Consider the following 138,833-nt stretch of genomic DNA (forward strand, 5'->3'; position numbering starts at 1 on the left):
TGGACGCTCTGTACAGTAACCTCACAGCAGCCATATTGTTGGTCACATGATGTCATTAAAAAGGCTCCAACAGCACAAACGCCGTCCCGTTGTCCCGATATCACAGCAAAGTGTGTAAAAGACACGCCGTCCACAGTGTCCATTTCACGCTGTGACCCTCCAAATGTGCAGTAAGCTGCAGAGCCAGCAGAGGGAGACATTTCAAGCCAACATGGAAATAATGACGTGAAACGTTTAAACAGACCTTATTAAGACTTTTACATGTAAACACAGGTTAGCGTGTACACACCACGCTTGGCAGAGCAGCAGCGGGGCTATTACACGCTTTCTTGTAATACTGGGTTGGTCCAGAAGTCCAAACTGCAGATACCATCTACCTGTCAGTCAAAGAGGCCACACCCCTAATAATGCAAACAGGTGAGTTATATAAACATTTCCCCGCCTACTGGTGTTATGAAGGGGGGCAAATGTTGACTGGGGGTGGTGTCCAAATTCATGGGCTGCATCTTCCTGAGGCTGCATTTGTAGACCGATTACATCACAGCAACGTGCCAAAGGGCTGTCCAAATTCGTAGACTACTCCGAATGCAGCCGACGCTACTAAGTTTTAATGTTACTGTTACTCCCCTCGAGTCTTAATAAAGCTCAACTTGTTCTTTGCGTTTAAACTGACATTTATTTCGGACAGGAGGATTCTTCGAGATGTCTTAACATGTAATGATGTCCAACCACAGCCGATACAATGCCGTCAGAACTAAAAAGAAATACAAACTTAATAAAGTCCTTAAGCATTATATAACGAAACATTCCAACAAAAGGATCAATAAAATACACATTACACTTCACACTGCGGGAATTGCACTGGAAAATCACGCAACACTCGCGTATTTACATACAACGATAATAAACAAAATAAACATTTACCTCATTGGCCTCACTCAAAGGGAATAAAACTTTCATCTTTACGTCGTGGGGAGGTCCAAAAAAGGCACTCTTTTATTTATCTTTCTGTAGACGTGCAAACCTCGTGGCTCGTCTCTTAATTAGCTTGCTGAGTGTGTCAGCCAACAAAAATGCCCTCTTAGCAGCAACAGACGGAACCATAGGAAAGGTTCCTATCTAATTGCACAATTAGCACAAATAACACATTTAAACATATAAATCTAATCAACAAAACATGAATTACTATTTATTTCTTATTTCTTAATATTTCAACTACTAATTGTTTCAACCTTAAATATCTAATAAAATGAACTTAAATGCGAGAGTTGCCTATGACTGCAGCTACAATCACTCTTATTATTCTTTCTGGGTCACAAACTTTTAAGATATTTTCAGGCGAGAATGTAGCTGTTGTAAACTTCAAATATCTGCAAGGTTTATCAAGACATCACATATTTGCAAAAGTGCTCCGACATTTTCAGAGACGTCTGTTATCCACCAGCTCGATAGCTAGCCGGGAGGTCAAGGGTCACTAGAGGCGGCGAGAACAGCGAACTCCCGGCTTCATCGTTTTCAGATCCCCGCGGTCTTTGGCTACTCAGGTTAAACATGATATATAAGTTACTTAGATAACTTAAAAATGTTATTGTTTGGCTTTTTTCAGTGTTGTATTTGTTCCTGAGTAAATCGGTTTGGCTGAGATTAAAGTTATACAGGGAGTGCAGAATTATTAGGCAAGTTGTATTTTTGAGGAATAATTTTATTATTGAACAACAACCATGTTCTCAATGAACCCAAAAAACTCATTAATATCAAAGCTGAATGTTTTTGGAAGTAGTTTTTAGTTTGTTTTTACTTTTAGCTATTTTAGGGGGATATCTGTGTGTGCAGGTGACTATTACTGTGCATAATTATTAGGCAACTTAACAAAAAACAAATATATACCCATTTCAATTATTTATTTTTACCAGTGAAACCAATATAACATCTCCACATTCACAAATATACATTTCTGACATTCAAAAACAAAACAAAAACAAATCAGCGACCAATATAGCCACCTTTCTTTGCAAGGACACTCAAAAGCCTGCCATCCATGGATCCTGTCAGTGTTTTGATCTGTTCACCATCAACATTGCGTGCAGCAGCAACCACAGCCTCCCAGACACTGTTCAGAGAGGTGTACTGTTTTCCCTCCTTGTAAATCTCACATTTGATGATGGACCACAGGTTCTCAATGGGGTTCAGATCAGGTGAACAAGGAGGCCATGTCATTAGTTTTTCTTCTTTTATACCCTTTCTTGCCAGCCACGCTGTGGAGTACTTGGACGCGTGTGATGGAGCATTGTCCTGCATGAAAATCATGTTTTTCTTGAAGGATGCAGACTTCTTCCTGTACCACTGCTTGAAGAAGGTGTCTTCCAGAAACTGGCAGTAGGACTGGGAGTTGAGCTTGACTCCATCCTCAACCCGAAAAGGCTCCACAAGCTCCTCTTTGATGATACCAGCCCAAACCAGTACTCCACCTCCACCTTGCTGGCGTCTGAGTGGGACTGGAGCTCTCTGCCCTTTACCGATCCAGCCACGGGCCCATCCATCTGGCCCATCAAGACTCACTCTCATTTCATCAGTCCATAAAACCTTAGAAAAATCAGTCTTGAGATATTTCTTGGCCCAGTCTTGACGTTTCAGCTTGTGTGTCTTGTTCAGTGGTGGTCGTCTTTCAGCCTTTCTTACCTTGGCCATGTCTCTGAGTATTGCACACCTTGTGCTTTTGGGCACTCCAGTGATGTTGCAGCTCTGAAATATGGCCAAACTGGTGGCAAGTGGCATCTTGGCAGCTGCACGCTTGACTTTTCTCAGTTCATGGGCAGTTATTTTGCGCCTTGGTTTTTCCACACGCTTCTTGCGACCCTGTTGACTATTTTGAATGAAACGCTTGATTGTTCGATGATCACGCTTCAGAAGCTTTGCAATTTTAAGACTGCTGCATCCCTCTGCAAGATATCTCACTATTTTTGTCTTTTCTGAGCCTGTCAAGTCCTTCTTTTGACCCATTTTGCCAAAGGAAAGGAAGTTGCCTAATAATTATGCACACCTGATATAGGGTGTTGATGTCATTAGACCACACCCCTTCTCATTACAGAGATGCACATCACCTAATATGCTTAATTGGTAGTGGGCTTTCGAGCCTATACAGCTTGGAGTAAGACAACATGCATGAAGAGGATGATGTGGACAAAATACTCATTTGCCTAATAATTCTGCACTCCCTGTAGTTTTCACACAGCTGAATAAACGTCAAACAGAAAACTGATTAAACAGACGTGTGAGACGGTCAAGAGTTTACTCCAGAGTTTATTAAACTCCACCGAGACAGCGGTGACGGAGATCTGAAGGCTAGACCATCCCATTTCACAGCCACTCACTTCCGGTCTACCCGACCTTCTGAGGACCCGGCCCACGTAGACCACGAAGGCTGGGTCCTCAGGAGGACGCCGCCTATGAATTTGGACACCTCTAGAGATTGATTGTGTTTCAGGCTGTAAACATGTTTGTTTCTGCTGTGAAGCTTTAACATGGAAGTCTATGGAGACTGACTCACTGCTGCCCCTGCTGGACGTCAGAGGAACTGCAGGTTCAGTCTAACAGCAGCTCATACTGAGGCTATGACACTAAAGACAACATAAACATGAAGCTGCTCTGCTTCCCGACACACACACACACACACACACACACAGAGTTTCTGCAGAGGTGATAATATTCAGTCATGAAACTGGAGCTTCAGTTAAACTGAGGAACCTGATTTCTCGTCTCTCTGCTGATGGTTGAGGCGTCCAGTTTGACCTGCAGGACGGTTTTTGGTCGCTCCCGGTCACCATGGCAACCAGCAGCTTGTAAAAACAGACGGCGAATTGTTTCTTTTCATCGGCCAGAAAAAAATACAAGAAAAGAACAAGACGGAGGGTCTGTTTGTGAGGTGTGGGAATCTGCTGACGAGTGTGTGTGTGTGTGTGTGTGTGTGTGTGTGTGGATGGACAGATGAATGGACAGAAGTGTAATTAAATCGTCATCCTTCAGCTCCGGCTGAAAGTCCGTCTCCTCCTCCGTCTCTCTGAGTGATGTGCCGTCAGGATCCCATCGTTCCGGGCCTCCGAGCCAGCTGGACTTGGGCCCCGAGGCCCCGGGCCCCAGGCAGTGGTCCAGAAACACTGAAACATGATGGGATACCCAGCAGGTGCTACCTGAGAGGCGGTAAGCTGTGCGGGTGTTAGTGTTTCCTCAGGTTTGTTTAAAAAGGATGAAGACAACAGTTCAGTTTCTGCTCTGTGCGGTGGAGGTCTCCATCTGTAGTCAATACTCAAAGTAATGTAATAAAACCTGTTTAGTGTGAGGCAATGAGCCCTCAGGTGCACCTGAACAGGAAGCCCACCTGTTGGCACCTGGCTCATTTTCTGTACTCATTTAGCATTTGGTTGAACTTCCTTCAGGAAGCCTGCAGTCGCTCCAGCAGAGCTGCAGGAGCAGAATTCTTCATTTAGCATCGATGCATCTGAAGTCACGCTAAATAAAACCCAGTAAAAATAATTAAAAGTGATTTTAAAGGAGGACTAACATGGATAACACTTACACCGTCCTCCAGCATTGCAGGTGCTCCTTCAGCTCAGAGCGTAAGGCGGCGAAGGTGGTGCAAGGAAAGGAAGCAGAAGTGAGTTTGCAGAGCTGGAGTTACAGAGACAGCCTCATAAACCAGCGCTTCCCGGTCTTTTCATCAGTAATGCCAGATCCCTCTTCAACAAAATGGACGAAATAAGGCTCCAGGTTGTGACAGATCGCACCATTAGGATAGCTGTGTACTTATGATCACAGAATCCTGACTTCATCCATGCATCCCGAACTCAGCCATCATGCCAACAGACTACACAACATGGCGCTAAGACAGGACCATGGTTAGAGAAGAGTAGGTGGGGTGTGTGTAGATCAACAATAAATGGTAAATGGCCTGTATTTATGTCTGTGAAGGTTCTCAGTCATCCAGGTCATCGTAGTCAAAGGAGTTTGCAAAGAAAGGCGTCTGGACTTCTTTAAGTTTGTATTTATAAGGCCTCTTTAAGGCCTGTATTTATATAGCGCTTTTCTAGTCCCTAAGGACCCCAAAGCGCTTTACATATCCAGTCATCCACCCATTCACACACACATTCACACACTGTGAATGTGTGTGTGTCTGTGTCTGTACACAACAATAAGTGATGTACAGACACAGTGACTGTGGACAGCCATTGCTTCCCTGACATGGAGTAAATGAAATGGAGACCCTTCTACCTACCAAGGGAGTTCACTGTTGTTTACCTTCCACTGACTGCTAATGCTAACTCAGCTAACTATACACGAGCATTAGCTGACAGCAGAGGCGCTATCCTGACGCAGTTTCATTATTGCGGGGACTTCAATCATGTGGATCTGAGGATAGCGCTCCACAAATTCCATCAACGTGTAAAGTGCAGAAGTACCAGAAGATTCAACACGTTGGACAAGCTGTACTCTAACATCAACCTGGGCTACAGAGCTAAGCAGCTCCCACGTCTGACCCAGTACGCTCCTGTTACAGGACGTCAGGGCTCGTCTTGGTCATATGAAACCGACTTTAAGCCCCCTTGACGTCCTTCCTGCTTAGTGTGTTTGACTTTATTGGCCAACATCCAAATTTTGTCAAAGATCGTGGAAACAGTAGCAACACAACGTAACTATTTGTTGGGAAAAAAATAATGTTATGGACATTTTCCGTCTGCTTTTTGCAAATTGCTCTCCACTGAAACGACTGTCACGACATCTTGATGGCAGCAGAGTCCAGAGCTGTGGTTCAGTTGGACCTCAGCTCTGCCTTAAATACTGTAGATCACAGCATCATGATAAACAGGCTCAAGCACCTGTTTGGGATTACTGCTGTTCATTTTTTTCTATATATTTTTATTGAAATTTTCTGTTGTAAAATACAAACAAAATTTCAACACCCTCACATTCACGCACCCATCCATACATCAAACCGGCCTACATCATATTCAAATGTAGAAATAAGCATAGTTCTCACAGTAATACAAAAATACAAGGAATTAGGATAAACAAGATTCTCCCCTCCTTCCCTTCTTCTTTTTCTTCTTTCTCATAAACATCCTTCACCTCCATTCCCTAAAATATCCATATATGGCTTCCACATATTCACAAAGTTCCAGTTTTTGCAATATATGTTTATCTTTCCAGGCCTAGAGAGTCTGCAATTTCCTTCTTCCAGAGTCCCATGGAGGGAGCATCCATACTCCTCTACCATAGTGCAATGGCTCTTCTGGCTTGAAGTAGTCCATAGTCCAGTAATTTAGTTTTTTTCCCTGGTTGCTTAAATTCCCTTGGGTATATTCCAAGTACACAAAGTTTACCTTTTAAGACATTTGATGACATCTTTCCAAAATTCCTGGATTTTAGGACATTCCCATAAACAATGGAGAAGAGTTGCTCTGCTGTCATATTTGTCTTTTACTGTTCTGCTTTGTGGGGTCCCTCAGGGATCTGTCTTTGATTCAGTTCTCTTTTTGCTCTATATTTTCGCCCTAGGCCAAATCATTAGGCGTAACAATCATATTTTCTATCATCCGTATGCTGATGACATTCAGTTATACTCTTCTTTCAAAGAGTTTTATAAATTGCCTGACAGAAATCAAGGTTAAACAACAACATCCTCCAGCTAAACTCTGATTCTTGCTCCCGACTACATGATTTCAGAAATCAGGCAGCATTTCAGCTTCTTAGACTCTTCTGTTGAATCGAGCCTCAGAAAGCTCGGTGTCATATTTGACACTCTGTTGTTTGAGCAACAGACGGCTGGTCCAGAACTGTTTTTATTATCTCAGGAACATTTCAGACTGCTGATGACAAAGGCTGAACCTGAGATGATTCTTGGTAAATGGTAAATGGCCTGTATTTATATAGCGCCTTTCTGGTCCCTAAGGACCCCAAAGCGCTTTACATATCCAGTCATTCACCCATTCACACACACATTCACACACCGGTGATGGCAGCTACGTTGTAGCCACAGCCACCCTGGGGCGCACTGACAGAGGCGAGGCTGCCGGACACTGGCGCCACCGGGCCCTCTGACCATCACCAGTAGGCAACGGGTGAAGTGTCTTGCCCAAGGACACAACGACCGAGACCGTCCGAGCTGGGGCTCGAACCGGTAACCTTCCGATTACAAGGCGAACTCCCAACTCTTGAGCCACGATCTTCATGCTCTTATTTCTTCCTGTTTGCATTACTGTAACAGTCTCTTTACTTCTTTTAATAAATCAGCTTTGAATCGTCTTCAGACTGTGCAGAACGCTGCAGCGAGACTTTTAACAGGCACAAACAAAAGATCTCATATCACTCCAGTTCTTGCTTCTCTTCATTGGTTGGCAGTAAATTTAGGTTCTGACCATGTAGAGCTTGAGCATGGCCCTACATGGTCAAGCTCCCCAGTAGATCTCTGACCTCTTCCCGAGCTCTGAGGTCATCATGTCAGAGGCTGCTGGTGGTGATCGGGCCTTTCAGGCTCCACGGCTGCAGATTCCACTGAGTCTTTTAAAAAGCAGCTGGAGACATTTTTATTGAGACAAGCTTTTAATTAATTTGTTGTTTTTCTGTGGCAAGATCTGAAGACTGCTGTTCACAAACGCTGTCCATCTAATCTGACTGAGCTGGAGCTGTTTTGCAAAGAAGAATGGGCAAGGATTTCAGTCTGTAGATGTGCAAAGCTGGTAGAGACATACCCTAAAAGACTGGCAGCTGTAACTGCAGCAAAAGGTGGTTCTACAAAGTATTGACTCAGGGGGCTGAATAATTACGCACACCCCACTTTGCAGTTATTTATTTGTAAAAAATGTTTGGAGTCATGTATGATTTTCGTTCCACTTCTCACGTGTACACCACTTTGTATTGGTCTTTCACCTGGAATTCCAGTAACAGTGATTCATGTTTGTGGCTGTAATGTGACAAAATGTGGAAAAGTTCAAGGGGGCGAATACTTTTGTAAGCCACTGTATGTATATATATAATATTCTGCTCACGTTCTGTAACTTCTGTCGGTGCTGTGCTTTTGGAAACCGAATTTCCCAGAGGAACCCACCCAAGGGATTAATAAAGTTTTATCTTATCTTATCTTATCTTATCTTATCTTATCTTATCTTATCTCTTATTCATTTCTTATTTTATTGTGAAGCACGTTGTGATTCTTTATCTGTGAAAAGCACTATATAAATACATTTTACTTAGTATGACCACATGTCACTGGTTATGATTCCTGCATACACCCTCTCAGGACATTTGCATTAACAACTACGAGAACCATCTCAACCTGGCCTGATGATCCTCTCTGTGGACTGTTTTGAAAGGACTAACTGGGACATTTTTGAACATACAGACCTGGAATTATTCACTGACGGTGTGAAGAAACACATCTGGGCTTTTCCCAACCAGAAGCCTTGGATGACCAGGAAGGTCCAGCGGCTGCTTAAAGAGAGCTTTCAGGCCTGGTAACAAGGCCTTCTACAGCATGTCATGGTCCAGAAAGGCTTAGAGGGACTAGAGGGTTGAGGAGCACCTGCACATATTCCTCGAGACCAGCTTGTTGCCCTGCTGGGGCCCCTAGCTAACTCTCTCTCTGATTCTATACATGACCTGGGTGTCTATTTGGATAGCTCCTTTAAGCTCGATAAGCAAGTGTCATCTGTAGTTAAATCTGTTTTTTTTTTCAGTTGCGCCTGATTTCTAAAGCTAAGCATTATATACCACACAGGGACCTGGAAAAACTTATCCACACTTTTGTGACCTCCAGGTTAGACTATTGCAATTCTCTCTACTGTGGTCTCCGAGCCTTCTCTCTTTGAAGACTGCAGCTCGTTGAGAATGCTGCGGCTCGCCTTCTTACTGGAGCTAGAAAATTTGACCCTATTACTCCGGCTCTTGTTGATCTACACTGGTTACCTATTAAATATCGCATTGAGTTTAAAATCTTGCTACTCACTTTTAAAATCCTGAATAACATTGCGCCCAGCTACCTCACTGACCTCCTCAATCTGTACACTCCTTGTCGTGCATTAAGATCATCAGGTCAGTTACTCCTGGCCCAACCTAAGTTTAGACTGAAGACCAGAGGTGATCGTGCCTTTGCTTCAGCTGCACCCAACCTTTGGAACAGCCTCCCCGCTTCTATTCGAGCCTTGAACTCTATCCATTCCTTTAAATCAAGATTGAAAGCATATCTATTTGACTTGGCTTTCCTGACCAGTTAATACCGTTTTAAACTTATTTAAAATTATTAAATGTATTATTTTGTTATTAATTTTACTGCGGTTTTTGTCTTCGTAGTGGATTTTTTATTTGAGATCTGACCTTCCCTCTTTATTGAGGTTGATGCCTATTTTATTTAACTCTGGTCTATTAATGCCTCTATTCTGTCTGTGCACTAGCACTAGCCTGATCTGTACCCTGTCATTGACTTATGTTGATTCTCCATATTACTGTGAAGCACTTTGGTGTGCCTTCGGGTTTTTAAATGTGCTATATAAATAAAACTGTACTGTAACTGTATTGTACAGTAACAAGAGCAGGCAGGTCCAGCACATCACCAACTACAGGACCAGTCATGGAGCAGCTAAAGGTGGAGTCTCACTAGTGGAGAAGTTGAATTGTTTCTTTGCTCATGTTGAGGCAGAGCCTCCAGTGGCAGCTGCATGCAGCAGCGTACAACAACATCACCTCCATCCTCAAGGTGGAGGAGTGTGAGGTGAGGCTGTCCCAGGAAGGCAGCTGGACCTGATGTTGCTCCTGGATGTGTGCAGAGCAGCTGGCCGTGGTCTTTACCATAGATCTTTGATCTGTCACCGTCTGACGCCACAATCCCACCCCGCCTGACACCCTCCCCCTCCCCAAAAAATCACCTGTCGCCTGCCTGAATGACTCCTGGCAGGTGGCTCTCACCCCAGCATGATGAAATGTTTCAAGAGACTGATTCATAGCGCGTCGTTCATCCCTCCCTCCTTTGCTGCACACCAGTCTGCTTACAGGGCTCACAGGTTGACGATTGGCCTCCATGCTGTCTTGGAGCTGCGCACACTTCCTCTTTATTGACTTCAGCTTGGCTTTTAAAACCATCCTTCCTTACAGACTGGCGTGCAGACCTTGGACTGCCTTCTTCCACCTGTTGCTGGATTAAGGACTTTCTGACAGGTGGGCCCTCACACCTCGGTCATCAGCACCGCCTCTCTCCAGGACTGTGTGCTGAGCCCCGCCCACTACGGGGCTCCTCTCTGGTGGGGATGTCTCTGCCTACGGGGACGAAATGGAACTGCTGACAGGGTGGTGCACAAGGAACTACCTGATCCAGAAACAGCTAAGACCAAGGATCATTGTGGACCACTGGACGTCTGTTTCCTGGGAGTCCTCAGGAAAAACAACATCTCCCAAAAACTGTTGGTGTCCTTCTACTGACGCTGTATTGAAAGCATCCTGTGCTACTGTCTGTGTGTGTGGCTCTCCAGCTGCACAACAGCGTAGACGAAAACACTCCACAGAATCATTCAGACTGTCCAGGAGACCATCGGCTCTCCTCTGCCCTCTCTGAAGAGCTCCAAAGCTCCTGCTGCCTTAGAAGAGCCAAGAACATTTTAATAGACTCCTCACACCCCAGTCACAATTTGTTCCATCTGGAACAACAGCCTGCCATCTGGCATGACACAGGAGGCCTGAAAAACAGTTTCTATCTGGTGGCCATCAGGGCATCAAACAAGTCAAGTGGTTTTATTGTCATTCCAACCATGTGCAGTGGTACAGTACACAGTGAAGTGAGACAACGAGACCATGATACTACATATGACAGACAACAACACAGGACTACATAAAGTGCAAAGTGTGCAAAAACAAAAAACAGTCTAACACCCGACAGAACAGAACAACACAGACACACACAAGTAGAGACGCTGCTGGACCTTCTTAGTTATGGAGCTGGTGCTGAGGGACCAGGAGAGGTTCTCCACCAGGTGGACACCAAGGAATCTGGTGCTCTTGACGACCTCCACAGAGGATCCATCGATGTTCAGGGGACAGTGATCTCTCCGTGCTCTCCTGAGGTCAACAATCATGGCTTTTGCTTTGTCCACTGTAATAAACACACAGCGTAGGCGACCACATTTCAATGCTTTTCAGGATTCTGTTATTACTCTCGTCACGACACACACACACACACACACACACACGCACACACACACACACACACACACACACACACACACACACACACAGAGTTCTAAAGCTCACAGCTCCCCAACAACAACAACTAAGACAGGATCTATTTCACCCTTTTAACGCAGGTGCAGCGTGATCGTTTGTGCCGCTCAGGTGCGTCCGCCTCGCTGCAGCCGCACCACGTCCACGTTCTGCCACCGTCCCATTAGATGGTGTCACATTAGATGGTGTCACATTAGAGTTACAGGTGCAATGGTGTGAATGACTGTCATAGTAAGGAAGGCACTTGATCTCATTATATTGCATGTATTTATTTCATGTATTTATAATGACAATAAAGACAAAGACAGGATGGATGGCGCTGAGTGTGATGTCAGCAGTCTCACAGCAGGTGCAGTATCAGCAGTACCTGCTGCAGATGTCATTTCTCTCTGAGAAATGTGGAAAATGCGAGTCCTGCAGACTAATGTCAGGCTCATCGTGAAGAAAGAGTGATGATGAGACATTCAGGGACCAAAGCGTAATCACGGCTCTTCTCTCAGTTTGACCTTCACTTTCCTCAGGAGAACACTGACTTTCTAACAAACTGGCTCTCGGATGAGTTTTGGTTTCAGGTTTCTGTCAATGTATCGATCGATTCTCACCCTGCCAGCACAGAGCGAGTTGCTGTGAGGTCACAGCAGTGTTGTAGTGCATGATGGGAATCTGCCAGGCCACTCAGCTGCCAACATTTAAACCTCATTCAGCTCACAATGCAGCGTTAATGAGCTGCTTAACATGCGCCATATGATGAGCTCCTCTAAAGATGCCTTGCAGGCACTTTGTCAGAGTGAAGGTGACCGTGAACTGGACAGAGACGCCGAGTGTGGGCGGAGAGATAAACAAGACAACAATGCAAACGGGGGGGGGTGTTATTGAGGGGCCTGCGAGGAGTGATTAATTCATCCCTCCCAGATTACTTTAGGCAATAAGACGTCCAGAATTAATCCATCAGCAGGGCTTTGCCTTTCTGTTGTTTCAGCCACATTAATCAATACTTTAATATTAATGACTGTGGGTGTGCAAAAGGTCACGACCACATTCAGAGCACAAGTCTCAACAGAAAACGTGGCTGGATGTTTCCATCGCTGCTGTGTGAATAAGAAGCTAACTGTGGATGCTCCTCACCTCTAAACTGAAAGTCTAAACATGTAAGAGCCGTCAAACAACGGCATGAAGCAAATCAATAAAGCCAGATCATCAGCATCAGAGGACCGATGACGGAGCCTTGGGGAACTCCACACGTTGTTGAGTTTATCACAGGTTTCTCTTCTGAATCCTCCCACATCAAGTTTTTTCTCTTCATTATTTCTGTAAAGTCATAAACGGATAGAAACCTGCACCGAGTTCAATCTGTTCAATCACAGGACCTTTGTGTGTGTGTGTAGTACTAGTAGTGTAGTATTTGTAGTATGTAAGGACTTTTTGATGTGTGTATTTTTAGGTCTACAGGTCTGTTTTGTTAGTATTTCTCAGTTTGTAAAGGATTTTTGGTTTTTGCTGTTTTCGTGCCTCTCTCACAGGAAGCTGTTGAGTGTTTGGACAGATGTTCTTAGCAGAGACGAAACAACTGCTGCACATCTGGACCGCTGCTGCTGGGAAAACACCTCAGGGTGGCCCAACCTGCAGTCTGGAGCCCCGAGGGGCCCCTGAGGCCCCAGAGGGGAACACCAGTCGCGGGTCTGGCTTTGTTTATCCGCTGAGTGAGCTCAGTGCTTAAACAGAACCGTGGTTCCGGTGGGAAAGAGTTAAACTGCTCTCCTCACCTGACCCCGCCCCTCCGGACCAGCCCCGCTGCAGCAGCGAGCGGAGACTCCGGGAACTTCACTCAGTTTGTTCCCGAGCGGAGCGCGTTCCTCCCTCGGGTCCCGGACCACGCTGAGCACGCGCACGGAGCGGATCGGGTCGTGGCGGGTCTACAGGGTTCGGATCTTTCCCGCTTTTTGTTTTTCTGCCTGAAGTGGAGCTCGCGCGACTCTCAGCTCCGCGGAGCGTCCGTGCGTAAATCTGCGCGCCTGGAAACTCCGTGGGATGACGCACGCGCTCACCGATCGATTGTTTGACTGATTGATTGACGGACACGCTGTCCGAGACTCGCCATGGACCTCGTTCAACTGATGATGATGATGGTGATGGTGATGTTGAAGGTCAGTGTCGGGACCGACTTCAGACAAACTGGGAGAGAACAAAGAGCGCGCAGTCAGCCTGAGGTCAGACACAGATCATAACCCTCCTCCTCCTCCTCTTCATCCTGGCGCTGGAGCAGGCTCTTGTTCGCTCAAACTTAGTTCAGATCCTTAAAACAGGAAATGATGAAGTTTCTGACCTGAGATCAGATGTTTTCGCGCTTTTCTTTCTCTCTGACGATAAACTGAAGATGAATCTGAACGTTTTTCACTCTTTCACACATCAAACTCAAATAAACACGCGATTGGAGTCACGTGATTGGCTCTCAGCTGAGGGACCCTGAAGGTCAGACAGCAACTGATCAGTGGCCCGCTCAGACTCCAACATCAGTTTGGAGCTTTTGTGAGAGTGGGTGGGGGGCTGATTTCTGGGTCTGAAAAGTCCTTGAAGCATAAATCTGTGAAATGGTTTACAACATTTTCTTCGATTTAAAGTTAGGAAACAAAAGTGAAACGTGATGAGAGTGTGTCTGCGCTGTAATCTTTTTTTTCGCTGCGTCTCTTTGTGATGTAGTCTGAGTCTGTTTTCCACGAAGCTCTCTGAAGAGTTTGCAGACGTTTTGTGGTCCCTGTGGTTCTGCCGTCTCTTTGTGCTCATTGAAACTTTTGGAATGATTCTTTAAACATCTTAAGTTGACTTTGCTGAAATAGCTGACTGGTTTGGTTTTGAATATTTGGAATGAGCCTTTAAAAGCCTGCAGAGCATAGAGGTGACCTCACACAGTCCTGCACTGCTGATTAAAATGTTTACTGCTTTGTGCCTCAGACTGAATGTAAAAACGTTCACACTGTCTGAAATCTGATCAAACTCTGTAAGTTTGACACTACCTGTGAAACAGACTCCAGCCAGGTCTCAGGTTCGTTTCCTCAGTTACACTCAGGTCCCCGGTGTGTTAGCATCACCTGCAGTCTGCTGTCAGTCTGAACTCACCCATCGTTATCACAGTTTTGGTTCCTTCAGTCGATCCAGATCTGAAACAGATCAAATATTCATTTTTTGCTGCTCGTTGTCACAAATGTGAAGCCGCTGATGTTGTCTGTGAGCTGATCTGTCAGTGTCAGCACTGATAACAGGAGAAACACCCCTCAGCCAGATTTGGAGTGTTGATGTTGCACAGTCTGTCCACCAGAGGGCGCTCTGCAAGTTTCCTGCAGTAACAGCAAACAGCTGCTGGGAGCAGAGCATAAACGGGTGAATGAACAGCGCCACAGCAGAATCTGTAGTTGGTGGTGTCCACACAGCAGGGGGCGCTGGGTGCAGCCTGTGGGGTCGTTTCAGTCTGAGCGCTCAGATGTGCGAGTGGACTTTCTAACAAGTGAAACGTGGAGGCAGAGGAGGGTCAGCCGAGTTCACATGTGGCTGACACAAATGTGGGGAGGGGGGGGATCAAAGCAGCCACACATGAAAGAGACAAAGAAGGAAGTGTTTCACATCTGTATGGAATCAGCCTACTGCCACATCTGTCCACATCTGCGCACAGAGCCTGCCAGAGTCTCCTTTTTCATTAGAGAGCTGCAGTATTTCTGATTCTGTTTGAACAGCGTCACATTCACGGCTGCTGGGATTCGAGCTTTTATTTTGAAATAGTCACAGGAAATCACAGAGGTCAGGACTTCCTGTTATTACTGGGGCGAAATGCTGCAGCTGCATCAGCTCCTGACTTTGGTAAAACCAGTCATTTATGTGACCTATGACCTGAAACTACAGGTGGTGCCAAATCATCAATGACAGAAAACCTCCAGAGGGAGCTCGCCGTGCTCGATAAAACAGCCCCAGTCAGCAAAACCAACGTGGCTGAGTCATGAGCTGGTCTGCATCCACAGACACGGGTACCGGCTAATTAGGGCTCAGTACCATCCAATCAAAATCCTCCAGTTTGCCGCATTAATCTGGAGCTCAGCCTTTGTGGACGCTCTGTCACTACAGTGACCTCACAGCAGACATATTATTGGTCAGATGATGTCATTAAAAAAGCCCCAACAGCACAAACACAGTCCAGACGTCCCGTATCCACAGAGACCAAACAGTTTGTGTATCAGGCTGTAAACATGTTTAATTCTTCTGTAAAGTTTGAAAACGGGAGTCTATGGGGACTGACTCACTGCTGCCTCTGCTGGACGCTAGAGGCACTGCAACTGATTTTAAGAAAGCTGATTGGTCATTAACTCTGCGTGTTTGCTGTGTTTCAGATGTCTGACAGCAGCAGATCGATGGAAGTGTTCGGGGACCGAGCAGCAAGAAGCAAACGCTATGCCATCAACCCTCTGGGACACAAGTGGACTCACCACAACGTCACGTACAGGTAGAGAAACACCTGTACAGACTTAATAACATCCTGTGATTCATTCAGTGAAGCTCTGAGGTCATCACATGTACTCTTACAAGGTCAGGAACTTCAAAATGCTCCGTTTCTCTAATTGTTCTCCAAGATTGTGTGTAAGTTTAATGTCTTCATTGTCTAATTGTGGCTCTTTCTCTTATTTTGCTGCATTTCAGCGTTTATTGGTTGGACCTCTGCATCTCTGCCACAGCTTGTATTAAAGCACATTCCACGTGTAGAATATTTAATTATGAAGGTAAACATTTGGAGCCTGAAATTCAATTTAATACTGAGGGCCTGCTGGCTGTCGTATCTACTATGATTCAGGATGTCACCCAGCAGGAGCCTGAACAATGAAAGTGACCCTCAGAGCCTCGTGGTCGGCCTCCAATTTATACAAGTCAAAAATAATGAGACGAATATAAACCACAAGACAGAGAATAATCTCTGGTGTCCGAGAGTCTAACCAATAAACAGCACAGAAACCAACCCTTCCTCCTCCTCCTCATCATCAGCAGCAGCCTCAGGTCAAAGTCTAGAAACAATCTTGACACTCAGGAACCATCGCTGTAACTCCTGCAGGCAGTTATTTGGGTGGTTATTTTCATTCTGGCCCCTCCCATGCAGGTATAGGTAAAGGGCTTTAAGTCCCAGGTGGAGCCCGGGTGACTTTATTTGACACCCGGATGTTTTTTTTGTTAATGACTGAAAAACGTTCACAGATGATGATGAAGAAAGCAAATGGTGCAGCATCATGATTGGCTCATATGTTTCCTGATTCGATGCTGATGAGTCCCTACCTCACTGATTGCCCTCCCATTGTATTTCTACACCAATCACACAACTGAGATCAGAGGAGGCGGAGCATCGTTCTCTGAGGACCAATCAGAGTCCAGATACCTGTCTGTCTCTTCCATCTCAGGATCATCCAGTTCCCCAACACCCTGAATGTGGAGGACACCAGGAAGGCCATCGGCATCGCCTTCACAAAGTGGAGTGACGTGTCTCCGCTGACCTTCACCGAGGTTACTGACGGCAACGCTACTGCTGACATCACCATCGGTAGGACTGAACGTTTACTTCGGTAGCACTGTCCACTTCCTGCTGTGACAAAACAAATTTCCCACGTGTGGGACTAATAAAGCTTATCTTATCTTATCTTATCTTAACTTTGACACCTGCTGTTGACCCGCAGGGTCAGGTTAACACGCACCTCTCTCTGTGTGGGAGACTTCATTTGTAAAGGGCTAACTTCTGCTTAACGTGATGCTAAGCCATGGATTAGAGCCCTAACCCGGGCACTAAACAGGTCACAGGTCACCTCGCAATTGTAACTGCCTGTGTTCAAAGTGATTCAAACCTTAGAAAAAACAACCAAAGTATCAACAGAAGGTGGAGAGACAACCTCGATGTTGTGTTGAACAGAAATCAGTTGATATTAAAATAGAGCAGGCTGTTGTTTCATGTTATACCAGTTTGTACCACTGTGATGGACCGAGTTGAAAAAGCAGGAGGAGTCACAGGAATGATTAGAAAAATAGGGCTGCCATTTATTTAACCCCAAAATTATATTTACAAAAGTAATAAATGTTGAGCTCATAAAAGGTCAAAGAAACAAAACTGAACTCAGGCAAAGAACCCAAAACTTAACAAACCAAACAAACATAACTGACCTAAACATGAAATGACACACAAGGGTTTATATGATGGCTGATCAGACCACCATGACACACTAACAAAACAAAACATAATCATAAACAACAAACAATGCAGTCTGGTTTGTTAATAAACTAAACACCAAAGAAGAAAATCAAACACATTAAACCCTAAACTCAAATATTTAATTAAATACAAATACTTTGTTTTTAATTAAAGAAAACACACATTCTCCCCCTTCAGCAGGAAGTGGTGGTGCGGTCCAATTATCCCTCTTTGTATTTAATGGTTTCAAACCCTGGCTACCACCTTTTGTCTGGCAACTCCCCGGATCATGGCAGGTAAGAAGTAAAAGAAACAAAGGTTAGTCAAAAATCAAAGTAATGAACTGGTGTGAATACATAAGTAAACTAAATGTGCGCGCTTACAAATAGAACAAATGTATCCAAACCATTCATCAAACTTATCGGAAACTGAAGTGTGTTATTGTGTTCAAACAAAGAAATGAAAATACACAAGACTTACCGACTTTAGAGTGTGGCCATGGGATTGGCCCTCACACACAGAAGATGGCGTAGTGAGTCAGCCAAACCTTTGCTGGTGGGCTGGACAAGCTGAAGGTTCTGAACGAAGCGGCGGTAAGAGTAAAACTCTGCCCCCTGCTGGTGAAGGGTGAAGGCTGCATGTTGCTGATGGTAATTAAACAAGTGCGTGAAACGGGTTTTATCTTGGTGGATCAGGTGGTTCAGTAGGTCGTCCTCATGAAAGGACACGTCTGCAGGATGAGGAGCTCTTCCTGCACTTGGCTAAGTTCTGCTTTGGTCCTCTGAGATGTTCCACTTCAGTTTCCTGTTTCCAGGTTTCTACACCTTCAACCACACGGACTGCTGGTGGTCTCCTCTCCACCCGTGTTTCGATGGGCTGAACGGCGAGCTGGCGCACGCCTTCCTGCCACCACGGGGAGAAATTCACTTTGACAACCACGAGTTCTGGATCCTCGGGAAGTCCCGCTTTAGCTGGAAACAAGGTTGGAGCACGTAGGATGGTTCTGTGTGTGTTTAGTGTGTTCCTAGAAGGCCACTGTACTCTGAGAGATTAAAGAAACAGTACAAATGTTGTTTCAGGTGTTCTTCTTTGAATTTCAGACTTTTTGAAAGTCTGAAGTTTAAGGTTCTGAAGGGAAGCTTCAGCTTAAGAGTTTATACGTTTTTCTTTTTTTGTCTGAATTTGTGTCTCTAATGGGAGAAAAACACTGGCGTTTACAACGTGTGTGTGTGTGTGTGTGTTATAAACAGCAGTGTTGATATCGTGACAGGATTTATCCCTCGATGCTTCTTAAATGAGACAAAATCTAAACAAACACCTGAAACATGACTGACAGGAAGAGCGCAGCAGAAACCTCACAGAGATCATTCTGATCAGCTTCTGGAAGCCTGCTGAGGGGCAGCAGTCACAGGCTGCGAGCGTGGTGGGCGTGGTCTGTTTGTAGGAGACTGCAGCAGGAGTGACGCTCCTCTGAGAACACATCATTACCATCCTGAAGCCGGTGCTCTGAGGATGATGATGATTGGATGTAAAAATCTGAAATCATGTTTGCAGAGCTGCAGTTTCCAGGCCGGAGGGTTCTCGACCGTTCGCTGACGCTGTGAGCCTCTGACTGATTGCGGTCATGTGATCCCTCCTGCAGGAGTCTGGCTGAACGACCTGGTCCAGGTGGCGGCACACGAGATCGGCCACGCTCTGGGTTTGTGGCACTCCAGAGACCCTCAGGCTCTGATGCATCCCAATGCCACCTACACCGGACAGAGGAACATCGCCCAGGACGACGTGTGGGGCATCCAGAGACTCTACGGTAACGACCAGAGCAGCCGGCAACGAGCTCTTCCTGCTTCAGTCAGGTTTACAGCTGTTCACTGCAAAGCTGGGAAACAGCACAAATATGTATTTGAGATATTTAAGGTGGACTGAGGGGAAACTGCTCTGGGGTCTGACCGATCAGAAATAAACATCCACTGATGCAGACAGGCGGAAACACGCCGCTGCATCATGTGACGTGTGTTTGTTGTGTTTAAGTGACTGGACGCGTCTGTCGCTCTGCAGGTTGTCTGGATAAGAAGCGAGTCTGCGACCCGTGGGCTCGGCTCGGCTTCTGCGAGCGAAGGAAGACGTTCATGAAGAAGAACTGTCCTCAGCGCTGTGATTTCTGCTACGGTGAGGCCCCTCTGACCTCCGACACCCTCACAGAAGCCCGCATGACGCTCATTGCCCGTCTCCATCCTCTTCCCACTGCAGAGCCTCTGGAGGTGGTCACCACAGCAACGCCGCCGGCAGCCAACACGAAGATCAAGATGGTTCCTCGGGGGAAGGTGGTGGGTTTCCGGTGTGGGACAAAAAACACCCGCTCCCCCCCCAAAGTCAGGTCAGCTCATCAATGCTGACGTAATCATTATTGTGGGTGATTTTTAACATCCATGTAGATGCTAAAAATGATAACCTTAACATTTAATCTGTTATTAGACTCAATTGGCTTCTCTCAAAATGTAAAAGAACCCACCCACCACTTTAATCACACTCTAGATCTTGTTTTAACATATGGCATAGAAACTGAACATTTAACAGTGTTTCCTGAAAACCCTCTGCTGTCTCATCATTTCCTGATAACATTTACATTTACAATAATTGATTGCACAGCAGTGGAGAGTAGACTTTATCACAGTAGATGTCTTTCTGAAAGCGCTGTAACTAAGTTTAAGAATATAATCCACCCACTGTTATCATCTTCAATGCCCTGTACCAACATAGAGCAGAGCAGCTATCTGAACGCTACTCCAACAGAGGTCGATTATCTTGTTAATAATTTTACCTCCTCACTACGTACGACTCTGGATACTGTAGCTCCTGTGAAAACTAAGGCCTCAAATCAGAAGTACCTGACTCCGTGGTATAATTCTCAAACACGTAGCCTAAAGCAGATAACTCGTAAGCTGGAGAGGAAATGGCGTGTCACAAATTTAGAGGCTCATCATTTAGCCTGGAGAAATAGTTTGCTGCTTTATAAGAAAGCCCTCCGCAAAGCCAGAACATCTTACTATTCGTCACTGATTGAAGAAAATAAGAACAACCCCAGGTTTCTCTTCAGCACTGTAGCCAGGCTGACAAACAGTCAGAGCTCTACTGAGCCAACCATCCCTTTAACGTTAACTAGTAATGACTTCATGAACTTCTTCACAAATAAAATTTTTATCATTAGAGAAAAAATTACCAATAATTATCTCACAGTCCTCTTCAGTTCTCACGTTGAGCTTAATTATGGAGTTCCACAGGGTTCAGTGCTAGGACCAATTCTGTTTACATTATACATGCTTCCCTTAGGAAGCATCATTAGAAGACATAGCATACATTTTCACTGCTATGCAGATGACACGCAGCTCTATCTGTCCATGAAGCCAGGTAACACACACCAATTAGTTAAACTGCAGGAATGTCTTAAAGACATAAAGACCTGGATGGCCGCTAACTTTCTGCTTCTTAATTCAGATCAAACTGAGGTTATTGTACTCGGCCCTGAAAATCTTAGAAATATGGTATCGAAGCAGATTCTTACTCTGGATGGCATTACCTTGGCCTCCAGTAATGCTGTGAGGAACCTTGGAGTCATTTTTGACCAGGACATGTCCTTCAACGCACATATTAAACAAATATGTAAGACTGCTTTCTTCCATTTGTGCAACATCTCTAAAGTTAGAAATATCCTGTCTCAGAGTGACGCTGAAAAACTAGTTCATGCATTTATTACTTCCAGGCTGGACTACTGTAATTCATTATTATCAGGATGTCCTAAAAACTCGCTGAAAAGCCTTCAGCTGATCCAAAATGCTGCAGCAAGAGTCCTGACAGGGACTAGAAAGAGAGAGCAGATTTCTCCTGTTTTGGCTTCCCTTCATTGGCTTCCTGTTAAATCCAGAATTCAAAATCCTGCTCCTCACATACAAGGTCTTAAATAATCAGGCCCCATCTTATCTTAATGACCTTGTAGTACCATATCACCCTATTAGAGCACTTCGCTCTCACACTGCAGGCCTACTTGTTGTTCCTAGAGTATTTAAAAGTAGAATGGGAGGCAGAGCCTTCAGTTTTCAGGCCCCTCTTCTGTGGAACCAGCTTCCAGTTTGGATTCGGGAGACAGACACTATCTCTACTTTCAAGATTAGGCTTCAAACTTTCCTTTTTCATGTTTTGAAGTCAATGCTGAGGTGTCACTGGTCATGGTCACAGCTCATCAAGGTTAAAATCTTTCTCGGAGAGTTTCAAATAAAGGAGCCAGGAGGAGTTACAGTTAACGAGCGGGGCTTGTGGTCGTTTTTTGTACAGCTGTTTGAATGATTGTGGGTGGAGCTGAAAGCTTAAAGGTCTGTTGTGTCTGTGGTTTTCCTGCAGTTGGTACAAAGATGGCGAGCAGATCCTCTCATCCATTCCAGGGTACATCGTCATGAAGGACCGAGACCTGCGCATTGTCGCCAACGAGTTCAACGAAGGCGTTTATACCTGCCGCGTCCATCGCCGTGGCGACATCGTCTCTGCAAACTCCTGGGCCATCCGACTGAAGCCGGAGCAGCCATCCAACAGCTGAAGACGACAGACAGGTGACCCGACAGGAAGCGTGGTGTCTGTGGACTTTTTTCCTGACCTCAATGGACTTTAAAGATTAAAGAACAACGAACCATTGGCAGCTCTGTGATGTCACGGCGCCCCCTTCTCATGACTGCGAATGACATCACAATGTGTAAAGTGGTGACTGAGCTGAGTGGATGGCGTTTTGGTGATGAGCAGCCTGCTGCTCATCGTACGTGAGAATATTTCTATAGCCCGTAGGAACCGCAGCTTTTGACCCCGCCCACTTTAGTTGCAGTGTTTGAGTTAGTTACTTAGCAACGACAGTCATGTAATCCCTCTTTGGCCTTTGACCTTTGCTTAGACTTGTATCCTGTCAGACGCTGTTCCTCTGTCCTCCATCATGGGAAAGCTGTTTCACGTCTTTGTGCACTTCCTGTTTCCCCCGCCCCGCCTGTCCTGACCGCCACGGTTTGACTGCTGGACTGAAGCAGAGCAGCTTTGCATGATTCACAGTTCAGACTAATCCCGCCTCACAAACAGTAGACCAGGCAGTTCAGCAGAGTGGGTCTGATGTCATCGTCCGTCCACTGGAGGACAGAAGAACCCGTAGGACAGGAGGCAGCACTCTGGATGCGAGTGATGGATGCTACGACAGGTGTGAGTCCTTCACTCAGTAAACTGGCGGTGTCCTCTTTCTGTCCTTAATGTGTGACATATGTTTGTTATTTTGTTAAAAATTACAGAAATAAACAGAAACATTTTAGTAAATGTTTTCCTGCTGGACGCAGCTCATATGTGGTCGAGGGTCGAGCCCGCTGGTGGCAGATGAAATATGATGAATATTCAGATGAAAACAGGTCAGAAATGGGTTAGACAATGAATGTGTGTGTGTGTGTGTGTGTGTGTGTGTGTGTGTGAGAGAGAGACGCTGATGTTCGTGGAAACAAAGGCCTGAGAACAAAGAGTGTCTGCAGGGTTAGCGTGGGTCGCTAACCCTGCAGACACAAACAAACCGACAAAATCGTTTTAAAAATCAAAAACAGGCAAACAAAGTTTAACTTTCTCAAATTAAAATATTATAAACTAAATAACTACAACAAATAAATAGAATAAATAGATAAAAATAAACGTGAAATATGAATATTCTGAAAGTAAATCAAAGATTTGTTTTGTGATATTTTTGATTTTTACACAATTACTATTAATAAATAAACAAATCAGCGAACAGGAAACAGGAAGTAAACTAAAAACAATAAATGACAGAATTAAAACACATTTAGTGTAAAAAGATACAAAATAATATTTATAATAAAATCTATAAAAAATAATTGTTTACAGTGAAGAGCAGCTCAGGACAAAAAATGTACATAACCATTTTGACACACACACACACACACACACACACAGACAGTCTTATGTGTGTATTCATGTTGTTGTTTCTATATTGTATTTAATAAATGGAAACTAATTATTTTCACATAATTATGTGAAAATAAGTTCGAAATGTTCAAAAGTTCAGACTGCAGAGTATTGATTGATCAGCTGTTTGTTTATGCTGATCAATGAGGCCTGAAAACATGGTTCACCCTCACACAGCACCACCTGGTGGGCCAACAGAGACACTGCAGCAGCTTCCTGCTGCTGTGTCCAAATTCAGAGGCTGCATCCTCCTGAGGCCGATTACGTCACAGCAACGCGACGAAGGGTGTCCAAATTCGTAGACGCCTCCAAATGCGTCCTTCTTTTTTCCAGATTTGAAGGGTGGGTCGGGTGTATCCTTCGTGGCCCACCATATCCCAGCATTCATAGCGTTTCCAACAATGGCGGCAGCTACTTAGATTTAATATTACTCTTATTAATCTTTCTGGGTCACAAAGTAAACTTTTAACATATTTTCAGGCGAGAATGTAGCTGTGTAAACCTCAAATATCTGCAGATTTATCAAGACACCACATATTTGTAAAAGGTTAAACATGATATATAAGTCACTTAGATAACTTCAAAATGTTGTTTGGCTTTTTTCAGTGTTTCATTTGTTCCTGAGTAAATCGGTTTGGCTGAGATTAAAGTTATAGTTTTCACACAGCTGATTAAACAGAAGTGTGAGACGGTCTACGGTTTACTCCAGTGTCCTGTTATATTTTAGATAGCAAGGAGCAGACGGCTGAGTTTATTAAACTCCACCGAGACGGCGGTGACGCAGATCAGAAAGTTAGACCGTCCAATTTCACAGTCGCTCACTTCAGCCTTCAGAGGACCCGGCCCACATAGACGACGAAGGCCGGGTCCTCAGGAGCACGCAGCCTATGAACTGAGACGCAGCTAATGTGTAATAAATAAACTGAGGGGTGAGGAATAGACCCTGTGCACGAGAAAATGCTAACTTCCTGGTTTGAGACTGGATGTGGGGTTGTACATTTCCGGTAGCTTTACTTTGCGGTCAGTCGCTACTGCGAAGATATACTCCAAAATCATGTCCAAAACTCGAAAACGGAAAGATCGTGTTAAGTTACAAAGAGGAGAAGGTGGGAACACTCATCACTGTTGTGTCATAAAAAATCTAATGATCAATTTTGACGTTTAAAGAGTTTAGATCGATCAGTTGTTTACATCACTCAACACAAGCAGAACTGCATTACTGCATGCAGAAGACATTTAAACAGGCAAATGTTCAGCATTCAAACTACAGGTGAACAATAGTCAAACCAGATGTTTCCCCATTATGTCGATATCAGCTAGTCAAGTACACACCTACACAGCATGTTAACAAACCATGAAAAAAAGCCACACAAAAAAATGATCGATTGCTGGTGAGGGTTTCTCTACATTAGTATTTATGAAGGGTGTGTTGTGACTTACCTTCAGAATTACAGTGGTCCCTCGCTATAACGCAGTTCACCTTTCACCTCGCTGTTTCGCAGATTTTTAGTGCAAGTTTGCATGCTTTTTTTTTTTTTTTTTTTTTTTTTACATCACATTGTGTCCTGCGTCCTGATCGCTGCAGACGATCTCCTCCGTGACGTCTCTCCTGTACAGTACAGAATCGCTGCATCGATCGCTAGCAGTGTGACTCTGAAGTGCAGTACTGTATGTCCACGATGTCCATGCGTCAAAAAATAAAACTGGCTACTTGACTTCACCCATCGCTGGTTATTTTTAGAACATAACACCCGCCATAAACGAGGGACAGCTGAGAAATATAACATTTGAATCCCTTTTCTCTTTTGCTCTGAGGTGCGGGGGAAAAATATCGACAAGTCGATGAACATCATTTACAGGTATATTGGGTAAATGCCCAAAACATCTATAGAAATGTAAATCGCCGCTTGATTCATTCATTTGCTTAACTTGTTTTGGACCGTAAACAAGGCGCGAATAGGACACCGGAAACAAAGCTCCCCACAGGCGTTTCCACACCGGAAGTAGCATATGCTAACGTGCACATAGTCAATTGTTACTTTGATGAAACAATATTATTTTAACTGCATGGAAGTATCTGCAGCGCCCCCTGGAGGATGAACCAACTACACCAAAGCTGCTCAGACCTGATTGGTCAGAGTAACAGCACAGTAAGAGGTCAGAGGTCAGCACAGGCCTTGATCCAGGAAGAAGCTTCAACACTGATCAGCTGATCAGTCAGTTCATGACATCATCACAGACCTCAGAGGAACAGCTGACGGTCCTCGTCAGAGCGTGAGTCCTAACGTTACCTTTGATTTGAAACCTGTGACATCACTCAGCGACCGACCCTCCTGTGAGGGTAAATGTAATCTGATTACACTGTAAACACGCTCATTTCAGTTTGAGTCTGAAAATAATTTCATCATCTTTGCAACTGTGACACCGTCACACCCACCAGTGACCACCGACTGATCGCTGTGATGTAATCAGGAACTCTACAGTACACTCACAGATACAGAGGTCTGACTCTGACGAAGTCGCCATCTCAGGCCTGATGACTGATTAGAGACGATCGCGCCGACAGCTTTGACTTGGTGAGCGAGGAAAGGCGGGGCTTAGACATGACACACACACGGCGCTCCGTATTCAAAGTGAACTTTATTGAGTGAACGGGAATGTTCAGGTGCAGCTGCACACGGTGCAGGCTCACCTGTGAGCTCCTCACTACCTTCTGATTCAAAAGACCTTCATGTCCAGACGCCACCATCACTTTGGTCTGCAGCTGGCCCCGCAGGGGGGCGTGGCCAAAGCTCAGGTATACACAGAAAGGCACAGAGTGAAACATGAACACTGTGAGAAGGACAGTGGGTGGCGACAGGTTAAATCAACAGATAACAGGCTGGTATCAGGGGGCGGGGTTTGTTTGAGGAGGGGGGGCAGGGGGTTGGTCTGCTCAGGTGACCGCGGTCAGAGTTCAGGAATGTTTTGGTCGGGTTGGGGTGGCAACACGGCGCTCCGATGGTGTTGGCGTTCGCCGCTCCTTCCGTTGCCCCGCCCCCGTCAATGACGTCACTCTACATGCCCATCCTGATGCTCTGGATGATCTGGAAGATGGCTGCAGGACAGGCGAGACATCAGCGTTACTGCGTTTCACATCTTTATTCAGAATAAAATAATAATCACTGATCATTTTATCACTCGAGTTATTTGAAAAATGATTTCACTTGGAAAATGTAATTCTTTATCCTTTTGATATTATTTAAAGAATTTGTTTACATTTTTATCTTATTTTTACTTAAAAAACAAACTTATTTTTAGTATTAATGCTATGGCAGCCTCGCCTCTGTCAGTCTGCCCCAGGGCAGCTGTGGCTACAACTGTAGCTGCCTCCACCAGTGTGTGAATAGTGGCATTGTAAAGCGCTTTGGGTGCCTTGAAAAGTGCTATATGAAATCCAATCCATTATTATTATTATTATTTTTTAGCTCTAAAGTTAAAATATTCAGTTTATTTGAATATTTATGACATTTTTAGCACTTTTTTAAACCATTTTTTCCCTTTGATTTTATATTATTTTAAATAAATTTTAAATATATTTTTTAAAATTAGTTTCCATTAAAGATAACCTGATCACGTCTGAGCGTGCTCAGATCAGCCTGGTTAAACACACATGAAGCACCAGGTGCTCTTCATCGATTAAAGGTCACATCAGCACGGCGTGCCATGACATCACAGGGACAGGCCCCGCCCATTTCCAGCACTTTAGTCATCAGTTATTTAAAACTTTCATAAACCAGAAAATCATTTATGACAGAAGAAGAAGAGGAGGACTCACCGGATCCACAGACGACGAAGATGAAGAGGGCGAGCAGCCACGGCCCCACACCTTTGTCATCGGTGAGGCTCCTCTGAAACACAAACACACACACACTTTATTGATCAGCCCTTCACACTCATCCCGATCTGTGTTTATTGTCGATTGGGTGGAGCAGCGGTTATCACGGTCGCCTCGCTGCAGGAAGGTTGTGGGTTTGAATCTGATGGTGACTAAAACTAGACCTGAGACCTGTCCAGGTGTACCCCACCTTTCTCCCAGGCCTGCTGGGACCATCTCCAAGTGTGCTGCCTTCACGGACAGCCCGTTTCTCTGGAATTCTCAGACTTCTGAGTTACATTAGCTCTAAACTCGATCAGCTGTGATCAATGCCTGCGCTTTACTCTCCTGTGGAGACACTTTTAAAGCGTCTCACCTTTAAAACGGTCATCTTTGACCTTCGACCTTTGGCTTTTCCCGTTTTTAAAACCATCTGTTGCAGCCTGTCTGTACAGGAGCTCAGGTGCTCCTGAAGTTGGCCTGACTGAACCTGCCGACGGATCCTCACGCGATCGATCGGTTTCTGATCAGCTATCGATCAGTTTCGGCTCGCGCTCTTCGCCCTGACGATGATGATGCCGGTTTTACTCACCGTCGTCTTGGCCACGTTTCCTCTCTGCGTGATGTTCTTGCTGTGTTTCTCGTTCGCCATGCGGATCCTCTGTTTGGCCACCATCTTGTCGTCGCTGTTGTTTGTTTGTTTGTTTGTCGTCGTTTCTTCCTCGCGCTCGTCGCTCTGCTGCTTCACGCACTGGGACCGACTCTCGTTTGTCTACGTACTCAAAAACCTGACGCCCCGCCCCTTTTGGTGCTGGTCACGCCCCTGGTCGCGTGGACTCCACGGAAAGTGCCTTACTGCGCAAACATGATTTCCTGCAGGCCCTTTCAAAATTAAAGCCAGCTGTAGTCTGCCGTTCAAGAGGACGTGGATCCATTTTTATCGTGTTTAAATAAAGTTTTATATCCTTTCTGTGCCGTAATAACTGGTGATGTAATATCTGTTAGCTTTTATTTTGAACCCTTTATAGTTACTTAATTTGTAGGCTGTAATTTATAAAGTATAAAATAGGTTCAACTGTTCATTATCAGTTTTTAATGATTTGCAACCAGTCAGAAGGAAAGGTTCACATTTTTTCATCTATATCTTTTTAATACCCATACAATTTATTTATTTACAACCATATAAAACAATTCCAGATTCAGTGAAAATTCTGATAAAATGTGTGTTTTAAAAAAATTCCTCTCTCCACTGTGGGTTTCTCTCATGCCATTTCAGTGTTACTGTTTAAACTGTTGTTTTTGTAAAGTTTTTCTTTTGTTTATCAAGAGATTATACAAATTTATATATATTGTATGCATCTTACATGACATATTTTCTCAAACATTTGACCTTTTCTTGTTAAACAAAAGACAAATTAAAATACAAAAAACATCATACCAACACAAGAACAGAAAATTGAAAAAACAGAAGAAAAAAGTAAGTAAATTAGAAAAATATTAAATAAATAATATATTAATAAATAAATATTAAATAAATAAATAAAATAAAGTAAAAACTAAAGTAAAAAATAAAACAAATAAAAAACAAACATTAAAATTAAACAATAACCCCCGCCTCTAATTTTTTTATTTATTTAAATCCTATGTCTACATTTAAAAAACAGTAAATTTCAAATTCTTTTAATCTAGTTGCAGGGTGGGTAAATTGCATTGTTCTAAATACTAAGGAAAAGATTTGAGATATTCCACAAAGGGTGTCCACTTGTGGATAAATTTTGCAGAACTACCTTTCACTGTGAGTGAGATCTTCTCCACCCTCAAAAATGTCTGGACAGTATTAAGCCATTGCGATGCAGAAGAGATCTTTGGAGATTGCCAAAGAAGTAAAATACAGCGTCTAGCAAGAAGGGAACAAAAAGCCAAGATCTCAGTTTGCTTGGGGAGTTATATTAAGAGGGGTCATTGGAACTCCAAATATGGCAATTAAAGGGTCTTCTCAGATCTGAATTCCAAAAACCCCTGAAAGTACGGAGAAGGAGGTAGGTTAAACTGTTTTTACAAAGTTGAATTAAATAAAACTTTTCAACTGAGGTCCTAAATTTTTCCTACCCTTCCTTCGCGTTCAGTTGCCTTTTATTTTGAAAGCGGAAGTGGAATCCCTTTTAGTCAGTGTCCGACACTTTTGATGTAGCTTTGACCGCAAATTTACAACATCAAAAAAAAAAAGATATTTAATGATAATTGTTGAACTTGGCTGATCTTATAAGCTCGCGTTTATCAGAGAATCGTTAATTAAATGTTAATTAATGTTAAAGTAAACGTCTTCTTTTCAGTTTTTAACGACGTGTCACTGACTGTCTGCTGACGTGGCGCTGATAGACCTACCTCTCGGTGATCTGACGCATTTCCGGGATGCTGTTTTCTTCTTCCGGCACATGTAAACATGGCGCCCCCCGTCCCGTTGCTGGCAGGTGGGTACATTTTTGTTTATTTTGATTTATAAAAAAAATGTCTGTCTTTTCAAAAACTCACGGACAGCGACACAAAGTCGACACATCTGCCACGACCAGCGTAAACCTCCGTGCTGTTAGGTAGAGCCAGCAGCCCGCCAAACCCTGTAAGGAATCGGATAAAATATTAATTTGTGCGAATATAACAAAGTCACGTGCGCTCGGACTGAAAATGTTGCAAGTTTTTAAATCGGTGGAGTCTTTGGGTTGATTCGGCTCTAATATAACGCCCGTGTGTGTTTCCGTTAATAAAACTGAGCTGGTTGAATTTTCCCACGCTGTTTTCTGTTTGACGTCAGTGAGGTTTCGGGTATTAAGAGCTTTAAAACACCAGAGCAGCAGCTGCGTTAGGGTCTGTGTTAGAGCCGATGTGTGGACACCCCTGTTGTAAAGCATCTGTTTTCAACAGCATCTCACCGCTGAAGGAGCGAGCCGCTTTAATCTGATCTGTTTACAATAACAGGGTGCAAGAATAATTGTGTGGATGCCCTAAAAGGGCTTCCACACTATTGAGTTGCTGTTTCTCTTTATTCTTTCTCTTTATTATTGTGTGGATGCCCTAAAAGGGCTTCCACACTATTGCTTTCCTGTTTCTCTTTCTTCTTTATTATTATTCTTCTAGTTGCGTCCGTACTACTCCCACAGTTTTTGTGCTATTTTCACCGTTCAAATCTTAAAAAATTCTGCTCTTTCTGCTCTTTCCGGCTATGACTTTTGGTGCTCATAACTTCTATACTTTTTGAGATATTGAATTTTTTTTGCAATATTTTTTGCCCATTTCTGCCATATTATAGGTGGCCTCACTGATTTTCCTTGCCGGGTTGACCTGTGTTTTAGCTCAGTGAGATGAGCATCCGTTCTCAGACTGGGAGGCCGGGGTTCAAATCCCGCTTATGGCAACATTTCTTTCAGTTTACAGTTAAACTTTTTTAACTCTTTTTAACACAAATTTCAGCTTTTTCACCCCTTTTCAGCGGAATTTTTAGTTTTTTCACCCCTTTTAAGCATGAATACCAGCTTTTTCAGCTGTTTTCAGCAAAAACCTCTTTTCAGCAGAATTCTGCTCATTCACCTCTTTTCAGCAGAATTCTGCTCATTCACCTCTTTTCAGCAGAAGTTCTGCTGATTGAACTCTTTTTAGCAGAATTTTCAGAATTTTCACTTCTTTTCAGCCCAAATTCTGCTTATTCACCTCTTCTGCAAAATTTTCAGCCTTTTCACCTCTTATTAGCACAAATCTCAGCTGTTTTCAGAAAAAACTTTTGAGGAGAAATTCTGCTGATTCATCTCTTTTCTGCAAAATTTTCAGCCTTTTCAGCTCTTATCAGCACAATTCTCAGCAGCTTCTGCTCATTTCAGCAGAATTGTCCGTCTCTCCACCTATTCTTTGTGAGAATGACTTTGGCTCAGTGAGATGAGTAGCTGCCTTGAGCCCAGAACGGCCAGGTTCGAATCCTGCTCAGGGCGACTTTTTTTTTTTTTCCACCACCATACAACTTTTTGCAACTTTTCATCTTTTTCAGCTTTTCAGCAGACAGCTTCAGCGTTAAGGCATCCACACAGCATTTTCGCAGGAAATGTAAATTTTTCTAGTTCAGAATTTAATTTCAGTCTCACAGATTCTCCAAATCTCTGTCAACACGAAGAGATGTTGACTCATAACAGTCTGACTGCAATACAGCGAACATAAAGAAATAACTGAAAATGTTTAAGTTAAAATTACAGTTAACTAAAATAAAAGCTCCGATGAAAATCAGTTTTACATTTGAGATCCTAACAATAAACAATGTAGGAATGAACAATTAAAAAAAGTTCAAAAGTATTAGAGAGCATCGATGACGGTGAGACCTTCCCTCACAGCGCTGAGCTAACGTCAGTGCACAGGAGTCACAGACGCGTCAGTGAGCCGTCCACATACTTTTGGTGTGTTTGTGTTTCAGTGCGAGGATCCGATGGCACGTCTCTGCTCCGAGGCCCCCCCCACTGTGAGCCACATGCAGCTTTTCAGAGGTAACCCCACCCCCTACGCACCCTGTCACCAACACACATGGACACAGTTTGTTTGATTACAGAGTGTGTGTGTGTGTGTGTGTGTGTGGCAGGGACTGCCGGCCCAGCAGATGTGTGACCTTCAGCAGAGACGGGACACTCTTTGGTTGGTGTAACGGACAAAAGTAGGACCGCCTCTCCATCCCTGCGAGTAACAACTGTCTTGCACCCTGTCTGACCTCTAACCCTCTGTTTGCCTGTACTTCAGTGTCTCAGTCGTAAACCCCTCAGATGGCGCTGTGGTGTCGACCTTTGACCTCCCGAAGACGGCCCTGCTGGAGTTTTCCCCACTGAACAACATCCTGGTTACCTGGCAACTGTACACAAGTAAGAGACGAGGAGGGAGTTTCACGTCCATAGAGAGATTAATAATTAATAAAAATAAGTTCACATGAGGTCATGAGTCCTTCTATACCCGGACAGGTAGACTGATGTCATGTGACAAAAACATTCCTCAGGTGTTTGCAGACTCTGCTCGGTGGCAGAGACAGTGACACTGGACCGGTTGCGCAGATACTCCTTTTTGTTCCTCTGTGCAGGCAGGTGTGCAGGCAGGTGTGCAGGCAGGTGTGCAGGCAGGTGTGCCTGTGTCTGCATGGAGCCTCTCTCCTGCAGCATGGCATGTTTAATTTTATCCAAACAAAGAAAATGAGTTCTGTAGGCGTTTACAGGTGAGGGCTGTCTGCACACCTGGTGGTGCTGTTTTTACCTTTTTATATGTAAAAATAATTCACAGGTAAAGACGTCAGTATGTGTTCTGGCTGAACGGTCACACAGCTCGTGTTCTGAGGTTAGATGACTGTTTTTGTGAATGGAGTCTGGTGGAAAGGGACATTTCCTGTGTGGGTTAAACCCACGCCGACTCTTTCAGGTGTCAGCAGCACATGGCTTTAGTTTGTGTGGGGGTGTGGCCTGCTGCAGGTAACAGTTTTTAAGAAAGAAAGTTGCTGTGCTTGAATCTAAATTGTCAGTTTTTTTGCTGATCGGCGTGTTTGAGTGTCGGGTGTGTCGGTGCTGTTTAAATAAAGTTGACTCTGTGACACTGCAGAGACTCAGGACAGTCCTCAGGGGGAAGCCAACCTCCAGCTGTGGGAGCTGCGCAGCGGACGACTCATCAAAGCCCTCTATCAGAAGAAGGTCGAGTCGTGGTCAGTCCCGACGCACTCTGACTGATTGATTGACCGACTGATTGGTTGTTGCCTGTCAGTGTTGATGTCTGTGGTGGTCTGCAGGTGTCCCAGCTGGTCTGAAGACGAGAAGATCTGCGTGAGGATCGTCAACAACGAGCTGCACTTCTATGAGAACAACGACTTCGGTAAGGACGCGTGCAGCGTTTAGCCGGCGGCTCGCTCTGTCGCTATGCAACCAGCAGCTGATGTCTGCGCCATCTTTTTCCCCAGACTCCATCGCCAACAAGCTCCACATGCAGAAGGTGTCCGACTTTGCGCTGTCGCCTGGAGCTCAGCCTAGCAAGGTGAGCGGAGTGTCCAGAAGCATAGTTCATTCTACATGAATACGGTCCCACCCACCCGTCTGTCCCCATCAGGTTGCCGTCTACGTTCCAGGCAGCAAAGGAGCGCCTTCGTTCGTCCGCCTGTATCAGTACCCGGCGTTTGGAGGCCCGACAGCTGCGCTCGCCAACAAGAGCTTCTTCAAGGCCGACCGAGTGACGATGCATTGGAACAAGAAAGGTAGGCGTCCCGAGTCCAGACAGCTAGAACCATGACCCCTGTGAGCGCTGACGTTAACCCGCCTGTCTGTCCCGCAGCCTCAGCCGTGCTGGTGACGGCGAGTACTGAAGTGGATAAAACCGGCGCGTCGTACTATGGAGAGCAGACGCTGCATTACCTCGGCGTTAACGGAGAGACGGCGCTGGTCCAGCTATGTAAATCCTCCTTTTACTTCCCAGTTTAGCTTCTCGCTGCGGCGCCAGCGTTGGTCACCTGAGGGGTAAAATATGGCGATAGCGACAGGAAAGGTTTGTGTAACAACTTTTTCTTTATCGCTTTGAAACAGCGAAGAACGGCCCAATCTACGACGTGGCGTGGAGTCCAAGCTCCACCGAGTTCTGCGTGGTGTATGGCTTCATGCCGGCCAAAGCCACCGTCTTCAACCTCAAATGTGACCCCGTCTACGACTTTGGGACCGGACCGCGAAACGCAGCCTACTACAGGTGAGAATCCGCCTGTGCTTGACGGCGTGTTAGCGCCTCTTTGGTCAGATCTGTTAATGACGCCACCGTGACGGTGGAGTCATATCACTGCAGCAGAAGACGTGGTTGGCTGCTCGGTGCGCAGCCGGGTAACGCCTACCAAAACCTCCTGACCCAGTGTAGCCAGTAGGATGGGATGCTTCCTGTGAGAGGCTGCGCCTGATTGGTAGCTTTTTACTGTGAGGAGAAATCAGGCTGGATGTCAAACCTTAAACTGCTGGATGTTGGTCTGTCTCCCTGTCTGTAGCCCTCAGGGCCACATCCTGATCCTGGCCGGCTTCGGCAACCTGCGAGGTCAGATGGAGGTCTGGGATGCGAAAAACTACAAACAGGTGAGGGAAAAACACCTGCGGAGGGAGGGTGGGGGTGGGTCGAAAAGCAGCAGGTAAATGGACCTTCAGCGGATCAGTGTTTCACTTCCTGTGAGCGTCACAGCGCCATGTGGTTAGTGCTGAAGCACACGCCCATTGTGAGTTTCATTCTTTAGCTCTTTTTAGGAATAAATCACCAACACGCTGTCAGCTCACACATGAGAGTCATAGGGGGTGCTGACTGGAGCCCTGAGGGACACCAGGCCAGGTCACAAAGTTCTGACCCGGCCACGATGGTGGAGCCTCAAACCAAGCACACAAAACATGTAAAACCATCATCCACAACCATCTGTGGTTGTGGATGATGTTCAGTCTGATTTGACTGTTGCTGAAGCTGAAGCTTTTTTTATTTAAGTGTGTCATTACACAGTTTTATTGTTTCGTACGTATTTTCCGTCATGTTTGTGTGTTTCTGTTATCACATGTCAAAGCGATGCTCTCATTTACAGCTCGTATCATCACTGATTCAATTCAGCTCAGTTTTGACTCAGACTGTCAGAAATAATATAATTCTGATCATTTAGATGTGTGCTGTCCAAAGAACCCTCTAAACCTTGGAAATTTAAAAGTAACTGAGGATAAAACAGAAAAACATGAAGCAGAGTTTCCTGTCCTGGCTTTTTATAGCAGATAACCTTAAAAATGTTCTGCAGTCGATCAAAAACTGAAGCAAACCATGAATCAACATGTGAACGTGACCTGATGCTGCTGAGTGAAGCAGAGCAACGTTACAGAGGTTTGATTACAGACACAGCTGAGCAATCATTTGTAAAAGTTTCCATTTGTTCAGTTTGAACAGCAGAATTGAGGCTTTGCTGTCAGAGGCCGACAGCACTGAGCACAGCAGCAGAGAATAATGCAGAAAACAGAGGTTTGATGGTAAACTGGTCTCTGAGTGCACTGAGAGAGAGAGCTGTGCAGGAAGTAAAGCAGCCAAAGTCAGAGGGAGTTAATGAGCATGTTTATCAAACGTGAAGCGTAGTTTGATCTTCTTTTGCTGCTGGTTCAGTCAGTTTTGGTCAGAGTGACGAAACCTGCAGCTTCAGAATCTGTGAGCGGTCGACTTTCAGCCCCGACGGCGTGTCTGTGGACGATCCACGCTCTGTGGTTACTGTTTTTACCTGCTCTTTAATCGTTTGAGCTGTTTGCCGAAATAGTTTTGTGAGCTTGAACCTGAGATTCTGATGTTTCTGATAAAATATTTATATGTAAAACTCATTCAGGATTTAATGAATTGAGCTCAAATCGATTTTTTAAACCCAGCCCTCATTGAGCCGTCCTGTTACAGGCAGTTTTATAGGAAGAATCGGTGATTTATTCAAACAAGTTGGCGTCTTGTCCATCGGTTTGTCTTTAAACGCCATCGTCATCGTGTTTGGCTTCACCAGTCTCACCTGTCTCGTCCAAGGTGTCCAAACCTCAGGCGCCAGACGCCACTCATTTTTCCTGGTGTCCCGATGGTGAGCATATCGTCACGGCGACCTGCTCTCCTCGGCTGCGGGTCAGTAACGGTTATAAGATCTGGCACTACACCGGCTCCGTGCTTCAAAAATGGGACGTGGCGGCCGGCTCGGAGCTGTGGGAGGTGCGCTGGCAGTTGCTCCCCGATGGCAGCTTCCCCGAGCGACCGATCAAGTACCAGGCAGCGCCCAGCCAGCTGGGGTCCACGCAGGCCCCGCCCACACAGGCATACCGGCCACCTGCACTGAGACACCTGCCCGCCACGCCCAGCTCCAAACTGGTAAGATGACGATGGCTTTCTGGTTTATTTAGGCAGAAGTCGTCGTTATGGTAACCTTACCTCACCTGTCTTTCCCTGTCTGTCAGCACGAGGACGAGCCTCCTCAGGACCTTCGTCCCGGAGCTTCGGGAGAGAAGAGTCTCTCTAAATCTGCTCTGAAGAATCAGAGGAAACGAGAAGCAAAGAAAGCAGCGAAGCAGGTGAGACTCGAAAGTGTGACATACATGCGAGCACAGGTGCTGAAATCCAGGCGAGCTGAACGCCGTCACTCCATTGCTCACTCGACGTCTGCCTCACGTCTGCTGCTGGAGAAGCAGTCGATCACCTGCCCCTGCTCTCTTTAAGTTCCTGCATCAGCTGTTTATACGAACACTACACATGCTGTGCCATTTTCAAATTAAAAGCACTTTAAAGTTTGGCTTTTACTGTGAAACACTTGTTTACATAAAATATCTGATATTCAGCGTCTGATAACACCCGATTAAATTCATGTGTCACTGAACCATTGCAGAGGATGAGGATAGGCAGAGAGGATGATGACGAAGAAGCTGACAGGCTTCTTCATCATCAGCTGATGTGTGATCATGTGATCTGCTGATATTAATCTGCGAGCTAAAAACAGGAAAAGCCTGACTGATCATTTCAGCCTCGTTTGCCAGCTGGGCTTCAGTTTAAAGTTTCAGGTGTGGAGGATCTTTGTCTGCTCTCACCTGGATCTGACTCACACCGCCTGCCAGCATTCCCGTTATTCCGGGTTCTGCCATGTTTTAAGGTGCTCGAGGCAGTCAGTAGATGAGCAGGGAGTTGATTCCAGCGTCACACGTGGTGATCGGCGTCTGGGCCAACCTGAGCGCGCCTCACCTTTTTATGTGAACACTGTCACTGTTCATGTGGTCACTCAGAACTCTGCTGATCTGATTATTTCAACAGGAGACGAAACCAGAACCAGAACCTCCCACTGACCCCGCCCCTGTCACTAACAGCCAACCAGAGGCAAGCAGCGGTGACCCAGAGGTGGAAAAGAAGATCAAGAACTTAAAGAAGGTGAAGGGTGGTTTATTTCTGTGAACGTCAGTCAGGTGGATCTCAGCCTGGGGGTGGGGTCAGCGGTGTGTGGTGCTCTGATTGGCCAGTCTCTCAGTGATGTTTGTATGTTTCAGAAACTGAAGGCCATCGAGGAGCTGAAGGAGCAGCAGGCATCGGGGAAGGTCCTGCAGAAGAACCAGGTGATGTTTTTTGTTTCTGCCTGTTTGACGCAGACGACCTGACACTTATGTCCCCCAAACTAATGTGGGCTCATGAGGGGCAAACGCCGGGCACCGCAGTCATCAGCGTGCCCTGGGTGGTGCATGGAGGAACTGTGATCACGCTGTAGATGATGACTGGTCACTGATTGCTGACATCTTGGTGCTGTGAGCAGAGCGACGCTAACTCTGAGCGTAACCTTTACTCTGCAGGTGGAGAAGATCCAGAAGGAGGAGCAGCTGCTGAAGGAGCTGCAGGAGCTGCAGATCGGACAGTAAGAGGTCCCTGGGAGCTACAGGCCATGCCTCCCATCCTGCAGAACTCAAAGGGACAGTGGCGTCTGTGATTGAGTTTTTAGTTGAGGGGCGGGGCTTATCTGACAGGTGTGGCATGCCTCCAGAGGGTTAAACTGAGTGGATGTTTGTTCCTTATGTTCATGCCCTGCCTGTGGCTGCGAGCGGCGAGTGCTCCTCTCTCTCAGCTGGAGGTTGTCCAGTAATAAACTTTGTAACAGATCACGAGACCAGTTCTTCTTCTTGTCACAGTGAAACCTTTGTTTTTATTTGTCACCAGAGTCGGCTGCTTTTGTTTTTTGGCCTTGGCCGTGGGAGTGCTGATAGACAACAAAGTAAGTCGGACTCGAACCCAGGCCTGCTGTTCTGCGACTACGGTCACCTGCTCTCCCACTGAGCTAACCCGGTGCCCCACAGTCGGCTCCTTTTAATTGGATTCATTTACACAAACTCGGCTACACCTGCCGAGCTTTGTCACTGCCCTACTTCCAATAGACTTTTTTCTCTCTGCCTCACAGTTGTTCCATTTTTTTTATTGGTAATAAAAAGAAAATAAAGCAGTTATTTCTAATAAATTCAACAAAAAATTTGGTCACTTGTGTAACCCCCGTTCTCTGCAAATGAGTCCATTATCTATGGGAAGTGCCCTCTGGTGTGACCAATCATGGAAGCTCCACCACCTCCGCTTCCTGTGATTGGTCTGTGTGAGGCCGTCCAGTCACTTCAAAGGACACGGAGATCCCCAGCCCTCTGCCCATGCAGGTAGGGCAGTTTGGTGAGATATCTCACTCAGTTTTCAGAGAACCGGTGTTATACAAGTAACCAACCTTCTCTTTCAAACAGCACTCAGTATCTTGCTGTGGGAAACAGCGCCACTCCCGGATTACGTGCACCAAAGCCTGTAACTCCTCGACCCAGGCAGGTTAATGCTTCCCAAGGTCTGCGTGTCTTTAGGAGCCCACACTAAGGACTGAGTGTGCGAGTGAGGGTGCAGTCACATGGAGCATCATCATTGTAACTCCACAACACAGGCATGGCTTCTTCAAGACGGGCGCTTTGCTGCATTTATTGAACGCCGTGAAAACTACAAACATAAATGCTTTAGGCCCTTCAGTCAGTTCAAAGTAAGACACGTGCTTCACACAGTCATTACCTCGTGGCCACGTCGCAGGTCCTAGATGAATAACCTTAAAGTCCTGTGTGTTCTAAATTAAGATATAAAATAATTAAACACCATTCATTACAAATTTGCACAATATTACAAGTATAACAAATACCTTGTACAAGGTAGATAAACCAGGCTTCTGCAGATTGCTCACTGAAAGCCTTTGCGTGATTATCAAACGCAGGCCTCACAGCCTGATCACGCCCAAACCTCGCCATAATAGCGTGCAACAAAATCTTGTTCTTTGTGCCAAGATAAACGCGTCTCATACACAAGAAAAAACACACCTTCACAACATGGTCCACGTTAATGTACAAGCAAGACATTTTAACTGCTGGAGTCCTATCTGCGTGTTTCTTCAGCAAAATAAACATGAAGTCAAGATGTCTGTACCTGTAAATAATAACTGTTATACCTATGTGTACAAATATATTTATTTAAACAAATAATTCCTTATGATAACACATATATAAAAGCTGTGACACAATCATAGTCGGCGTGTGCAGATGTGTCCCACAGAAACACTCCCAAAGGCCCCACGAAACTGCAGTCCTGGGACTTGCACACCATCACAGTAGCCTCTTCCACCCAGTGTGATAACCACCGCTGTTACAGGCTTCCCTCTATGAGAGTGAGCCCAGGACACATACCCCTCAGTCCTGTCTACATGTGAGGAACAACAGGCTCACCAGTAGGCCTCAATCTGTGCGTCCTGTTCTTAAACCTTTTCAGAGATGTCGGCCAACTGGTGCAATACCAAAGCCAATATGACAGGCTGAAATAGCAGCTAAATACATTTTAATAGTGGAAGATGCTCTCCGCTAATCTAGCAAATCCTGAAGGAAGCATAACAGATTTGAAAGAGAGCACTGATAAGCAATTATATTCCTAGCTGCTCACCATCTTCCAAATACACACTGTTGGTGATCAGAGTGGCCGTGTGGAAAAAAGCTCTTGCACTCTGGATGGTCTCAGTCACCCTCAGAAGGAGAGCAGACTTGGTTTTGTGCCCGGCTGCGACGGTGGCGTTTTTATGGAAAAACCACGTGAAGTGCTGCCTGCTGAGCCTCTGTCATTCAACACAGTTCCTAAGTTGACCGCTGCTTCTCTCCTCACTCCTCCTCACATAACAGTGCAGTGAACAGTTAAGTAAATTTTCCTGATGCAGGACTACAGAATCCCTGGTGTGGGGCCAGGGGCTGTTATAAGGGGGTCCGGGGACCCCGTATCCCTTTAAGTGTGTGTTGTGGACAGATGTGGTGTCAGAGGGTATACTGAGGATACCTGCTACACAGGATATAACAAGTGAGGTTTGAAAGAGAGCGTTTGTATTACTGTAATTGAAATGCAAAGTTAAATGACCAAAAATCATAAAAGGCACATAAAGATCTTATTTACCTCTGATTGGCTCAGTTGTGTCACCTTCATTATGACAGGACAAAGTTTAATTACCAGGTAAAAGCTGAAGTTAAATGTCTGACATGTGATTTCAGTAAGTTGTCTTTACAGGCCTCAGATATGTGTGTGGGTCCAGGCTGGTGTGCAGGAGCTGCAGCTCCCCCTGGTGGACAGCAGCTTTACAACACAACACAGAAATCAGTTTAAAAACAGTTCAATTCAATTTTATTTATACAGCGCCAAATCACAACAGAAGTCGCCTCAAGGCGCTTTATATGGCGCGATATGGCAGCCTCGCTTCTGTCAGTCTGCCCCAGGGCAGCTGTGGCTACAACCGTAGCTTGCCTCCACCAGTGTGTGAATGTGAGCGTGAATGAATAATGTCATTGTAAAGCGCTTTGGGTGCCTTGAAAAGCGCTATATAAATCCAATGCATTATTATTATTATTATTATTATATTGTACTGGAGATCGCACAATAATACAAAACAGTGATGTGATTTTCTTACATCAGTGATTTTGGTGTTCAGCGGAAAAACATCCTGATGGTGGAAATGTTTTTGTTTACATAAAGAGAAACAAATCATCAAACATGTTGAATCAGAGCCGAGGAAAACTGTGAGAACATGAAAGAGCGAGTGTCCACGCTGCATCAGTGCACCCCGGCTGTGGTGGGACCAAGTAGTGAACCGTCGGTGATTCTACCTGGATGGTGATTGTAACCAAAGGACCCGACACGACTCAGATTTTTGCTTTTTATTTTATATACACAATGTTATTGTCACTGTGCGCTTCAGCACTTTGCAGTGCTCGCTGCTCTGCTCTGTCAGCTCTCTCCTCCTCTCCGGCCAGGCCACTGCTGAAACAGAGAGGCCTGGATGATGCTTGTGAAAAGCAGCCTTCCCTGACACCACACCCTGAACCTCCCCTGCAGCCGAGCCACCAACCACACACCAACCCATTGTTAGCTGTATAAACTCACCTACATCATTTCCAAGCACCTTGCCAGTATCCTTCCCTTGTGGGGAACACACCCCATCACCCCAAGCGGTCGCAGCAGATGGCCCCGCCCCTCCCTGAGCCTGGTTCTGCCGGAGGTTTCTTCCTGTTAAAAGGGAGTTTTGCTCACAGGGGGTCATATGATTGTTGATTTTTCTCTGTGTGTATTATTGTAGGGTCTACGTTATAAAGCACCTTACACTGTATAAATAAAACTGAACTTCACCAACAAGGTCCAGAAACTCGGTCCAGATGAAACCACAGAGTCCTCTGATGTGGTCTCTCTGTTCACTTGCATACCGACAGTGGAGACTGTCAGTAAACGAGACCCCTGCTTGGAAAACAGAACCAGCCTGCCCCCTATTTTGATTAACACAGTTTGCAGACACGGTTAGCTGTAATCAATACCTTTATAACCACGCGCATGTGAGCGCAAACAGACAATTAACACAGTCATGTGTGTGGTGTAAGAGGTAAGTGACGGACAAGGTAAGCGACTCATGTTGTAACTGACGTCAGACACCGGAGAATTTGGCGGAAATTTAAAGTGAATGGTAGCTTAGATTTGAACAAATTCCTTTAAGCTTCAGTATTACCAAATACACTTATCAATTGTCTTATAACTAACAACATTTGTCTAAATAATCTCCAACACCCTGGAGAACAACGGGGAGAGTTTAGAGGCTCTCCAAGATTACATTGATCAGTGCTTCCAGGATCTCGTAATGAAGGCGGCTCAGAGTGCATCTTCCCCAGCCAAACTTGAGATGCCATCATCGAAAAGATGTCACCCGGCAGATTCCCCCGGCACAACATCGCCACCTGGCAAAGATATTGCAGACATCCTAGAGTCAATCAACAAACAATTGTCCAGTTTCGATGCAAGGCTGTGCTTGGTGGAGATTCTTCACCGGGAATTTAAATCCTTGCGAGAGTCCCTGGAGTTCAGCCAGCAGCAGGTGGAAACGCTGGCTGCTGAAAATGCCGCTAAGGGAGTCGGTCAAATGTCTCACTGAAAATGTTACCCAGCTAAATAGAGAAAATAAAAAAATAAAAGAGACAGTTATTGATCTACAAGCTCGTGGCATGCAAGATAATCTTGTATTTTCTGGAGAGGACGCGGAGACCACGGTGAAAAACTTCATCAAAACCCTCCTGAAGCTGCCGGAGGACACCGTAAAGAACATCGCCTTTGATAGAGTCGTTCGCATCGGCCCCATGCGGGCTGCGGCCGGGAGACCACGTCCTATCGTGGCCACTTCAAACAAAAGGAACAGGTGAAAAGTCGCGGCAGGGAATTAAAGGGAACGGACTTCAGCGTAAATGACCAGTTCCCAAAAGAGATCCTGGAACGACGCAGGGTCCTCTTCCCAATCCGACGCGGCTTCATCCAGAAGGGCTCCCGCGCTGTCATCGCTGTGGACCGGCTGTACGTGGACCGACAGCTCCACCGCGACACCGACATCACTGCGTGGCTGTATCAACTTCACACCAGATAAGAATCCACTACACTCTTCTCCCATCCACTCACACTAACTTGCATTAACATCTGTTTAACTTACCAGTATCAAATCGCAACTTAAGTGTGACATCATAGCAGAATTTACACCGTCACTCTCCGTCAGTGGTTTGATTGGAACGTTTCAGTTTTTGTTTTCTTCTCGTTTGTTTTCTTCCACACTCATCCACAAACAACATCCTTTATTTCGACACATACGCACAGGACGATCACGCACAGTCATGCGCTCAACGGCAGCACATTTACATCAGTCAGACAGCGCACACAGACCTACGGGATACACACACTTAAGTCAAGTGTACTCATATTAGTAAATATGCACACACATAGTCAGACTCAGGGAGCATCTCGCCACACATTTTTTTTTCTCTCCTTCTCTCTATTTATGAACAAGTGATGTACTCTCTCCACCTGTCTAAGCGACACACACAGCGTACACCCCTAGTTATACACAGACATCTATGGGTGCACTGAGGTTTGTTACATGGAATGTAAATGGAGCTGGCTCCAGAGAAAAGAGGTTAAAAATATTTAACCAACTCCATAAAAGCTATGTATTGTAAGTGTATATGGTCCAAATGTTGATGATCCCTCATTCTTTCATGGTTTTTTTTTCAGTGCACTCTCTGAACACTTAGATGGCACACTTGTTCTTGGGGGAGACCTCAACCTTGGACTAAATGAAGTGGATAGGCTCAACACAGCAGGAACTCAGCGTAATTGGCAGTCCACAAATATAATCAAACAGTATATGAGCGACTTTGGTCTTTGCGATGCATGGCGCTCCCTTCACCCCAGTAGTAAGGAATATGCTTTTTTCTCACGTCCATCACTCCTACTCTCACCTGGATTATTTTTTGGTCAGCAGCTCACTGCTGAGGGACATTTCAGACACTGAGATTCACCCTATAGCTGTCAGCGATCATGCTCCTGTATCTTTAACACTAATGCACAAGAATAATACTACGCCAAGTAAAAACTGGAGATTTAATACATCACTGCTTAAAGATGAAGACTTTATTAAATATTTTAAAAAAAAGAGTGGACTCTATATTTAGACTTTAATCTGTCATGTTACGGCTGTGTGCAGACAGGAATAGGACCCAAGGTGCAGACTCCGGAGACAAAACGGTGAACTCAAAACAGATTTATTGCTGAACAAAGAAAATCTACAAAACCTAAACTGAAAAGAATCTCACACTCTCACACACACACTCACACACACGGGACGACGCGACACTGACTCAAAGAAACACAGGGTTTAAGTACACAGAGGGAGCAATCAGGGAATGGGCAACAGGAGGGAAACACAGCTGGGGCAAATCAGGACTAACGAGACAAGGAGCGCAAAACCAGATACACTAACATGAGACATGGACTTTCAAAGTAAAACAGGAAACATAACACAGACTCACAGGCAGGCATTATAACAAAGGGAACAAAGACGTGGGACCAGGGCAGACACAGACAGTGACTGGACGTGGGGATACAGCAAACAGGGGAGACAGCAACTCAGAATCACAGACAGAAAACCAGAACACTAAAACTCTAACAGAACCCACCCAGAGAACCTAAACTAAGAATAATCCAAAAACCCAAAAAGCAAAAACTAGAATATAATGAAATAACAAACTCAAAGAACCAAAACACAAACCACTGGGTCGATGACCCAGGGATCCTAACAGTACCCCCCCTTAAGGGCTGGCTTCCAGACAGCCCAAACCAGAACACCAAAAACGAAAAACAACCCAACCAGGGCGGGCGGTGGGGGAAACAGGACGGAGGGCTCGAAACAAACCAAACAAGGAGCCAAAAACAAAAAAAGGCCCAAACACCGGAGCCCGGAAAGCAACATAACAAAACACACAGGCGGCCAGGAAAAACAATTCACACAAAGTTCAGGGGGCCGGCCCGGAGGACGACGGCCCAAGAGTCCAAACCCGGGCAGTTCAGGGGGCCGGCCCGGAGGACGACGGCACAAGAGTCCAGAAAAAAGTTCAGGAGGCCGGCCGGGCGGGAGGCACCGGCGGCGACGGAGCAGGTCAGGAGGCCGGCCGGGCGGGAGGCACCGGCGGCGACGGAGCAGGTCAGGAGGCCGGCCGGGCGGGAGGCACCGGCGGCGACGGAGCAGGTCAGGAGGCCGGCCGGCGGGAGGCACCGGCGGCGACGGAGCAGGTCAGGAGGCCGGCCACGACGGCGAGGACATCCAGTCATTGGCCTGGAAAGCGGCCGGACAGGACGTGCAGGACGAGCAGGCTGGACAGGACGTGCAGGCCGGACAGGACGTGCAGGAGAAGCCAGAGCTGGACGAGCAGGTGACGGCGAAGCCGAAGCCAGAGCCGGACCAGGCGACGGAGAAGCAGAAGCCAGAGCCGGACCAGGCGACGGAGAAGCAGAAGCCAGAGCCGGACCAGGCGAGGATGAAGCCGTAGCTGTAGCCAAAGCCGGACCAGGCGAGGATGAAGCTGCAGGCGACAGCGTGGCAGCCGCAGGTGGTGGCGACGAATGCTGGATGGGCACCTCGAACCCTCCAGCGGAGACGAACAAAGACTGGTGCGGTTCTCCAGAACCCCCAGCAGGAACAGAAGGCTGGACGGGCCCCTCGGACCCTCCAACGGAGACGAACAAAGGCTGGTGCGGTTCTCCAGAACCCCCAGCGGGAACAGAAGGCTGGACGGGCCCCTCGGACCCTCCAGCGGAGGCAGACGAAGGCTGGACGGGCCCCTCGGACCCTCCAGGCGAGGCAGGTGGTAACTGAGCAGGCGACTGAGCTGAGAGGTGAGCTAATGTTCGAGCTATGGATAGAAGTTTAAGTTCTATTGACTGTTGTAATGATGGTAGTAATGGTGGGTTAGGTGGTGGATTAGCAGTAAACTGAGCAAGGTCCCCTGAGCCTCCAGAACCTGAAGAAAACCGCTGAACGGGCTCACCTGAGCCTCCAGCGAGGTCAGAAACAGGTGCAGGTACCTGCCGGATACCGGCCTCTCCCACCCGAGGAGAAGGTACGGGTGCCACGACAGGCACCGGAGCAGGGACCAGCTGGACCTCAGCCTCCCTCACCTGAAGCACTGAAACAGGTGCAGGGGAATGCTGGGCCCGAGCCACCCTGGGAGCAGGAACACAACTGGGCGAAGGAACAGGGTCAGAAAACACAGAATCCTCTAAAATGTTTTTTAGCTTCCTACCACCACCATGTCTAATAGTATTAACAGTCTCAGTTTTAGCAGTGTTCATATGATTGTCTTTTTCCAGCTCAGAGGAACGAAAGCAGTCATTATAACTCACCACTGGGAGTTGTTCCGCAGAGAAAGAGTGGTGACGGTGTGAGCGCCGCCTCCTCTGGGAAGTGGGAGGTGGCAAACTGGGCTGCAAATCCTCCAACGAACCGGGCTGCAATGAGGAATCAGAGAGTTTATGAAGCTCAGAACGCTGCAGACCCAAAAACAGAGCGAAGGACTGCAGCGGAGTGAGTCTAACGTCCGGCGTCACATAATCCTTCTTCCTTTGCCGTTTAACCCTCTTGTCGGACTGGAAATCTGGGGGTGGAGGCGGAGGTGTAGTGACCAGAGGGAATGAGCACGTGCTCAATCTGATCTTCCGAGGCATAGGTGCTGGCTCGGCCATAGCCATGGCGGTTTGGAGGCTGCGGGGCCCTCCGAAAGCCAAACGAGACCCATAGAAGGGTGACTGGAGCTCCTGGGCATGCTTAGCCTCCTGCCTCACGCTCTCCCTGAGGAAAGCAGAAACTGCGGGTCGCCGATACCATATGGAGTCTGCTGGGTCCATGTTCTGGTCGCGTCGTTCTGTCATGTTACGGCTGTGTGCAGACAGGAATAGGACCCAAGGTGCAGACTCCGGAGACAAAACGGTGAACTCAAAACAGATTTATTGCTGAACAAAGAAAATCTACAAAACCTAAACTGAAAAGAATCTAACAAAACACACACAGGGAGCCACAGGGAGATACACACAGCATGAGGGACGACGCGACACTGACTCAAAGAAACACAGGGTTTAAGTACACAGAGGGAGCAATCAGGGAATGGGCAACAGGAGGGAAACACAGCTGGGGCAAATCAGGACTAACGAGACAAGGAGCGCAAAACCAGATACACTAACATGAGACATGGACTTTCAAAGTAAAACAGGAAACATAACACAGACTCACAGGCAGGCATTATAACAAAGGGAACAAAGACGTGGGACCAGGGCAGACACAGACAGTGACTGGATGTGGGGATACAGCAAACAGGGGAGACAGCAACTCAGAATCACAGACAGAAAACCAGAACACTAAAACTCTAACAGAACCCACCCAGAGAACCTAAACTAAGAATAATCCAAAAACCCAAAAAGCAAAACTAGAATATAATGAAATAACAAACTCAAAGAACCAAAACACAAACCACTGGGTCGATGACCCAGGGATCCTAACATAATGAGGTTCCCAGAAAATCAGCATCTGTTCTATGGGAAGCAGGGAAAGCTGTGATGAGAGGTAAAATAATTTCGTTCACGTCACATAAAAAGAAAGAAAGCAACAATATTCAGGAATTAGAAAAAACCATCAAATCACTAGAAGAAGCCTACGTGTCCCACCAAGATCAGGAAACATTGAACAAAATACGCAAAACAAAACTAGAATTAAATGAGATAATAAAAAAACAAAATTCTTAGTACAAAGACTACGCTTACAAAATTATGAACATAGTAACAAATCCGGTCAATTTCTAGCAAACCAGTTAAAAATAAATAAAGAAAAAACAACTATATGTGCTGTTCAAGATTCATCTGGGAACACAATATATGACCTGATAAAAATAAACAACATTTTCAAGGATTTCTATAAAACGTTGTATTCACCACAAATAAACCCATCTAAAAATGAAATTGATCAGTTTTTAGTTACAACGTAACTCTTCCAAAATTATTAGACAGTCAAGCAATGGCACTGGATTCACCACTGACGCCAGGTGAACTCCAGGAAGCCCTGATAAGTATGCCCAATAATAAGGCTCCAGGTCCAGACGGCTTTCCTGCAGAATTCTACAAAGAATTCTGGACGATTCCAGCACCAGTTTTTTACAGAACGTTGTTGGAAATCAAAGAAAATGGCAGACTACCACCAAATATAAACTCTGCAAATATTAGTCTCTTACTAAAACCAGGCAGAGACCCTATATTTCCTTGAAGCTATCGTCCAATATCCCTTATAAATGTAGACCTTAAAATAATCTGCAAAGCTCTCTCAAAGAGATTAGAGAAAATAACCCCCCTCTTAATTCATCCTGACCAAACTGGTTTCATAAAAGGTAGGCACTCATCAACAAATACACATAGATGACTTAATTTAATAGATTACTCATGCAGCAAAAACATTGAAACCATAATATTGTCTCTAGATGCAGAAAAAGCGTTTGACAGAGTTAACTGGAAATTTCTATTTGCAACTTTACACAAATTTGGTTTTGGAAACTCTTTCATAAACTGGCTAAGAATATTATACAATTCCCCAACAGCTTGTGTCAGAACAAATGACCAAACATCCTCCAGCTTCTGTCTCCTGAGGGGCACCAGGCAGGGATGCCCACTCTCCCCTTCACTGTTTGCAATTTTTATCGAACCACTAGCAGCAGCAATTAGACAGAATTCAGTAATTAAGGGCATAAAATGCAAGAACGTGGAACATAAAATCAGTCTCTATGCGGATGATGTGTTACTCTTTCTCCAAAATTCACAAACCAATCTCTCTGGGGTCATTGAATTGATAAACTCTTTTGCAAGAATATCAGATTACTCAGACCAAGGATAAAGGAGGATTAGATCTGCCTAACTTTAATCACTACTTTTTAGCCAACAGGCTTCAGTTTATCTCTAGATGGTTAAAACACACCTTCTTAGATGAGCCCTGGCTAGATGTTGAACAGGCACTTTGCAATAATCTAGAGATTTCAGACCTACCATTTATCAGCTCAAACATCCAACGACATGAATGCTTTAAAAGCATCAACATCAGCTCTTCTCTGACAGCATGGTGGGAGTTTCATTAATCCCATGCAAACGTACACCTATCTGGAACAACCCTGACATATTACAAAACAATAATATGATAAACTTTCCAGATTGGAGTTGTAAAGGAATCAAATACTTAGAACATATATTAGAAGGAACAGACTTTATTCCTTTTGACAGACTAGTTACACAATATGGGATCAACAAGAAAAGATTTTTAGAATATCAACAAATTAAATCCATAGTAAAAAAGAAATTTAAACCGGGTCAAGTTGAACTACAAACACCATCAAGTGTGGTTCAATTTCTTACTCTTAAAACCCCAAAATTACTTTCCAAAATATACAGAACAGTTTCTAAAACAGATGAATCAATATCACTTCCTATTGCAAAATGGGAAATGGATTTATCGATCAGCTTAGACCAAAACTTCTGGTCTCAGATTTGCTTAAAAACCTTTCATCTAATTAGAAATCCCAGTCTGCAATTAATTCAATACAAAATACTACATAGAGTGCACTATACAGGTCATCGGATGTTCAAGATGGGCTTTACGTCTTCAAACAACTGCTCACACTGCCAAACCAATTCACCGGACAATTATATCCACACTCTTTGGTTCTGTCCACCAGTTCAGAAGTTTTGGCGCGAGATATGTGAAGACTTATCAAAGTGTCTGAAATGTAACATTCCAACTTCCCCTTTAGTGTGTTTGTTGGGCAGCTTAGATAATGTCACTACGGAAAAGAATATAGCCCATATGGTCTTGATGCATTCTCAATCATCCAGGAAAGTAAATCTCCAAAAGTTGAATCTGTTCATCTGGACGTAGCGTTTTGTGGGAGAAACGTTTCGTCACTCATCCAAGTGACTTCTTCAGTCTCAGCTGACTGCAGGTTTCCCCAAACCTTATAAACAGTACATTTGCATAATGACTGAAACCAGCCCACTGAGGGAACAATGGGCTGTGAGGTCAGTTCCTTAATCATAATTATGCAAATTCCCATGACCATTGATCAACAATCACTGACCAAAACCCACTGATCAAAGAACACTGATCAATGGCCATGAATACCATTCACAGAGAGTTGGGGAATGGCTGCAATCACAGCATTGTAAGATGGCGAAAGATGTACCCTTAGGCCCCCTCCTCGATTCAGAGATGGTCTTTCCCTTTTCACGTAAATGGCCTCCTTGACTCCGCGCTCAAACCAGCGTTCCTCCCTGTCCAGGATGTGTACATCCTCATCATTGAAAGAGTGTCCACTGGCCTGTAGGTGTAAATACACTGCAGAGTCCTGGCCTGACGAGGTAGCTCTTCTGTGTTGTGCCATCCGCTACGCTAGAGGTTGTTTGGTAGCCCATATGGTTTTCACTGCCCTATGCATAGCCAAGAAAACAGCCCTCATGAACTGGAAAAATAAAAATAATCTTAATTCTAACCAATATAAAAATGATCTATTAGATTACATTAGTCTTGATAGTGTAGTGAAGTAGATTTTGGGTTGGGATGTTACATGATGTCCCTAAACGCACCACTGACATCCACACCTTTCAGCCGACAATTACCTGGCTATAAGAAACAGCTGCGCTTCACTACTGAGAGAAGGCATTTGGCAGTCTTGGCAATCTAAGGTGGCTGCAGCACTAGGCAGTTGAGCTCCACATATCTCTTAAGGAAAGCTACTCAGTTGCCCTTAGAGAGTGGTAAGTGCGACTTTTGTTTATCATACTGTGGCATAGTAGGGTGGACTCTGACTACTGTTTCCCTCTCTTGTTGCAGGTGTGCATTAGACTGCTGCTGTCTTGTCAGATGCTGTTTTGTTTGTTACGCACTACTTTTATAACGAACAGTGATTCGGGATGTGTTTTTATTGATTGTTTAACGTTTTTATCTTTTCTTTTATTGCTTTAGTGGAGGTGCGGCCGCTTGTTCAGAGGCTAGGCACGTGAGGTGGAATCCCCTCCCCGATGCATGCGAGTGTACACACCGGGCATAGGCAGATTGCACCATTTAGAGTTTAGTGTGAGTGAGGTTTGCTGTGAAATCACACGGGTGAGTAATTGGTGGCACCCTTGGGCACTCCTCCCTGTAGGTTGCCTCCTCAAGTGGCCGGTCTCCACCATTTTGTCTAGTTGCCTCTTTTAACATATTGTGCTTGTTTTAGTGTAGCATTGTGGTAGGGAGTATGTCGTTTTAATCATTGTTCGGTAATAAAGTGTTTTAATTATTTTACTCTCTTACCCCTGCTACCCTAGGTGCCTTTTTAATCTTTTAGTTATGTTTTAGTAGTTCCTCTAAATAAACTTTTGAATTATAAACTTTCTTTGTCTCACCTCTGCCTTTAAATAACGAGTCTGTGGGCTTTGGTAGCCAGTGCAATCTTCTCATTGGCTAGAGAAATCTTTCCTGGGGTTGTAGCGCCCTCCCCCAGGTGGCGTTGTCACTACTTTAGTAACCGTCCCCGGTTATCTCTCATTTCCGCGACACCACAATCTGGCGTTGTCGACAGGATATTTTCAGGCAGAGATCTGTTGCATGTTGTTTTGTTTTGTTTTTGCGGGGTTAAATCTGTTCGGTTTGTTTGGTTATTGTAGTGCAGCGGCAAGACAGCAGCAGTGGCAGCGTCGGGACGGACTTCTGGTTTTTATAAAGTGATATTTAAATACTCTGGTTTATTATGGAGGAAGAGCTCACACAGCTACGAGACTTGGTAGCTCAGCTGCAAGCAGAAAATCGGCGGATGCGGCAAGAGCGAGGATCGGAGCAACCTGGCACCAGTGCTGCTGCTACAGGTTCATCCACCAATGGGCATTCTGCTGTTTCAGCTCCCGCGACTGAGAGACTGATTTATATTCCTCGGGAGAGGAAGTGCCCATGGTTCAACGGTAAGACTGGTATAGGTATTGCCGAATGGGTGGAAGAGGTGCAGGCCTGTTTGAGGGTACGACATCTTTCACCAGCCGACCAAGCCCTTTTCATCTATGATCATCTAGAAGGCGAGCCCAGAGAAGAGATTAAATATCGGCTTCCAGAGGAGAAAGACGATCCCGAAAAGATTTTGACTATTTTACAGGAACTGTATGGATGTACTAAGTCATATGTTTCTCTGCAGGAAGAGTTCTTTTCAAGACGACAGCAGGAGGGAGAAACATTGCAAGAGTTTTCGCATGCTCTTATGTGCCTCATGGACAGAGTTGCGAAACAGTCCCCTCATGTTCTGCTGAACAAAGATGTGTTGCTTAGAGACCAATTTGTTGAAAATGTGCTTGATTGTTTCTTACGCAGAGAATTAAAACAGTATGTCCGCAGCCACCCTACTGCCACCTTGATGGATGTTCGTCATGAGGCTATATTATGGGAGCGTGGAGGTATGCCAGGGGGCGGGAGGGATAGAAGTTACTCGGTTCCCCCAGCGCTAGGCTTTCAACACACTGTCCAGGAGGTCCCTTTTAGAGGTAGTCCGGCAGGTATTGCACCCTATGCATCTGAAATACGGGAGTTAAAAGAGATTCTTAAAAGTCAGCAAGAGCAGTTGAATCAGCTCGCAAAGAGTCTTGCTGCTTTGAATAGTGCTTCGACACCATATCCTGCCTCACGTAATAAGGCTGTCATTTGCAGACGGTGCCAGAAGGTTGGGCATTTTGCCAGAGAGTGCCCTGGTGAGCCCACAGTCATGCCTGTGCAGTCAGCTGGTACAGCAACGCAAGTCAGTTTAAGTGATGTTGGCTGTTCTTCCATGCAGGAAAACTTCCACCCCCTGAACCATTGAGCCGAGATTCAGGTGGGGGCATCCTAGGCTCAGAGTCTGTACTACCTGACCCGTTGCTGCAGGTTACTGGTAGGAAACCAGTAACTGGTAGGAAACCAGTAACCCCTGCTGTCAAAACCATTACTTCGGTCTTTCCTGGGTACGCATTGTCTGACCTTCGTATGTTGCAGGAGACGGACCCCGTGATCCGGGAGTTTCTGCAATTTTGGAGGCTGAGGCGGGGCCCTGACGCTAAGGAGCGTGGTCGCACTTCAAGGCTGGCCCTCGGATTGGTCAGGCAATGGCGTCGGTTAGTGGAGCAGGGTGGTGTGTTATATCGGAAGGTCTGTCATCCAAGGAGAGGAGAGACACTGCAGGTATTGCTGCCCAAGTCCCTTCAGGGTCAAGTTTTGCAACATGTGTGCCAGGAGCATGGTCATCAGGGTGTTCGGAGCACGGTAGATGTGGTTTCTCAATGGTGCTACTGGGTAGGGATGTATAGAGACGTCCAACGGTGGTGCCAGGAGTGTGAGCGATGCCAGTCGGCTCAAGATGCACCAACCCAACCGAAGCAAATCCCTGTAGCTGAGTGGCGTAAGACGCGCCACGACCAGCAAGCTAAGGATGCTCCCCTGCGAGAAGGTCAGCTGGTTTATCTGAAGAAAGTTGGGCTCAGAGGTCGTGATAAAATTAAGGGTGCTTCGAGTTCAGTGGTGTATAAAGTGCTTAAGGCCCCTGACCAAAATGGGTCCGTGTATACTACTACCCCTGTAGAAGAACCGATGCAAGATGGCGAGTGGTTTTTATTGGTCTCGGAACCTACTCCAGCCCCAAGCAGTTGCCAACAAAGACCAGAGACTCCTAGCCCTCGTAGGTCAGATGAGCTAGAACCCTCAACGTCCTCCGCGGGGTCGGCCTGCCCTGACCAGCTGCCAGTTATGGCTGGTGTTCATAACGATATAGCCCCTTTACGCAGGACTAATCGTGGTAATGCTGGGACGCACCCAAATCCGCACCATTTGCCCCAGGCAGCAGGAAGTAGAGCAATAGAGGCCGTGAACTCACAGGCACCTGTGCCTACTACAGTTACCCTGTTTAGACCTTGGTAGTGAGTGTCAATCGTCGGGACGACGATTCAAATCTCGGGGGTAGATTGTAGTGAAGTAGATTTTGGGTTGGGATGTTACATGATGTCCCTAAACGCACCACTGACATCCACACCTTTCAGCCGACAATTACCTGGCTATAAGAAACAGCTGCGCTTCACTACTGAGAGAAGGCATTTGGCAGTCTTGGCAATCTAAGGTGGCTGCAGCACTAGGCAGTTGAGCTCCACATATCTCTTAAGGAAAGCTACTCAGTTGCCCTTAGAGAGTGGTAAGTGCGACTTTTGTTTATCATACTGTGGCATAGTAGGGTGGACTCTGACTACTGTTTCCCTCTCTTGTTGCAGGTGTGCATTAGACTGCTGCTGTCTTGTCAGATGCTGTTTTGTTTGTTACGCACTACTTTTATAACGAACAGTGATTCGGGATGTGTTTTTATTGATTGTTTAACGTTTTTATCTTTTCTTTTATTGCTTTAGTGGAGGTGCGGCCGCTTGTTCAGAGGCTAGGCACGTGAGGTGGAATCCCCTCCCCGATGCATGCGAGTGTACACACCGGGCATAGGCAGATTGCACCATTTAGAGTTTAGTGTGAGTGAGGTTTGCTGTGAAATCACACGGGTGAGTAATTGGTGGCACCCTTGGGCACTCCTCCCTGTAGGTTGCCTCCTCAAGTGGCCGGTCTCCACCATTTTGTCTAGTTGCCTCTTTTAACATATTGTGCTTGTTTTAGTGTGGCATTGTGGTAGGGAGTATGTCGTTTTAATCATTGTTCGGTAATAAAGTGTTTTAATTATTTTACTCTCTTACCCCTGCTACCCTAGGTGCCTTTTTAATCTTTTAGTTATGTTTTAGTAGTTCCTCTAAATAAACTTTTGAATTATAAACTTTCTTTGTCTCACCTCTGCCTTTAAATAACGAGTCTGTGGGCTTTGGTAGCCAGTGCAATCTTCTCATTGGCTAGAGAAATCTTTCCTGGGGTTGTAGCGCCCTCCCCCAGGTGGCGTTGTCACTACTTTAGTAACCGTCCCCGGTTATCTCTCATTTCCGCGACACCACAATCGAAACTCTGCCACCACATCAGATCAATTGCTCTGGGCTCCTTTGATCAGCTCCATCACCTAGTGGGGGTGGGGGGTCATAGTTTGGTCCCACCTTCGCTGTTGTGATTGGTGTGGGGGTAGGGACAGGCTTAGGGCGTCGGGGGGTTCCCCAGGAGCATCTTCCTTGGGGGGCTCAACCCGGGGTTGTGGTCATGGCCTATTAAGGGCTCTGTTGGCTTTTAGGTGATGGTTTCCTCGTGGCTGCGTGCAGCGGGGCTAGGGGAGGGTCTGTACTGATGGACGTGGGTTACTGACCTGGTAGCCTGGCTGCCCCTGGGTGGGTCCGGGGCGGGCGTGAGGTTCTGGGGACGCTCCGTCTCTGGGCTGGGGCCCTGGCTGGGCCTTGGGGCTTGGGTCCTGCTTGGTGTGTCACCGGGGTTGTGGGCGGGTGGGTGTATGGGGGCTCAGCCCTGGTGCAGGGTGCCGCCAGTGCATCGAGCCACCTGGGGGGCTCTTCAACTGGTGGGGGAGGCTGTTACATCATTGCAGGAGGTCTCCTCTTTCCAGGAACTCACTCTGCAGGTGGGGGAGATATAGAAGAGGTGGAGGAAGAACTCAGCCTGGGCGTCTATTGTCTTGTGTAGTCTGGAAGATGAGTGGATGACGGGGTGGGTGCAGTTTTCTCTGTGGTGGGGTTGGGTGGGCTGTCCCGGGCTCAGTGGGGCTGGGCGGCGCTGCTGCACTGGGCCCTGGTCCGGATGGGCCTGGGCCCCCTTTCCCTGGTGGGTTGCAGAGTATCGGGGTGCCTACTGGGGTCAGCGGGGGAGCTGGCTCCTACCTCAAAGCACACTGTGCGCTGTCGATGTCACGTGCTGCACAATAACATTCAATATTTAGTATTTACTGTTATATTCACATAGATTATCGGGATGATGTTGTTTATTATATTGCTCTCTTTTTTTGCTTGTTTTCTCTTTTTTCTTTCTCAGCAGGTGATCCAGGTGATCGATATATGTATTTTTTGTCTGTTTGTTTTGTTGGTTTTTGTTTTTTGCCCTTTATCACAGTTCCTCTTCCCCGCTGTTTTTCTTTCACTACCTCTCTTTCTTTCTCTCTTTTCTTTCCCCCAGTCATGTCTGTCCCGAGCAAGTGAAAATAAAAATAAATTAAACAATAAAAACAAAGGTGTATCAAATAGACCAATATGGCAAGGCTGGGATGGTCCATTTGGCAAAGTAAATCCATTGGGCATCTTTCTTTGCCTTTAGACAATAATTCTGATGGCAAAAGAACCAAACGGGACAGGGAAAAACCCAAAACACAGTCATGTGAGCTCTGAGGGCTCACAGCGCTTATTTATCTCTGCACAGCTACTTCCTCTTTCAGGCTCCGCGGTCTCCCCCAGCATGTCTGAAAACAGACAGCTAGTACCTCATTCTATAGGTCAAGTGTGATTTCCTCACCTTTTGGCACACAGACCAATGGCACAACCTTTTCTCCACCGGTCTCACACCTCCCACACTTCCTCATTTCAGCTGCGTCTGAAAACTTTATATAGCAAAGCAGAAGCATATCAGAGTGGTTATTTTCTTCAACTGTCGATGTCGAAATACATTTACACAGTTCTGCGAAATTTTCCCCTACGATGTTGGTATGGTAAATGGCCTGTATTTGTATAGCGCTTTACTAGTCCCTAAGGACCCCAAAGCGCTTTACACATTTAGTCATCCACCCATTCACACACTGGTGATGGCAGCTACATTCTTCTTAACAAGGTTCCAAGTAGAGCTTCAAACTGCAACAAGAAGAAATGGGAGTAAGACAAAGCATTTTTTTGAGCATGTTATTTATTGGAAACAACGCTTAAACTGAAACAGGCTGTTTTACAGCTGATCCAAAGTTTAGGTCCACATGCCTTTAAAAGTTCAAAAGTGCAAAAATGTGGATTCACTTTTATTTTCTGTCAGGTTGTCAAACTATCATGACTTTCTGATGGCAAAGGCAAAAAAACGTGTTTTGGAACGTGGTCGTTGTTGAACTGCATAAGCAGGGTCTCTCTCAGCGCGCCATCGCTGCTGAGGTGGGACGCAGTAAGACGGTCATTTCCCAAACATAGGACACTGAAAGGTGGAAGGAAGTTTTATTCTCTAATGAGAACAAATGTAACCTTGATGGTCCTGATGGTTTCCAACGTTACTGGCATGATAAGCAGATCCCACCTGAGGTGTTTTCTATAATGGTGGAGCTACTCATTACTGAGTTCATGTTTGGAACTTTGATTTCTGTTTTGGGTTTTTTTTGGAGGTGTGGTCCTAAACTTTTGATTAGCTGTTTCAGTTTAAGCATTGTTTTCAATAAATCGCTCAAAAACTGTTTTGTCTCACTCACATTTCTTCTTGTTGCATGTTGAAGATCTACTTGGAACCTTGTTAAGATCCAACCATGCAAAATGGGAGTTTTGCCATTTTTCAAATGGTTTTAAACTTTTGATCGGGACTGTATTTACTGGTTTATATTTAGTGTTCACATGTTTTATTATTTACATATTTACATGTCTGAATGTTTGCATGTGCACCTTTCAAAGCAGTTTCAAAACCACTTGTGGTTTCAACACATGTACCTCAGGCTAAAACCTTCTAGAGTCTGATTGGTTGATTCAATCACACGAGTCAGAAAAAGGAAGTTGTTGATGATGATGATGATGATGAAGTGTGAGAAGTGTAAAGATGCTCAGGCAGTGAAGACAAAGATGAAAAAATTAAGAGAGAGCAGAAATGTGATATGCAGATAAACCACAAGTTTTTGCAGCCATGTAGGATGTTTCCTTACCGCTTCCAGCACTGCCAATGCACAGAGTAAACATAACCAGTGAAGCAGCTTTTTCTGTATATTGAAAATTACAGAGGATACTTTAAACACAGGTGAGTCCTGCAGGTTTTCATCCACACGTCTTTTATACTGTTTAATGATGACTTCTGAGGGATTTTTTTAACTAACTTTCCAAAGACAAACTTGAGATGCTGCTTTTAACAGCTTCTAACATGGTGATTAAAAAGTGAGTCCTTTTAACGCAGCTGCTTCAGTCACTCCAGCTTCACGGGCTGGAGCTTCTACCAGGTTCAAAGAAAACACTGTCACCGACTAAGGCCGGAGGAGTGTACTGTGTTAGCAGACGTGTATGTGGGGAGGTATCATAGCCAAAACAAATACACCAACAAACAACACCATGTATTTAAAGTTGACTGTCAATTTAAAAAACAAAAACATGTTCCTGTTTGTTTCAGATCTGCCTGTTACCAGAAAAAAATAGTGGTTGGTAAGAGTAAGAATCTGGTTAGATACCATATTTCTAAGATTTTCAGGGCCGAGTACAATAACCTCAGTTTCGTCTGAATTAAGAAGCAGAAAGTTAGCGGCCATCCAGGTCTTTATGTCTTTAAGACATTCCTGCAGTTTAACTAATTGGTGTGTGTTACCTGGCTTCATGGATAGATAGAGCTGCGTGTCATCTGCATAGCAGTGAAAATTTATGCTATGTTTTCTAATGATGCTGCCTAAGGGAAGCATGTATAATGTAAACAGAATTGGTCCTAGCACTGAACCCTGTGGAACTCCATAATTGACCTTAGTGTGTGAAGAGGACTCTCCATTTACATGTACAAATTGGAGTCTATTAGATAGATATGATACAAACCACTGCAGTGCAGTACCTGTAATGGCTTATTTGAAGAGTTTCAGTCAGGTTTCAGAGCTCATCACAGCACAGAAACAGCTTTAGTGAAGGTTACAAATGATCTTCTTATGGCCTCTGACAGTGGACTCATCTCTGTGCTTGTCCTGCTAGACCTCAGTGCAGCGTTCGATACTGTTGACCATAATATCCTATTAGAGCGATTAGAACATGCTGTAGGTATTACAGGTACTGCACTGCAGTGGTATGAATTTTTTTGAATATATTTGTTACATTGTTACATGTGTTGTGTTAGTTTAAAAGGTTTATATTATGAATTGAATTGATTACAATTAACAGTAATTGTCACCGAACTCATTTTATTTACAGGTATTTGTCACATTTATGAACATAATGCTAACTTACATTTACATGGATATTTATTTAATGACAATAAAGTAACTAACAATAACAATTAAACAAGAATATTTCAAATACACCAACAGTATTTACAGTTGTTCACACAGGATTAACCTGAGTGACCTGTTCCGGGACCGTTTCTTTAACAACTGTAATAGATTACAGGAAGTCTCTGGCAGTGTTGCTGAATCTGCCCGAGCAAGATCAGATGTGGATGAGCTGCTGCAACTGAGACCTGCGCTTTGTCTTTTCTGGTGGGCAAGTGGAGAATCACACAGGGTGGTCTGCAAAGAGAGCTTTAGGATGCTTCCTCCTACTGTCCACGGCATCGTCCATCCACAGGGTTTGCAGGGCTCACTCGTGGCTGCCACACCACTAAGATGTTTACAGAAATATGCAAGCAGGAGATGGTGGATGCTATATTATTAGTATAATACTTGTAACTCTGTAGCAGACAACAGTTCGATAAAGTTCTGTTAACATAGAATCTAATCTTGTGGTTACAAGATTAGATTCTATAAGTTTCAAAGAGATTTAGTTTATATATTTTATATGATACAGTAAATGTGTACGAATGACCGGCAATAATTCAGTCACTGAAATTATCCATGAAACTAGCTAGTAACTCCTAAATGCGTGTAGATTAAAGGGGATTATTTTACCTGGATATGATTGTCTCTGATGAGCCTAAGGTACCAAACATGCCAGCAATGTTGATACCGGTTTTGTAGCTCCTCGGAATTCAAACAGTACACAACACACAGAGCAACACTTCTCTGTCCATTTTTCAGTTTTTGCGCTGTGGCGTTAGCGAGCGGGGGAAAAAAACGGAAGTAGGGGCGGACTTGAACGAAGGCTAGAAGGCTGTCCAGTTTCACAGCCGCTCACTTGTGTCCTAACCGGCCGTCAATGGATCATACGCAGCATCCTTCCCCTGAATTTGGACACAGCCTCTCTGTGGGTTTGTTCCTGTTTACCGTGACAGTCTCCTCCTGTGTATCATGTTCAGGTTTGTTAGCCTAGATTAGTATCAGCTGTGTTCAATTCAATTCAATTCAATTTTATTTATATAGCGCCAAATCACAACAAAAGTCGCCTCAAGGCGCTTTATATTGTACAGTAGATAGCACAATAATAAATACAGAGAAAAACCCAACAATCATATGACCCCCTATGAGCAAGCACTTTGGCGACAGTGGGAAGGAAAAACTCCCTTTTAACAGGAAGAAACCTCCGGCAGAACCAGGCTCAGGGAGGGGCGGGGCCATCTGCTGCGACCGGTTGGGGTGAGAGAAGGAAAACAGGATAAAGACATGCTGTGGAAGAGAGACAGAGATTAATAACAGATATGATTCGATGCAGAGAGGTCTGTTAACACATAGTGAGTGAGAAAGGTGACTGGAAGGGAAAAACTCAATGCATCATGGGAATCCCCGGCAGCCTACGTCTATTGCAGCATAACTAAGGGAGGATTCAGGGTCACCTGGTCCAGCCCTAACTATATGCTTTAGCAAAAAGGAAAGTTTTAAGCCTAATCTTGAAAGTAGAGATAGTGTCTTTCTCCCGAATCCAAACTGGAAGCTGGTTCCACAGAAGAGGGGCCTGAAAACTGAAGGCTCTGCCTCCCATTCTACTTTTAAATACTCTAGGAACAACAAGTAGGCCTGCAGAGCGAGAGCGAAGTGCTCTAATGGGGTGATATGGTACTACAAGGTCATTAAGATAAGATGGGGCCTGATTTAAGATCGAAGAATTAATGGCAGGACTTCTTTGAGCAGTTTTGTAGGAATGGGGTCTAAAAGACACGTTGATGGTTTGGAGGAAGTAATTATTGAAGTTAACTCAGAAAGATCAATTGGAGAAAAAGAGTTTAACTTAACATTGATGGTACTAAAAGTAGCTGTAGATAATATTACATCTGTGGGATGATTATTGGTAATTTTTTCTCTAATGATAAAAATTTTATTTGTGAAGAAGTTCATGAAGTCATTACTAGTTAATGTTAAAGGGATGGTTGGCTCAGTAGAGCTCTGACTGTTTGTCAGCCTGGCTACAGTGCTGAAGAGAAACCTGGGGTTGTTCTTATTTTCTTTAATCAGTGACGAATAGTAAGATGTTCTGGCTTTGCGGAGGGCTTTCTTATAAAGCAGCAAACTATTTCTCCAGGCTAAATGATGATCCTCTAAATTTGTGACACGCCATTTCCTCTCCAGCTTACGAGTTATCTGCTTTAGGCTACGTGTTTGAGAATTATACCACGGAGTCAGGTACTTCGGATTTGAGGCTTTAGTTTTCACAGGAGCTACAGTATCCAGAGTCGTACGTAGTGAGGAGGTAAAATTATTAACAAGATGATCGACCTCTGTTGGAGTAGCGTTCAGATAGCTGCTCTGCTCTATGTTGGTACAGGGCATTGAAGATGATAACAGTGGGTGGATTATATTCTTAAACTTAGTTACAGCACTTTCAGAAAGACATCTACTGTGATAAAGTCTACTCTCCGCTGCTGTGTAATCAATTATTGTAAATGTAAATGTTATCAGGAAATGATCAGACAGCAGAGGGTTTTCAGGAAACACTGTTAAATGTTCAGTTTCTATGCCATATGTTAAAACAAGATCTAGAGTGTGATTAAAGTGGTGGGTGGGTTCTTTTACAGTTTGAGAGAAGCCAATTGAGTCTAATAACAGATTAAATGCCATGTTGAGGCTGTCATTTTTAGCATCTACATGGATGTTAAAATCACCCACAATAATTATTTTATCTGAGCTGAGCACTAAATCAGATAAAAAGTCTGAGAAATCAGAGAGAAACTGTGTGTAAGGCCCAGGTGGACGATAGATGATAACAAGTAAGACTGGTTTCTGAGTTTTACAGCTGGGGTGGACGAGGCTAAGCATCAGGCCTGCCTGTTCCCTCATTATCACATGTGTGCATATGTTATCCCTCTGTATTCTTTGTCACATTCACCCTCCTTGTAGGTGATATTTCTGTCAGTCAGTCAGTATTATGTCCATTTATTGTTTATTGGGTATTTTGACTTTGTTGCTCTCCACCCTTTTTAAAGCTGTGATTGTGAGTTCAGTTCTGTGTTGCCGAGTCCTTATTTTGGGTCCACAGCTCTGCCTGCCACACACCTGCAGCTATGACATAAATAAACAAAGAAATACATAAGAAAGTAGTCGTCTGCTGAGCAAAAGTGAAGACAGCACCTCCAACAGCAAAGCTGCTGCCTCCCTGCCAGACTCCTTTCTTTGGGCTGCTGGATTTTCGATAATCCATCGTTCCTAGCAGCTGTTTTGTTTTAAGGATGTCTCCAGTCCCAACAGCAACAGACAGGTCCACTCCCCTTTTGCTATAAATGTAGAATGGGTGGAATCTGTCTCCACCTTTGGGTTTCTAAATGCCCACATGTCCACCGATCTCACCTGGAACCACAACACCGTCTCCCTGGTAGAGAAGGCCCAGCAGCGTGCTCTCCTACTGCCTGGGTGTTTGGTACGCAGGGGCCACAAGTGAGAACAGGAAGGATGTGCAGAGGGTAATTACAGCACCCAAAAAATCATTGGCTTCCCTCTACCACCCCTGGAGGCCATCACTAGGTCCTGATGTCTCAAGAAAACCAGGTTACCCCTCACACGCCGCCCACCACCTGTTTGGCCTGCTGCCTTCCTGTCAGCACCTCAGGTCAATCACGTCCACACCTCCAGACTCACTAACAGCTCCTAAAAGGGCCATTTGGACATTTGGACACTATCACCCCACCCCTGCCCACCCACCTATCAGAGCCATGGTCCATTATACAAGCACTTTGCAACCTGTTCTCTAATGTGTGCCTTCCTCCTGGTGTGGAGCACCCGTAATTTCATTATAGATATAATTTCAATGAAGGGCTATTCTATTTTATTGTATTCTATTTTATTGTATGCATTGCTGGAGACTTGTTGGTAGCGCCAAACTCTCCGTTACCGTTTTCCTCTGTGCTAGGCAGAGATTGTAATTTTGCTGTCTGTCTCATTCAGAAAGTGGGGGATGCAGGTTCCTTCTTTTATATCCCTCTTTTGCAAAATGCAATACTGAACCCTCCTGGCACTAATGTGCAGCTGAAGCTTTTCTGACACCAGGGGTGCCTGCAGCAAATGCAGCAGCATATATTCCTTTCACCAGGTTTCTTCGTGCACAGTTTCTCTTTTATGCAAAATGCAGCTGCAAACCTTTCTGACACTGGGTTGCAATGGACATTACAGGCAGAGGGTGTCCAGTTAATCACTCCGCCGCCCTTCCTTTGCAATATTTAGCAGCAAACTTCTCTGGTACCAGGATTCTCCATCATCTATCCTTCCTCACAAAATGCAGCAGTGCACATTGTGGGCACTGTGTTGGAACACAAAAGGAGGAGAAGTTTTGGCTGTAGCTGTCTCAGCTTTCACAGTAGCTCAACATTGAACTTTTAATATTTAATAGAGTAACCTGATTATAAATTCGAGTAGCAGAAACAAAGTCAGAACACAAAAGAATAAAAATAAAAATGATAAGCTACTTTGTTGGCTCCAGCAAACATTCATTATGGTGTTTATTTTTCAGAAACATGGCTGACCAGACATCGGCTAACAGATTGACCGTGGATGGCTGTCATCCGGTCAACACATCAGTCCACGCTTTCTTTATCCTGATCTACAGCCTCGTGTTTCTGGCAAGTTTTAAATCTTATAATTTGAGTCTTTGTTTAGTGGTTATATTTATTAATGCCACATCATTTTTCTGTCCTCTCTCCATCTTCTTCATGTCTTCAGGTGGGTTTACTCCTCAACAGCTACACCATGAAGTTTTACTTCTGTCGAGCTCATCATCGGGTATCCAGCAGCCTGACAGTCTACCTGAAGAACCTGACGGCTGCTGACTTCCTGCTCTGCCTCAGCCTGCCTATCCGCATCACCAACTACGCCAGCAGCTCCACCACCATCCACCAACTCCACTGCAGCATTGGAATCCCTGTGCTATACTTTAACATGTACGCCAGCATCCTGTTCATGGGGTACATTGCTGCTAACAGGTAGAAAACCTTTGTTGATTTCAGACTGTAGTTCATAAGAATATTAAAAGCTTAATAAACATGAATCTTGTTCTCTTCTTAACGCCTTCTGCAGATGAGAACAGGAACTGCTGTGACTGATTAGTAAAGTTATCTACTGCCTCCTTCCTCTGGTCTCTCCAGGTATCTGAAGATCATCCATCCATCAGGAACTCACATGTTGCAGACAGTACGAGCTGCAAAAATCCTCTCCGGGATCACCTGGGCTTGTCTCCTGGCCCCAACAATCAGCTTCATCACCACATTTTTCATCACCCAAAAACCTCAGATCTCTGACCTCAGACACTGTGACTCCGTCTTCAGTGCATCTGCCAGCCTGCTCGGAAAGGGCATCCACACCTGTTTGGGGATCATCTTCCTGGTGGTCCTAATATCCCTGGTCTTCTTCTATTACAACACCTCCCGCAGGGTGTTGCTGGCACAGCAGAGGCAATTCTCCAGCTCCAACTCCAAGAAGCTTGTGAAGTCTCGCAAGAACATGTTGCTGCTGGTGTGCGTCTTCTGTGTTTGCTTCATCCCCTACCACCTGGTTCGCCTTCCCTACATTTTTCTGTTGAATAGCCACTCCCTGGTCTCTGTGGTTCTATTCTATCTGAATGAAGTGACCATCATGATATCGGTTTTCAATGTGTGTCTGGATCCTCTTATCTACTGTTTTCTCTGTAAGGCTTTTCGGGCCCAGGTGAACTTGAGGATGCCATCCAGGTTTGCACAGATCAACATCCAACCAGTAAATAAGGAGAGGAAGAGCAGCGAGGAGCAGCTGGACACGCTTACACCAGTGACAATGATTCAAACCAGTGAGCTGTAGAGAACAGGTGATCTTTGTCTGAGAGTCAGATAAGACGAGTGAACCAAGAATCGGGTAGCTCAAGACATCATGAACAACAGGAGCTTCTGCTGTTAGGAATAAAATGATTAAATAAAGCTCTTTTTATTATCTTTATATACACATTGCTGTGTGCTCATTAAAGAGGCGGCACTCCATGTAATAAGGGTCAAACTTTGATTCGGCGCTATGACTGAATTGAATTATTGTCAATGACATGTAGAGGAGAAGAAGGGATTTTTGCAAACATGCTTACACATCATAACTGGTTAAAGTCAGGGTGATATTTTTTCTGGGTCAAGTTCTGGTTCATGTCTGACCGAGACGAGGTCAGAGAGAAGATATGCAAGAGAGGAGCACCATGTTGCTTCCTAGAAGAAGACAGTCATAATAATAGATGTTTTTGTTTTAGTATTGAAGTGTATTGCCCACCCTGAGGGTCATCTTTGTGTGAAGCAGACTGCTGGTTTCACATCGAGGTCTGTAACTTGTAATTTCAACTGCTGAAGCAAATTAAATCTTTTAAAAAACAGTCGCTCTCCTGTACTTCATAAGAAAAAGAAACGAGCATGTCACTGCTGAGTTTAGAAATCAATATGAGTCTGACTTCACTTCAAACACTCCTATCAGTTAGTCAAAACGGGCAAAGAACTGGTTTAGGGTGTCAGGTAAAGCTGGGCATACAGTGTGCGAATTTTGGCCCATTTTGAGACAATTTTTCAGTCGTGCAACTGTTTTGGGGATCGGCCCGAGTTTCGCCCTCATCGTGTGTCGCGCATTGTCTACATGTGGTAACAAGAAGCGATTAGCACCTCACGACCAGCTCCCGATCATCAATCGTTTGGTCGCATGAAAATCAAACCTGTTTGAAATCCTGTCGCCCATCGTGAGGGCGTCACCGCAGCCGCTCACACTGCGCACGCACAAACACAGAAATGGAAGTGAAAAGACGGAGCAGCACGGCAGTGCGGCGTGTGATCTGGACACAAGCGATGGAGGCACAACTTGCAGAACTTTGGCTCATCCGAGCCTTTTTGATGTGGCATCACAAAATTATCACGACCACAACAACCGTGAAAATAGTTGGATTTACACCACTGCTCAATCACAGCTGCCTGATCAATGTTTTTCATTAGCAATTTAGCAAAGTTGATGGTGGTGGTGTGTGTGAGTGAGAGACAGATTTTGTGTTATAAGCTGGACACACAGTGTGAGCACTCAGGTCGCATCAGAGCATCGGGCCGTATAGTGTGAGACCCTGCATCGTGACCTACGAACTTCTAACCCCTGAGATTCAATCATACAGTTTGAGCAGGAGCTGAATAACGCGACTGAAAAAATCGCACAGTGTCTGCCCAGCTTTAGGTGATGTCCAGGAGTGTGTGTCTTGATCCTCTGCCACATGTTTCTGGAGTTGTTTGTGTTAAAGTGTTCCTCGATGCGCTGTTTGTATTTGCACTTGGCTTCTTTTGCGCCTCTAAACAGAGACGGAACTTGTTGGTCTCCTGATTTGAAGGCGCTGTCACGTGCTCGCACCTCGCTGTTGAGCCATGGCTTCTGGTTCGGGAACACTTTAACAGTCTTTGTTGTTGTTACGCTCTCAGTACAGAAGCTGATGTATGAGAGTACGGCAGATGTGTGGCCCTCCAAGTCTGATCCTTCTGCAAATACACTCCAATTCGTGTTATCAAACAGTCCTGTAAGGCCGTGGTGGCTTCCGCGGTCCACACTCTTACTGATTTTTTTCAGATGGTTTTTGTCTTTGAATTAGAGGTTTATAAGCAGGGGTCAGGGACAGAGAGAGATGGTCAGAGAGTCCGAGATGAGGCAGGGGGGTGGCCTTGTAAGCATCTGGGATGTTGGTGTAGACCTGGTCCAGTGTGTTGTTTTCCCTCGTCGGAAAGCTCACGTTTTTAAAGAATCCAGGCAGGACAGATTTCAGGTTTGCGTGGTTAAAATCTCCTGCCACGATCACAGTGCAGTCCGGGTGTGTTGTTAGCTGGTTATTAATGGAGCGCTGGAGTAGCTTCATGGCTGACTTAGTATTAGCTTGCGGCAGCACATAAACTGCTATTATTGTGATCGCTGTGAGCTCTCTTGGCAGGTAGAAGGGTCTGCACTGAACCATCATGTATTCTATGTCTGGGCAGCAGTGGACGACTTTAACTGTGGTGTTGGTGCACCAGTTATTGTTCACATACACCAGCAGACCTCCTCCGGACTCTTCATTCCTGTCCGCTCTGATTGTAGCATGTCCCATTAGCTCAATCGCAGTGTCTGGGGTCAGTCCAGGATGTGTACATCCTCATCATTGAAAGAGTGTCCACTGGTCTGTAGGTGTGAAGGACAGACTGCCCGCAGGGTTGAGAGGGGATTTTTTTTTTAATGAATATATAAATTTGAAAAAAGTTTCCTCCCTGCGGGCGGTCTGTCCTTCAAGCTTGAGTCTTTTACCAGAGGCCTGGGGGCCTGAGGGTCCTGCGCAGTATCTTAGCTGTTCCTAGGACCGCGCTCTTCTGGACAGAGATGTTGGAATCTGCTGGAGCCACTCGCCTCCCTTATCCGTTTCCATGTTTCCCTCTCTCTGTCTCTCTCTAACATGTCAAACTTGTGCATACTGGGTTACGTCTTTCCTGTTTTATTTTGAAGGTCTTGTGCTCCATGTTCAGTGTGTTACTTTTGTTTCCCCCCTGGCGTCATGTTCATTTGAGTCAGTTGTGTTTCCCAAGTGTTTCCACTTCCCTCGTTACCCTTCTGTGCATTTAAGTCCTCTGTCGCTTTCTGTTCAGTGTCGGGTCGTCTGCTTATCTCCTGTCACTGTAAGTCTCAGGATTATATTCATGCTCCTGTTCAAGTCCATGTTCATCTTCATGTTTCTGGTCACAGTTTTTGCATGCACCTATTCAGATTACGTCCCATGTCATAGTTTCCATGTTTATGTTTAGTTTACCACAGTTTAGGCTTTAGTTTAGTTTTTCCCCGACTCGCCTTGTCTTGTTTTTGTTTTGGATATCAGCCTCAATAAGCATCTGGCTTTCTGACAAACTAATCACATCCGGTGTCGATGGCCCTTAACACAAAGCACGCAGCTTTTATTACAAGAAGAAATTTTACAGTATAAAACATTATTTATAGACTTTTCTTTTTAATTATTTCTTCTGTCATGTCATCCCTCTTCTGGGACGTCCACACCCCGACCACAATACTAGTAAAATACTACTACTACTAAAAATAGAGGAAGGTGAAATGTAAACAAAGATGAGCACAAAGGTAGAGACGTCAAACACATAAAAATGAAAGAAATACAAAACTTGTGGTGTTTCTGTCGTGTTCACAGCACAAAGAGCCGAGAGCTGAACGACTCACAGGCTGCTGAACTGTCTGAAGTCACATTCAAGGCTTCCACAAACGCTGTGCCGAGGGTTTTCCTCACACTAACGTCTGAGTCAGCAGGGGGCGCTGTCTCATCATTCAGCCAGGAGGTGCAGCAGTCTACAGCCACATGTTGGCCTTTCCAACAGTGATTGTGAAGCCTCCGGACAAACACCGGACATCAGCAGGTTTCTCCCCACCTGCTCCTTAAACATCACACTCAGTCTCTTCCACAGTTTCATGTCTTGCCTATAAGTGTCCCCTCCACCCCAGCTCACGGTAATGTGACCACATGTGCACAGCAGAGCTGCTGCAGACATACTTGGACCTGTTTTCTCCACGAACTGATACCACTGACCTTAGTCTTCGGGGACACAATGTCTGCACCTCGTCCTGATGCCCAGGTCCAGATGTGGGAGGAGATCCCTCAGGACAGCTGCTGAGTTGCTGCAGGGAAATTTCAGCTCAATGGACTCACTTTGATTTTGATCTTTGGGGTGTCATTGAATTCGGCCTCTGCAGGTTGATCATTTTCATGTCTATCAAACGATGTGGCATCGTTTCCTCCCCATCACGTTACCCTGCTTCGTTTCTCCCAGTGAGATCTGATGTTTGATGGGTTTATTTTATACAGGACTACTTTTTAATGGCTTTATTTCACCTATACTGTTTCCTTTCTGTGACAAATGATGTCATTAAATATGATAATTAATAATCATAGAAATAATATTATTAATCTGGTGCAGTATGGCTGAGGTTTAGCCTCATGGCTTTTGCAGATGGTTCACTACATTCCAGAACCTTCCGTCATCCTGCCACAACAATGGGTCAAATTCTTTAAAGCACAGAAGAATTTATAGAAGTAAATTAATAAAACATTTTTATGATCAAACATATCCCAGAATCCAACAGTGACAGTTTGACCACCCGGACCACGCCCAGCATGTGTGCGTGTATACCGAGGGGTTCGTCGTGCTGCTCCAACAGGAGTCCAGGAGGCGCAGCGTAGCAACAACGAGCGTGGAGACAAAGCTGGCACTCAAAAAAAGATTTTTATTAACAACAAACCAAAACCGCCGTCTTCTCCACTCACAAGTAAAACACACAGTTCCACAGTGGGCCGGGAACCACAGCCGGCACCTGTGAGGTCATTACACTTCAACCCAATGACAAACGGGCCAGCGGGGGGCGCCGTTTCACAGCTGCTCTATCAGCAGATCTTTTGTGGTTTCATACCATCAGTCATGTTCTTTTTGCTGCGAGGTCACAACTTTAACAATCGATACCTGCAGGGCGGAGGTCATGTGACTCATGTTTATCAAAATGAAGAGTGGGTTCCACATGATGACTCATCGCGGTCAAACAGGAAGGTTACCGGGCGAGACACTTTTCTCCCAGCATGCTTTGATGATGACGGCATGAACCGAACATGTGGCGATCACATGATTAAAGACAGTGTCTGTCAGCATTTCAGAGCGCCACCTGGTGTGACTGCGGGTAAACCCCACATGCAGTGGAACACGCTTCAGGCCACAAAGCTCTTCCCGCAGGAAGTGACCTCTACGGCTCCGGCATCCCAGCAGCTGCTGCACGCTGCTGCATCTTCTGCCTGACGTGAGGCAGCACAGCGTCCCTGTAAAACACCTCCAGTTTGGACACCGTCTCCTCCCACAGCTCGGGGTCAAAGGTCACCGGGACCACAGCCGTCTCCTTCAGGGTGAAGACCACGAGGTCGGCGTCCCGCAGCCCCGTCACCGCCAGCTGACACTGGATCTGAGTGTAGTAGCTGTGCGAGGTCTTCAGGCGGTACACTGGAGCCTGGAGGAGGAGGAGGAGGAATCAGAGAGGAAGAAGAGGAGGACACGAAATCAGAGAGGAGGAGGAGGAGGAGAAATGAAGGAGGAGGAAGAAGAGAAATCAGAGAGGACGAGACTGATGTGTGTTTGTTACCCCTCCGCGCTCCCGTGTGGCCTCCTCATGCAGCTGCAGACAGAAGGCGGGGTCCTCCCTGCAGGCGTCCTCCACCCGTCTGTGTCTGTGCTTGTAGGGACACTTCACCTCCAGACAGAGCAGCCAATGGCCGCTTCGTCTGTCCGTCACAATGCCGTCAGGACTGGCAGCCAACCAGGGCCTCCGGGGGTCGACGAACAAGCCGCAGTCCTGAACGCAGACCTGCCGGCCCAACGCCGAGGACTTCAGCCTCTGTGGGGTGATGTAATCAGTGACATCATCAGCAAATGTTCAATAAAGTTTAAAAAAAAGTTTGAGAACTTATTGGTTTTAAACGTGATTGTGTAGAAAACAGTAGTGAAGGACCTCCTCCTCCTCATTCCCAGTTTGTAACGTTCTTGTGATCGTTGCAGTTTTCTCACATATTTTGTGTGTTTTCTGATATTTTTCACTGATTCTGGTTTTCTTATTATTTTATACACATCTATCTTTCACGTCACTGATTTAAAACTTATTTTCTTTGTTCACCGTTGACCATTACCATTAAATTAGTAATAGTCATTTATTTGTATTTTATCTCTCGGTTGTCGCACTTTTTAGTCTTTTCCTCGTGATACTGAGCTTTTTTGACTTGTTAAATTAAACTTTAACTCAGAGCTCTCATAATGTCCACATATCCTGCTGGCCGTGTTTGTGAGGATGGCTGAGTGTTACAAAGATGCTGAAACACACCTGGTACCTGCGGACGACCTCAGCCTCCATGTGGACCCCCCAGCTCATGGCTCTGGTCTGGACTCTGGGCCCCTCACCTGTCGAGACAGTCAGGTAACCAGTTACTGGCTGACCTCTCGGGATCCTGCACTTCTTACAATAAAAAGTCACACCAGCAGACGTCCTGGTGAAGCTGCTAAAAGACACATTTATATGGAGTCAGGGTACCAGGTGGTAGAAGGTGTGGCCTACCTGTGACAGCAGCCAGGTAGGAGGTGGGCGGAGTTTTACTCTTGCCGTTAACAAAGCCGGAGCGAGCGATGCGGTGTGCCACCGAGGCCGTGATCCGGTTCTTCCTCCAGGCGAACCAGTCTGGGTTGTTTCTCTGTCCGCGGGTCAAGACCTCCACCTCCTCCACCACACACCTGTCCAGATGGACGCCCACATCCAGGGGCACCTGCTCGGGTCTGGGAGGGGCTGCTGGGGAAGGTTTCTGGGGAGGATCTGGATCAGCAGCAACCGCCTCCTTCACAGGTTTCTGTGCCTGTTTCTGTCGTCCTTTAGGAGGAGGTCTCACAGCCGAGGCAGCTTTTTGGGCGCCGCTGGTTCCTGGATCTGCCCGGGAGTCAGTCCCAGTCTGAAGGGGGCGCACAGCACCAGGTCTGGTTTTACTGGAGGTTCTGGTTCCAGTGATGCCTTCTGGAGTCTGGATGGAGGGGTGGTATCTGACCTGAGGCAGGACCGGTTTCTGAGCCGTGCCGGTACCTGTGGAAGTCTGCTTGGTGTTGTGGTTCCGCATTGTTGTTGGGTCTTGATTTGAAAGGGGACCAGAAGAGAAACTGCAGGAAAGGAATGAAAAGCCGAAGAGTCTGAATCCAGGAAGCAGAAATAATGCCAAATAAACATGATCAGATGAAATAAAAATCACGAAACGAAATGAATCACCATCATCGAAATGAATATTAAAACAAACGGGTAATAACAGATTTTTAACATGACAGACTCGATCGAGGCTTTTATTTTGAAGAGTCAAATGTTTCGCCACACATCCAGTTCAAGCGGAAACAAACCACGTGATCACCCGACCACGTCTCCAAGCACATACACTCCTGCCACCAGACTCCGTTCAGATTTGTGTAGAAACACGGAGCTCGGTGTTCCGGTGGATGCAGGCTCACCGGGAGGCGTTTAAGACTCACGGGGAGGAGCCGCTCTGGTTTTCGGCGCTGGCCTCACGAAGGCAGCGTTCATCGTTTTTCAGGGAGATTCTTCCAAATAATCAGGCCAACTTTAACGTTTCCTCGTCTCTCTTTTAAGAAACAACTAAAAGCTCATATTTTCTGACGAGTTTTTATGCGCTGTTATTTTGTTGTGAAGCAATCTGTGATCCTCTTATATTAATATATATAAATACAATTTTACTTACTTTTATAATGTGTTCTTAGGGCCGAGTCCTCTAAGAGGTCCTCGTCTTATGGAAAATAGTTTTTCTCTTGAAACAGAAAAACAGAGAAACACAGAAACGGAAGGAGGCCCTAAAGTGCATGAATTTTGAATAGAGTCTGGTTGAAGCCGCTCCGGCTCCTCTGAGAGCACACGGTGATGTTAGTTCGTGTCTCCAGACCTCGGCCTGTCTGTTCTACGCTCATTAAGCTGTAAACCGGAGGGCTGGCTCCTTATCTACCTGCCAGGTGAGTGAGAGTGTCAGGGTGCACCTTACCTGTCTCTGCTGTCGGTCTGTCGGACTGAGAGCAGAAACGAAACCGAGTCTATTTAAAGCTTCGCTGACTCAGTATCCCGTGACACTCAGACACGTCCCGGCATGTTTCAGCTCAGCCTGCTCCCAATAATCCGGGCGATCATCGATGAATCCTATCAATAACAACCGGAAGACTCGGGTCTGGAGTTTGTTAATACATCCGTAGACGCTGAACACTCGTCATCATCATCATCATCACATCACTGTGTATGAAGGACGAGCTGCTCTCAGCCCACCTGTGTGCAGGTCGCAGTCTCACCTGGAGGCGTGGCTTCGAATCCACTTCTGACAAAACGCTTTGCTCTTGTTTGTTTACAATAGTGAAACAAAGTGATGCATAAAAATCACAACAACAGTCGCCTCAAGGCGCTTTATATTGTAAGGTAGACCCTACAATGATACATACAGAGAAAAACCCAACAATCATATGACCCCCTATGTCACACTATGTCTGCGAAGGTTCTCTGTGAATCCGAACTGGAAGCTGGTTCCACAGAAGAGGGGCCTGAAAACTGAAGGCTCTGCCTCCCATTCTACTTTTAAATACTCTAGGAACAACAAGTAGGCCTGCAGTGTGAGAGCGAAGTGCTCTAATAGGGTGATATGGTACTACAAGGTCATTAAGATAAGATGGGGCCTGATTATTTAAGACCTTGTATGTGAGGAGCAGGATTTTGAATTCTGGATTTAACAGGAAGCCAATGAAGGGAAGCCAAAACAGGAGAAATCTGCTCTCTCTTTCTAGTCCCTGTCAGGACTCTTGCTGCAGCATTTTGGATCAGCTGAAGGCTTTTCAGAGAGTTTTTAGGACATCTTGATAATAAAGAATTACAGTAGTCCAGCCTGGAAGTAATAATACTGATACTGTCTCCACTCTGGTCAGAGCCCGCTAGCTGTCTGTGGTTCTGTGTGGTTGGCTGAACCGCTGCTCGCCTCATTGAGAATTTGACAGGAAGTGGTGAGCTCCAGCTCTTTTTTTGAGTCTTTGTTCTGTTAGATCTGAGTTTATGTTGAACCGCTGTGATGACTCTGTCCTCCTGCAGCGGATCATGCGGGTCTCTCGGGTCTCTGCTGGCCTCTTCCTCACTGATCTGGACTCGGCTCTGAACGCCAGCGTGTTGACCAGCAGAAACGTCACTCTCATCGTCAACGCCAGTGGGCTCGAGAACATTTCCTACCCGCAACTGGATGGTCTGCAGGTGCTCCACGTCCCCGTCCAGGACCAGCCTCATGCCCCCCTCAGAGAGTACTTCAACCTGGTAACTGAATGGATCAACCAGAACCAAACGGGGGCGACTCTGGTCCACTGCACTGCCGGCAGAAGCCGGTCCCCTGCGCTGATCATGGCCTACCTCATGAGGTAGCCACAGTGCCTTAATCTCAGTTTGACAGTCAGGTTCTGGTCTCTGATGTGGTTCTGGTCTCTGTGCTTCAGGTCTCAGGGTCTCAGCCTCCGTCGAGCTCACGAACTTGTTCTGGAACAGCGACCATTTATTCAACCCAACGCTGGTTTCTGGAGGCAGCTGATGGACTTTGAGAGGACCCTTTTTGGTAGGACCACGGTGAGGATGGCAAGGACACCAGGCGGCGTCCTTCCTGAAGCTTTGGAGGACTCGGACGCTGCAGTGGTGTACTGCCTGAACGTCTGATGCTGGCTGGCTCTGCAGCGTTTTCGGTGTGAAGCGCTCTGAGGAACTGCTTCTACGTGCTCTTCCTGTTGTTGGGAGGAGCTTATAAACCTGTGCATATTTCTCATAATCGCTGGACCTCAGAGTGCTGCTCTGTGATTGGTTGTAGTTTAAATGCTGCTGAAATCATCTGTTTTCTGCATTGTGTGTGTGTTATGGTGCCAGACTGTTGTTTACTTGTAATTTTATGGTACAAATGAAAATGTCACATGACTGAGCAGCTGGTTCAGTCAAACCTTTATTTAAAAAAAACAAAACAAAACAAAAAAAACATCATCAGCAACAGTTCAGGTCAGACGCTGCACACAACCCTGCAATAAAGCTGAACTGAGCATGAAAACAATGAGTAAAGTGTTTTTAAAGTTTTATCAGGACAGCAGATCGACCACATCAGTCCGGGGGCGGGGCTGTAGGGGGGGCTGAGGTCTCAGTACTGGAAGCTTCTCTTGGTCTGGATGTCATCGAGGATCTGCTGCAGCTCCTCGTCCTCGAAGCGACCCTCCAAGCTGAAAAAACAGAAAACTTTATTGACACAGTATGTCTGAAGGTTCTCAGTCATCCAGGTTATCGTAGTCTAAGGAGCTTCAATTCAATTCAATTTTATTTATATAGCGCCAAATCACAACAAAAGTCGCCTCAAGGCGCTTTATATTGTACAGTAGATAGCACAATAATAAATACAGAGAAAAACCCAACAATCATATGACCCCCTATGAATAAGCACTTTGGCGACAGTGGGAAGGAAAAACTCCCTTTTAACAGGAAGAAACCTCCGGCAGAACCAGGCTCAGGGAGGGGCGGGGCCATCTGCTGCGATCGGTTGGGGTGAGAGAAGGAAGACAGGATAAAGACATGCTGTGGAAGAGAGACAGAGATTAATAACAGATATGATTAAATGCAGAGAGGTCTGTTAACACATAGTGAGTGAGAAAGGTGACTGGAAAGGAAAAACTCAATGCATCATGGGAATCCCCAGCAGCCTACGTCTATTGCAGCATAACTAAGGGAGGATTCAGGGTCACCTGGTCCAGCCCTAACTATATGCTTTAGCAAAAAGGAAAGTTTGAAGCCTAATCTTGAAAGTAGAGATAGTGTCTGTCTCCCGAATCCGAACTGGAAGCTGGTTCCACAGAAGAGGGGCCTGAAAACTGAAGGCTCTGCCTCCCATTCTACTTTTAAATACTCTAGGAACAACAAGTAGGCCTGCAGTGTGAGAGCGAAGTGCTCTAATAGGGTGATATGGTACTACAAGGTCATTAAGATAAGATGGGGCCTGATTATTTAAGACCTTGTATGTGAGGAGCAGGATTTTAAATTCAATTCTGGATTTAACAGGAAGCCAATGAAGGGAAGCCAAAACAGGAGAAATATGCTCTCTCTTTCTAGTCCCTGTCAGGACTCTTGCTGCAGCATTTTGGATCAGCTGAAGGCTTTTCAGCGAGTTTTTAGGACATCCTGATAATAAAGAATTACAGTCGTCCAGCCTGGAAGTAATAAATGCATGAACTAGTTTTTCAGCGTCACTCTGAGACAGGATATTTCTAACTTTAGAGATGTTGCGCAAATGGAAGAAAGCAGTCTTACATATTTGTTTAATATGTGCGTTGAAGGACATGTCCTGGTCAAAAATGACTCCAAGGTTCCTCACAGCATTACTGGAGGCCAAGGTAATGCCATCCAGAGTAAGAATCTGCTTAGATACCATATTTCTAAGATTTTCAGGGCCGAGTACAATAACCTCAGTTTGATCTGAATTAAGAAGCAGAAAGTTAGCGGCCATCCAGGTCTTTATGTCTTTAAGACATTCCTGCAGTTTAACTAATTGGTGTGTGTTACCTGGCTTCATGGACAGATAGAGCTGCGTGTCATCTGCATAGCAGTGAAAATTTATGCTATGTCTTCTAATGATGCTGCCTAAGGGAAGCATGTATAATGTAAATAGAATTGGTCCTAGCACTGAACCCTGTGGAACACCATAATTGACCTTAGTGTGTGAAGAGGACTCTCCATTTACATGCACAAACTGGAGTCTATTAGATAGATATGATACAAACCACTGCAGTGCAGTACCTGTAATACCTACAGCATGTTCTAATCACTCTAATAGGATATTATGATCAACAGTATCGAACGCTGCACTGAGGTCTAGCAGGACAAGCACAGAGATGAGTCCACTGTCAGAGGCCATAAGAAGATCATTTGTAACCTTCACTAAAGCTGTTTCTGTGCTGTGATGAGCTCTGAAACCTGACTGAAACTCTTCAAATAAGCCATTCCTCTGCAGATGATCAGTTAGCTGTTTGACAACTACTCTTCCAAGGATGTTTGATATGAAAGGAAGGTTGGAGATTGGCCTATAATTAGCTAAGACAGCTGGGTCTAGAGATGCTTTTTAAGTAAAGGTTTAACTACAGCCAGCTTGAAGGCCTGTGGTACATAGCCGATTATTAGAGATAGGTTGATCATATTTAAGATCGAAGAATTAATTAATGGCAGGACTTCTTTGAGCAGTTTTGTAGGAATGGGGTCTAAAAGACACGTTGATGGTTTGGAGGAATTAATTATTGAAGTTAACTCAGAAAGATCAATTGGAGAAAAAGAGTCTAACTTAACATCGATGGTACTAAAAGTAGCTGTAGATAATATTACATCTGTGGGATGATTATTGTTAAGTTTTTCTCTAATGATAAAAATTTTATTTGTGAAGAAGTTCATGAAGTCATTACTAGTTAACGTTAAAGGGATGGTTGGCTCAGTAGAGCTCTGACTGTTTGTCAGCCTGGCTACAGTGCTGAAGAGAAACCTGGGGTTGTTCTTATTTTCTTCAATCAGTGATGAATAGTAAGATGTTCTGGCTTTGCGGAGGGCTTTCTTATAAAGCAGCAAACTATTTCTCCAGGCTAAATGATGATCCTCTAAATTTGTGACACGCCATTTCCTCTCCAGCTTACGAGTTATCTGCTTTAGGCTACGTGTTTGAGAATTATACCACGGAGTCAGGGACTTCTGATTTGAGGCCTTAGTTTTCACAGGAGCTACAGTATCCAGAGTCGTACGTAGTGAGGAGGTCAAATTATTAACAAGATAATCGACCTCTGTTGGAGTAGCGTTCAGATAGCTGCTCTGCTCTATGTTGGTACAGGGCATTGAAGATGATAACAGTGGGTGGATTATATTCTTAAACTTAGTTACAGCACTTTCAGAAAGACATCTACTTTGATAAAGTCTACTCTCCGCTGCTGTGTAATCAATTATTGTAAATGTAAATGTTATCAGGAAATGATCAGACAGCAGAGGGTTTTCAGGAAACACTGTTACATGTTCAGTTTCTATGCCATATGTTAAAACAAGATCTAGAGTGTGATTAAAGTGGTGGGTGGGTTCTTTTACAGTTTGAGAGAAGCCAATTGAGTCTAATAACAGATTAAATGCCATGTTGAGGCTGTCATTTTTAGCATCTACATGGATGTTAAAATCACCCACAATAATGATTTTATCTGAGCTGAGCACTAAATCAGATAAAAAGTCTGAGAAATCAGAGAGAAACTCTGTGTAAGGCCCAGGTGGACGATAGATGATAACAAGTAAGACTGGTTTCTGAGTTTTACAGCTGGGGTGGACAAGGCTAAGCATCAGGCTTTCAAATGAATTATAAGTCTGTCTTGGTCTTTGGTTGATAAATAGGCTGGTGTGAAAAATTGCTGCCACACTGCCCCCTCGGCCTGTGCTTCGGGATTTCTGGTAGTTAGAATGACTCGGGGGTGTTGATTCATTTAAACTAACATACTCATCCTGCTGCAACCAGGTTTCTGTAAGGCAGAGTAAATCGATTTGTTGATCAATTATTAAGTCATGTACTAACAGAGACTTGGAGGAGAGAGACCTAATATTTAATAATCCACATTTCACTGTTTTACTCTTTGGTTCAGATGTGGATACTGTATTGTTCTTTCTTTGTGATTTTTTATGTTTAAGTTGTTTATTGCTGGTTTTTAGTTTGTTTTTTGTCTGTTTGGGAGCTGACACAGTCTCTATGGAGATGGGTTTTGGGGGGTAGCAGGAGGAGAGAAGCTGCAGAGAGGCGTGTAAGACTGCAACTCTGCTTCCTGGTCCCAACTCTGGATAGTCATATTTTGGGGGGTTTAATAAATTTGTCCATATTTCTAGAAATGAGAGCTGCTCCATCCAAAGTGGGATGGATGCCGTCTCTCCTACCAAGACCTGGTTTCCTCCAGAAGGTTTGCCAATTATCTATGAAGCCCACATCGTTTCTGGGACACCACTCAGACAGCCAGCAATTTAAGGAGAACATGCGGCTAAACATGTCACTCCTGGTCTGATTGGGGAGGGGACCAGAGAAAACTACAGAGTCCCACATTCTCCAAAAGTTGAATCTGTTCATCTGGATGTAGCGTTTTGTGGGAGAAACGTTTCGTCACTCATCCAAGTGACTTCTTCAGTCTCAGCTGACTGCAGGTTTCCCCAAACCTTATAAACAGGACATTTGCATAATGACTGAAACCAGCCCACTGAAGGAACAATGGGCTGTGAGGTCAGTTCCTTAATCATAATTATGCAAATTCCCATGACCATTGATCAACAATCACTGACCAAAACCCACTGATCAAAGAACACTGATCAATGGCCATGAGTCCCATTCACAGAGAGTTGGGGAATGGCTGCAATCACAGCGTTGTAAGATGGCGACAGATGGACCCTTAGGCCCCCTCCTCGATTCAGAGATGGTCTTTCCCATCCATCCATTCGCTTCCACTTATCCTTTTCAGGGTCGCGGGGGGCGATGGAGCCTATCCCAGCTGTCATAGGGCGAGAGGCGGGGTACACCCTGGACAGGTCGCCAGTCTGTCGCAGGGCCAACACACAGGGACAGACAACCATTCACGCTCACATTCACACCTAGTGACAATTTCGATTATCCAATTAACCTATCCCCACAAACTGCATGTCTTTGGACGGTGGGAGGAAGCCGGAGTACCCGGAGGGAACCCACGCAAACACGGGGAGAACATGCAAACTCCACACAGAAAGACCCCGGACTGATGGTGGAATTGAACTCAGGACCTTCTTGCTGTGCGGCAACAGTGCTAACCACAGTGCTGCCCACGGTCTGTCTTTCCCTTTTCACGTAAATGGCCTCCTTGACTCCGCGCTCAAACCAGCGTTCTTCCCTGTCCAGGATGTGTACATCCTCATCATTGAAAGAGTGTCCACTGGCCTGTAGGTGTAAATAGACTGCAGAGTCCTGGCCTGACGAGGAAGCTCTTCTGTTCTTTGATCAGTGGGTTTTGGTCAGTGATTGTTGATCAATGGTCATGGGAATTTGCATAATTATGATTAAGGAACTGACCTCACAGCCCATTGTTCCTTCAGTGGGCTGGTTTCAGTCATTATGCAAATGTACTGTTTATAAGGTTTGGGGAAACCTGCAGTCAGCTGAGACTGAAGAAGTCACTTGGATGAGTGACGAAACGTTTCTCCCACAAAACGCTACGTCCAGATGAACAGATTCAACTTTTGGAGATTTACTTTCCTGGATGATTGAGAATGCATCAAGAGTCCGACATTGTTTTGTCAAAGTTACACACCGATTCAATATTGATTTTAGTGACCTCCGATTGGCCTAAACGGGTGTCATTACTGCCGACGTGAATTATGATCTTACTTTATTTACGTTTACCTTTAGCCAGCAGTTTTAAATTTCCTTCAATGTCGCCTGCTCTGGCCCCTGGAAGACAATTGGTGTCGTAAGCCCCGCCTCTGTTCAAAGATGGTCGCTCACAGTGGACATAAATGGCTTCTTTCACTCCTCTTTCAAACCATCTGTTCTCTCTGTCCAAAATGTGAACATTGGCATTGAAATGGCGTGTCACAAATTTAGAGGATCATCATTTAGCCTGGAGAAATAGTTTGCTGCTTTATAAGAAAGCCCTCCGCAAAGCCAGAACATCTTACTATTCATCACTGATTGAAGAAAATAAGAACAACCCCAGGTTTCTCTTCAGCACTGTAGCCAGGCTGACAAACAGTCAGAGCTCTACTGAGCCAACAATCCCTTTAACATTAACTAGTAATGACTTCATGAACTTCTTCACAAATAAAATTTTTATCATTAGAGAAAAAATTACCAATAATCATCCCACAGATGTAATATTATCTACAGCTACTTTCAGTACCACTGATATTCATTTAGACTCTTTTTCTCCAATTGATCTTTCTGAGTTAACTTCAATAATTACTTCCTCCAAACCATCAACGTGTCTTTTAGACCCCATTCCTACAAAACTGCTCAAAGAAGTCCTGCCATTAATTAATGCTTCAATCTTAAATATGATCAACCTATCTCTAATAATCGGCTATGTACCACAGGCCTTCAAGGTGGCTGTAGTTAAACCTTTACTTAAAAAGCATCTCTAGACCCAGCAGTCTTAGCTAATTATAGGCCAATACTGACAGGGACTAGAAAGAGAGAGCAGATTTCTCCTGTTTTGGCTTCCCTTCATTGGCTTCCTGTTAAATCCAGAATTCAAAATCCTGCTCCTCACATACAAGGTCTTAAATAATCAGGCCCCATCTTATCTTAATGACCTTGTAGTACCATATCACCCTATTAGAGCACTTCGCTCTCGCTCTGCAGGCCTACTTGTTGTTCCTAGAGTATTTAAAAGTAGAATGGGAGGCAGAGCCTTCAGTTTTCAGGCCCCTCTTCTGTGGAACCAGCTTCCAGTTTGGATTCGGGAGACAGACACTATCTCTACTTTCAAGATTAGGCTTCAAACTTTCCTTTTTGCTAAAGCATATAGTTAGGGCTGGACCAGGTGACCCTGAATCCTCCCTTAGTTATGCTGCAATAGACGTAGGCTGCCGGGGATTCCCATGATGCATTGAGTTTTTCCTTTCCAGTCACCTTTCTCACTCACTATGTGTTAACAGACCTCTCTGCATCGAATCATATCTGTTATTAATCTCTGTCTCTCTTCCACAGCATGTCTTTATCCTGTCTTCCTTCTCTCACCCCAACCAATCACAGCAGATGGCCCCGCCCCTCCCTGAGCCTGGTTCTGCCGGAGGTTTCTTCCTGTTAAAAGGGAGTTTTTCCTTCCCACTGTCGCCAAAGTGCTTGCTCATAGGGGGTCATATGATTGTTGGGTTTTCTCTGTATGTATTATTGTAGGGTCTACCTTGTAGTATAAAGCGGATTTAGGCGACTGTTGTTGTGATTTGGAGCTGTATAAATAAAACTGAATTGAATTGAACCTGCCTGTGTGTTTAACTCAGCTAGTTATGAACTGTGGAGCAGCTCCTGTACCTCAACACTGCAGCTGTAACAAAGGCTTTTATTGTTCCTGCTGTGACGTGGATCGGACTTACCTGGGGATCAGGGCTTTGGCCTCCTCGGCGGCTTCTGGACACAGGTTGGCCAAACTGGCGAGCTCGAACTTGTGGAGCTTCTTCTGCAGCAGGAGGCTGAAGACAGAGAGATGACAGGGGTCAGAACTGGATTGCCTCGGACCTGGGCAGGGGCCGGGGGGGCGTACCTGCGCACGGCCGTGATGGTCTCGCGGTTCTTGAAGCGGCTGAAGCGGGCCGTGTAGTTGAGGGTCTTCATGAAGACCTCGGACAGCTCCTGCTCGTCCTCGGCGCTCTCGTTCTGCTGCTTCCTGTGCTCCAGCAACATGTGGACCTCGGAGTTCAGTAGCGTCTCCGCGTTCTCGAACTCTGAGGAGGAGGAGGGGGTTAACATCTGTCAATCACTCAGCACACAGGCTCAGAGAACCCACAGACAGCAGCTCGGTCTGTGTACCCACGTGCACCCACGGACCGCCTGCGCGTGTCGGTAGTTGTTCGAGAGTGCGTGCGCGCGCTGCAGGTACTCACCTTTAGGAAAGAGCAGCTGAGAAGCGTCCTCTTCAACATCACCAACATGCGGAGGAGCCGCGCCGCCTCCAGCCGCCATGTCGAGGAGCAGTCCCGGCTACAGGCCGGGGAGTGTGAAGCCGCCCGGAGGGTGAGACACAGGCGCCCGGTCAAGCCCGGCAGCCCGGTAACAAAGCGCAGGTCGGGGAGGAGGTCGGGGGGTAGAAAGCAGCTCCGCCGATCCGCACCGCAAGAAAACAGCGAGAGCTACTTCCGGGGCGCCCGCGGTCACTTCCGCTCTTTGTGGCGACATTAAAGAACATTATGAAAAACAGAAGGAGGGTGCAGTTTGTGCCAAAGATACGACAATATAAAAAAATAAATTACATAAAACTAGAGAATCAGATCGACAGTTCATTTTCCTGTCTGGCAGGAATCCTTTCAAAGTAACAGTCTCTGCTTGCAGCGCCCTCCTGCGGACGGGAGCGGCAGCGTCTCACTGAGTGTCAGAGAATCGTTTTAAGCAGTTTAAGGAAGATTCTTTTCTTTCATGAGCGCCGGGAGCCGCTGAAACCCGACAAGAAGAAACAGAACAACCGAAATCTGTCTCAGCGGTCGTAAAAGGGAGACTGCGTTGGCCGGGAATCGAACCCGGGTCAACTGCTTGGAAGGCAGCTATGCTAACCACTATACCACCAACGCCTGAAAGCAATGGTGCTGTACCACAATAAAACACACGCAGCATCAGCGACACTCAATATGGCGTAACGTGACGGCTGTGACCTCACGGCAGGGAGGTCCTGGGTATCAGAGAAACTCAGCAGAGGCTTCTCCAAGCACACCGGCCACAAAGTCAACAACCTAGTGTAGCTGTGCAGTACAGCGACGACAGCTCAGACCTGGAAAAACCAAACAGCCACTTCATAACATCAGTTATCAATTTTATTTCTATAGCACATTTAAAAGCAACAAAGTTGCCCAAAGTGCTTCACAAGTAGTTCATGAACAAGAGAAAATGGAAAAATAACACATGATATGAGGCAAAGGCAACATATTTAACATAAAAACAAAACAAACACAAAACAAACCTGATGGTGCTCAAACTGAACTTTGAGTTTCATCAAGCCAGCGTAAAAAAGTGAGTTTCAAGACGAGATTTGAAACACTGTATAGACCAGGGGTCTGCAACCTTTTACACCCAAAGAGCCACTTGGACCCGGTTTCCACGCAAAAGAAAACACTGGGAGCCGCAAATACTTTTTGACATCTAAAATGAAGATAACACTGTATATATTGTTTTTTACCTTTGTGCTTTGTGTGAACAACTAAGGTGTGTTGCTTATGAAATCCATGAAGTGCTACAGAGAAAATTACATTTTATTTACGTAATTAACACATTTTGAACTCTTAAAGAAATATAACAAAAGGAAAGACACCCAGCTGAACTAAAATGATCCATGTAGCAAACAAAAACTGTTGTCAGCCGCCACCCTTATATCTCCTTTGGGCTGTTGGAGCCTTGACCTGACTCTTAAAAAATAATTGGAAAAAAGCACTATGCTGCTGAAAAATGAAAAATAGATATTTGCAAAATTCTGCCTAAATATGTATTTTACCTGGTTAACGCGTGCGGCGGGGCGTGGTTTGCAGCGCCGCTGCAGGGGAGGCGGACGCACCTGAGCGACACCCGCAATCACGCCTCGCCGCCTTTACGTCTGCGCTATCTGTGCTGTTGTGTTGTTGGTGGTGTATGTTGGGCTGTGAGCTGAAAGGCTACAGCCGGCTGTATGCGTACAGCAACCGTGTGTGAAAAGTGCTCAATAAAGAGATGCTCAAAAGCGTGTTCATGGAAACATCGTCGGGTCTGCCGTGATATGTTTACAATGGGACTTTGCTCCTGAACCTCTGTGCACAGAGTCCGCAAATCGGGGATATACGAAGTCAGTTTACTCACGGTGTTTGTCTTTATCATAGTTCACGGTGGAGAACAGCTGCTGACATAATGTGTATCCGAAGATCCGTAGGGTTGAAAGTCTCGATAAATGCACGGCGTTTCGGCGGGTATACCGGCTTCCGCGAGTGTGACTCTTATTTTGAGCGATGAAAAAAATAATAGAATATAATTTTATTTTTATATTTCAAAATCACAACAATCTTCCAATTTAGAACTACGAGTTAAAAAGAACTAACATAAATAAAATACACTTCAGCTAAATACTTCTAATTTATTTTCCCAAACCACGCGGAGCCGCAGTATAAGGACTAAAGAGCCGCATGCGGCTCCGGAGCCGCGGGTTGCCGACCCCTGGTATAGACTCTGAAGTACGAATATCAAGTGGCAAGTGATTCCCAGTGTTGGGAAGGGTACATTTAAATGTATTTCACTACAGATTGCAGAATACATGCCCCAAAATGTATTTTGTAACATATTTGTAACTGAATACTTTGGATTACTTAATCTATTGTCATAATTTTTACAACTACATGAATGTCCTATTGCTGTGTGACTTATTACTATTACTGAAGGTTACTCGCCATACCAATACCAACTAGATTTTTAAATCTTAATATAAAATGAGTAAAAGTAGGGTGGACATTAGGTAAGGCTGCACTTTTTGCAGCGATCTCGTACAGAAAACTATTTCTGTATCAGTAATATGTTTTCTTTCTGTCTGTTAATAATCATGTGGAACTGCACATGATTATTTGCAACTAGCAGGTTGTTAATGCTATCCATCAAGTCTAAAAACAGCATGTTAATACGTGGAGATCCTGAAAGCTGCTCCAAAAAGGATCAGATTATATTTGAAATATTTGTTCAATTCTCCTCCAAACCCCAGCAGCTGTCTGCTGTAAGTTTTGACTGTTTACTAAAATAATAATAAAAGTGTTCCAACATCTCACTGGTTTTGTTCAGGCATACATGTGTACCGTGTTTATTAAAAGAGATGAAGCTTGCGTTTCTGTCATGTAGTGATTATGCTTAGCTGTATGACGCTTATTAGACATGAAACAGATGATACATAAAAGTGAATTTTGCCAAAGTGCTTAAGATTCTTTTTTAAATTATCTTTTTTTCTTAACGAAATCTACGACATCATGTGTAATTTTTTAATGTCATGTGTAATTTCCATTGCAAATATTAATCACAGTTAAATTAAGAGGGGATGGAGCTGTGATGTCATCACGTACACTGCCGTTACAATTGTAGAACGATTGCGCTACATTCTCGGGAAGTCCGAACTCCCGTGTGAACTTAGGTCTGGACTAGTGAAAGTATTTAGAAACAGTCTAACAGTCTGCAGTCTATGAACTAACCTCAGCTAACACCAGCTAACAATGTTAGCTGTGTTGAGTATCCTTCATTAATAGTAATAAAAATCACACAGCAATAGCACATTGAAGATAATGAAGTTTCCCATTCTACTTTCTACTATTCCCATTCGGAATTTCCAAGTAAGAAATGCATTGTGAAGGCCCGATCTCCTCTATGCTTCAGTCGAGACCTCGGCTGTACTAAGAGCATCTGGCTGGACCATCTCGGTGCTCTTTTGGGGTTTTATATGTTGAGGAGTTTCCTTAAAGCATTTAACACTTTGAGAGTAAGTAAAAGACTCATGAAATCAATTTAGATGCAGCTGTTCATCTGCATCCAAAGTTCAAAGGTCACTCTCTGAGAATGCCAGTGTTCACATTGTGGACAGAGAAAACAGTTTGAAAGAGGAGTGAACGAAGCATCTATGTCCACTGTGAGCGACCATCTTTGAACAGAGGGTGGGGCTTACCACACCAACTGTCTGCCATCTATAATCCGGTCGTTTTAACGCCCACTCACACCTTGGGTCAGTTGATTTCAGTAGGTCACATGATGGGGGTCAGGGTCTTTGAGTGGTTTCACCTGCTGATGATGACACACACCCTTTTCACACCTTGGGTCATGTGATGAGCAGTGTTGGTCAAGTTACTTGAAAATACTAATTAGTTACTAATTACTGATCACTTCTCTAAGAAAGTAATCCCATTACTTATGTGTAATAAAGCAACAGACCTTTCAGCCCAATTCTATTTTTTCTCCATAAACCATCATATAAAACTGAATCAAATGAAAAAGTCTCTTTTTAAAACTTGTTTCATTAGTTTTAATCTTTTAACTTTTTGCATCAAGCAAAAATTAAATTATATGCAACAGTCTTTGACTTGAAGAAATATGTTTAACATTTAAACATATTGTCTGCATATTCCAGCATATAAACTAAAATCATGTTTTGTGTTTACACTCACTCTTTCAAATAGATGCAAGTAAAACACAGCAGAAAATAAATAAAATCAAAGATTCAGCAGCACTTAAATCTATTGTCACCTGTTTAGCAGCAATGGGGCGGGTGGAGGTTTGCCCACAGCGGTCATTCAAGATTCAAGATTCAAAGATTCAAAGTGCTTATTGTCATGTGTATAGAAGAAAAAGCATTTCTCCCTGCAATGAAAACCCTCCTTTGCTGTCCATACACAAATGTATGGAAGGTAAGAGTTGGAGGAACAAGATAAATAAGGATAAAAAATAGTGAAAGATAAATAAATAAGTACAAAAATAAGTCAATGAAGATAAGTGAGGTATGCAGTTGTCAATGTAAATGGATGTACAAAGGAGCTTAATGTACAAAATGAACTTAGTGTGAAAATTATCCTGATGTGTAAATTGCATTTGAGGTAGGTCAGCTGTTCAGGAGTCTGATAGCAGTGGGGAAGAAGGAGTGATCATGTCAGTGGGAGGATCCGGGGGTTTCTTTGTGAATGTCATATTCCCATCGCAGCGTGCTCAGTGCTTGTTACTTGAAAAAAGTTCAATTCAATTCAGTTTTATTTATATAGCGCCAAATCACAACAGCAGTCGCCTCAAGGCGCTTTATATTGTACAGTAGATACAGAGAAAAACTCAACAATCATATGACCTCCTATGAGCAAGCATTTTGGCGACAGTGGGAAGGAAAAACTCCCTTTTAACAGGAAAAAACCTCCGGCAGAACCAGGCTCAGGGAGGGGCGGGGCCATCTGCTGCGACCGGTTGGGGTGAAAGAAGGAAAACAGGATAAAGACATGCTGTGGAAGAGAGACAGACATTAATAACAGATATGATTCGATGCAGAGAGGTCTGTTAACACATAGTGAGTGAGAAAGGTGACTGGAAAGGAAAAACTCAATGCATCATGGGAATCCCCGGCAGCCTACGTCTATTGCAGCATAACTAAGGGAGGATTCAGGGTCACCTGGTCCAGCCCTAACTATATGCTTTAGCAAAAAGGAAAGTTTGAAGCCTAATCTTGAAAGTAGAGATAGTGTCTGTCTCCTGAATCCAAACTGGAAGCTGGTTCCACAGAAGAGGGGCCTGAAAACTGAAGGCTCTGCCTCCCATTCTACTTTTAAATACTCTAGGAACAACAAGTAGGCCTGCAGTGTGAGAGCGAAGTGCTCTAATAGGGTGATATGGTACTACAAGGTCATTAAGATAAGATGGGGCCTGATTATTTAAGACCTTGTATGTGAGGAGCAGGATTTTGAATTCTGGATTTAACAGGAAGCCAATGAAGGGAAGCCAAAACAGGAGAAATATGCTCTCTCTTTCTAGTCCCTGTCAGGACTCTTGCTGCAGCATTTTGGATCAGCTGAAGGTTTTTCAGCGAGTTTTTAGGACATCCTGATAATAATGAATTACAGTAGTCCAGCCTGGAAGTAATAAATGCATGAACTAGTTTTTCAGCATCACTCTGAGACAGGATATTTCTAACTTTAGAGATGTTGCACAAATGGAAGAAAGCAGTCTTACATATTTGTTTAATATGTGCGTTGAAGGACATGTCCTGGTCAAAAATGACTCCAAGGTTCCTCACAGTGTTACTGGAGGCCAAGGTAATGCCATCCAGAGTAAGAATCTGGTTAGATACCATATTTCTAAGATTTTCTGGACCGAGTACAATAACCTCAGTTTGATCTGAATTAAGAAGCAGAAAGTCAGCGGCCATCCAGGTCTTTATGTCTTTAAGACATTCCTGCAGTTTAACTAATTGGTGTGTGTTACCTGGCTTCATGGATAGATAGAGCTGCGTGTCATCTGCATAGCAGTGAAAATGTATGCTATGTCTTCTAATGATGCTGCCTAAGGGAAGCATGTATAATGTAAATAGAATTGGTCCTAGCACTGAACCCTGTGGAACACCATAATTGACCTTAGTGTGTGAAGAGGACTCTCCATTTACATGCACAAATTGGAGTCTATTAGATAGATATGATACAAACCACTGCAGTGCAGTACCTGTAATACCTACAGCATGTTCTAATCGCTCTAATAGGATATTATGATCAACAGTATCGAACGCTGCACTGAGGTCTAGCAGGACAAGCACAGAGATGAGTCCACTGTCAGAGGCCATAAGAAGATCATTTGTAACCTTCACTAAAGCTGTTTCTGTGCTGTGATGAGCTCTGAAACCTGACTGAAACTCTTCAAATAAGCCATTCCTCTGCAGATGATCTGTTAGCTGTTTGACAACTACTCTTTCAAGGATGTTTGATATGAAAGGAAGGTTGGAGATTGGCCTATAATTAGCTAAGACTGCTGGGTCTAGAGATGCTTTTTAAGTAAAGGTTTAACTACAGCCAGCTTGAAGGCCTGTGGTACATAGCCGATTATTAGAGATAGGTTGCTCATATTTAAGATTGAAGAATTAATTAATGGCAGGACTTCTTTGAGCAGTTTTGTAGGAATGGGGTCTAAAAGACACGTTGATGGTTTGGAGGAATTAATTATTGAAGTTAACTCAGAAAGATCAATTGGAGAAAAAGAGTCTAACTTAACATCTATGGTACTAAAAGTAGCTGTAGATAATATTACATCTGTGGGATGATTATTGGTAATTTTTTCTCTAATGATAAAAATTTTATTTGTGAAGAAGTTCATGAAGTCATTACTAGTTAACGTTAAAGGGATTGTTGGCTCAGTAGAGCTCTGACTGTTTGTCAGCCTGGCTACAGTGCTGAAGAGAAACCTGGGGTTGTTCTTATTTTCTTCAATCAGTGACGAACAGTAAGATGTTCTGGCTTTGCGGAGGGCTTTCTTATAAATGTAGCCGGATGGGCTACTCGCCTTTCTTTTCTCTCTCTCTCGCTCGCTCGCTCTCCTGCGCTCGCTCTTACTGCAAAACTAGGTCAATTGGGAACCCACCTGCATATTGATTGCAGGCTGGCACCAGGTATAAAGCTAAGCCGGTGCTTCTTTGGATTATTCCTCCCATGCATTCAGCGCAAAGCAGCAATAAATGCTGACACTCTGCGACGGACTGATCGGCAAGAGTAGATCATATGACAGCCACAGGTATGCTCTCGCTTAACCTCAGATTCCCTCTCAGTATTGGAATGTATAGTAATAGTTTTTGCGGCCTGTTGTAGCGCGGCAGGTTGTTTTATTCCGGCGTTGCGGAGAGAGGTGCTTGTGTGATTTCCCCCACCAGTGAGAGTATAGCGCCTCCGGTCCTGGGGTAAGCTGTTCAAACTATTTTTATTAGCGTTCACCACTACAAGAGGCTAAGGTTACATTTATCTGTTTTAGGGTTTGAGCGCTGCCTTCACCTCCGTGGCAACTCACACAGCCTTAAGTGAAGAATCAAGACACCTGCCTAGCCGTTGTTGTGAGGGCTCCTCCTCAGTGGAGCCTGCTGTCTTCTCTTGTCTTGTTTGGTTTTGAATTGTTTTACCTTGTCTTATTTGGTTTTATTAAGTAGGCCTACCATTTCCTGGTTCGCCTGGTTTTATTTTATCTCTGGATTGTTGCGTGTGCCCATGCTTCTGTGATCGGGCTGAAGCAATTCTTTGCCCGAGTGTCGTGCCGGGGATTTTAAATTGCCCCCGTTGCTGGTCTTAGCCTGTGGGGAGCCAGACCAGCTCGCGATTGAGGCTGGGACCATTACTACCAGTACGGGTGGACCCGCGGGGCACAAGCCTTCCTCTGTGTGTGTGTGTGTGTGTGTGTGTGTGTGTGTGGTTTCTTTTATTAAAGCTATTAAAGTGTGTTTTAGTTCTTTGTATCATCTGTAGCGAGCCTGACGCTCAGTGTCCTGTTATTCTTTTAACATATTTTTCTGTGTTTTCTTTTAGTGAACGGAGGACGTACCAGTGGCCCTGGGACCTTAGGTGGTGGGTCGTTTTCACACTTTCTTTTGTACAGCACCGGGTGGGCTGCAGTGATTTTCGTTTTGTGTGATTTTCTTTTGGGTCCACGGCTGCTGGTAAGTCCAAGTTCCATGATTGTTTTATTTTCACATTAAGACACTGTCAACAATGACGCTACATTTTGGTTTCTAATATTTTATTTATTTTTATTATAAATAAACTTTTAATATTGGAGCCAACCTGCCTCGGAGTGCATCCTTGAATCTGTGCGGCCTCTTTTTATTCCTTTTATCTATTTTTCTTAAATATATTTCCTAGGGGTGAAAATCCCCCTAGGTGGCGTTGTCATTTTATTTCCTTTTATCTAACCCCGCCGACCACTTGGTCACATACTTGGCGTTGGTCGACAGGATGCACATTTGAGGTAGATGTTTGGTTTTGTAAATTGTTTTATTTTTGTAGAGAGCATAGTTTACCTGTTTGAAGGCTCTATTTCTTTTTAAGTGTGATTATAGACAAGACAGCAGTATCCAGGTTTAGGAGGAAGAGTAATAGGATTTTAGCACCTTGCTGATTTAATTTTCCCTGTTTTGGTCTAAAATTTATTATGGAGGAAGAATTGCAGCAACTTAGAGACTTGGTAGCACAGTTAAAAGCAGATAATGAGCAATTGCGCCGGGATAGAGGCGCTGTGCTGGAGTCTGGTGGTGGTGCCGCGTCGGCCTCCTTCGCACCAGCTGGTTGCATACCAAATGTTGGTAGCCAAGCCGCTGTTACAGAGCGTTTGGTGGTGGTGCCTAGGGACCGTAAATGTCCCATGTTTAATGGCAGAACGGGCATCAATATATCTGAATGGGTTGAAGAGGTTCAAGCGTGCATGCGTGCCCGGCACCTGTCTGTTGCTGATCAAGCATTTTTTATTTTTGATCATTTAGAGGGAGAAGCAAGGGAGGAGATCAAATTTCGCCCTAATTCAGAGCGAGGGGATCCTGCTCGGGTGTTGACCATTTTAAAGGAACTGTATGGTAATGCGCAGTCCTATGTCACTCTGCAGCAGGCTTTCTTTTCGAGGAGACAGCGGGAGGGAGAGACTTTGCAGGAGTTTTCCTTAGCGCTAATGGCTTTGATGGAGCAAGTGAAACACAGTGCACCTGATGGCATGCGTAATGCAGAGGTGTTGCTCCGAGACCAGTTTGTAGAACATGTTGCTGACAGTGCTCTCCGCAGAGAGCTTAAACAATATGTTCGCCGTGTGCCTACTGCCACCTTGTTAGAGGTGCGTGGGGAAGCAATTAGATGGGAAAGAGAAGGGTTTCCAGGCGGTGTTCGCGACCGTGGCTATTCCCACCCATCAGCGTATGGTTTCCAGTGTGGGGTGCGCACTAGCCCTAGGTCTGCTCCTGTTGGTATGCCTGAGTCTGAGTGGCATGAGCTAAAGGAACTCCTAAAGCGCCAGCAAGAGCAGTTAAATCAGCTCACTGAGACAGTGGTTTCTTTACAGAACCCCCGAAGAGGTGTTCGGCCTTCACGGGCTGGCTCGGTGATTTGTCGCCGGTGTCAGCAGCCAGGACACTTTGCTAGGGAGTGCACTGGGGAGCGGGTTTCACGCCGCACCAGAGCAGGTTCTGATTCAGGCCCTCCTCGTACGGCAGTTGGCAATCACCTTTCCGCTACCCAGTCGGGAAACTAAAACCCTCTGAGCTGCAGATCCACAGTTCAGGTGGGGAGTTCACTGGCTCACAGAAAGATAGGATTGGCAGGTTAATTTCATCGTGTCCAAAGATGGATGTGCTGATTAGTGGGGTGACTGTCCCTTGTTTGGTGGATACTGGTTCCATGGTTTCCACCATTACAGAGAGCTTCTTTTTGACGCATTTTGCCCCTTGGGGACAAGAACGCCTTCAGTCATGCCATTGGTTACAGCTTCGGGCTGCCAATGGGCTTGCCATTCCTTACATTGGCTATTTGGAGCTCAGTGTACTCCTGTGTGGCAAGGAAATGCCCTCTTGTGGGATCCTCATAGTGAAGGACCCTCCTGGTGCCACGCCCTCTGTTCCTGGTATTTTAGGAATGAATGTCATCCGTCGCTGTTATCAAGAGCTGTTTGGGGCTTTCGGTGGCTCCTTGTTTAATTCTCCTTCTGTGTCACAGGCACCGAGACCAGTTTTGGAGGCCTTACATCAGTGTCACCAGTCTGCAGCCCAAGCCCCAGAGGACCGTGTTGGTACCGTCAAGGTACAGGGCCCGCGGGCCGTGCGGATACCTGGTGGTGTCATGCAGCTGGTGGCCACCACTTGTTCACAGCAGTTGTCAGGCCAGTCTGTGCTTTTCGAGCCTCCTGAGTCCGGGCTGCCAGTTGGGTTGCTGGCCTCTCCATGTTTGGTCCAGGTGGATAAGGGTGTTGCCTATATCCCAGTCACTAATGTGGGAACAGCTGAAGCTGTCCTCCACCCACGGACCCATTTAGGAGTGATCAGCCAAGCTACTGTTGTTAGCCTCCCTGCTGGTGTTGGTGAGGAACACTCTTTTCCCGCCACAGTTTCCTCCCATACAACCAGCAGCCCTGCTCGAGACATGGTGGATGCAATTGACCTGTCTGCTCTCGCTGAGTCAGAGCAACATGAGGTACGGTTACTTTTGCAAAAGTACCGCTCTGTTTTCTCCACTCATGAGGGAGACTTGGGCTGCACGAACCTTATCTCGCACGATATACCTCTGCTTGATGATGTACCCGTCCGGCAGAGGTATAGGCGGATTCCTCCTTCTGATTATGAGGCCGTCAGGGCCCATATCAATCAGCTATTGGAGGCCCAGGTAATTCGGGAGAGTAGCAGTCCTTATGCTTCTCCCATCGTGTTGGTCCGCAAGAAGGATGGAAGCCTCCGTCTGTGCGTTGACTACCGTTTGCTGAATAGCAAAACGAGGAAGGACGCCTTCCCTTTACCTCGCATCGAGGAAAGTCTGGATGCCCTTGCTGGCGCACGCTGGTTTTCTACCATCGATCTGGCCAGCGGGTACCACCAGGTGCCAGTCTCTGAGCAGGATAAGCCTAAGACCGCTTTTTGCACGCCGTTTGGCCTGTTCGAATGGAATCGAATGCCATTCGGGCTGTGCAATGCTCCTGGTACTTTTCAGCGCCTAATGCAGCGGATGTTCGGGGATCAGCAGTGTCAGTCGCTACTGCTGTACCTGGACGACATCATTGTGTTTTCCTCATCCGTTTCTCAGCATCTGCAACGGCTAGAGATGGTGATGAAAAGGCTGCAGCAAGAGGGGCTCAAGGCTAAGCTAGAAAAGTGTGCCTTTTTCCAGCAGAAGGTTAACTACTTGGGCCATGTAATCTCTTGTGAGGGTGTCTCCACAGATCCAGCCAAGGTTGACGCAGTAGCCAAGTGGCAGTGTCCTCGTTCCGTGTCAGAGTTGCGATCCTTTTTGGGTTTCGCCAGCTATTATCGGCGCTTTGTGGAGGGGTTTGCCACATTGGCGGCTCCCCTGCATCAAGTGGTGGCTAAATTGGCTGGCACCAAGACAAAGAAGGGCTCGGGACAGAGTTTGAGTGCTATCTGGACACCTCAGTGTGAGGAGAGTTTTGAGGCCCTGAAAGCCAAACTTGTGTCTGCCCCTGTGCTGGCGTATGCTGATTTCACACGTCCATTCATATTGGAGATTGACGCCAGTCACAGTGGCTTGGGTGCAGTCCTCTCCCAAGAAGTAGAGGGTGTTGTCCGGCCAGTGGCTTATGCCAGTCGAGGTCTCCGGCCCCATGAGCGCAATATGGACAATTACAGCTCTATGAAGCTGGAGTTTCTTGCGCTCAAGTGGGCCATGGCCGAGAAGTTTCGGGAGTACTTGCTGGGGCACAAGTGCGTGGTTTACACTGATAACAATCCACTCAGTTACCTCTCTTCAGCTAAGCTGGGTGCCACCGAGCAGAGGTGGGCCTCCCAGCTGGCGGCATTCGACTTTGAGATTAAGTATCGCTCAGGCCGCAGTAATAGGAATGCTGATGCTCTCTCCCGACAGTATGAGACGAGCTCCAGCCTGGCCGAGGGCGTGTTGCTTGGGACTCCCATCCCCACTTCGCTTCAGCAGGCTCCGTGTCCAGCAGTGCTGCCCGCTGTTACTCAGTCGGAGATTGGGGCCTTTCCGTCTCATTCTCCAGGGGATATTCGTGCTTTGCAGGAGGCTGATCCCCTCCTCAAGGATTTCTTGGTATACTGGAGGAGGCAGTCCCCGCCCTCTTCGGAGGAAAGGAGTCAGCTCCCCAAACCAGTCATGGTTCTGCTGCGTCAGTGGGACCGTCTGGTGGAGAAGGATGGCATCCTTTATCGCTGCATTTTGCGTCCGGGTGGAGGTGAGGAAGCCCTCCAACTTGTCCTTCCAGAGGCTCTGAAGCCTGAGACCTTGAGGCAACTGCACCAGGACCATGGGCACCAAGGTATTGAGCGTACCACTGAACTGGTCAGGCAGCGTTGCTATTGGCCCGGCATGTCCTCTGACATCAAGCAATGGGTTCAGTGTTGTGAACGCTGTCAGGTTGCAAAGGACTCGGAGTTGGGGTCTCATAGTTATATGGGTCACCTATTGGCGTCTAGGCCAAATGAAATCCTGGCCATAGACTTCACAGTGTTGGAACCTTCCCGTAGTGGAGTTGAAAACGTCTTGGTTATGACTGACGTTTTTAGCAAATACACTGTTGCAGTCCCTACCCGGGACCAGCGGGCCTCTACTGTGGCCCAGGCCCTGTTAACAGAGTGGTTTTTTAAGTTTGGCGTTCCTAGCCGCCTCCACTCTGACCAGGGTAGAAATTTTGAGAGTTTGGTGATGCAACAGCTATGCGAGTTGTATCGGGTAGCCAAGTCCCGTACAACCCCTTACCACCCAGCAGGTAATGGACAGTGCGAACGGTTTAACCGGACCCTCCACAACCTCCTACGGACCCTGCCATCATCTCGGAAACGTGACTGGGCTGCGTGCTTACCACACATGCTCTTTTGCTATAATAGCACACCCCATCAGGGCACTGGAGAGTCGCCGTTTTTCCTGATGTTTGGCAGGGATCCTAGGCTGCCTATTGATTTCCTTCTAGGCCGGGTTCAGGACCCAGTGCCTGGAGAGGTTCAGGACTGGGTGGCCGAGCATCAAGCCAGGTTAATGGTGGCTTTTGAGGGAGCTCGGGCACGGTTGTCGCTGGCTGCTGACCGTCGCAAGGAGCGCCATGACCAGAGAGTCCACCCTGTTCCTTTAAAGGTCGGTCAGCTGGTGTATCTTCGAGATCACAGCGCCCGGGGTCGGCACAAGATCCAGGACCTATGGAGCTCTGTGGTCTATCAGGTGTTGAGGGCACCCCAAGAGAATGGGGCTGTTTATACCATTGCCCCCGTGGTAGACTTGGAGAAGGTTCGGCATGTCCATCGCGACATGTTGAAGGCACAGGTCAGCCCGGGACCTCCTGCACCTGGTCCACAGGCTCCACCCCCGCCTGTGCCTGCTGACTCGGAGCGGACCTCTCTGAGTGATGATGAGTTGTGGCTCCTTGTCCCTGAGGTACCTTCACAACCTGTGGCACCTGTGGCGTCATCTTCTGATGCCTCTAGAGTTCCATCGGTGGAGCTCAGGTCTACTCCCAGTGTGATTGTAGCACCCTCGACCTCTGCTCCCCCAGGTTCTTCCTCAGGCTCTGTTGAACAGTCTGAGGTGAGTGGGTCACACTTGCGGAGAACAGCACGTTCAACAGCTGGTCAGCACTCGAATGTACATCACTTGCCACGTCCTGTTGAATCTGCACCAGTCGCTAATGCGCAGCTCGCCGTATTCAGGCCATGGTGTTAGGTTTCTTGAGTTATTGTCGGGGCGCCAATACAAAAAGGGGGGGTAGATGTAGCCGGATGGGCTACTCGCCTTTCTTTTCTCTCTCTCTCGCTCGCTCGCTCTACTGCTCTCGCTCTCTCCTGCGCTCGCTCTTACTGCAAAACTAGGTCAATTGGGAACCCACCTGCATATTGATTGCAGGCTGGCACCAGGTATAAAGCTAAGCCGGTGCTTCTTTGGATTATTCCTCCCATGCATTCAGCGCAAAGCAGCAGTAAATGCTGACACTCTGCGACGGACTGATCGGCAAGAGTAGATCATATGACAGCCACAGGTATGCTCTCGCTTAACCTCAGATTCCCTCTCAGTATTGGAATGTATAGTAATAGTTTTTGCGGCCTGTTGTAGCGCGGCAGGTTGTTTTATTCCGGCGTTGCGGAGAGAGGTGCTTGTGTGATTTCCCCCACCAGTGAGAGTATAGCGCCTCCGGTCCTGGGGTAAGCTGTTCAAACTATTTTTATTAGCGTTCACCACTACAAGAGGCTAAGGTTACATTTATCTGTTTTAGGGTTTGAGCGCTGCCTTCACCTCCGTGGCAACTCACACAGCCTTAAGTGAAGAATCAAGACACCTGCCTAGCCGTTGTTGTGAGGGCTCCTCCTCAGTGGAGCCTGCTGTCTTGTCTTGTCTTGTTTGGTTTTGAATTGTTTTACCTTGTCTTATTTGGTTTTATTAAGTAGGCCTACCATTTCCTGGTTCGCCTGGTTTTATTTTATCTCTGGATTGTTGCGTGTGCCCATGCTTCTGTGATCGGGCTGAAGCAATTCTTTGCCCGAGTGTCGTGCCGGGGATTTTAAATTGCCCCCGTTGCTGGTCTTAGCCTGTGGGGAGCCAGACCAGCTCGCGATTGAGGCTGGGACCATTACTACCAGTACGGGTGGACCCGCGGGGCACAAGCCTTCCTGTGTGTGTGTGTGTGTGTGTGTGTGTGGTTTCTTTTATTAAAGCTATTAAAGTGTGTTTTAGTTCTTTGTATCATCTGTAGCGAGCCTGACGCTCAGTGTCCTGTTATTCTTTTAACATATTTTTCTGTGTTTTCTTTTAGTGAACGGAGGACGTACCAGTGGCCCTGGGACCTTAGGTGGTGGGTCGTTTTCACACTTTCTTTTGTACAGCACCGGGTGGGCTGCAGTGATTTTCGTTTTGTGTGATTTTCTTTTCAAGTTCCATGATTGTTTTATTTTCACATTAAGACACTGTCAACAATGACGCTACATTTTGGTTTCTAATATTTTATTTATTTTTATTATAAATAAACTTTTAATATTGGAGCCAACCTGCCTCGGAGTGCATCCTTGAATCTGTGCGGCCTCTTTTTATTCCTTTTATCTATTTTTCTTAAATATATTTCCTAGGGGTGAAAATCCCCCTAGGTGGCGTTGTCATTTTATTTCCTTTTATCTAACCCCGCCGACCACTTGGTCACATAAAGCAGCAAACTATTTCTCCAGGCTAAATGATGATCCTCTAAATTTGTGACACGCCATTTCCTCTCCAGCTTACGAGTTATCTGCTTTAGGCTACATGTTTGAGAATTATACCACGGAGTCAGGGACTTTGGATTTGAGGCCTTAGTTTTCACAGGAGCTACAGTATCCAGAGTCGTACGTAGTGAGGAGGTAAAATTATTAACAAGATAATCGACCTCTGTTGGAGTAGCGTTCAGATAGCTGCTCTGCTCTATGTTGGTACAGGGCATTGAAGATGATAACAGTGGGTGGATTATATTCTTAAACTTAGTTACAGCACTTTCAGAAAGACATCTACTGTGATAAAGTCTACTCTCCACTGCTGTGTAATCAATTATTGTAAATGTAAATATTATCAGGAAATGATCAGACAGCAGAGGGTTTTCAGGAAACACTGTTAAATCTTCAGTTTCTATGCCATATGTTAAAACAAGATCTAGAGTGTGATTAAAGTGGTGGGTGGGTTCTTTTACATTCTGAGAGAAGCCAATTGAGTCTAATAACAGATTAAATGCCATGTTGAGGCTGTCATTTTTAGCATCTACATGGATGTTAAAATCACCCACAATAATGATTTTATCTGAGCTGAGCACTAAATCAGATAAAAAGTCTGAGAAATCAGAGAGAAACTCTGTGTAAGGCCCAGGTGGACGATAGATGATAACAAGTAAGACTGGTTTCTGAGTTTTACAGCTGGGGTGGACGAGGCTAAGCATCAGGCTTTAAAATGAATTAAAAGTCTGTCTTGGTCTTTCGTTGATTAATAGGCTGGTGTGAAAAAAAGTAATTCGATTACAATAACTACTCCATTTCTGGTGCTGAAGCAGATGATCAATAGCGACCCAGTTAAGGGACACTCCCACTAGAGCTTAAAATCAGGGAGGGAAAGCTGGTGATATGGGAAACATGGATCTGGTATTTTGTGTTTGTCCGGCCAGCCATTTTTGCACTAGAGTTTGACTTGTTTTAGTGTTTCATCTTTGTCTTGCTGCTCTCTTATTTGTTGTAGTCTCTCCTCTGTGGCAGGAAGGCCTGAAATCACCTGATGTGCATACAAGTCTATTTTATGTATTTCAACCATCCTTTCTGGCAATCTGGACAGCACATCTGCAGTTGCTATGTGTTTGCCTGGGACATGTGAGATGGTGAAAGAGTACCTCATTAATCTCATTCTCAGTCTTTGTGCTCGTGGCGACAATTCATCTAAGTTCTTGGCTTGTGATCTCTCTCAACATGCAATGCCGATGAGAAAATCAGAGAATTGCTCGCATCCCCAGTCTATGGCTAACGCTTCCTTCTCTATTTGAGCATATTTTAGTCCTGTGGGGGGTTAATACTCTTAAAGCGAAGGCCTCTGCCTTGGTTGTATCATCCTCTTGTTTCTGAAGTAGCACTGCTCCCAGTCCATAGGAGGCTGCATCAGCTGATACTGTTGTTTGTGCTTTGGGACTGTAGAGTGCCAAGTTTGATGGTTTACTCGGTTCTGACATGTCTGTGAAGCTCTGGGAGTGTCGCCCCCAAGAGGGACAATGGACCCCCAAATGATCCTCTTCTATGTTGTGCCATGCGTATGTGAAGTGGCTGTTTGGTCTCTGCAATGTAGAGGTCTGGGCATTCCTCGCTGCACTGTACAGCACTGTTTGTCGAGCCTCACTCCAACACCACATGACTTTGGTACTGAGTAGTTCTCTCAATGGCTGTGTTTTCTTTGCTAGGTGGGGAAGGTACTTGCCTAGATGATTAACCATTCCCAGGAATCGTCTCACTCCACTTACATTGGTGGGTGCCTCTCACTTTTTCTGGGTCTGCTTTGACTCCTGTACTGTCAATGATCTGTCCGAGGAACTCAATTGAGGTTTTTGCAAACTCACATTTCTCACTTTTCAATGTCACACCTGCTTTTGTGAGCCGCTCGAGGGCTGCAACTAGTGTCTTTTCGTGCCGGGTCTGTGTGTCAGCATAACCCATAAAGTCATCCATTTGGCAGACAACTCTGTCCAGCCCCTCCAAGAGCTGAGACATTCATTTTAGAAAATGCTCAGGGGCTGAGGATATGGCGAAACAGAGTCTATTGAAACAATACCTTCCAAATAGCGTGATGAAGGTTGTGAGAAGAGCTGACTGCTTGGACCATTGATTGTAGAAAACATGGACGACGCGACTCCGCCTCCTCCCATTGTGCAAAAATGAAGCCAAAATATCCCGCTTGTGGAGGCTGCCATCTTGCAAATTTGGAGCCAGAGTCTGCGCAGTAGTGACTTGAGGTGGAGCCACTGTGTAACGCTCCCGCCCACACACTCGCTGGACGTGACCGCAAACACGCCCCCCTACACTTTTTACGTAGACCGGCTGCTCGAGTTTTTTTGCTGGTTTACCGCGACTGACGACTCGTTTAATTAGGGTAAATACAACCATGTCACTGTTATAAAAAAGACACACAGCTTATCATCTTATAGTTCTAAAATCACTTTGTTGTTAATTCGTTTGCTAGATTAGCCGCTAGCATACGCACTGTGTTGGAGGCTTGTTGCTAGCTAGTTAGCGATGCTACACACCTGTTACTCTAATAGTCTGTGTTATTGAAGGATTCAGCACTTCTTATGTTTGTTATCCATTTTTAGACAGCGATGAGATCATCTGCACACTCTACAGAGGCCCAGAGTTACTGTTAATATCAAACATATAATGCTGTCCTTTGAGATTTTAACATAAGACTGAGTGTAATGGATCTAAAACTGTTTAAATCTTCAGAGCCCTCTACAGCCTGGTAACATGGAGACTTTAAAAACATCAGCAGAACGTTTCAGTAGTGTAGTCTAATTTGTTCTTTTCATTTAATAATAGAGTCCATATTTTATCAACAGCTACATTCACCCTGGAGAGAAACTAGTGAGGGAGACCATCAGGACCAAGCTGGGTTTCCTGGGTCCAGAGGTTTGGAGAAACTTCTTCCTTTTCTTTCATCACAGCTGTCCTGTGCCAGAAGTTCTGTTGACCCACTGAGAGAGGCATCATTTAAGAAACACCATGAAGACTGAAGCTCATCGCATTGATCAAGCAGGACTCATGATCTTCACCAGCAGCTCCCTCACAGGGAAATCTTCAGCACTCCTCTGTAGGCCCGATCCAGGAGATGGATAAACCCAGCATTTCATGAACACTGTGATGGAGACCTTTGGTTTGTGTAATGTTATAAATACTCGGATACTCCCCAGAGGCTCCAGACTTTTACATAAAGATATTATATTCAGTCCTGTGGAAAGTTATATATTTAAAAATATATGATCCTCTCTGGTTACTCTGGTATGAATAACTCTGAATCACTTTATGGTAAATAACACTATCTGCAAAAAACTGTGAAAGAATTCCAGATGACAAGTTTGTAGTTCAACATACAAGTGACGACCTTTGCCCTTCATCATGTTTTATTAACTTGTGTTAGAGAAAATCTCATGTGCTCTTCATGCAGCTGAGTACATCAAGTGTTTAAAACAGAAGCTGTGCAGGTCTGAGATCAGCAGCTTTGTGAAACACCAAACTGAGGTCCTGTTAATGCTGATATATAGTGACACAGTTACATGAGTGATTAATCCTTTTGTTTTTTGTCTTTAACTTTATCAATAAAGCTGCAGCTTTCACTACAGCACGTGTGGTACTTTAACCTTTGTACTGTTTTCATCAGTTCATTTTGCAGTTAACATGTGAACATGTTGGATGATCTGTCTGCTGTCACTGGGTGGTGCTGAGGTCTGAATCTGAGGGCAGCCCCTGTAATCACAAAGAGAACAGAACCATCAAACTCAATTATAAATTTTATCCCTCAAAATTGAAATGAAGCTGATTCTTCTGTCCTCACACACTCAGGATCTGAAGTTCTTCTCTTACATTTTTTTTCAGTATTACAGTACACTACAGTACTTTAATAGTTCCTGATTAATGAGGAGTTACTGAAGTACAAGCTTTTAAAAAAGATGTTACTGTCTTTACAGATGTGGCAAGAGCCTGAAAACATGCTGTTGTCTGCACATATTTAATAATCAGTTCTGCACAGGAGCTGCAGCAGGGTGCAGCCTGTTGTTTTTAAAGTATAATACTTGTAATAAAAGTACAGTAACAGTAATTAGTGACTGATTAGCCCGGAACGTTTCTCTTAATTTCTTTAGTAAGTTCATTCACCTGCACAGATTAGCTAAACGAACCCTGACAGCCGAGTGCTCATTTTAGCTAGCTAGGTCTCAGGACATAGCTAAGGACGGTAGTTACGGATTAGCTTACAAACACGTTTAACTTACCGAAAAAGTGCAGCGGGGCCTCGGGTCCTTCTGTCAGGTAGTCCAGTTTACTGAAGAACACCTCAGGCTGTCAGGTTAAAACACTAGGTCGTGTTTTCGTAGCGTAAACGCTGGCCCTCCTCTCAGAGCCTACGCTCTATCTGCTATTCCCGAACACAGATACGCAAGTTTCTCCGTGACTGCAGCTGCCAGTCAAAGCTGCTATGATGACGTTTCACCCCAATTTAACATCGCCGCGGTAGGAATTAGAATCAAACTTATGGGAAAGGAGACCCCTTGGACATCAATCAGCATGATGAGAACTATTGATAACAAAAGAAAGAATCTTTGGAAAAAAATTATCTAAGGAGAATAAATTTATTTTAGTCTGACCCCAGTCCCATCCGCTAACATGGAGGAGGCGGGGTTTATGACCTATACTGCAGCGAGACACCAGGGGGCGATAGAGACGTTTTGGCTTCATTTTGGGGGAGCTGTCATGTCGTCCATGTTTTGTACAGTCAATGGCTTGGACAAAGGTACTTGCCAAAATCCTGAGTTAAACCTCTGTTGTCCTAGGGTGTGCTCTACTGATGGCAACATGTGTCTTTCTCTTTTCACAGAATTGTTCAGTTTGGTCAAGTCAACGCACACGCACTTCTTCTCCGTTTGGTTTGGGTACTGGAACCATTCCTGCGCACCAGTCAGTAGGCTGCTCTACTCTGGAGATTACCCCTAACTCTTCCATATGAGCTAGCTCTTTTTTGACTTGGGTAACGGGGAAGTGGGACCCTTCAGGGGAAATGGCTATCATCTGCTTTAAGCTCAATTTTGTATTCAATTCAATTCAATTAAATTCAATAAAACTTTGATCCCGAAGGTTGGCCCCGAAGGAAATTGGGTTAAGGCTGCCGGCCTTATGCCAGCGCCATCTTACCCTTACACAAACATCACATGGGGAAGACAGGTCTCCCCCAGACTGAGCTCCAACAGGGAGATCAGTTTGAGAACACCTCAGCACACATGAATCATCACAGCTCACAACACAGAAGACATAAGCTTCGAAGGCGTTTGGAGGGGGTGAGTTTAGGTATGTGTCAGTGTACATGCGTATGTGTGTGTGTGTCCCGTGTTCAGCCAAGAGAAAGTGTCCCTTAAATCGGTTAGGCAAAAGTCAACAATCTTCGGTTGACGTGGGTGGCCTTGAAGGAGGGGGGAGAGAGTCACAACAACAGTCTTGTTATCTAAGGGAGAATTTTGTTATTCCCGTCAGCTTTTGCCTTGAGCATCCAGCTGACGCCAGGGGGGCCGCATGAGATGAAGATGGTATATATAACATAAGATATATCAGAGTGTTAACCTGGTTATTTTCCAATTGTAGCTCGAGTCCGGATGCAATCCTGAATCGCTTAAAGCGTTGGATCCATTTCAGCCACTGTTCTGGCTTTGAAAAGTCGAACTTTGGCGGCGGTGACAACTTGGAAAGCTGTTGGCGCGCCTGCCATGCTGCTAGACGCAAGATCCTAGTTAGCACTTGCTAATTTGTTAGCTTAGCTCTTACTGTACTTTTAATTCAAACTTGCAGCGTGAATTCTCTTTGGTGAGAAAGCTTTTGTTTTTCTTGACCTTCTTCGTCCCTCCAGAGAACCTCTGAAACCATGTTTTGGTAGCTCTGGGCTTTATAATAGCAGCAATATTAATGAGACAAGGACAGTTCTCTCTTAATGCGGTGACTGCGTTTATTGCCAAGCTGCAATGCACAACACAAGGCACAACCACCAGAGGGTGCTGCATGAACCATTAAATTAGTCCCTACTATAACAGATGTAGCCTCAGAAGTGGTGGTAACCCATTGTGAACACATGAATGTGTATAAATGAAGATCTGGCAGACACCATAGAGGAAAACACACTACCTGTCATCCATCTCATCATTTACCTGTTTTTCAGGACCAGATATAATCTGTTGGCTGCCCTCTCACTCGGGGCGTGTTACATGTACAACTAATTCAATACTAGTCATATTTAGGTAGACTCTTTCTCTTTGATTGGTGTTTCTAAATTTATGTCAGTGACCCTCAAACTGCCCAGAGAAGTCCTACCATTAATTCATATCAGATTCTGTCTGTTAATGGGCTGTCAGTAACACAGTAACAACGAGGAGTCTAAGAGTCATTTTTGACCAGGACATGTCCTTCAATGCACATATTAAACAAATATGTAAGACTGCTTTCTTCCATTTGTGCAACATCTCTAAAATTAGAAATATCCTGTCTCAGAGTGATGCTGAAAAACTAGTTCAAGCATTTATTACTTCCAGGCTGGACAACTGTAATTCATTATTATCAGGATGTCCTAAAAACTCCCTGAAAAGCCTTCAGCTGATCCAAAATGCTGCAGCATTTCATCACCAACACTGCCCACACGAAGAGCTTCAATAATTCAAATTAACTCATGTGACCTAGTAGTCGGTCATTATAAGTAAGACTTGCATAAACTGCATATTTTGGACACTTTCAGACTGTATATTAACGGGTTGAAAAGCGGCTGGCATGTAATATAGTACAACGATAAGAAAATGCAAAAAATATTAGGCACACGACTCATATCGAACCAGCTCTGAAGTACATCAAAGAAATAACCAAAAGAGAAGTTGATGGATTCTAGGTGCAGCCAAGTGGCGGAGGGCTTTCACTTCGGTGGCCTCAGAATCTCATCTCTGCTTTTTGCGGATGATGTGGTTCTGTTGGCTTCATCGGGTGAAGGCCTCCAGCTCACACTGGAACGGTTCGCAGCCGAGTGTGAAGCAGCGGGAATGAGGATCAGCACCTCCAAATCTGAGGCCATGGTTCTCAGCCGGCAAAGGGTGGAGTGCCCACTCCGGGTCGGGGATGAGTTCCTGCCCCAAGTGGAGGAGTTCAAGTATCTCGGGGTCTTGTTCGCGAGTGATGGGAGAAGGGAGCCGGAGATCGACAGACGGATTGGTGCTGCAGCTGCAGTGATGTGGACGCTGCACCGGTCCGTCGTGGTGAAGAGGGAGCTGAGTGTAAAAGCGAAGCTCTCAATTTACCGGTCGATCTACGTCCCGACCCTCACCTATGGCCACGAGCTGTGGGTAGTGACCGAAAGAACGAGATCGCGGATACAAGCGGCAGAAATGAGCTTCCTCCGAAGGGTGGCTGGCCTCTCCCTTAGAGATAGGGTGAGAAGTTTGGCCATCCGGGAGGGGCTCAGAGTAGAGCCGCTGCTCCTCCACATCGAAAGGAGCCAGTTGAGGTGGTTCGGGCATCTGACAAGGATGCCTCCTGGGCGCCTCCTGGGTGAGGTGTTCCGGGCATGTCCCACCGGGAGGAGGCCCCGGGGCAGACCCAGGACACGCTGGAGAGATTATATCTCTCGGCTGGCCTGGGAACGCCTTGGTATTCCCCCGGATAAGCTGGAGGAGGTGGCTGGGGAGAGGGAGGTCTGGGCTTCTCTGCTTAGGCTGCTGCCCCCGCGACCCGGCCTCGGATAAAGCGGATGAAGATGGATGGATGGATGGAAGTTGATGAGAGAAGCGAGGTGAGGCGCGCAGGTGCTGACGGCTTTCTGTCGGGTCTGTTTGGACCCAGAAAAACAGACTTTAAGGATCCTCATGTAAGAGTAAATGATTAAGAGCATGAGACCCAGGAACAGGCTAAACAGATATCCAAGGACATTGTTGACTGGAGTGTCAGAACAGATCAGATTCAATATAGAATTGTGACAGTACACCCGGTGAATAATATTCCCACACAGCTGCAGAGAAGCACTCAGACAAATCACAACAGCAGTAGTAAGTGTGCTGTAAAACCACATGAAGGCAGTAATGACCACAACCTTACAGCATGTCATTCGTGTGTTATATTGTAGAGGATAACATATTGCAAGATAAGACATGACTCCTAAAATGAAGAATTCTACACTTCCATAGACACACAAACAATAAACCTGCAGGAAGCACAGAGGAGCAGAAACAGTGTGAACATCAGAGAGGATCTGAAGCAGGAGGAACGGAAACAGCCCTGTACTACCATACAGCTCATTCACAAACAGGCTGCACAGAAACATGTACATAGGTTCATGTAAGCTTCTGTTCACACAGATAACCACAATCAGCAGGACGTTGGAATCAACTGTAAACATATACAGAGACATGACACTAATGAAATATAAGTATTTGAAAAGGCCGGTGTCAAAGTACGCAGTGAGGGTGAAATATAAAACCTGTGTAGAGTTTGATTTAGTCCTCATTCCAGCTTTAACACAAATCATTTCACAGAACAGTTGACGAAGCAACTGCAATTATTTTTTCTCAGATTTATGAAGGTAAAGCATTTGCAACACATACAACAATAATGTGGTGTGTTCACAAATAGGAAAGTCATAAACAATACTGATGATAACTGAGAAGCAGCAGAGATTCAGGACATGAATCAAACTGAGCTGAGGGCTGATTCAGCTCCTCTTAAAGACAGAAACGCCCACAGCTGTTCCTGATGATGGTTACCTGCACAGGTCTATGACCCTCAGCCCAAGTACTCCATAGCCTTTTGGTAATCTTACTGAGGATTACCTAACTCGGGTTCCAGAGCATCAAATTGTGTGGTTTAGACAAAGCTGCTGGATCATAGAGATATGACAAGGTGTCAGACAAAATTCACACTTTTCAGTCTTAGGCCTGCTCAATCAGACTGAATACACACACAGGATGAACACTGCTTAAAACAATACATGTGTATTATTATCACTCCCACCGCACTTTATGTACATATAAATGTTATTGGATGTATTAAGCATTTGTACATAGGTAGTAGTTTGGCTTTTTTGTTTTTCATATTTGTATTTTTGATTATTATTTTTGTAGTACAGTGGTCCCTCGCTATAACGTGGTTCACCTTTCACGGCTTCGCTGTTTCGCAGCTTTCCTTTGTGCAATTTTGCATGCTTTTTCTTCTTCTTCTTCTTCTTCTTCTTTTTTTTTTTTTTTTTTTTTTTTTTTACAGCGCATTGTGTTCGATTGATTCATTCATGATTCATTAATGTTGAATTCTCGGGCAGCTGCTCTATTCCCATGTTCTGGACCTGAAAACAGGGTTTGATCTTTGGTTTTATTCTATAATACTGGACTTATTTTTCTACAAAGGTTTGAACTTTGAGAGTTTAAACAAGAGAGAAAAATGTGAAAATGTTCATGCCTGTCTGAGAAAACTGTATAAAGTGTGTAGTGAGGGGTTTTACAGCCTTAAAATATGTATAATAATTGTAAAAAATAAAGCTAGTTTCTTCACGGATTTCACCTATCCCGGGTTACTCTTAGAACATAACTCCTGCAATAAACATATATCTCTATATGTCTCTAATTTACTTTTTCTTCCTTTCCTGTGTACTGGTATGAAACTGAAAGTGAATTTTCCCAGTCTTTGCCTATCTGTAATAACTTAGATTCTAAAAACTAAATTTAAAATGAAGTCACACAGCAGAAATAAATTTCATTACAGTTGAGGTCTTTCTGAAAGCACTGTAACTAAGTTTAAGGATATAATTTCCCCACACTTACCTCCTTCAATGCCATTTGCCAACACAATGCAAAGCAGCTACCTAAACTCTCAGGGCATTCTCATTACCGGCACGTAACATACCGACAATTTCTCACATCCCGAGGCGTCTCATGGGAACGCAGTGTAACCTTCCGTATCCCTATGATACATGTCGGGCTGTCGAAGGAATCCAATAGAATGACGCTAACACACATTCCAGCCATGTATTCCAGCCCTAACCCTAACCCTAACCTTATCCCTAACCTTAACCACAACCTTAATCGTATTAGGTTGTGTTTTCTAAAGCGATTCATGATGAGAAAGTAAAATAAATGTACGTGTCAATTCAGTCCAAACGGGTCTCGTGTTTCCTTCGGTTTCTGAACGCATAACAGTGGAACGTGTTGGGTGGCCAAAAGCGTCACACAGTGTAGTATGTTACGCTTTGGGAGTGAGAACGTGTCGAAACTCTACTCCCACACGGGTAGATTATCTTTGTAAAATTATTACATCATCACTGCATACGACTGACTGTGGCTCCCCCTCAAATGAAAGCCTCAAATATGCACCTTAAAGCAGATAACCAATAATCTGGAGAGGGAATGGTTTCTGATTAATTTAGAAGATTTCTAGAAGACTTTGGCTACGTTCACACTGCAGGTCTTAATGCTCAATTCTGATTTTTTGATCAAATCCGATTTTTTTGTCTGCTTGTTCACACTACAAATAAAATGCAACAGCAAACGTGCTCTAGTGTGAACGCTCAAAGCGGCCCGCATGCGCAAAAGAAGACGTCACACACAACGCGCTCTGTTTAGACCCAGAGCAAACAATACAGGGAGTGCAGAATTATTAGGCAAATGAGTATTTTGTCCACATCATCCTCTTCATGCATGTTGTCTTACTCCAAGCTGTATAGGCTCGAAAGCCTACTACCAATTAAGCATATTAGGTGATGTGCATCTCTGTAATGAGAAGGGGTGTGGTCTAATGACATCAACACCCTATATCAGGTGTGCATAATTATTAGGCAACTTCCTTTCCTTTGGCAAAATGGGTCAAAAGAAGGACTTGACAGGCTCAGAAAAGTCAGAAATAGTGAGATATCTTGCAGAGGGATGCAGCAGTCTTAAAATTGCAAAGCTTCTGAAGCGTGATCATCGAACAATCAAGCGTTTCATTCAAAATAGTCAACAGGGTCGCAAGAAGCGTGTGGAAAAACCAAGGCGCAAAATAACTGCCCATGAACTGAGAAAAGTCAAGCGTGCAGCTGCCAAGATGCCACTTGCCACCAGTTTGGCCATATTTCAGAGCTGCAACATCACTGGAGTGCCCAAAAGCACAAGGTGTGCAATACTCAGAGACATGGCCAAGGTAAGAAAGGCTGAAAGACGACCACCACTGAACAAGACACACAAGCTGAAACGTCAAGACTGGGCCAAGAAATATCTCAAGACTGATTTTTCTAAGGTTTTATGGACTGATGAAATGAGAGTGAGTCTTGATGGGCCAGATGGATGGGCCCGTGGCTGGATCGGTAAAGGGCAGAGAGCTCCAGTCCCACTCAGACGCCAGCAAGGTGGAGGTGGAGTACTGGTTTGGGCTGGTATCATCAAAGAGGAGCTTGTGGAGCCTTTTCGGGTTGAGGATGGAGTCAAGCTCAACTCCCAGTCCTACTGCCAGTTTCTGGAAGACACCTTCTTCAAGCAGTGGTACAGGAAGAAGTCTGCATCCTTCAAGAAAAACATGATTTTCATGCAGGACAATGCTCCATCACACGCGTCCAAGTACTCCACAGCGTGGCTGGCAAGAAAGGGTATAAAAGAAGAAAAACTAATGACATGGCCTCCTTGTTCACCTGATCTGAACCCCATTGAGAACCTGTGGTCCATCATCAAATGTGAGATTTACAAGGAGGGAAAACAGTACACCTCTCTGAACAGTGTCTGGGAGGCTGTGGTTGCTGCTGCACGCAATGTTGATGGTGAACAGATCAAAACACTGACAGAATCCATGGATGGCAGGCTTTTGAGTGTCCTTGCAAAGAAAGGTGGCTATATTGGTTGCTGATTTGTTTTTGTTTTGTTTTTGAATGTCAGAAATGTATATTTGTCAATGTGGAGATGTTATATTGGTTTCACTGGTAAAAATAAATAATTGAAATGGGTATATATTTGTTTTTTGTTAAGTTGCCTAATAATTATGCACAGTAATAGTCACCTGTACACACAGATATCCCCTTAAAATAGCTAAAACTAAAAACAAACTCAAAACTACTTCCAAAAACATTCAGCTTTGATATTAATGAGTTTTTTGGGTTCATTGAGAACATGGTTGTTGTTCAATAATAAAATTATTCCTCAGAAATACAACTTGCCTAATAATTCTGCACTCCCTGTATTGTTTGACTGATGGCCCTTAATATAAAGACTTCGGACTTTACGTTTCCCAATTTTTGCTTTAAGTTATTTTGTTATTTACATAATAATGTAAATAACCTAATAATGATCCTTATTGCTGTTTTAGAGGAGCGGTGCTTCAAAGGATAGTTGCAGATTTCTGTCAGAATCTGCAGATTATACAGTACAAATAAAATGTTCACGTTGTCTTCCCAACAGTTTCACTAACATCTACACTGGATGGCCAGGAATCGTTCGCGATGTCTTCTCGGGCGCTTCTCCGGCGCTGATAATTGCCATCTGTCTTGTGTCAGTGACGTAAAAGACGGATTTAATGCGACATGACCGTTCAAACAGCAGTCACTTTCTAAAACATCGGATATGTATCGGATTCAGTACCACATACGAAAGTGACCCAGATCTGCTATTTAGCGGTTTTTTATCTACTTTTAACCGGATTATTCATCCAGAATTGCTGTGCGTTGCTGACCTACAGCAGACAAGAGCTTCTGGAGATCTGGACTCATAACTCCAACAGTTTTATCGCCGATCTCCGACTCATCCCAGAGATCTTCAGAACACCGGAGGCTGCCCACTCTCCCCGGCCGGGCGGAACTGCACGCAGACGGCGCCGAGAACGTAAACAAAGGCGAGGTAGGCGCGGAGGGCTACGGGCTAAGCTAAAGCTAACACCACACTGGTTGCCTTTACCCAGTATTTTCCTCGCCAATGTCCGTTCTCTGGCAAACAAAATGGATGAGATACGGCTCTCCATCACTAACAACAGACGGATTATGGACTCAAATGTCATGTTTTTCACCGAAACATGGTTGAACAACAGCTGCCCGGACAATGCTATCGAGTTAGCAGGACGCCACACACACCGAGCCGACAGGCTAGCAGATGACTCCGGCAAGACCAGAGGTGGAGGTTTGTGCATTTATATTAACAATGCTTGGTGCATGAACTCCACTACTACTGAGAGTCACTGCTCATCTAATGCAGAGTTTTTAATGGTCAAATGCAGACCTTATTATCTCCCCAGAGAGCTCACTTCGATCATACTCACTGCAGTATATATCCCCCCCGACGCTAATGCTAGGTTGGCCATGAAAGAACTTTCTGCAGCCATTAACAAACACCAGAATAAACACCCCGAGGCTGCTTTTATTGTTGCTGGCGACTTCAACCACACCAACTTAAAGACAGTCCTCCCCAGATTCCACCAACATGTCTCCTGCCACACCAGAGGAGACAAGACTTTAGACCATGTTTATTCCAACTTGGCTGGAGCCTACAAAGCAACACCCCTCCCCCACATTGGACAATCGGACCATCTCTCCCTGTTCCTCACACCTAGGTATTCACCACTCATCCAACGTGTGAAACCTGCTGTGAGGACAATTAAAGTGTGGCCAGAGGGGACAGACGCAGTGCTCCAGGACAGATTTAAAAACACAGACTGGAATATGTTCACCCACACAGACCTGGACCAGTACGCCTCATCTGTACTGGATTACATCTCCGAAACCACAGACAGTGTCACCACCCAGAAACGGATCACCATGTACCCCAACCAGAAGCCTTGGATGAACCGGGATGTTCGTCTCCTCCTGAAGGCCCGCAACACCGCCTTTAGGTCAGGAGATGCGCACGCCTACAGTACAGCCAGGGCTAATCTAAAGAAGGGCATCAAAAAAGCCAAACACCATTACAAAAAGAGGGTAGAAGAACACTTCTCCAACTCCAACCCCCGTCGCATGTGGCAAGGACTCCAGACCATTACAGACTACAGGACCACCAAACCCTCCCCCGCATCCTCTGATGTCTCCTTCCTCAATGAGCTCAACAACTTTTATGCTTGTTTTGAGCGAGGGAACCCCACAACCACAACCAAGACAGACACGACATCAGACCACCAACCTCTGACTCTCTCCCCCACCGATGTAGGAGCGGTGCTGAGCAGGATCAATGTCCACAAGGCTGCAGGTCCTGATGGCATCCCCGGGCGTGTTCTCGGAGCGTGTTCTGGGGGAGCTTGCAGGAGTGCTCACAGACATATTCAACCTGTCCTTGGCCCACGCTGTGGTACCGGCCTGCTTCAAATCCACCTCCATCCTCCCGATACCCAAAAACTCCAACCCATCTAGCCTCAATGACTACCGCCCAGTAGCACTCACCCCCATCATCACTAAGTGCTTAGAGCAGCTGGTCCTAGCACACTTCAAATCCTGTCTCCCCCCCACCCTGGACCCCCACCAATTCGCATACCGCCAGAACAGGAGCACAGAGGATGCAGTCTCCATCGCACTGCACTCTGTCCTCTCACACCTGGACAACAACAACACCTATGCCAGAATGCTGTTTATAGACTTCAGTTCAGCATTCAATACAATCCACCCCTCACAACTCATCAGGAAACTGACAGACCTGGGCATCAGTTCCCTCATCTGCAAATGGTTACTGGACTTCCTGACCAACCGCCCCCAACATGTCCGGCTGGATAACCGCTGCTCATCAACAATCACAATGAACACCACCACCCATCCACATTAAGGGGACGGCTGTGGAGCGTGTGAGCAGCTTCAAGTTCCTGGGTGTCCACATCTCTGAGGATCTCATCTGGACGACCAACTGCTCCAAGCTGGTCAAGAAGGCTCACCAGCGCCTCTTCTTCTTGAGGACTCTGAGGAAGAACCACCTGTCCTCAGACATCCTGGTGAACTTCTACCGCTGCACCATTGAGAGCATCCTGACCAACTGTATAACAGTCTGGTACGGGAACTGCTCTGCCTCGGACTGGAAGGCGTGGCAGAGGGTCGTGAAAACTGCCCAGCGCATCGCCGGAGCACCACTTCCTGCCATAAAGGACATCTACAGGAAGCGGTGTCTGAAAAGGGCTGGGAAAATCATCAAAGACCCCAGTCACCCATCACATGGACTCTTCACCCTCCTGCCCTCTGGGAGGCGCTACAGGAGCCTCCGGACTAAGACCACCAGGTACCGGAACAGCTTCTTCCCCACAGCTGTCAGACCCCTGAACTCTGCCTCCTGACATCTGACCCACGTTAACACATGGACTGAACATACACACACCCACAACCACCTACACACACACACACACACACAATGGACAACCGTACCCTCAAACACCCAATAATAACATGGACTGAACCACCACTCACAACCACCAGCACTTTATATAGCCTCTGTAGAAATTATCCACATATCTCACTTATCTTAACTGCACTACTGTATAGTTCTGTGTAAATAATCATTCTGTACATACAATAATTTTTAATCCTACAACTGTTTATAACTTGCATAGTTCACATTTCTGTATAACTGTATATCTCATATTTCTGTATAGTTTTTTATTTCATATTTATATCCTGTTCATAGCCTGTACATAAGATAAGATAAGATAAGATAAGATGGCCTTTATTAGTCCCACAGGTGGGAAATTTGTTTTGTTACAGCAAAAGTGCAAAGTTATGTAGCAGAAATTAGAAAACACTGGAATGCAATAAAATAAAATAAAATAAAATAAAATAAAATACTATGTACAATAGAATAAAATAGAATAGAATAATATATACAATAGAATAAAATAGAAATACAAATACTATATACAACTGAGTAGGAAAATACAAAAACACAACTTCGTCAGAAGAAGAATTGCACATATAGCAGTCTTATTGCACATGTGTGGGTTTGTGTGTTTGATCAGCTGCAAAAGTCTTTATTGTGGAGTCTGACAGCAGTGGGGAGGAAAGACCTGCGAAATCTCTCCGTCCCACACCGTGGGTGCCGCAGCCACTGAAGGAGCTGCTCAGTGCTGTCAGAGTCTCCTGCATGGGGTGGGAGATGTTGTCCAACAGGGATGACAGCTTAGCCACCATTCTCCTGTCACTCACCACCTCCACTGGGTCCAGAGGGCCTCCCAGAACAGAGCTGGCCCTTCGGATCAGCCAGTTCAGTCTCTTCCTGTCCCCAGCAGAGATGCTGCCTCCCCAGCAGACCACACCATAAAAAATGGCTGAGGCCACCACAGAGTCATAGAAGGTCTTCAGGAGTGGGCCCTCCACTCCAAACGACCTGAGTCTCCGCAGCAGGTACAGCCTGCTCTGCCCTTTCCTGTAGAGGGCGTCTGAGTTATGAGTCCAGTCCAGTTTGTTGTTCAGATGAACACCAAGGTACCTGTAGCTGTCCACAGCCTTGATGTCCATACCTTGGATGTTCAGTGGTTGCAGTGGAGGATGTTTGTGCCTGCGGAAGTCTACCACCAACTCCTTGGTTTTACTGGCATTGATCTGGAGGTAGTTCAGCTGGCACCAGTCCACAAAGTCCTGAGTCAGTCCTCTGTACTCCTTGTCGTCCCCATCAGTGATGAGGCCGACTATTGCAGAGTCATCAGAGAACTTCTGCAGGAAGCACTGGGTGGAGTTGTGGGAGAAGTCTGCAGTGTAGATGGTGAAGAGGAACGGAGCCAGAACCGTTCCCTGTGGGGCCCCGTACTGCAGACGACCCTGTCCGACACACAGCCCTGAGTCCTCACATACTGTGGTCGGTCGGTGAGGTAGTCCAAAATCCAGGTAGTGAGGTGATGGTCCACTCCAGAGTTCTCCAGCTTGTCCTTCAGAACCGAGGGAAGAATGGTGTTGAAGGGACTTATAGTTATAGTTATAGCATATTCATAACATACTTCATACCGTGTACATTATAACATACCATAATAGACCCATTTCTGTAATATACTTACATATCTATATTATTGCTAATATATATTGTAATATATCTATATCACGGCTAAAGCACTTCTGGATGGATGCAAACTGCATTTCGTTGCCCTGTACCTGTGACATGTGCAATGACAATAAAGTTGAATTCTATTCTATTCTATTCTATTTGAAAATATCGGATTTGTGCCGTTCACACTGTCATACCATGATCGGATATGGGTCGCATAGGGTCAAAAAAATCGGATTTGATGCACTTTCGCCTGCAGTGTGAACGTAGCCATAAAGACCAGAATGAGCTCAATTTTCTGCTTCTAAATTAAGAGAAAACTGAGGTTATTGTACCCAGCTCTAAGAATCTTAGAAACATGGTGTCTAACTATATCCTTAATCTGGATAACATCACAGTGGGTACAGAAAGTATTCAGACCCCCTTAAATTTTTCAGTCTTTGTTATATTGCAGCCATTTTCTAAAATCATCTAAGTTAATTTTTTTCCTCATTAATGTACACACAGCACCCCATATTTGTCACGGTCTGGCTGGCAGACCGTGGGGATATGGGGGAATGAGGACCCAAAACGCATGGTTCTGCGATGCAAACAGTGCACTTTATTTACAGTGAAGGTTGTAAACACAATAACTCCCCGTCGCTCCCTTGACTCCCGTGTGTGTGCTCCCCTCCGACGTTTGTGCTCGTGCTCCCCGCTGTCGTGTTTCCGTACACCCCGTGCGTGCTGCCTTTCTGGTCCACTTTTCCTCCTGCAGGAAAACCACAGAAACAGCCGTCAACAGCCGTCAACACTGACCCCCGCGGCATACACGAACTGACTTACACTCACACACACTAACTTGGGATGACAACGCAATGATCCCGCGCCGGTGGGAGCTCCAACACTCTCCTAAGTAGCTCCCCCGACGAGCCCTGATCACAAACAGGTGTGTGGCAGGAACTTCAGGTGTGGCCAGTCCACCTGCAGGGCCACACCCATCAGGCCTGCATGTGGCCGTTCTCCATCCTCCAGCCACACCCGCAGACACACATGTACACACCCACATCCAGCCTATACATATAATAAGTGGAACACAGAATAACACAGCATAGTGCAGAAAGACACATCCCCTAATAATAATAATAATAATAATAATAATAATAATAATAATAATTATTATTATTATTATAATACCAACAGTCAAAACTGCTCATGGACCCCCGAGTCCTCCAGAGCCGGGTCCGTGACAATATTGGCAGAAAAACACAGAATTGTTGACATTTGTGCAGATTTATTAAAAAAGAAAAACTGAAATATCACCTAGTCCTAAGTATTCAGACCCTTTGCTGTAACACTCTAATATTTAGCTCAGGTGCTGTCCATTTCTTCTGATCATTAGATCATCAGCTGCATGGAGAGGATGACTGGTTGCAATCGAGGGAAAGATGAATAGGCCAAGTACAGGGAGATCCTGGATGAAAACCTTCTCCAAAGTGCTCAGGACCTCAGACTGGGCACTACACTTACCTTCCAACAAGACAATGACCCACGGCTAAAATAACGAAGGAGTGGCTTCACAACAACTCAGTGACTGTTCTTGAATACCCCAACCAGAGCCCTGACTTAAACCCAATTCAGCTTCTCTGGAGAGACCTAAAATGGCTGTCCACCAATGTTTACCATCCAACCTGAGAGAACTGGAGATGATCTGGAAGGAGGATTGGCAGAGGATCCCCAAATCTAGGTGGGAAAAACTTTGACGTGCCTCTTTCCCCAAAAGACTCAAGGCTGTATTATTTCAAAAGGGTGCTTCTACTAAATACTGAGCAAAGGGTCTGAACACTTAGGACCAGGTGATATTTCAGTTTTTCTTTTTCAATAAATCTGCAGAAATGTCAACATTTCTGTGTTTTTCTGCTAATACGGGGTGCTGTGTGTACATTAATGAGGAAAGAAAAATAAACTTAGATGATTTTAGCAAATGGCTGCAATATAACAAAAAATGAAAAAAATTAAGGGGGTCTGAATACTTTCCGTACCCACTGTACTGTACTGTACTGACTTGGAGTCATTTTTGACCAAGATATGTCCTTCAATGCACATGTTAAACAAATATGTAGGGCTGCTTTCTTCCATTTGTGCAACATCTCTAAAATTAGAAATATCCTGTCTCAAAATCCTGCTCCTCACATACAAGGTCTTAAATAATCAGGCCCCATCTTATCTTAATGACCTTGTAGTACCATATCACCCCATTAGAGCACTTCGCTCTCACACTGCAGGCCTACTTGTTGTTCCTAGAGTATTTAAAAGTAGAATGGGAGGCAGAGCCTTCAGTTTTCAGGCCCCTCTTCTGTGGAACCAGCTTCCAGTTTGGATTCAGGAGACAGACACTATCTCTACTTTTAAGATTAGACTTCAAACTTTTCTTTTTGCTAAAGCTGATCCTGGTTCTGCCAGATATTTCTTCCTGCTAAAAGGGAGTTTTTCCTTCCAGCTGTCACCAAGGTTTTGCTCAAAGGGAGTTGTTTGATTATCGGGGTCTTTACAATATAGTGTGACTGTCATGATTTGGCAGTATACAAATAAAACTGCTTAGTTTGTTCTTTGTTCAGGTCATTTTGACTTATGTTCATAATTTTATTCCGTTTTATTTCCTTGTCCTTTTGTAATTTGTTTATCTAGCTAATTATTTATATTGAGAAAAGTTCCCATTTTCCTGCCCTCCTGTGTTCCCTGTGCTGTTAAGCCTCTGTTCCTGTGTTAGGTGTACTCTCATTTGATGAATTCCTGTTGTATTTTAGTAGCTTTTGTTTGATATATATATTTGTGGATAAAGTTTTCATGGAACTGACAGATGGAATCACTTTACCAGGAATAGTTTGCATCCATCAGAACAACTGTCAAACAAATGTATGTACTATTTGGACACATTTTGTGGATCAAATACAAAGAAACTGCCAAGAAAGCTAACCAGATTTAATGACATCAGTAGACACATATAGCAAAGGCCTTTCTGGCAATGAAATGAGAGCTATATTTAATCTGTCTGTCACAGTGGAGCAAACCATGTGCTCTGTTTAAAGACATGCTGCATGTATTCACAGACTGTATGAAGACTTCTGTACGAAGAAAAACTGTAAAGGTAAACAATCAAACAAAAGTGCTTAAACATACTCAGAGGTGCATTCAGAAAAATCATAATCAAATTAGATTTGGGCAACATTTTAGTGCTGTGTTTGAAAAGCTGTAGTCTGAAGCTGATTCTTGGACTCATCTTTCATTTTTTCCAGAAGAGCAAACTTTTATATAACATGCGTATTTGAGACATTTTGAGTCCATACAGTAAAGGGTTAACGAGTGGTTGGCATGTAAGATAGTATAGTGACAAAAAAATACGAAACATGGTTGGTAAAGTATTCATGTTCAAGCTGCTCTGAACTATCCCAAAAAAAGCACCGCATGAAAAGTTGAACAGAGAAGCGAGGTGAGGCGTGCAGGTGCTGATGGCTTTCTGTCGCGTCTGTTTGGATCCATAAAAGCAGACTTTAAAGATCCTCATGTAGGAGTACAGGATTAAAAGGATGAGACCAAAGATTACTGTGAACATGTGAACACGTCCAAAGTCACTACTGATTGTAGTGTCAGAGCAGGCCAGTTTGATAATGTAATAATTGTCACAGTACAGTTTGTTAATGATGCCCCTGCAAAGCTGCAGAGAGACAGTCAGAGAGGACAGTATGGAAGCATTTACAAGAAAAGAATAGAACCACGCTAGAGCAGTGAGCATGGCAACTTTGTTATCCGTCATACGTGTGCGATATTGTAGAGGACAACAGATGGCGAGGTATCTGTCAAAGGACATGACAGCCAGGTTGAAAAATTCAACACTGGCATATGTGTACACACAGAAGATCTGCAGGAAGCACAGCGGAGCAGAAACAGTGTGAACATCAGAGAGGATCTGAAGCAGGAGGAACGGAAACAGCCCTGTACTACCATACAGCTCATTCACAAACAGGCTGCACAGAAACATGTACATAGGTTCATGTAAGCTTCTGTTTACACAGATAACCACAATCAGCAGGACATTGGCACAAAGAATCACAATATAAACGGTGAGAACAATGAGGAAATACAGGGATTTATAAACACCTGTGTCAAAGTATGCTCCAAGTGTGAAGTCTGAAATCCGTGTGCCGTTCATCACGATCCTCTGCATCACTTCATTACAGTCAGCATACGACTCTTCCTGACAATGGACGAGCAACACTGATCCCACCCGGCTGAGCAGACACACCCATTCTGCTTCTTTTAACTTTTCATGTCAGGGGTAGACTGAGCTGACTCCACCATGAAATTAATTATTAATGATCACTTGGTGACAAATCATTAGTAATATATCATGGACAAGTCCAATCAAAAGAATATTATTAAGCCTGGGTTAATGCTTGGTGAATGCCTATTGGAGATTGATGAGTAATGAGTAAAGATGAAGTTAAAGTATCACATTTATTATAAAAGCTAATGGATTTATCACTAAAGTCATTGTAAATTATTTTGACCTGCTATTTATTCACTGGAGAGAATAGTGTTGTCAAAGAATGGTGTTCAAGTTGTTATTCAAGTAGTATAGTATGCATGAAATACAGAAGAAGTGGAAGAACTTCTTGCACTGCAGTGCAACAAACCCTTAACACTGATACTAAATATGGTTTAAACACAGAGATAGATTGTGAGCCTAATCTTTCTGCATATGCATAAGTTAATTGGAGATAATTTATCTGAAATTCAGGAGCAGGACAACACCTACACTCTCCTTCCGGTCTAGACACACCACTAGCACTAATAGGTTCAAGGTTCTTTATTTGTCACATGCATAGTTATACAAGTATAACACACAGTGAAATGTAACCTGACACGCTCCTCGACATGTGCAAGGGGGGGGGGGTTAGAGGAAGAACATTATATATATAGTATATACATTAGGTGAATGTGCAGTAGCAGCAGCAAGCAGGTGAATTCTGTACATCAAGTGAATTAAATAAGAATAGGCAATCTGACTATTTTACAGAATAGACAATATAAGCATATTTAAAATTAAAGGAATTTGAAATGCACATTGTGCCTGGGTTTAGAGTGTCTGGAAGAGAATCCTGTCTCAGTCAATCATAGATGATGTGAGAGGGCGGGTGTGTGTGTTTAGGGCCCGGATGGCTTGGGGATAGAAGCTCCTCGTGAGTCTCTCTGTCCTTGCCTGGATGATGCGGAACCTTCTACCGGATTGCAGAAGTTGGAAGAGTTTGTTGCCAGGATGGGACAGGTCCTTCAGTATCTACGCTGCTCTAGTCCAGCATCTCCTGGTGTAGGTTTCCTGAAGCGGGGGGAGAGCAATCCTGCAGCAGCGTTCTGCTGTACAGATCACTCTCTGGAGAGCTTTTTGGTCCTTAACACAGCTGTTCCCAAACCACGATGTGATGTTCTGTGCGAGGATGCTCTCCACAGCGCCTGTATAGAAAATCCTGAGGATCTTTGGAGATACCTGTTGTTCCCATTTTTGTGCAAACACTCAACAAACGTTAAACGACTCTAACGGTGTTTCCTATAAGAGCAAGGAATCCTGTTTACCCATCTAGCAGGCTCATCATGAACCTTTGGTCCCTCAGCTCATCAGACCAAAATCTCAGCCCATCTTCATTGAATCTCTTCCAGGAAGTCCAATAATCCCAAACTTCCAGCCCTAAAAGACATGCTCTGGCAGACAGACCCAATGCTACTGGCCACCCCAGGGAACCTTCCTAGCAGCCATTCTCGCTGTTTGACAATCTGCTCCACCGTATTAATTCCTCTGAATTCCTCTCTGTGCTCCATCTAGCTAGACAGTGACTCCTAGTTGTTATGAAACCGGTTTTGAGCCTAGTGGAGTGTCCTGAAAATCCGACCCATCTCAGCGATGAAATCAGAAGAAACGCCACCTTTCCCATGCTCCAGAAACGTCTCCCATAGATGTTTTCGCATCAAGGATTTCAGACTGGACTGTAGTCTGTCTACAATGAGTTCTAAAAGAGAGATTTATTTGCTTAAGGTATTCCATCCATCCATCCATCCATCCATCCATCCATCCATCCATCCATCTTCTTCGGCTTATCTGGGGCCGTTGTGGGGGCAGCAGCCCAAGCAGAGAAGCCCAGACCCCCCCTCTCCCCAGCCATCTCCTCCAGATTGTCCAGGCGAACACCAAGTCGTTCCTAGGCCAGCCGAGAGATACAATCTGTCCAGCGTGTCCTGGGTCTGCCCCGGGATCTCCTCCCGGTGGGACATACTCGGAACACCTCACCCAGGAGGCGCCCAGGAGGCATCCTTGTCAAATCCCCGAACCACCTCAACTGGCTCCTTTTGATGTGGAGGAGCAGCGGCTCTACTCTGATCCCCTCCCAGATGGCCGGACTTCTCACCCTATTTCTAAGGGAGAGGCCAGCCACCCTTTGCAGGAAGCCCATTTCCACCGCTTGTATCCGCAATCTCGCTCTTTTGGTCACTGCCCACAGCTCGTGACCATAGGTGAGAGTAGGGATGTAGATTGACCGGTAAATTGACAGCTTTGCTTTTACACTCAGCTCTCTCTTCACCATAACAGACCGGTAAACCAATCTGTCTGTCAATCTCAGACTCCCTTCTCCCATCACTCATGAACAAGACCCAGAGATACTTAAACTCCTCCACTTGGGGCAAGAACTAGTCCCTGATCCAGAGTGGGCACTCCACCCTTTTCCAGTTTAGGATCATGGCCTCAGATTTGGAGTTGCTGATTCTCATTCCCCCCGCTTCACACTTGGCTGCAAACCATTCCAAGGTGAGCTGGAGGCCATCACCCGATGAAGCAAACAGAACCACTTCATCCGTGAAAAGCAGAGATGAGATTCTGAGACCATCCAAGTGAAAGCCTTCCGCCACTTGGCTATGCCTAGAAATTATGTGAAAAATTATGAACAGAATCTGTGACAAAAGGCAGCCCTGGCGGAGCCCATCTTGTCCTGAAACACCCTCCACAGGACCCCCTGAGGGACACGGTTGAATGCCTTCTCCAAGTCCACAAAACACATGTAGAGTGGTTTTGGGCAAACTCCCATACACCCTCAAGTATCCTTGAGAGGATGAAGAGCTCATCCAGTGTTCCACGACAAGGATGAAAACCAAATTGTTCCTCCTGTATCCGAGGTTCTACTCTCTTCTCGAGCACCCTGGCATAGACCTTCCCAGGGAGGCTGAGGAGTGTGATTCCCCTCTAGTTGGAACACACCATCCGGTCCCCTTTCTTAAAGATGGGAACCAACACCCCGGTCTGCCAATCTAGGGATACTGCCTCTGATCTCCATGCAACATTGTAGAGGCATGTTAACCAAGACAGCCCAAAAATATCCAGAGCCTTCAGGAACTCAGGGTGGACCTCATTCACCCCAGGGGCTCTGGCATCAAAGAGTTGTTTAACTGCCTAAGTGACCTCGCCCCTCATCCTCTTCCTCTCCACCTCTGCTTCCTCCATGGAAGACGTGCCAGTGGGATTAAGGAGGTCCTCGAAGTATTCCTTCCACCGCCCGACAATTTTCTAGGTTGAAGTCAGCAGCGCTCCACCCACACTATACACAGTGCAGGTAGAACACCGCTTTCCCCTCCTGAGTCACCTGACGGTTTGCCAGAATCTCTTCGAGGCAGTCCGTAAGTCTTTTTCCATGGCCTCTCCGAACTCCTCCCACACCCAAGTTTTTGCTTCAGCCACTGCCCGTGCTGCGTTCTGCTTGGCCTGTCGGTACCTATCAGCTGCCTCTGAAGTCCCACAGGCTAACCAAGGCGATAGGACTTTCTTCAGCACCCTCCAGTACCCCACCCAGGGATTCCAAGAAGGCTGGGTACTCTGAACCCCCACTTGGCAGATAAGCGCAGATGATGGTCAGGACCCATTCCCAGACCTGGAGGCGCAGGGAACAAACCCTCTCTTCAACTGGGAGAAACCCCAGCATACAGGCAACAAGCCGAGGGGATACCAGGATACCCACCCCAGCCCGCCGCCTCTCACCAGGGGCAACTCCAGACTGAGACAGAGTCCAGCCCCTCTCCAGCAGATTGGTTCCAGAGCCCAAGCCATGCGTTAAGGTGAGCCTGACTATATCTAGCCGGTACCGCTCAACCTCACGGACTAACTCAGGCTCCTTCCCCACCAGAGAGGTGACATTCCATGTCCCAATTGCCAGTCTTGGTAGGCGGTGATCGGTCTGCTCCTGGCCACCGCCAAGCTCACAATGCACCCAACCCCTACGGTGCCTCCTGCGGGTGTTGGGTGTACAGGAAGATGGGCCCATGTCCCTTTGTCGGGCTGTGCCCGGCCACCAGATGCTCACCCTCTGGCACCCTCCCTCCGCCTGGCTCCAGGGCAGGGCCCTGGTAACCCTATCCCGGGCACGGGGAACTGTTTCCTCTATGGTCTTGTCACAGGGGTCTTCTGAATCGCTCTTTGTCTGGTCTCTCACCCAGTACCAATTTGCCATGAGAGACCCTACCAGGGGGCAAAAAGCCCCCAGACTCGCCTCTGTCAGTGCGCCCCAGGGCAGCTGTGGCTACAATGTAGCTTGCCATCACCAGTGTGTGAATGTGTGTGTGAATGGGTGGATGACTGAATGTAGTGTAAAGCGCTTTGGGCTCCATAGGGACTAAGTAAAGCGCTATACAAATACAGGCCATTTAGAATCAGAATCAGAATCAGAAAGGGTTTTATTGCCAAATGTTGAGCAAGTTTACAACATTAGGAAATTGCTGCGGTACGTGCAAAACATACTGTCAGACAATGCTTAAACAAACATAAAAATTAAAATTAAAAGTGCATTTATAGCCCCTGGGATCCCTTGGACCCAAACCCCTACACCATGATAAGGTAGCGATTCGCGGAGGCGAAGGGGAAGTTATTCCAATTTAACTTCTCAACACTCCCACATCCAAACAGCAAACAAAAATGATCCTTTACTAGGCAGAAACAAAGACAACGCTGCCAACGACGAAGCTACCCCACACCTCGCATCACACTTTCTGCCCACCAGCCAACAACAGGCAGCAGGAACAATAGAATAGAATAGAACAGAATGCCTTTATTGTCACTATACAGTTGTACAATGAGATACAGAGCATCACCTACTCGGTGCAAACATGCTGGGGGGGGGGTACAGTTCTGCAGCGCTATATACATATGGACAGTATTAACAGAGGGAAAAAGATATATATATATAAAATGTACAAATATACAAGCCGGTTTTAAAAAAAAGTAATATGTAATAAATAGTGTTGTGTATATACAGTTGGGTTATTGCACATCGAATTGGTATTGCACAGTGGTGGTTCATAGAGGAAGTGGGAAGGAAAAAAAAATTGGGGGGGGGGGCTGTGTTATCGGTGCATGTGTGAATTCAGGGTGGTTATGGCTTTGGGGAAGAAACTGTTTTTGAGTCTGTGGGTTCTTGTGCTGATGCACCTGTAGCGCAGGCTGAACATGTTGAAGCCAGGGTGGGAGCTGTCCTTGATGATGTTCGCTGCTCTGCTGAGGCAGCGGGAGGAATAAATGTCCAACAGGGAGGAGAGGGGGCAGCCGATGATCTTCTGTGCTGTCTTGACCACACTCTGAAGCCTCACTCTATCCGCCTTGGTGCAGCTGCCGTACCATACCGTGATGCAGTAGGTTAGCAGGCTCTCAATGGACGAGCGGTAGAAGGTCAGCAGCAGGTCGGAGTTCAGCTTGTACTTTCTGAGGACTCTCAGGAAGTGCAGCCGCTGTTGGGCCTTCTTGACGAAGTTGTCTGTCCAGGAGATGTCAGCAGAGATGAGGACACCAAGGAACCAGAAGGTGTGGACCCTCTCCACACACTCCCCATAAAGGGGGGCTAAGTCAGTGCTGTGTCTCCTGAAGTCAACAATGAGCTCTTTGGTTTTCTTAGTGTTCAGTGTCAGGTTGTTTTCTGAACACCAGGCTGCCAGCTTCAGGACTTCCTCTCTGTAGGCTGCCTCGTCTCCCTTTGAGATGAGTCCAACTAACGTGGTGTCATCAGCAAACTTGATGATGAGAGTGTTGTTGTGAGTCGAACTGCAGTCGTGGGTGTAGAGAGAATACAGGAGCGGGCTCAGCACACAGCCCTGTGGGGAGCCGGTGCTCAGTGTGCGAGTGGAGGAGAGATGAGGGCCGAGTCTTCCAGTCTGGGGGCCGGTTTGTGAGAAAGTCCTTTATCCAGGCACATGTGAGAGGAGGGAGGCCAAGAGTGACCAGTTTGGTGATGAGGATGTCCGGGATGACTGTATCAAAGGCTGAGCTGTAGTCCACGAAGAGCATTCGGACGTAGCTCTGCCGCTGCTCTAGGTGACTCAACACAGCGTGGAGGGCTGTGGCGAGGGCGTCTTCTGTGGATCTGTTTGTGCGGTATGCAAACTGGTGGGGGTTGAATTCTGGGGGGAGGTAATCCTTGATGTGCTGAAGGACTAGTCTCTCAAAGCATTTCATGATTACCGGTGTGAGGGCCACAGGGCGGTAATCATTCAGGCTGGAGATGGGAGACTTCTTCGGCACTGGGATGATTGTGGCTGATTTTAGACAGGATGGGATGGCTGCCTGATCCAGTGAGAGGTTGAAGAGTCTGGTGAAGATAAGGGTGAGCTGGTGTGCGCATGCTCTTAGTACCTTGCCAGGTACTCCGTCTGGACCGCCCGCCTTCCTGGGGTTCACTGCTAGGAGCACACGTCTGACATCGTGCTCCGTTACAGTGAGTGGAGCGGTGCAGGAACCAGGTGAGGATGAGGATGGGAGCAGGGCTGAGGCAGATGAGTGCTGCTGTTGTGGTGTTTCAAAGCAGGCAAAGAAGGTGTTTATTTCCTCTGCCAGCTGCACACTCAGGTTTTCTGTTTTCGCAGTGCTGCCTCTGTGGTTGATGATGTCTTGCATTCCCTGCCACACCTCCCGTGTGTTGTTGCTGGACAGGTGGGACTCGATGTTCCTTTTGTGGTCTGACTTGGCTTTTTTAATCCCCCTTTTCAGGTCAGCTCGAGCAGCCTTGTACAGAGCTCTGTCACCTGACCTGAAGGCGGCATCATGGGCTTTGAGGAGTGAGCGGACCTCGCTGGTCATCCAGGGTTTTTGGTTTGGGAAAACCCGAATGTTTTTGTCCACTGTCACATTTGCAGTACAGAACTTGATGTAGTCCTGATCCTGTGAAGGTTTCCAGGTCCTGGTGTTCAAATATGTCCCAGTCTGTCCCTGTGAAGCAGAGTAGTTTGGAGAGAGCATTTTCAGGCCAGGTTGTAACAGTCTTTGTGGTGGGCCTGGCACTGCGTCTGAGGGGGGTGTAGGCTGGGGAGAGCAGGAGGGAGAGGTGGTTGGACTGACCGAGGTGGGGGAGGGGTATGGCTCTATATGCATGGTTGATGTTGGAGTAAACATGATCTAGAGTGTTTTCTCCTCTGGTGGGACATTTGACATGGTGATAGAACTTTGGGAGTACAGTCTTTATGTTGGTCTTATTAAAATCACCTGTAATTATGTGAACACCATCTGGGTGGGCCTGCTGCTGTTCGTTAACGGTGTTCAGCAGGATAGAGAGCGCCGTGTTTACGTTGGCATAGGGTGGAATGTACACAGCTGTGATGATCACTACTGTTAGCTCTCTCGGTAGAAAAAAAGGCCGGCATCTTACCGACATGTACTCGAGGTTCGGGGAGCAGTGACTGTTTATAATTGTCCCGTTGTTGCACCAGCTTTCATGCACGTAAATACAGAGCCCCCCCCCTGCTCTTACCGGAGTCCTTTGTCCTGTCCCAGCGGAGCAGAGTGTGGCCTGCTAGCTGCACGCTAGCATCGGGTATTCCCGGGTGAAGCCAGGTTTCGGTGATGATCAAGGCACAGCAGTCACGAACATAGCGATTTCCCACTAGTTGTAATTCCAGGTCATCCGTTTTTTGCTCGAGGGATCTGGCGTTGGAGAGATAGAGGCTCGGCAAAGGTGGCTTGTGTGGTTTGTTTTTTAGCCTCAGCATAATGCCGGACCTACGGCCTTGCTTTTGCTTCCTCTCCCTCCGTCTGCGCCGCCGCCTAGTCCCGATAACAATCCACGGGGAGCCCGGTGGTCTCGCTATGTGATCTGGGATGTTGTGCGTGCGAAGAAAGTCCAGTGAAACAGATGTTTGATGCTGGTCACCGATGTCTATGAGGCTCTGGCGGGTGTAGCAAACTTTGAAAGTGTGACCAAGTGGTCGGCGGGGTTATAAAAGAAATAATAAAATGACAACGCCACCTGAGGGGGAATTCTAGCCCCCAGGAAATATAAACTTTAAAAATGAAATGTAATTAAAACAACATTTGCACAGGTTCAGGGATGCACACTGAGGCCGACTCAAATATTAACAATTTTATTTATTAATGTAAAATAAAAACAACAACAATGACAGCGCACTGAATGTCTAAAACGGTGTCCCAAATTACAATAAAAAAATAAAACACAACTGGGACTTACCAGCAGCGGTGGACCAAAAGAAAACCACACAAAAAACCTACTATAGTCTATTCACCTGGTGCTGTACAACAAAAGAAGTGTGGAAAACGACCCGCCACCTAAGGTCCCACGGCCGCTGGTAGATCCTCAGTTCGCTGAAATAAAAGCACAAGACATACACATAAAACAGGCTCTCTATATACTAAAAAAAAGAAATTAAAAGAAAAACGGAGATCTGCAATAAAACACACCCACATACACACCACAGAGCACAGATTGGAAGTACTTGTACTCTGTGAGCCAGCCCACAGCTGGTGCTGGTTCCGATTGTCCGTAGCCCCACTCAGTCTCGCGCAGCTCTCCACAACTAAGAGAAAAGGCAGTACCAGTTTTGTAACACCAGCCCAATATGCAGCTGAGGATCGCCCCGACCCGCCGCGAAAGCTGGAGTGAAACGATAGTCCAAAAGGGGCTTAGCGTGAGACCCAAAGCCCCCAGGGGCGAGGTAAGCAGCAGGAACAAAACTGGACAACCAACAGATCGGAACACAAGATAAAACAAGGCAAGACAAGACAGCAGCTAGGCAGGCGTCTCAACTCTTCGCTTAGTTTTCTGTCTTCATTTATGTTGGAAGTGATAGCAGAGCTGTACGTTTGAATGTTTCAGAAATCTCTCAGTCAGAACATGCTATATCATGTTTAGGTGGAAGCTAGTGAGCTAACTTCCTGCTAACTTCTAACTCCATTGAGTTTAATAAATTCTGTTTTCATGGATGCCTGGATGCTAAACTTAATTGTTACACCTGTAAAGCAGCAACGCTGATCATTTTATTAAAGATGAAAGGATTTAGACAGTTTTAACTCTCAGTGATGCTGCAGTGTTCGTTTGACTTTGGGACCTGAAGCAGACGGTGACGTCTCTGTCAGTGCGCCCCAGGGCAGCTGTGGCTACAATGTAGCTTACCATCACCAGTCTGTGAATGTGTGTGTGAATGGGTGAATGACTGAATGTATTGTAAAGCGCTTTGGGGTCCTTAGGGACTAGGTAAAGCGCTATACAAATACAGGCCATTTACCATTTTGGACCCAGATGACTCCGCGAGGCTCCTGACTACGGCAGCTGTAATGCTCCGACAATCCATCAAGCGGTGCGGCTTCGTAGCTTACCAAAGTCGTATTAAAACATTTTTTGACAGATTTTTGAGCACCGTGTACCACATAAAATCAGTTCGAGGTCAGTAAGCAGAACCACAATTCATACATAAGGTGCGCTGGATTATAAGGTGCACTGTCGATTTTTGAGAAAATTAAAGGATTTTAAGTGTGCCTTATAGTGCGGAAAATATGGTACATGTAAAAAAAAACCCAGCCAGCCCCTTTCCTCAATCACCTTTCCTCCTTTTTCACATCAGCCCACTGGGCAATGCAAACAGAAAATATTCGTGAAAATAACACATCATCATAGATTTATCTGTGCCTTATGGTAGCCATATACCATGCATTAACAGCCTCATTCCCAGCGACAAGTTAACTCTTGAAATCCAGGCACCTTTGCAATCAAGTTTGACAAGGGAAATGGCATGGTTTACTGTGGAGTATTTAAAAGCTGATATCACAAGTGCTTTCAGTCTTGCCAATTCACCCTATCTTCTGGTGCTTGGACTTGAGAGGGAGGGTGCTTTTTATTTTTTGATCAAAGTTCTGCCCCAAACAGTTTAACTCAATCTCCAAAGCCCTGTGTTGTATTCTCTCCAACAACCATAAACTGCCATATTTAGTCCCTTTTCTTGACAGTTTCCTGGTCATATGCCCTCCTGTGTCACCTCCGGCTCATGGGTTACCTACCCTGAAGTCATTTTTCTATGAACTTTGATTGTCAGAAGAGAAAAGTGGGACCTTCAACATCCCTGGAGTTTATTGCTATAACCCCCTAGAACCCGTGGAGTTCCATGCTTCTTTGCCCATCAAAAAACTCAGTTTTATTAATCTCATCCTTCAAAACATTGTCCTTGTTTCTAGCTGTTCTAAGTGCCAGCTGCTTTTCCTGCCCGCCCCATAATTCCACAAGGGCACTCTTTAATTTCTCACCTGCTCTCACCTGATGTAAACCACTGACTGTAGAAAACATGGACGACGGGACAGCGCCCCAAAAATGAAGCCAAAACGTCTCTATCGCCCCCTGGTGTCTGGCTGCAGTATAGGTCATAAACCCCGCCTCCTCCATGTTAGCGGATGGGACTGGGGTCAGACTAAAATAAATTAATTCTCCTCAGATAATTTTTTTCCAAAGATTCTTTCTTTTGTTATCAATAGTTCTCATCATGCTGATTGATGTCCAAGGGGTCTCCTCTCCCATAAGTTTGATTCTAATTCCTACCGCGGCGATGTTAAATTGGGGTGAAACGTCATCATAGCAGCTTTGACTGGCAGCTGCAGTCACGGAGAAACTTGCGTATCTCTGTTCGGGAATAGCAGATAAAGCGTAGGCTCTGAGAGGCGGGCCAGCGTTTACGCTACGAAAACACAACCGAGTGTTTTAACCTGACATCCTGAGGTGTTCTTCAGTAAACTGGACTACCCGACAGAAGGACCCGAGGCCCCGCTGCACTTTTTCGGTAAGTTAAACGTGTTTGTAAGCTAATCCGTAACTACCGTCCTTAGCTATGTCCTGAGACCTAGCTAGCTAAAATGAGCACTCGGCTGTCGGGGTTCGTTTAGCTAATCTGTGCAGGTGAATGAATTTACTAAAGACATCAAGAGAAACGTTCCGGGCTAATCAGTCACTAATTACTGTTACTGTACTTTTATTACAAGTATTATACTGTAAAAGCAACAGGCTGCACGCTGCTGCAGCTCCTGTGCAGAGCTGAATATTAAATATGTGCAAACAACAGCATGTTTTCAGTCTCTTGCCACATCTGTAAAGACAGTAACATCTTTTTTTAAAAGCTTGTACTCCAGTAACTCCTCATTAATCAGGAACTATTAAAGTACTGTAGTGTACTGTAATACTGAAAAAAATGTAAGAGAAGAACTTCAGATCCTGAGTGTGTGAGGACAGAAGGATCAGCTGAGAACCTTCACAGACAAAAGGATTAATCACTCATGTAACTGTGTCACTATATATCAGCATTAACAGGACCTCAGTTTGATGTTTCACAAAGCTGCTGATCTCAGACCTGCACAGCTTCCGTTTTAAACACTTGATGTACTCAGCTGCATGAAGAGCAAATTAGATTTTCTCACAATTAAATAAAACCTGATGAAGGGCAAAGGTCGTCACTTGTATGTTGAACTACAAACTTGTCATCTGGAATTCTTTCACAGTTTTTTGCAGATAATGTGTTATTTACCATAAAGTGATTCAGAGTTATTCATACCAGAGTAACCAGAGAGGATCATATATTTTTAAATATATAACTTTCCACAGGACTGAATATAATATCTTTATGTAAAAGTCTGGAGCCTCTGGGGAGTATCCGAGTATTTATAACATTACACAGACCAAAGGTCTCCATCATAGTGTTCATGAAATGCTGGGTGTATCCATCTCCTGGATCGGGCCTACGGAGGAGTGCTGAAGATTTCCCTGTGAGGGAGCTGCTGGTGCCACTAGATTGAAATGCTAGCTTTCTACAGTCGCTGCTTATCAATGGGCACTGTATTTGTAACTTCTAAAAACGGCAAACAGGACTTTGGTTAAGAAGAGGACAACCAACATTCTGCCAGTTCTATCGACCGGAGTGTTTCGGGCTGCGCTTCCTAACCGGGAGATAGTTAGCAAGTTTACGGTAGCATTAGCTACCAGCAGCTGCTAGCTCGCCAGTTAAATAAAAAAAGAAAGGACCCCTGGACTGGAAAGGCTGGTTAAGACAAAACTAAAGACAGTATGCCACCTAAGAAAGGCCCAACACCAGAGGAGGTTGAGGACATAAAAACCTCCCTCGGAGCGCTGTGCGGAGACGTGGCCGCAGTCAGGGCACAGCAGGAGCTGCTTCTGGGACTTCTGGAGGAGGTAAGACAGCTACGCCTCCAAAATGCCGAGAAGGACAGACGAATCATGGATCTCGAGCGGCGGGTGGATGAGCTGGAGCAGTACACCCGTACGAACGACGTGGTCATCAGCGGTATAAAATCAAGCCGCGCTCGTACGCGCGCGCGGTGGCCGGGAACGTCGGGGAGCCCAGCGACGAGGAGACCCGCTCGGTGGAGCAACAGGTGGCGTCCTTCCTTCAAAGCAAGGGGATAGAGATGGACCTGGAGCATGTAGAAGCATGTCACCCACTGCCCAGGAGGAGCGACAGACCGCCGGCCGTCATTATGAGATTCGTTAATCGGAAGAACAAGGTCGCACTGCTGAAACAAGGACGCAAACTGAAAGGCACGGACGTTTTCATTAATGAGCATCTGACACGAAAAAACGCAGACATCGCGAGGAAGGCAAGGCAACTGAAGAAGAACGGTAAAATACAACATACATGGGTAACAAACTGCAAGATTTTCATTAAGCTAAACGGGACACCAGAAGAGGCAAAAGTACTGATAGTGAGGAACATGGAGGATCTGGACAAGTACAACTGACACTAATGTATCGAGGTAATATACAACTCTAATGACAATCAAAAATGATAAATACACCAACATCTCTAATTACACCATGAAATGACATGGACACGTTGAAATCAATTCTCCAACAGAAAGTTATTGATCTAGATTGTGAATACAAGGAGCATAATATAATAGACCCAGAAATAGGTTCTGAAAGTAATTTTCTCTCTTCTTTTGTTAAAAATTGTAATTATTTCACACAGGAACAATATGAAAAAAAAATCAACCTAGACGGGAAGCTCTCATTAATTCACTTTAACAGCAGAAGTATGTACTCTAATTTTGATTTCATTAAGGACTACTTACAACAATTTTCTCGACCCTTTAGTGTTATAGCCATCACTGAAACTTGGTTTAATGTCGATAAAGGAATAGATTTCTGTTTGAATGGATATGATTTAAAATACATGAATAGATTAAATAAGGCGGGTGGCGGGGTTGCTATATATGTTCATAACTCTATAAAATATAATGTTGTAACAACTATGTCTATGGCTATTGATGGAATTTTGGAATGTTTGACTATTGAGATCATGAATGAAAAAAAGAGAAATGTTATAATAAGTTGCATATATCGGACACCCAGTTCAAGTATTGACACTTTTAATGAATGGATAGAAAAAATGTTTGCTTCGGTGAACCAAAAATTACTATTCATCTGTGGTGATTTTAATATTGACTTGCTAAACCCAACAAGGTTAAAAGCCATTGATGACTTCACTGACATGATGTACAGCTTATCACTATATCCAACAATAACAAAGCCAAGCAGAATAACATCACATAGCGCCACTATTATTGACAACATTTTTACTAACGTCATGGATTTCCAAATTAATAGTGGCCTGCTTGTCTGTGATATAACTGACCACTTACCAGTTTTTACTTTGTGTGACTGTGATTTAAAAAAAATAGATACTAAGATTACAATAGCAAAGCGAACAATAAATGAAGAAGCAATTCATGCCTTCAATTTCGATTTAGCACAACAAGATTGGAGTTCGGTGTATGAAGAGTCAGATGTGGACAAGGCTTATGACAATTTCCTAAATGTTTTTACTATGTTGTACAATAAACATTGTCCTGTAAACGAATACAGGACAAAGAAAAAAAAGATAAAAAGTCCTTGGCTCACAAAAGGAATTATCAATGCTTGCAAAAAGAAAAACAATCTGTATAAACAGTTCATCAAAGTAAAAACAAAAGAAGTGGAACAAAGATATAAAGCATATAGAAATAAATTGACTGATATTATAAGAACGAGTAAACAACTTTATTATAGAAGAAGATTATATGAAAATAAAAACAATATTAAAGGAACTTGGGATGTGTTAAATAACTTAATCAAACAAGGATCTTCTGGAAAGTCATATCCTGAATATTTCATTGATGCAAATGGTGAAAATCACAACATGAATAACATTGTTGATGGGTTCAACAAATTTTTTATAAATGTTGGCCCTGAACTAGCAGCGGACATCCCGTGTCAAAAAAATGAAAATATCAGTAATATAAAATCAAATCCCTTTTCACTGTTTCTCTCTGCTACAAATGAGCAAGAAGTAATAAATATCACATTAAAATGTAAAAGTAAGTCTTCAATGGATTATCATGACATAAATATGTCTGTAGTTAAACAGGTTATTCTGAATATTGCTAGTCCCTTAACATATGTCTGTAATTTATCATTTCAGTCCGGTTGTTTTCCAAAAAAAATGAAAATTGCGAAAGTAATACCACTATACAAAAGTAATGACAAACACAGTTTTACCAATTATAGGCCTATTTCTCTACTGCCTCAATTCTCAAAAATTTTAGAAAAACTTTTCAATTCAAGATTAGAAAAATTCCTTGAAAAACATCAAATAATAAATGTTGGTCAGTATGGTTTCAGAACGCAAAGAACCACTTCAATGGCGATAATTGAGGCAGTAGAAGAAATTACTAATGCACTGGATAAAAACAAATATGCAGTTGGTATTTTTGTTGATCTCAAAAAGGCCTCTGACACAATCAATCACTCAATTTTATTGGATAAATTGGAAAGATATGGTATTCGAGGGAAAGCTGGTAACTGGTTAAAAAGTTACCTAACGGGTCGGGAACAATATGTTAGCATAGGGCATTACCATTCAGAGAAACTTGGTATTACATGTGGTGTTCCCCAAGGGTCAGTGTTGGGACCAAAACTTTTCAATGTGTACATAAATGATATTTTTGATGTTTCTCAAGTACTTAAACTCATACTGTTCGCAGATGACACCAACATATTTTTCAGCAGCGATGGTTATACTGATCTTGTAATGACCGTAAACAGGGAGCTAAAATTAATAAAAAAATGGATGGATATAAATAAATTATCATTAAATATAAGTAAAACTAAAGCAATGTTTTTTGGTAATTTAAAATATAATATAGAATTACCAATCATCATTGAAGGTGTACCAATTGATAATGTGAGTGAAAACAAATTTTTGGGAGTCATAATTGATAACAAAATTTCATGGAAACCCCACGTCAGACATATAAAAACCAAAATTTCCAGAAGCCTCGCAGTTTTGAATAAAGTGAAACCATACCTTGATAAAGATGCACTTCGTACTCTGTACTGTACTCTGGTTCTTCCATATTTCACATATTGTGTGGAAGTGTGGGGAAACACATATAAAAATACAACTAATCCATTAGTTACAGTACAGAAACGAGCACTGCGTATTATTCACAAGGCTGGTTATCTAGATCATACTCACAAACTCTTTCTTCAGGCAAAGTTACTTAAATTCCAGGATCTGGTTAATTACAATACAACCATAATCTTATACAAAGCTTTTAATAAACTTCTACCTGCAAATTTACAAACTATATTTGAAATTCGAGAAAGAGGTTATAATGTGAGAGGCTTCGGAAAATTCAAATTACCCAGAATTCGAACAACCCGTAAAGGTTTTTGTGTGTCTGTATGTGGTGTGAAAATCTGGAACAGTCTGAGTTTACAACTGAAACAATGCAAAAATATTCATAGATTTAAATTCCTCTACAAACAGTTGGTCTGGTCACAGTATACTCAATAATGGTGTTAGTGTGCTCTGTAATGTCTTTTCTCTTACCATTGCTGGTATATATTCAAAAAAAAAAAAAAAAAAGTGTGCGTGTATGTATGTACATATATGTCCATGTGTGTGTAGATATATATGTACGTATGTATATGTATGATGCTTTGCAACGATGGGCGTAGCTGTGGGAAGCTTATTGTTTTTGTTGATGAGTGAGTATAGGGGTGGGATTTAATAAGTTTTCTTCATCCCACTCCTTTTCAGGTAATTTTTGTTTGTTTTTTTTTTTGTTTTGTGCACTTTATGTTCAACATATGTATTTTGTTGTGCCTGAAATGAACAAATAAATGAATGAATGAAATGAATGAAAGATCATGAGTCCTGCTTGATCAATGCGATGAGCTTCAGTCTTCCTGGTGTTTCTTAAATGATGCCTCTTTCAGTGGGTCAACAGAACTTCTGACACAGGACGTCTGTGATGAAGAAAGGGAAGAAGTTTCTCCAAACCTCTGGACCCAGGAAACCCAGCTTGGTCCTGATGGTCTCCCTCACTAGTTTCTCTCCAGGGTGAATGTAGCTGTTGATATAATATGGACTCTGTTATTAAATGAAAAGAACAAATTAGACTACACTACTGAAATGTTCTGCTGATGTTTTTAAAGTCTCCATGTTACCAGGCTGTAGAGGGCTCTGAAGATTTAAACAGTTTTAGATCCATTACACTCAGTCTTATGTTAAAATCTCAAAGGACAGCATTATATGTTTGATATTAACAGTAACTCTGGGCTTCTGTAGAGTGTGCAGATGATCTCATCGCTGTCTAAAAATGGATAACAAACATAAGAAATGCTGAATCCTTCAATAACACAGACTATTAGAGTAGCAGGTGTGTAGCATCGCTAACTAGCTAGCAACAAGCCTCCAACACAGTGCGTATGCTAGCGGCTAATCTAGCTAACGAATTAACAACAAAGTGATTTTAGAACTATAAGATGATAAGCTGTGCGTCTTTTTTTTATAACAGTGACATGGTTGTATTTACCTTAATTAAACGAGTCGTCAGTCGCGGTAAACCAGCAAAAAAACTGGAGCAGCCGGGCTACGTAAAAAGTGTAGAGGTGCGTGTTTGCGGTCATGTCCAGCGGGTGTGTGGGCGGGAGCGTTACACAGTGGCTCCACCTCAAGTCACTACTGCACAGACTCTGGCTCCAAATTTGCAAGATGGCAGCCTCCACAAGCGGGGTATTTTGGCTTCATTTTTGCACAATGGGAGGAGGCGGAGTCGCGTCGTCCATGTTTTCTACAGTCAATGATCTAAACTATCACTTCTGGACAGCTGTTTCAAAGCTGAACTGCTGCTCTAGCAACTTCTCTTGGCTAACTGGAACAGGATCATTTGCTTGTAATATGCTGTCCCATCCTGATGACATTAAGCTCTACACAGATGCTGCTCCTTCTGCTGTCTTTGGGGGTTATTATGGTGGAAGGTGGTTCTCTTCAGCTTGGCCTCCTGAGTTTTGCCAGTATATCCAGGGGCGGTTCCTGCCTTCTTCAGCCATTTTTGAAATCTACCCGGTGGTCATTGTGGCCTTACTGTGGGGCCACCAATGGCCGTAAAGATCCATTCTCATCCAAATGCCAAAGCAATTTCCCTTCCATCACGCCGTTTGTGCATCACTTCATGTGGTTTTCAGTCATCAGTTTTTACTCACAGCAGAACACAACTCAGGCCATTATAACCCCCAGTTGCTCTCTGATGCATCCCGTGAATGTGTTTGAATGTTAGCTAAACAACACTAAAGTATAGAAGAAAGTGATGTGATTGGGTGAATGAGGCATGTTGTATAGAGCGCTTCGAGTACTCCGGGAGAGTAGAAAAGCGCTATATAAGAATGTGTCCATTTACCATTTATGATGCCATTGCTGACTCTTATCTCTCCCTCCTGATGTTCAGAGCCTTGGCCCATGCAAAAGCAGCCCTGACATCAGTTCCTTCATTATTAGCCACAACATTCGAGATCTAAACCCTATTGTCGCAGGGCTCATCAGCCTTTCCATTTCCCCAGCCCCTTTTCATTTTTCATATACTTCTCTAGAGTATGTGGACATCTGCCCGGCCCGGGAACCACTGCATCATTCAATTCAATTCAATTCAATTTTATTTATATAGCGCCAAATCACAACAAAAGTTGCCTCAAGGCATCAGCAGCATCATCAGCATCATCATCAACTCTAACTGAGGATGTGGTCCCAGCTAGTGAATTAGCACTTTAAAGAAGGCAGATTTCTCCTGACTGAACGCGATTATGGTAAACTCACACTGATGACAGGGTTGTTAAAATAAGTGGGCACAGAGATAATACCTCTGCAATCTTTGTTTTCTTCTCACATTGATCACTGTTCATTTATTTGGTCCGGTGCAAATCAAGACTGGTTCTTGTACACAAGGAAGAATAACCTTGTTGAACAGCCTTCCCTGTTCTCTGAGCTCTTCTGTTCACTGTATTCATGTCTGTCGGGCCTCACTGGTTTTCACCAATTTCCTGTTTTGGAGTTTACTTCCTGGGTTGATTATCTTGATTAGTTTCACCTGTTACTCATTCCCCCTCCATTTCTCATTCCCAGTCAGCCCTGTGTGAATAAAAACTCCATTTTCTTTTGTTTCTGTTTGTTTTAAGTAGTGTATTTGGTTTTTACTTTTCTAGTGTCAGTGCTTTCATGTTTAAATTAAAAATTGCTTTTACTTTTACTTTGTTTTGTAGTTTTAAAATTGTTCTGTGGGTCTCTGACTAACTGAAAGAGTTAATGGGCCCTATCCCACTGTGGAGCAAAGTAACTTAACTTTAAGAGGAAAACAGACTGAAACAGTATAATGACAAGAAAATATGTAGAATATTTGGTACATTGTTATGATTAAACCTGCTCTGCACATGAGAGAAGTGAGGTGAGGCGTGCAGGTGCTGACGGCTGTTTGGATCCAGAAAAACAGACTTTACAAACAGGCATACGGTTCATCACCTCTCCCTCCCCTGGGCAGATCTGATCACAACCTGGTGCACCTTGTCCCTGTGTATGAGCCCTTAGTGCGCAGGGAGCCACCAGCCACCCGCACAGTACAGAGATGGTCGGAGGAGCGTGAGGAGGCTCTTAAGGATTGTTTTGAGTCGACTGTGTGGGAGGTGATCTGTGACGACCACGGAGAGGACATCGACAGCCTTACTACATGCATTACTGACTATATTAATTTCTGTGTGGATAACCCCGTACCTACCAGGACTGTACGGTGTTTCTCCAACAACAAACCTTGGATTACCCCAGAAATTAATGCTGTCCTCAAGCAGAAGAGGAGGGCCTTCAAATCCAGAGACAAGGAGGAGTTGAAAAGGGTGCAGAGAGAGCTGAGGGGACTGATAAGGAATGGGAAGGACAGCTACAGGCAGAAGATGGAGAACCAGCTTCAGCAAAATAATGTTGGTGAAGTCTGGAGAGGCCTCAGAACCATCTCAGGCCACAAACATCAGAACTCTCTGCCTGGGAGGGATGTGAGGTGGGCAAATGAACTGAATCATTTCTTCAACAGATTTGATTCAGCCATGAGGCAGTCTCCAACATCGGCTGCAGACTCACCCACTCCCACTGCTGCTGTTCCACCTCTGACACCTCAGACACTTCACACAGGGAACTGAGGAGGATTAATGGCAAGAAGGCAGCGGGCCCAGATGGCATCAGCTCGAGGGTCGTCAGGTCCTGCGCGGACCAACTGTGTGGGGTGATGGAGCACCTCTTCAACCTGAGCCTGAGGCTGGGGAGAGTCCCACAGCTCTGGAAAACCTCCTGTGTTGTACCAGTGCCAAAGACTTCACGCCCCAAGGACCTCAACAGCTACAGGCCGGTGGCTCTGACATCCCACCTGATGAAGACCCTGGAGTGGTTGGTCCTGGCTCAGCTTCGGCGCCTGGTGAGCTCATCACTGGACCGACTTCAGTTTGCCTACCAACCTGGCATTGGAGCGGATGATGCCATCATCCACCTCCTACATCGTTCCCTCGCTCACCTGGAGACCGCTGGGAGCACTGTGAGAATCATGTTCTTTGATTTCTCCAGTGCCTTTAACAC

The 138,833-nt window shown here is 45.2% G+C and overlaps 11 protein-coding genes, 3 long non-coding RNA genes and 1 other non-coding gene across 27 annotated transcripts; 9 read left to right on the forward strand and 6 right to left on the reverse strand.

Moving 5' to 3' along the window:
• The first annotated feature begins 3,532 nt into the window (after positions 1-3,532).
• mmp23bb (matrix metallopeptidase 23bb) lies at positions 3,533-22,798 on the forward strand. 3 transcript variants are annotated; one of them, XM_025897840.1, is made up of 8 exons: positions 3,533-4,197; positions 15,630-15,742; positions 16,683-16,822; positions 18,276-18,443; positions 19,104-19,268; positions 19,517-19,627; positions 19,709-19,835; positions 21,854-22,798. In XM_025897840.1, the coding sequence occupies exons 2-8, from the start codon at positions 15,630-15,632 to the stop codon at positions 22,044-22,046; spliced, it is 1,017 nt and encodes a 338-aa protein (XP_025753625.1). In that variant the 5' UTR covers positions 3,533-4,197; the 3' UTR covers positions 22,047-22,798. The 3 variants fall into 3 exon arrangements, with proteins under 3 accessions (XP_025753625.1, XP_025753624.1, XP_003457883.1); XM_025897839.1 differs by lacking the exon at positions 3,533-4,197 and adding an exon at positions 13,089-13,463; XM_003457835.5 differs by lacking the exon at positions 3,533-4,197 and adding an exon at positions 13,089-13,400.
• A 3,272-nt stretch (positions 22,799-26,070) lies between these two features.
• On the reverse strand, positions 26,071-28,079 carry LOC100711345 (stress-associated endoplasmic reticulum protein 1). The gene is made up of 3 exons (XM_003457809.5): positions 27,898-28,079; positions 27,267-27,339; positions 26,071-26,546 (listed from the first exon to the last, which is right to left on the reverse strand). Exons 1-3 carry the CDS (start codon positions 27,979-27,981, stop codon positions 26,506-26,508), a joined length of 198 nt encoding a protein of 65 aa, XP_003457857.1. The 5' UTR covers positions 27,982-28,079; the 3' UTR covers positions 26,071-26,505.
• Positions 28,080-29,620: 1,541 nt separating this feature from the next.
• On the forward strand, positions 29,621-37,956 carry eif2a (eukaryotic translation initiation factor 2A). The gene is made up of 16 exons (XM_005462748.4): positions 29,621-29,776; positions 31,756-31,825; positions 31,918-31,989; positions 32,073-32,191; positions 32,913-33,012; positions 33,097-33,179; positions 33,265-33,338; positions 33,411-33,555; positions 33,633-33,749; positions 33,881-34,037; positions 34,324-34,408; positions 35,856-36,188; positions 36,275-36,388; positions 37,119-37,232; positions 37,349-37,414; positions 37,646-37,956. Exons 1-16 carry the CDS (start codon positions 29,749-29,751, stop codon positions 37,709-37,711), a joined length of 1,743 nt encoding a protein of 580 aa, XP_005462805.1. The 5' UTR covers positions 29,621-29,748; the 3' UTR covers positions 37,712-37,956.
• A 4,417-nt stretch (positions 37,957-42,373) lies between these two features.
• LOC112842090 (translation initiation factor IF-2-like) lies at positions 42,374-45,447 on the forward strand. The gene is made up of 3 exons (XM_025897930.1): positions 42,374-42,517; positions 44,362-44,674; positions 44,712-45,447. Exons 1-3 carry the CDS (start codon positions 42,374-42,376, stop codon positions 45,236-45,238), a joined length of 984 nt encoding a protein of 327 aa, XP_025753715.1. The 3' UTR covers positions 45,239-45,447.
• A 4,861-nt stretch (positions 45,448-50,308) lies between these two features.
• Positions 50,309-54,562, forward strand: LOC106096873 (uncharacterized). Of its 4 annotated transcripts, none has more exons than XR_003213960.1 (3): positions 50,309-50,525; positions 50,734-53,947; positions 54,156-54,562. XR_003213960.1 is itself a non-coding variant. In XM_019347665.2 (2 exons), the coding sequence occupies exon 2, from the start codon at positions 51,500-51,502 to the stop codon at positions 52,589-52,591; it is 1,092 nt and encodes a 363-aa protein (XP_019203210.1). In that variant the 5' UTR covers positions 50,309-50,525; positions 50,734-51,499; the 3' UTR covers positions 52,592-54,017. The 4 variants fall into 3 exon arrangements, 2 of the variants coding, with proteins under 2 accessions (XP_019203210.1, XP_025754348.1); XR_003213959.1 differs by having other exon boundaries at positions 54,024-54,160; XM_019347665.2 differs by lacking the exon at positions 54,156-54,562 and having other exon boundaries at positions 50,734-54,017.
• A 2,658-nt stretch (positions 54,563-57,220) lies between these two features.
• Positions 57,221-65,261, forward strand: LOC102076535 (P2Y purinoceptor 14). 3 transcript variants are annotated; one of them, XM_005462751.4, is made up of 4 exons: positions 57,221-57,639; positions 63,393-63,501; positions 63,602-63,861; positions 64,024-65,261. In XM_005462751.4, the coding sequence occupies exons 2-4, from the start codon at positions 63,397-63,399 to the stop codon at positions 64,709-64,711; spliced, it is 1,053 nt and encodes a 350-aa protein (XP_005462808.1). In that variant the 5' UTR covers positions 57,221-57,639; positions 63,393-63,396; the 3' UTR covers positions 64,712-65,261. The 3 variants fall into 3 exon arrangements, with proteins under 3 accessions (XP_005462808.1, XP_005462807.1, XP_005462806.1); XM_005462750.4 differs by lacking the exon at positions 57,221-57,639 and adding an exon at positions 59,226-59,817; XM_005462749.4 differs by lacking the exon at positions 57,221-57,639 and having other exon boundaries at positions 61,640-63,501.
• A 2,218-nt stretch (positions 65,262-67,479) lies between these two features.
• On the forward strand, positions 67,480-69,552 carry LOC112842156 (uncharacterized). The gene is made up of 2 exons (XR_003213842.1): positions 67,480-67,548; positions 68,067-69,552. It is a non-coding gene; the product is annotated as an uncharacterized LOC112842156 (long non-coding RNA).
• Positions 69,259-73,099, reverse strand: LOC102077075 (uncharacterized). 2 transcript variants are annotated; one of them, XM_005462753.3, is made up of 5 exons: positions 72,483-73,099; positions 71,015-71,601; positions 70,784-70,860; positions 70,052-70,303; positions 69,259-69,919 (listed from the first exon to the last, which is right to left on the reverse strand). In XM_005462753.3, exons 2-5 carry the CDS (start codon positions 71,559-71,561, stop codon positions 69,662-69,664), a joined length of 1,134 nt encoding a protein of 377 aa, XP_005462810.1. In that variant the 5' UTR covers positions 71,562-71,601; positions 72,483-73,099; the 3' UTR covers positions 69,259-69,661. The 2 variants fall into 2 exon arrangements, with proteins under 2 accessions (XP_005462810.1, XP_005462811.1); XM_005462754.4 differs by lacking the exon at positions 72,483-73,099 and adding an exon at positions 72,189-72,323.
• Positions 72,317-74,552, forward strand: LOC100696762 (dual specificity protein phosphatase 14). 2 transcript variants are annotated; one of them, XM_019347717.2, is made up of 4 exons: positions 72,317-72,453; positions 73,405-73,479; positions 73,565-73,881; positions 73,957-74,552. In XM_019347717.2, exons 3-4 carry the CDS (start codon positions 73,571-73,573, stop codon positions 74,168-74,170), a joined length of 525 nt encoding a protein of 174 aa, XP_019203262.1. In that variant the 5' UTR covers positions 72,317-72,453; positions 73,405-73,479; positions 73,565-73,570; the 3' UTR covers positions 74,171-74,552. The 2 variants fall into 2 exon arrangements, with proteins under 2 accessions (XP_019203262.1, XP_019203267.1); XM_019347722.2 differs by lacking the exon at positions 73,405-73,479 and having other exon boundaries at positions 72,323-72,453.
• On the reverse strand, positions 74,432-82,376 carry polr2d (RNA polymerase II subunit D). The gene is made up of 4 exons (XM_003457810.4): positions 82,106-82,376; positions 81,766-81,946; positions 81,599-81,694; positions 74,432-74,715 (listed from the first exon to the last, which is right to left on the reverse strand). The coding sequence occupies exons 1-4, from the start codon at positions 82,182-82,184 to the stop codon at positions 74,637-74,639; spliced, it is 435 nt and encodes a 144-aa protein (XP_003457858.1). The 5' UTR covers positions 82,185-82,376; the 3' UTR covers positions 74,432-74,636.
• Positions 82,377-82,714: 338 nt separating this feature from the next.
• trnag-ucc (transfer RNA glycine (anticodon UCC)) lies at positions 82,715-82,786 on the reverse strand. Its single transcript has one exon. It is a non-coding gene; the product is annotated as a tRNA-Gly (tRNA).
• A 6,459-nt stretch (positions 82,787-89,245) lies between these two features.
• On the forward strand, positions 89,246-90,570 carry LOC112842183 (uncharacterized). Of its 3 annotated transcripts, XR_003213891.1 has the most exons (4): positions 89,246-89,450; positions 89,525-89,613; positions 89,685-90,047; positions 90,230-90,570. It is a non-coding gene; the product is annotated as an uncharacterized LOC112842183 (long non-coding RNA). The 3 variants fall into 3 exon arrangements; XR_003213892.1 differs by lacking the exon at positions 89,685-90,047; XR_003213890.1 differs by lacking the exon at positions 89,246-89,450 and having other exon boundaries at positions 89,457-89,613.
• Positions 90,571-95,640: 5,070 nt separating this feature from the next.
• On the forward strand, positions 95,641-97,269 carry LOC112842181 (uncharacterized). Of its 2 annotated transcripts, XR_003213888.1 has the most exons (4): positions 95,641-96,389; positions 96,464-96,552; positions 96,624-96,986; positions 97,161-97,269. It is a non-coding gene; the product is annotated as an uncharacterized LOC112842181 (long non-coding RNA). The 2 variants fall into 2 exon arrangements; XR_003213889.1 differs by lacking the exon at positions 96,624-96,986 and having other exon boundaries at positions 95,643-96,389.
• A 7,060-nt stretch (positions 97,270-104,329) lies between these two features.
• Positions 104,330-106,126, reverse strand: LOC102078165 (olfactory receptor 10A6-like). Its single transcript, XM_005462758.2, has 2 exons — positions 105,405-106,126; positions 104,330-104,513 (listed from the first exon to the last, which is right to left on the reverse strand). The coding sequence occupies exons 1-2, from the start codon at positions 106,124-106,126 to the stop codon at positions 104,330-104,332; spliced, it is 906 nt and encodes a 301-aa protein (XP_005462815.2).
• An 11,696-nt stretch (positions 106,127-117,822) lies between these two features.
• Positions 117,823-118,749, reverse strand: LOC100697300 (olfactory receptor 490-like). Its single transcript, XM_003457839.3, has one exon. The coding sequence runs from the start codon at positions 118,747-118,749 to the stop codon at positions 117,823-117,825; it is 927 nt and encodes a 308-aa protein (XP_003457887.3).
• Between the last annotated feature and the right edge of the window lie 20,084 nt (positions 118,750-138,833).

This window comes from Oreochromis niloticus, linkage group LG14 (assembly GCF_001858045.2).
Source record: "Oreochromis niloticus isolate F11D_XX linkage group LG14, O_niloticus_UMD_NMBU, whole genome shotgun sequence".
Classification (NCBI taxonomy): Eukaryota; Metazoa; Chordata; class Actinopteri; order Cichliformes; family Cichlidae; genus Oreochromis; species Oreochromis niloticus.

What these genes read in the sequence shown, in the direction of transcription:
- mmp23bb (XM_025897839.1), top strand. Translation starts at nt 13,353, where the DNA reads ATGGACCTCGTTCAACTGATGATGATGATGGTGATGGTGATGTTGAAG. An exon ending in GAGCGCGCAGTCAGCCTGAG is followed by an intron (nt 13,464 to 15,629) that starts GTCAGACACAGA and finishes GCTGTGTTTCAG; the next exon opens with ATGTCTGACAGCAGCAGATC. An exon ending in GGGCATCCAGAGACTCTACG is followed by an intron (nt 19,269 to 19,516) that starts GTAACGACCAGA and finishes GTCGCTCTGCAG; the next exon opens with GTTGTCTGGATAAGAAGCGA.
- LOC100711345 (XM_003457809.5), bottom strand. Translation starts at nt 27,981, where the DNA reads ATGGTGGCCAAACAGAGGATCCGCATGGCGAACGAGAAACACAGCAAG. An exon ending in GAAACGTGGCCAAGACGACG is followed by an intron (nt 27,340 to 27,897) that starts GTGAGTAAAACC and finishes TTTGTGTTTCAG; the next exon opens with AGGAGCCTCACCGATGACAA. An exon ending in CTTCGTCGTCTGTGGATCCG is followed by an intron (nt 26,547 to 27,266) that starts GTGAGTCCTCCT and finishes CCTGTCCTGCAG; the next exon opens with CCATCTTCCAGATCATCCAG.
- eif2a (XM_005462748.4), top strand. Translation starts at nt 29,749, where the DNA reads ATGGCGCCCCCCGTCCCGTTGCTGGCAG. An exon ending in CGAAACGCAGCCTACTACAG is followed by an intron (nt 34,038 to 34,323) that starts GTGAGAATCCGC and finishes CCCTGTCTGTAG; the next exon opens with CCCTCAGGGCCACATCCTGA. An exon ending in AGGTCCTGCAGAAGAACCAG is followed by an intron (nt 37,415 to 37,645) that starts GTGATGTTTTTT and finishes TTTACTCTGCAG; the next exon opens with GTGGAGAAGATCCAGAAGGA.
- LOC112842090 (XM_025897930.1), top strand. Translation starts at nt 42,374, where the DNA reads ATGCAAGATAATCTTGTATTTTCTGGAGAGGACGCGGAGACCACGGTG. An exon ending in TCGGCCCCATGCGGGCTGCG is followed by an intron (nt 42,518 to 44,361) that starts GCCGGGAGACCA and finishes AAACTCTAACAG; the next exon opens with AACCCACCCAGAGAACCTAA. An exon ending in GCAACATAACAAAACACACA is followed by an intron (nt 44,675 to 44,711) that starts GGCGGCCAGGAA and finishes AAAGTTCAGGGG; the next exon opens with GCCGGCCCGGAGGACGACGG.
- LOC106096873 (XM_019347665.2), top strand. Translation starts at nt 51,500, where the DNA reads ATGGAGGAAGAGCTCACACAGCTACGAGACTTGGTAGCTCAGCTGCAA.
- LOC102076535 (XM_005462749.4), top strand. Translation starts at nt 63,337, where the DNA reads ATGATAAGCTACTTTGTTGGCTCCAGCAAACATTCATTATGGTGTTTA. An exon ending in TCTACAGCCTCGTGTTTCTG is followed by an intron (nt 63,502 to 63,601) that starts GCAAGTTTTAAA and finishes TCATGTCTTCAG; the next exon opens with GTGGGTTTACTCCTCAACAG. An exon ending in GGGTACATTGCTGCTAACAG is followed by an intron (nt 63,862 to 64,023) that starts GTAGAAAACCTT and finishes TGGTCTCTCCAG; the next exon opens with GTATCTGAAGATCATCCATC.
- LOC102077075 (XM_005462753.3), bottom strand. Translation starts at nt 71,561, where the DNA reads ATGCGGAACCACAACACCAAGCAGACTTCCACAGGTACCGGCACGGCT. An exon ending in CTACCTGGCTGCTGTCACAG is followed by an intron (nt 70,861 to 71,014) that starts GTAGGCCACACC and finishes CTGTCTCGACAG; the next exon opens with GTGAGGGGCCCAGAGTCCAG. An exon ending in CCACACGGGAGCGCGGAGGG is followed by an intron (nt 69,920 to 70,051) that starts GTAACAAACACA and finishes CTCCTCCTCCAG; the next exon opens with GCTCCAGTGTACCGCCTGAA.
- LOC100696762 (XM_019347717.2), top strand. Translation starts at nt 73,571, where the DNA reads ATGCGGGTCTCTCGGGTCTCTGCTGGCCTCTTCCTCACTGATCTGGAC. An exon ending in ATCATGGCCTACCTCATGAG is followed by an intron (nt 73,882 to 73,956) that starts GTAGCCACAGTG and finishes TCTGTGCTTCAG; the next exon opens with GTCTCAGGGTCTCAGCCTCC.
- polr2d (XM_003457810.4), bottom strand. Translation starts at nt 82,184, where the DNA reads ATGGCGGCTGGAGGCGGCGCGGCTCCTCCGCATGTTGGTGATGTTGAA. An exon ending in TCAGCTGCTCTTTCCTAAAG is followed by an intron (nt 81,947 to 82,105) that starts GTGAGTACCTGC and finishes CCTCCTCCTCAG; the next exon opens with AGTTCGAGAACGCGGAGACG. An exon ending in GCCAAAGCCCTGATCCCCAG is followed by an intron (nt 74,716 to 81,598) that starts GTAAGTCCGATC and finishes CTGTTTTTTCAG; the next exon opens with CTTGGAGGGTCGCTTCGAGG.
- LOC102078165 (XM_005462758.2), bottom strand. Translation starts at nt 106,126, where the DNA reads ATGAGGACTAAATCAAACTCTACACAGGTTTTATATTTCACCCTCACT. An exon ending in GCGCCTCACCTCGCTTCTCT is followed by an intron (nt 104,514 to 105,404) that starts CATCAACTTCCA and finishes GCACCTAGAATC; the next exon opens with CATCAACTTCTCTTTTGGTT.
- LOC100697300 (XM_003457839.3), bottom strand. Translation starts at nt 118,749, where the DNA reads ATGAACGGCACACGGATTTCAGACTTCACACTTGGAGCATACTTTGAC.